At 46.4% G+C, this 144179-nt stretch overlaps 1 protein-coding gene across 1 annotated transcript; it reads left to right on the forward strand.

Moving 5' to 3' along the window:
* The first annotated feature begins 5340 nt into the window (after positions 1-5340).
* On the forward strand, positions 5341-104781 carry LOC142567910 (uncharacterized). Its single transcript, XM_075678000.1, has 12 exons — positions 5341-5472; positions 7113-7262; positions 8532-8855; positions 30142-30459; positions 35511-35596; positions 41571-41591; positions 55404-55587; positions 57569-57862; positions 73215-73315; positions 75951-76164; positions 102001-102198; positions 104580-104781. The coding sequence occupies exons 1-12, from the start codon at positions 5424-5426 to the stop codon at positions 104681-104683; spliced, it is 2043 nt and encodes a 680-aa protein (XP_075534115.1). The 5' UTR covers positions 5341-5423; the 3' UTR covers positions 104684-104781.
* The last annotated feature ends 39398 nt before the right edge of the window (positions 104782-144179 follow it).

A 144179-nucleotide genomic window follows, 5' to 3' on the forward strand; every position in this document is an offset into this window, starting at 1 on the left:
TTGTTTTCATCGCACTCAGAAATCCATCCAAAATGTTTATCTAAAAACATAATGCGAAGGCCTTTGAATGTGTAATATTTTATAGGGTAATTTCGATGATTAGGACAGCTTTTATAGTATAATGCGCTGCAAGGAAGTGGGGCAGTGTCGCCCAGGCGAGCGTATTTCATCGCACGAAGCGCCGTGCCACGGCGGCGGCAAGACGACCTCGCACCTGGTCGAACGAACGTGGCACTAGTTTTTTTAACGAAAGCTGTTACCAAAGGATGCATGAGAGTAAGAGACACGCGTCCCTCGCCCTGTTTATCCTCGACGCAAGCGAGCAGCAGCGCTCGCCGGTGGTGGCAGCGCCGTGATAGCGGAGCGCAGCCGCTCCCCGGCCGTTCACAGCGGGTTCAAGTTTTTTGACCAAGACTGTACATGCTGCGTGACGATTTCTTTTTCGGCATTTAAAGAAAGGTCGCGAAATTCCAGATAAAGCCACCTGACTGCGCTCGGGCGCTATCGTATTGCAGCGCCCTCAGCCGTGCGTCGAGCCTAGCGCTTATCGGGGACCACGACGCTTCATATCGGTGCTCCAGCGCCAAAGATGCTGACGCAGTGTGGAGCCGATGCCTATGGAGCCGCGGGCGCTCGCCTCGCCACAGTCCGCGCGCACGGTTCTTTCGCGCGAACTGCGATTTAGAGCGCTGCAGCGCGATAGCGCATGAGCCCAGCCCCGTGGTTTTAGGTCATATTTCGCGGCGTTTCTTTAAATGCCGGGAAAAAAATCACCACGCAGCATGTAGTACGTTGCCACAAAAAGTTGGATCGGTCGTTTTGGAATGCCCTCTATGATGCAACGAAACGAACGTGGCCCTCAAGTGAATATTAAAAAAATTGCATAATTCGTCTTAGTTAACAAAATTAAACGGTATATGAAAAATACTCTATAAGGAGCGCCACATAACGGCAAGCCATATGCCGTTGGTTTCATTCAGCTGCGGCTAACCACTGTGTTTTAAATCCTTGGTGCAGGTTACGTGAAACACCCTGTATATTTGAAAACACTGCGCGTCCGTGTCGTTTCTGACATCCGCATTAGCTATGTGCTTACTTCGGCAGCTACGCTGGACAATTTCAGCAACATTTCTTTGCCCTCGCGTCGCTTTTTTTCTAAATATGTTTACCTTGTGAACTGCTGCACATATATCATTAGCGTACTAGACAGAGCCACAGCGTTTTTTTTTTTTTTGCACTATCGCAGCTTTAAAGACACGTTCCATTTCATATCGCACTGGCAGAAGACTGACTCCCTGCGTTCGCAAGCTGATAGTGGTTTGAAATTTGATATGCTACTTCGCGATGACACTGCCCTGTTTTATCTCGCAGCTGAGTGGGAGAAAATGTATACGCTCGCATTAGCTCCGCTTGCTTCGGTACTCGTTGCTTTCGCAAAATGGTAACCCGCCGTGGTTGCTCAGTGGCTATGGTGTTGGGCTGCTGAGCACGAGGTGGCGGGATCGAATCCCGGCCACGGCGGCCGCATTTCGATGGGGGCGAAAACACCCGTGTGCTTAGATTTAGGTGCATGTTAAAGAACCCCAGGTGGTCAAAATTTCCGGAGTCCTCCGCTACGGCGTGCCTCATAATCAGAAAGTCGTTTTGGCACGTAAAACCCCAAACATTATTATTATTATCGCAAAGTGGCGGCCAATATCGCAAGGCATTGCTGGCGCTAAACTATTTTCGCAGTCGCCTGTTTTTGACTTCGATCAGTCTCGGTATAGATCCGAGAAACATTGTCTCGTATAGAATGGGGTATTTTGCTTTTGTTTAACATTATTGCCGCTTTCTGTCGCATCGACCACAGTGCAAGGGGGACTCTCTAGGTGTGCACACGGTGCCGTGAATGCCGCAGCGAGCACTTCCAGATAACGCACCGTCGTGCCGCCCTTGAAGGGAAGCTGAAGAGTCTGTCGAATTCAATAAGACGCTCATATATGGATGCGGGAACCTTATAAACCATGAAGGTAAAATTTTGGGGGGGATTTTTCACTTAGGAGCGACGCAATCGTCGGTTAAAATTGAGCTGTAGCTCCGCCCCCCGTCGAGCGCCGCGCGCTGTTGCTGACGCTGACGATGCGAGCGGAGACCGGAAACCGCGGCTTAGTGACGTCAACACTGGTGTTCCGCTCCTTCGCTGTCTCCGCGACCGTGCCTGACCGGGCTTATTTCTGCGTGCGTGCCGTCCTAATCTGCTTTGCTCGACCCTACATTCCTTTATTTTGTGTGTATATAGGAGTGGTAGTTAACGTAATATAATAATAATAATATTTGGGGTTTTACGTGCCAAAACCACTTTCTGATTATGAGGCACGCCGTAGTGGAGGACTCCGGAAATTTTGACCACCTGGGGTTCTTTAACGTGCACCTAAATCTAAGCACACGGGTGTTTTCGCATTTCGCCCCCATCGAAATGCGGCCGCCGTGGCCGGGATTCGATCCCGCGACCTCGTGCTCAGCAGCCCAACACCATAGCCACTGAGCAACCACGGCGGGTCTGGTGGTAGTTAACGTGCGCAGCATCAATTGAACTTGTAAGCCGATCATGCCGGCGTTCTGTGCAGCCTACGCTTGCACGAACACCAGCGGCCGCGACGATGTTCCGATGTTCCATTAGTTCCGGCAAGACAAGAAGCTTTCAGCTAAGTGGGAGGCTGCTGTGAAGCGAAACAACTTCAAGCGCTCAAGAACAACAGTGTTCTGCTCTAACCACTTCCGTGACGATTACTACCGGAGTTTATCAATAATGCGTGCTTTGGGTTCTCCTAAAAAAATAGTTAGCACGCTGAACGGAAGGTGCATGTTTATCGCCCACCCTTGACGCAGGTTTCATCGCCAAGCGCCGCGAATTTTCTATTCGCACGTGTGTTGTGAAACAGCCTGCATGCAGCTACCATAACGCAGTACAAGCGTAAAGTTTGCATGTGTTGGAAAGCCTGCTCACGCCAAGACGCTGCGCTCCCCCTTCTCTCGCACACATAAGAAACCGACCATCTCTCGTAGCCGACGGAATTCGCCGGTTACGAGTAGCGTGCTGATGGCGCGCTGATGAAGGTTCTATACTACACGTGCTACAACACCCGGTAAACTTTTCCCGCGTTTAAACTGTCTGTGTAGATTGCCGACAGCTTTGGGGCAGCGCACAAATGCTGAAGATCGCATCACCGCTTGCATTCTACGAGGAGGCTTGCGGGAACGTAACACTACAGTTGTTTGCCCGGAAACGTACTCACTGGAACGCTGAATGCAGCTTAGCATAAAACGTACTCGCCAAAGAACATTTTCAACACAAGGAGATGCTAACACTTCGCCTTCGTTCGCGTAGAAAGCAGTGCTTGCACCAGCATATTTTGCTTCTTGGAGAGGCCGGCTCTTTCTTCGCAATCGGCTCGTACATGTAGTATGTACAAGTATGTACGTACGTATAGTATGTAGAAGTATAAACCCCTTACAAGTGATCTTGCACGCGACAGCGACAGCGCTACAAGCGAGGCGATGGTTGTCGCGTTCACTTGTCGTCTGCAAGCCGAACTCCAAGCGAGCGACGGCTTTGAGCGACGACTTCCCGGTATGAGGGCAGCAATATACGCGCCGAAACTAGCGTGAGGCATGCTTTATCAATTTAAGTTCATGTATTTTACTGAAGAAGGAGCACAAAATATTTCTGAAGGTCTTGCACTAGGTTCTTACTCTTGCACGTGTAAAATTCAATACTTTGCTCGTTCCGTGCGACAAACAGTAGTATTTGAGTTATGTACATCCAGTTTCGGCTTCACACAATTGGCTAGTCGCTTATAGCATTTCCGGGCGACGAGCGACGAGTTCTAGATTTTTAGAAACGAGCGATCGAGCGACAACACCGAGCGATTTGTTCAAGCGACGGCCCGTTTTGTCGCTCGAAGCCGTCGCCCGTCACCGTCGCGCGCAAAATCGATCTCGTAGAGTTTTGACTTAACGCCGAACTCCTCTGAGAAGCGCAAGCTCTCGAAAATTTCCATGACCGTCTACGCAAAACACCACAAAACTACTTTGCACCGTGCTTCGTGTGTAGCGGCAGCAGTCGGTCCGGACGAACACCATTGTTGACGTCACGAGGCGCCCGACCAATCACAGGCGGAAACGAGGCGCGCGAGCTGGTCGTGTCTGCTACTGCACTTTTCGTCGAAAAAAAATATGTTTGCGCTTTCTTTCGCTCAATTTCGATGCGATATTCGAATTCAGAGGGTTGGAAACCACGGCGTACTGCCCTTCACTCATTTTTTCTGGAAAAGCCCTTTAAGCGCACCGATGATCACAGCGTCTGCCGGTGCAACAGCGGCGAAGCATAACAGACAAAAGTGAGCGCGAAAGCAAATAGTACCGTCGCCATGACAACTGGAATGCAGTCCCATCACTTATGGCGCACAGGACTGGCGGCAATGTTTCTGCCTCGCAAGTGGCAGCGTGCTAATAGTTATTCCTGCGATGCGTTTCAGCAGCGCCCCAAAATTGCCGCTTTAGTGGTTTTTAATAGAGAGTTATTTTTGTGACTTCGCACAAGCAACACAGTCATGCCATTCATTCATTGCATGTGTATATGCAGTACGTACCCTAACATTGTTGACGAAGCTATAAATTGTAGAACAATTCACAAATTTAAATATGCAATGCGAAAGATACTATTTTCTGATCGCAATATGTTTAACGAATGGTACTGGAGTTTTGAATTGTTTGATGTCATAGGGATGTTATAAGTTTTATATTCTGAATGTATAACTTATGTTAGTAACAGAATGTTCTTATTTTCTGTGGCGCTGTATTTGTTTACTTACTTGCCATTCTGCAAACAGTTGATACTTTGCAATGTGTTTAAAATTTTGCTGTAGATCGTTTTAATTTTTTTTTCATTTGTATTAGTTGTATTTGGTTTTATTATGAAACTGCTATTTCTGCTGCTCAAGCGAAGTAAAGGCCTTAATCAGGAGGTTTACGCCCTCCTTTCGCCTTACCTTGCTTGTAAACCTAGTATTTGTTTTGCCCAAATAAATAAACAACTTGTAAATATCGCGTTGAAACGATGCCAGAATGCGGGCATTTCCTATTATATATATATATATATATATATATATATATATATATATATATATGCCTCTTACGTGACAGACCTATGGTCGACGAGCCATCTGCCGACGCCATTTTAAAATAGGGGGCACTACGAGCCCTATCTGCAATTAGGCTGGCTGTGCACGTCCACAGAGTATATCTTGCGCCATGTTCTCGACTTACCCTTAGTTTCGTATTGGCGTTTTATCAGAACTGGCGCGCAGCGACCAAGCCATGATAGTTCTCGCAGACTGCCTCCAGCGGAAGGACAGGACAGCGAGTTCTGCATCGGCACGATGAGGACGGCTTGCGTGGTTTTGCTGCTGCTTTTGCTCGAACCGACAAGTAAGTGCATGGGCCAGCGGATGAAATTTTTAAGCGTTTTTCTGTTATTTGTATCTTCTGTGCAAGTTCAAACCGCAGTGCATATAAAAGAAAATTGGCAGACTCACCTGTAGTAGCCGTCTACGCAATGTCAAGCATTCGTGATTTGTCGACAACTATTGTTCGGATAATGTAACTGTTCTGCATCGAATGGTTATGTGGTGACTATAGGCTGTAGTGTTTACATTTATAATAAGCACGACAAACTGTTTGTAATTGTGCGATATAACATTCAAAGTGAACTAAAACTTAAATTATGGGGTTTTACGTGCCAAAACCACTTTCTGATGATGAGGCACGCCGTAGTGGAGGGCTCCGGTAACTTCGACCACCAAGGGCTCTTTAACGTGCACCTAAATCTAAGTACACGGGTGTTTTCGCATTTCGCCCCCACAGAAATGCGACCGCCGTGGCCGGGATTCGATCCCGCGACCTCGTGCTCAGCAGCTCAACACCATAGCCACTGAGCAACCACGGCGGGGAAGTGAACTAAAACCCAGCGGCGCATAGCCCGTGGCACGTACACAGTGTCCCCATGCAGTGCACATAATTTTAAACTGCACTTTCACCTGCATCGGCTCACGAAAACGGCGAGAGAGGCTGGCCCACCAAAAAGTGCGTTACTCGAAGGACAATTGTTAATTAACCAATTAAATGTTGCGCTTTTACGTGCAAAACCACTATCCTATTATGAGGCACGCCTGTAGTGCTGGGCTGTAACCACCTGGGTTTCTCTTTAACGTGCACCCAATGAACGTTACACGGGCGTTCTTGCATTTCACCCCCATCGAAATGCGGCAGCAGAGACTGGGATTCGATCCCGTGACCTTGTGCATATCAGTGCAACGCCATAGCGAGAAAGTCATCGTGCCTGAGCTCGCAGAAGAATGCTTCGCATTAAAAAATGACGGCTATAGCCACATGACGTCACTATGCCGGACCACTTTCCCCCAATTCACTTTAATTAGCCCGTCACTATGCACGCTAGTTCGCAACTGCACGGGAAAACCAGCAGCAGTAAAAATCAATTTGCCGACTGGCACCGTCTATATAATTGATTCTGCTCATTGAACTGGTTTTATACACGTTTCTCACAGCATTACTCACTAAAAGCGGACGGGCACTGCAGTGTTAATAATCATAGCTGCCGCACCTAGGGCATTACCGCACATGTCAGAAAATCAGAATGAGCAGCTTAAATACACTCGTATCCCGAAACAGAACCTGTGGCACGATATACGCCGTAGTGGAAGGCTACCTATTCGCCTGGGTGCTTAAACGTGCACTTAAGTCAAAGCGCACGGGCGCGCTGTGGCATTCCACCCGCCGCATTGCATCGGCAGCCGCCGGGAATCGCGTGCATGACCTCCTGCTCCGCAAGCTGAACGCCCTCGCCGCTGAGTCACGTACGCCCCTTGGTGGTGTCAAAATCGATGAGGCGGAGTTCATTAGCGCAGTCCTGTCTCACATACAGCCATCACGCTCTCCGTTCGAATACTTTGTCCTTACTGTTCTATACCTCGGCTTGAACATGTTTGTGGATGAGAAATAAGGGAAGGAAAAGGATTATTGCCATCGGCTTGCTTTCTTTCTTCCTAAAGGTTACGGCTATGAGGAAAAGGATTTCGAATGCCCACATACGAGTGCCCTTGTTCCAACAACAACAGTTTGCGACGGGATTCTGGACTGCACTCTACCGTCTAATGTTAGCAGCGGTGACGGCCTGTCCGACGAAAGCACAGATATTTGCGGTAAGCTTCCCCGAAAAACTCGCATGCACATCAAAACATAGGTGCACTCATTCTACAGCTGGCGGTAAGTATTTGTGTGCTAAAGTAGTTTGAGTAGGTGTACTATTTTACTCATTTTCAATAGTTCGTCGCAACAGCGCCACGTTACTTTTCAATCTTCCGTGAGAAAAAAAAGGAACTTTTTTCGTTCTGGCGGGATATGCCCCGTTTGGTCTAAATACGCAAACTACTCTAAACGATTCACCCTATTAAAGACAACCATTAAGCTGTTCGAAACGTTGATAGTCGTGGAAAGCAATAAAAGAGAATTTATGGAAATCGGTGCTAAATCAGAAATTTCAAACAGGAATATTCTCGTGTGATAGCGGACATAGCGATTGCCTTCTGGGTCTGAGACAGCATGCTGGACACACGGTGAGCACCCCGGTTGAGGGTCTCATTGACGACAAAAAGTCTGTGTGCGTTACTGGTAGGAGATTTCCTTGGGCGCAAAGTCGAGGAAATGCTCTCATATTGAAAAATAATGTCAGCGCGACCAATCCTATCTTCAAGGGTTGCCCTGCTAGAGCGGTCTGCGCATAACGAGTTTATGCTCGACCACATTTGTTCGGAGAAATTCACGGTGCAAACTACAGGAGCACCAAGAACAACTACTAGACGGGCGCCAATGCAATTAATACCTCGATTCTGCTCGAGACATGCTTGTGTGCGCAGACTTTTGAGTCCGGAATCAACACCGTCCGTACGCATGGTCCGTGTATCAGTTTGTGACGCTTCCCCCTGCTAGCACAGAATTCACCTAACTCATCGAGGCATTCGGAGGAAGATAACTGTTGAAGGAGCCGCGCTGTTGTGCATATTGAAGCCCCAAAAAACGCATTCTGCCTAAAGATGCTAAAGCTTCGTCTTGTTTCGAAAAGATACCTTTTCTAAAGATTCGTCTTCCCGGGCCATAGAATTCAGATTCCTTGCATATTTATCTCTGTAACTGAAATTACTTTCTTGAAAACTTCGCTGTTATAGACGGAATAAGTGTTAAAAAATTTGACGCAGACTGCACCCGTTTGTCACACTTCTAACGCTTGTCCCGTCTTTAGCTGCGCAGTTGTCAAGAATGCAACCGCACCAACTTGTCCTGCTGTCCATAGCTTTCATACTTTTGTTTGCCATGAGTATACAGTTATGATTTGCAGTGGGCTCGAAGAGTCAACATTAGTTCATCGAACTACGCAATGCGACAGACTAACTATCCGCATGGTTCTGTTTCAGCTCCTGCGGCTTTCTTGGATGAGACCGTGTTCCAGAGCCGTGAGGTCACAAGCACGTCCATGCAGCTTATCTGGACGAAGGCTGCAACTGGTGTCTCAAACCACTCGCTCAAATTGGCCGGCTACTTCCTAACAGGAAAGTCTGAGCCTCATTCGTTTCAAAACACTGTATCTGGACGCCTGCACTCATATCACGTCCAGTGGTTGAAGCCATGGACCCATTACACCGTAATTCTGAGGCCATTTTACACAGAGAGTGGCAAGCCTCATGTTTCGTACAAGATTGGCAGGGCAGCTTCGGTGAACGTCCGAACAGAAGCTGCTGGTGAGTGTGTCGATAGAACGTTAACATGTGCACCGCAGAACTTTCCGGGGGCTCGCAACCGATACATCATTCCTGTCATTTTCATACTTGAGCAAACATTAACTTGAGCGCACGTCAAATCATAATTACTAAAGCACAAACAACGAAGACGAAGGAGTGACACAAAGAGACAGGACCGTGCGCTGAACATGCACTGGCGTTTTTTTTTTATCGGGAACATATGTTTTATAATTACGCCAAGCTTCTTCTCGCGCATGCTCGCCATTATTTATCATCATCAGCAGCAGAAGTAGCCTATGTTTAGGTCCACTGCAGGACGAAGGCCTCTACCGGTGATCTCCAATTACCCCTGTTTAGCGCTTGCTGATTCCAACTTTTGCGTGCAAATTTCCTAATTTCATCCCTATACCTAATTTTTTGCCGTCCTCGACTGCGTTTCCCTTCTCTTGGTACCTATTCTGCAACTCTAATGGTCCACCGGTTATCTGCCCTGCGCATTACATGGCCAGCCGATCGAGCTACATTCTTTTTCTTTTTATGAAAACTATAATATTGTCTATCCCCGTTTGGCTTCTGATCCACACCGCTCTCTGCCTGTCTCTTAACGTTAAGCCGGAATTACACGCCATCAAATCACTAAGAAAGCGCACGGGCATCAAAATGACGTAACAATCAGATATCAACCAAAGCAATTTCGTTGTCTAAAAGGGCCACCAATGACTGACTCACGCACACGTTTCTGCATTTTTTGTGCATACAGTGCCTCCATTAGTTGCCTTGCTATCACACCTTTGTGACGTAACATTACACGTGTTCGATAGAACTGCGCTTGGCACGCGCAGCTCTTACAATGAGCGTCCAGTAGCGAGTGGTTGTCCCATTTGACATTGTACAGATGCTTGCCGAGAGGTTTGTTCAGACACGTTCTCGTCTGCCCGATGTGCCCATAGGTGAGGAGAATGTGATGCACTACGCAGCTGGTGCATGCCATGTGCGTCTGCTTAGTGGAACGTTGTTGTCGGGTGCACTGTGATTGCTTGCGCTTTTGGACAGCGCTGCGAATACCGTTTAGCTTGTTCTTGGGTGAAAATATTAAGTCAGTGACGTACCTGGACACAACCTTCTGTAGGCGATGTGACAGCCCGTGAATGTACGGAATAATTTCTGTACTCCTGCGAGCAGATTCCTGGCGCGCCAGTAGTCTACCCGCACGCTTCTTTTTCATATCTTTGAGCAGCTTAACACTGTTGGCACAGATAAGTGACTTTGGGTACCCAGCCTCTTGTGACCTGGTCCTCAACACAGATTCCCCTTTCTGGGTGCACGATTTTGTCAGCGCCACCCTTAAGCACGACCTGGCAATGCTATTCTTCATTTCTTGTGTGCACTGAATAACAACTTAATTTCTTCTCGCTTCTGAGGTGATACTTCCATCACGTGTGGCTTCTTGAGAGATACAGTTCGAGGTCCTAATACTCCAGTTTCCTTTCTTCTGGGAGCTCGTAAGTGAGCGTTAGACCCATTCCACGTTGACCAAGCGTCTTTTCAACCTCACGCATCGTTACTTCGATTTGATCTCGTCAATCACAACCAAGTAGTCGTCTGCATACCTCAAGTACTTCATCTTTGCACACATAGCACGTCCGATCGCTCTGCCGACTTTCGCGAGTAAAATAGTCAGTGGCGTAGCTAGGCCGTCTGGCAGCCGGGGCCCATAGATCTTCTGTCACCCCCCCTCCCCCCCGCCGGGTGTAGTCGACGCAGGCGAGGATATCAACAATTTCCGGGTTTCAGCACCAGTACAGCCGCCTTGGATACCGCGTACGTCCCCCGCGTCCCCCTCTCCTTCGCTTTCTTTCCCAGAGATGGCGACTGCAGCACGTATACACGCTGTTTTTTTTGCGCCAAATAACACAGGGTGACTCAGAAGGGTTTGGGTGCTGCACTGATAACTTGTGATAAGCGCATGTGTGCATCTTCGGTCAGACTGTAAGGCTTGGCAGCAAATGCAAATGAGGCATCGTGGCAAATACGGCTGACGTCAAAAGTAACAAAAAATATCTTTATATCGTTTTATTTATCAATTTTAACGGCAACATTGCATTTGCAAAATTGAAGGCCGACCTGCATATCTTGCCCAACAACAACTTCACAAAAATCCTCGTAGGCACTTATGGCGCGCAGTATTTTGGCTGTGGGCAGCCCTGAACGAAAAACGAAAACGGAAATTAAATTGTGTGTCAGTGACGCTGATCTCCCCACCATATTAGAAAAACGGAAAACGCCACTTGCCTCCCTACTGCGCGGGCGTCAATGCTATGACAATTACGAGTTCTGTTCATTGTGATCAATAAAGCCTTGTTTTTATTTGCTGCTATACGGACAAACGTGATTATCCGAGCTGCGGTGCCACCAAAAGATTGGGAACAGAATGGAGCACGCTTCGCGGTGATTCTTGGCGTCACCATAAAAAAAAAGACCGTGATGAAGCCCGTGCCAGCGAAAGCTTGCACTAGTGTTGGTCTGCACTCGCAATGGAGAGGATTAAGGGATCAACGTCACTCGGCCACTATCTCATATTTCTTTCGCTGCTGCCATATACTGGGCACCGCCCGCAGTGCCAAAGTACTGTAGGTTGTAGCACCCAAAACGATTTTGTTTAAGAAGGTTTTGTTGAGTTAATAATAAGATTTTGAGTCCTCAATTCTCGAATTGAAATGCTTCCTCTATAAGTACTAATTAAGGGATTATTAGGGATATGATTATTACTTATCTGCCATATTTTTCAAGCTACCGAGTTCCTAGTAATCACAAAAACACATAACTTCATAGAATCTCGATCGGGAAATATCCTCACAAAATTCGCCTTCTTTTTATAAAATTACGTGCAGCTGATACAGACACTTTACTTGTAACATGAAGTCACGCAACAGCAAAAGTTTTCTGAAACTTTCGAGGGTAAGAAGGAAAGCGTGAAACATAACGGCAGGTTTCGCAGCGGCTTCTCGGAGCGAGCGGGAGAGGGGAAGTAAAAGCGAGCCGAGCATCGCGGCGGGCCCGCGACTACAGCCTGTCGAGTCATACGCCGCAAAACTCTTCGGCCGAACCGAGTCTGAAGACGATCTAGAGAATCCCATACGCGACTTTTGACGGCCTCACTTATGCAACTTCGCTCTCAACGAACGCTTCGCCGTAAACGCGAGCGCCGGGCGCGCTGGTTGAACGCCCTCTTGCTGCTGTCTTTGTTCGCTGCGCGTTCTGAACGGAAGAGGGACCCAGGAGCCTCAACGCCTTACAACGCCTGACTGCACGTTCAGCGACGCCTGCCCCCAGCATGAACGCACGGCACGAGCGCACCCCACATGAAACGTTCCGCTAAGGCGAGTAGTTTAGCGACCATTTCGCGAATGAAATTTTTTTAGCCCACACATTCGTGCAATTATTTCGTGGGGTGTTGATAGAGCTGCAGCCGACCATTCTGCGGTGCAACGCATCGGGTGCATGAGGTCGGGCTACTCGATACCGGAGCATTCTTTGCCATTTGCGCCCAGTCAAGCCGGCGGAAAGAGGGGTGTCTTCAGGCGTATATGACACCCCCCCCCCCACTGGCCCCTTGCACCCGGGCCTCCTCCCCCCCCCCCCCCCCCTGTTGCTACGCCATTAAAAATAGTGTTGAGGACTGGGGCGACCCTTCATTCTATCCAAACTCCCAATCACTGTAGAAGGAGTCTGCCATTCCACCCTACGACGCCGTACTCTAGGTAGCGACTCGTGATGTGCGAAAAGCCTTCCACCTTGTCACGAACGCCAATTCATTGTTGTCGTTGAAGATGCATTCCCATACACTGCGCATAAACTAAACCTGGGGAAGGGAATAGTATGAATACTAATGATGAAATCAGCCAAACATTATATTACCAAGATATCTAAAGCGTCATTCTTACCAAAAATAAGGCTTTCTCATGCACAATAGATAGATAGATAGATAGATAGATAGATAGATAGATAGATAGATAGATAGATAGATAGATAGATAGATAGATAGATAGATAGATAGATAGATAGATAGATAGATAGATAGATAGATGTTTTTCATCTTTAGTGTCATTAAAGTCATCCGAGAAAACGCTTCACGTACAAACTTACGTATCCCCCTGCGACCATCAAAATTTAAGCTATCGCCAAAAAAATAAAAAAGAAAGCAATAACCTCGCATCCGCACGGCAGTCGAATTCATAAAGTGTTTCCGTTCCCGCGAATCTCAAAATAAAGTTCATTCATGCATTCATCCAGAAGTGTGCGGTATGCTGACCTTGCTCAATTACACTAATGAAAAATGCATCGGCACGATGTAATGCTTTGCCACTAAAGTCATCCGAGAAGACACCTCACTTCCAAACGTATCCACTTGCGACTACAAAAATTTAATATGCTACCGTCTCAACAAAATAGCAACTAACTCACCTCGGACACGGCTTCTCCGCCTTGCCGGCCACGCATCTGTCTGCCAGCTCGATAGGGACAAACGGAGCTCGCTAGGGACAAACGATAGGACAAACGTAGTACCTAGGCGAACAGAAATCTCAAAGACCGAAAGTCCTCACGTTTCTCTCTTGCAACCATTGCTCTTCGCGCATGCGCAGAAAGAGCGGAGAAATCCAATTACGATGTGCTCGTGCATCGAAGCCAGCTATGGAAGACGATGACGACGAATGCGAGAGCAGTGGCACGAGCGCGAGGGGCAGTATGGGAACGCTGGAATGATGAGCGGCATCGAAGCCAGCTATGGAAGAATCGTGAACAGCTATCGTAAACTGCTGTTCGTTTCCGAGACTGTTAAACATTAGTTTTCTGCAGATTAATTTTCACATCCACCCTTCTGCTTTGCCTCTCCAGGTCAGTGAGCATGCATTGCATTTGGTCTCCTGGGTTACTAAGCAAGGCAATATCATCAGTGAATCTCAAGTTACAAAAGTATTCTTCATTACCTCTTATCCCCAATTCTTCCCAATCCAGGTCTCTGAATACCTCCTGTAAACACGCTGTGAATAGCATTGGAGAGATCGTATCTCCCTGTCTGACGCCCTTCTTTATTTTGATTTTGTTGCTTTCTTTATGGAGGACTATGGTGGCTGTGGAGCCACTATACATATCTCAGTATTTTTACATACGGCTCGTCTACACCCTGATTTCGCAATGCCTCCATGACTGCTGAGGTTTCGACAGAATCAAACGCTTTCTCGTAATCAATGAAAGCTATATATAAGGGTTGCTTATATTCCGCACATTTATCTATCACCTAATTGATAGTGTGAATATGTTCTATTGTGAAGTGGCCTTTATGAAATCCTTCCGGCTCCTTTCGTATACAGAAGTTTAAGGTGTTCCTGATTGTATTTGCGATTACCTTAGTAAATACTTTGTAGGAAACGAACAGTAAGCTGATCGGTCTATAATTTTCAAGTCTTTGGCATCCCCTTTCTTATGGATTAGGATTACGTTGGCGTTCTTCCAAGATTCCGGTACGCTCGAGGTTATGAGGCATTGCGTATACAGGGTGGCCAGTTTTTCTACAACAATCTGGCCACCATCCTTCAACAAATCTGCTGTTACCTGATCCTCCCCAGCTGCCTTCGCCCTTTGCATAGCTCCCAAGGCTTTCTTTACTTCTTCCGGCGTTACTTGTGGGATGTCAAATTCCTCTAGACTATTCCCTCTTCCATTATCTTCGCCAGTGCCACTGGTACTGTATAAATCTCTATAGAAATCCTCAGCCACTTGAACTAGCTTATCCACATTAGCAATGATACTGGCTGCTTTGTCTCTTAACGCATACGTCTGATTTTTGCCTATTCCTAGTTTCTTCACTGATTTTAGGCTTCCTCCGTTTCTGAAAGCATGTTCAATTTTATCCATATTATACTTCCTTATGTCAGCTGTCTTACGCTTTTTGAGTAACTTAAGAAGTTCTGTCAGTTCTATTCTAGCTGTAGGGTTAGAGGCTTTCATACGTTGGCGTTTCTTAATCAGATATTTCGTCTCCTGCGACAGCTTACCGGTATCCTGTTTAACGAAGTTATCACCGACTTCTATGGCACGCTCCTTAATCATGCCCTTAAGATTGTCTTTCATTGCTTCAACACTAAGGTCCTCTTCCTGAGTTAAAGCCGAATACCTGTTTTGTAGCTTGATCCAGAATTCCTCTATTTTTCCTCTTACCGCTAACTCCTTGATCGGCTTCTTTTGTACCAGTTTCTTCCGTTCCCTTCTCAAGTCTAGGCTAATTCGACATCTTACCATCCTATGGTCATTGCAGCGCACCTTGCCGAGCACGTGCACATCTTATATGATGCCGGGGTTAGCGCAGAGTATCAAGTCTATTTCATTTCTAGTCTCGCCGTTCGGGTTCCCCCACGTCCACTTTCGGTTATCCCGCTTGCGGAAGTATTCATAATTCATTCATTCATTCATTTCATTTATTTATACTGTCAGACCTCATCGGGTTATTACAGGAGTGGAGAATAAAAACAACAAAAACAAAATAGAACGTGACTGAGTTACAAGCTTTGACTCACAAAGCTTGTCTTAGAATGGAAAAGACGTATGAAATACAGCATACAAGGGAAAGTAATAAAGCAACCAGTCACAATTTGTCACTGCATCGTCATAGACACAAGAAGAGTCGCACATGTAAAAGTAAATGCATACATATTGGGTAATTCACTATGTTTTATTACAAAAAGTTGTGCTTTTAACACTTTCCAAAAAAGGTAGTTAAGGACATCGAGGTTACAAGAGAGTCGGGTAACAAATTCAAGTCTCTCATTGCCCTCGGAAAGAAACTGAACTTGAAGCAATCATTGCGGGCGAGTGGAGGAGGAATGTACATACTATGACGATGCCTCGTTGACGCGTTCATAGGAAGCTCAAAATAATCATCTGGTTTAATATCTACTTCATTGTGAATAACTTCGAAGAGGAATTTTATTCTGACGTATTTAGTTCTGAGCTCAAGTGGTGCTAGATCAGCTAATTGACATAACTCTGTTGGTGAATGGATGCGACAATATTTATTAAATATAAACCTGGCAGCTAGCCTCTGTATTCGGTCAAATTTAGAACAGTTAGTTTTGGTGTGTGGGTCCCAAACGATTTTAGCAAATTCAATATTTTGTCTAACTAGAGTTTTGTAAGCAACACATTTAATTTCAGGGGTTGCCCGATTGAGGTTCCGCCTCAAAGACCACAGGGCTCTAAGCGACTTGATGCACACATTTTCTGTGTGTGTATTCCAGCGTAAATCTGATGTAAAAGTTAAACCCAAGTATGTGTGCTTTTCAACGTTCTCGACTTGGCTGTCATCAGTGTAGTATGAGTAACTAAGGGCGCGCTTTTTACGTGAAATACACATAGACACTGCTTTTTGAGCGTTTATGGCCATTTGCCAATCGTCGCACCATTTTTCAATTTTTTCTCTATTTGAGTAAATTTCTTCTTGGTCTTGTCTCGACCTAATTTTGTTATAAATGACGACATCGTTGGCAAACAAGCGCAACGGTACAGTGATGTCATCAGGCATATCATTAATAAATACGAGAAATAAGAGTGGTCCTAGTACCGTGCCCTGAGGTACACCAGACTCCACAAGTGATGGTACAGACTGGCAGTTTCCAATTTGAACCTACTGTTCTATGCAATGAAGGCAAGACGTGAACCATTTCGTGATTGCGGAATTTTTAAATATGGCGTCTATTTTGTGTAATAACTTAGGATGAGAAACATTATCAAACGCCTTTGCAAAGTCTAGGTACACTATGTCGGTTTGGCCACGTGAATTAATGGTTTGGGCGAGGTCATGTACAATTTCTATAAGTTGAGTTGTCGTGGAGAGTTTTCTTCTGAACCCATGTTGACGGCTGTATAATACCTTATGGTAATCCAGATATTTAATTAAATGTTTTGATACAATATGCTCCAGTAATTTTGAACACGCACTGGTAAGGGCAATTGGCCGGTAGTTGTTGACGTCTGCTGTTGCGTCGCCTTTGTGTATGGGTACGCTTCCAAGGACTGGGGAAACAGCCGGTAGTAATAGATGAGTGAAATATAATGGCAAGATATTTTGAAACCCACTCCGCATAACTGTATAAAAATTCATTGCGTATTGCATCTGGTCCAGGTGATTTCTTCATATTAATGTTGAGGAGCAATGGAGGAGCCTGAACGGCGAGACTAGAAATGAAATAGACTTCATACTCTGCGCTAACCCTGGCATCATAAAAGATATGGACGTCCTCAGCAACGTGCGCTGCAGTGACTATAGGATGGTAAGAACTCGAATTAGCCTAGACCTGAAGAGGGAACGGAAGAAACTGGTACATAAGAAGCCGATCAATGAGTTAGCGGTAAGAGGGAAAATAGAGGAATTCCAGATCAAGCTACAGAACAGGTATTCGGCTTTAACTCAGGAAGAGGACCTTAGTGTTGAAGCAATGAACGACAATCTTGTGGGCATCATTAAGGAGTGTGCAATAGAAGTCGGCGGTAACTCCGTTAGACAGGATACCCGTAAGCAATCGCAGGAGACTAAAGATCTGATCAAGAAACGCCAGTGTATGCAAGCCTCTAACCCCACAGCTAGAATAGAACTGGCAGAACTTCGAAGTTAATCAACAAGCGTAAGACAGCTGACATAAGGAAGTATAATATGGATAGAATTGAACATGCTCTCAGGAACGGAGGAAGCCTAAAAGCAGTGAAGATGAAACTAGGAATTGGCAAGAATCAGATGTATGCGTTAAGAGACAAAGTCGGCAATATCATCACTTATATGGATGAGATAGTTCAAGTGGATGAGGAGTTCTATAGAGATTTATACAGTACCAGTGGCGCCCACGACGATAATGGAAGAGAGAATAGTCTAGAGGAATTCGAAATCCCACAGGTAACGCCGGAAGAAGTAAAGAAAGCCTTGGGCGCTATGCAAAGGGCGAAGGCAGCTGGGGAGGATCAGGTAACACGAGATTTGTTGAAGGATTGTGGGCAGATTGTTCTAGAGAAACTGGCCACCCTGTGTACGCAATGCCTCATAACCTCGAGCGTACCGGAATCTTGGAAGAACGCTAACATAATCCTAATCCATAAGAAAGGGGACGCCAAAGACTTGAAAAATTATAGACCGATCAGCTTACTGTCAGTTGCCCACAAACTATTTACTAATGTAATGGCAAATACAATCAGGAACACATTAAACTTCTCTCAAGCAAAAGACCAAGCAGCATTCCGAAAAGGCTACTCAACAATAGACCATATTCACACTATCAATCAGGTGATAGAGAAATGTGCGGAATATAACCAACCCTAATATATAGCTTTCATTGATTACGAGAAAGCGTTTGATTCTCTCGAAACCTCAGCAGTCATGGAGGCATTACGGAATCAGGGTGTAGACGAGCCACATGTAAAAATACTGAAAGATATCTATAGCGGCTCCAAAGCCACCGTAGTCCTCCATAAAGAAAGCAACAAAATCCCAATAAAGGCGTCAGACAGGGAGATACGATCTCTCCAATGCTATTCACAGCGTGTTTACAGGAGGTATTCAGAGACCTGGATTGGGAAGAATTGGGCATAAAAGTTAATGGAGAATACCTTAGTAACTTGCGATTCGCTGATGATATTGCCTTGCTTAGTAACTCAGGGGACCAATTGCAATGCATGCTCACTGACCTGGAGAGGCAAAGCAGAAGAGTGGGTCTAAAAATTAATCTGCAGAAAACTAATGTTTAACAGTCTCGGAAGAGAACAGCAGTTTACGATAGGTAGTGAGGCACTGGAAGTGGTAAAAGAATACATCTATTTAGGGCAGGTAGTGCCGGCGGATCCGGATCATGCGACGGAAATAATCAGAAGAATAAGAATGGGCTGGGGTGCGCTTGGCAGGCATTCTCAGATCATGAACAGCATGCTGTCATTATCCCTCAAGAGAAAAGTGTATAATAGCTGTGTCTTACCAGTACTCACCTACGGGGCAGAAACCTGGAGGCTCGCGAAAAGGGTTCTACTTAAATGAGGACGACGCAACGAGCTATGGAAAGAAGAATGATGGGTGTAGCATTAAGGGATAAGAAAAGAGCAGATTGGGTGAGGGAACAAACGCGAGTTAATGACATCTTAGTTGAAATCAAGAAAAAGAAATGAGCATGGGCAGGACATGTAATGAGGAGGGAAGATAACCGATGGTCATTAAGGGTTACGGACTAGATTCCAAGGGAAGGGAAGCGTAGTAGGGGGCGGCAGAAAGTTAGGTGGGCGGATGAGATTAAGAAGTTTGCAGGGACAACATGGCCACAATTAGTGCGTTACCGGGGTTGTTGGAGAAGTGTGGGAGGGGCCTTTGCCCTGCAGTGGGCTTAACCAGGCTGAGGATGATGATGATGAGGAGCAAGTTAAGAATTCCTTCTTCACTAATTACTATATCCTCTATTGGGACCCTATCGAAGATATCTACAAAGTGTGGAACCGTGCCGTTATCTCGCGTAAAAACAGGCGAGAAAAAATCACTAAAGCTGTCAACCCGTTTATCGTTATTTTGGCTCGCATCCACGTGTGGTCGCTTATCCTTAAAATTAACGTAGCGCCAAAATTTTCCGGGGTCTTCTGGAAAAAAAGTTTTTAGATGTGATGCTATAAAACCTGTCCTTGCTGTCCCGAACAAGTTGCTTTAACTGTTTGCTTAGTTGTCGAATGGGTTCCTTATATTATGAGGTGGGGTTTTGCGAACAAGCTTTTCGTTTCCTTTTCAGTTTCCTTTTAATATGTATAATTTCCCTCGTCATCCAAGGAGTTTTCTTCCTGGCAATTTTGCGCCTTTGGGGACAAAACGTTCGATGCACTGTCGTAGAATGTTTGAAGAAATGTTCCACAGCAGGTCTGTACTGGCTCCAGAACGATAATGCATTAAAAACTGGTCGAGGGACTGTTCTAAGAAGTCAAGTGCCCCGACATCATCGGCATGTTGAAAAACTACAATGAACTTCTTTGAATGAGTACTACGTATGTACGCAGTAACGTTTAAAGATAACAAAACCATATTATGGTCAGATAGACCCTCTGCAACTTCACCGCAAACAAGAGAAGACATCAAGCCTGGCGACACAAAAACCAAATCAACAATCGGGGACGTCGTTCTGCATACTCGTGTGTAATCCGTTACAACCTGGGTTAGTTCGTAACAAAACGCAAGCTCTAGTAGTTGTTCACAACAAGTCACCTAGGATCAGAATGTTATTACCTTGGTGCCGATTCTAATCCATAAAGTTCCTAAGTTGAAACAACGAATCTATGGGGCAACCGGGAGGACGTTACACACCACCTATAAAAACTGTGCGACTGCCTAAGTTAGTTTTAATCCATACTGCTTCAATATAATTCTCAACTGGCAGAATCGTGAATGAAATGTTGCTTTTAATCATAATCGCAACACCACCACCCCTTCTCCCTCGATCTTTTCTTATTACTATGTACCCGGAAGGTGTTATTTCCGCATCGCATATGTCCGTGTGTAACCGTGTTTCTGTTAGGACCAGGATGTCTGGGTCATGTTCCAAAACAGCACATTCCAAAGCTTCAGCCTTGTTCACCAGGCTTCTGGCATTTAAATGTATGATTTCAAAAGCAGAGGGTTCCGGGGGATGAGTTCATGCCGTAGTTTTATCTGGAGAGGCGTGCCACTTGCTCCGCTCGTTTGTTACGTCATTCCAAGTGTACATAGTTTTATCAACTCGGAGCTTGTCAAACAATAATTTATCCTTGGCACCCTTAATTCTTTCTTCTTCCGATGATTTCCAATGTTTCTTGTGGATTTCAATTACTCGCCTGGAGCAGTCTTCATTAATGCGTACTTCATTAATTGTGTACCTTTGAGTTTCCTGCAGTTGCTCAAAATTATAACTTTATCCCTTAAGTCTGTAACTCTAAGAATAATTGGACGACTTTGACCAGATATTTTCTTTCCTAACCTACGTATTCGTTCGACCGAGTTTAGTTTCTGTTTTAGTATACCCCACAGATTTCCTCGTTCACCTTTTTCATCAAAATTTCATCTGTTTAAGATGCTTCATCCTCTACTCCTCTTATGATAAGATTATTTCGCCTAGAGCAGTTATCCAAGTCCTCAGTTTGTCATCTAAAGGCAGCCACGTGCACATCTACTGTCTCAACACAACTTTCCACTTTGGCAAGCCTGTTCTCAATTTGGTCCATGCTCTGTAACTTCTTTTCGACATCAACAAGTTTACTTTGAATTTGTGATATGTTTAATACCGATGATACCTCTTTTGGATGAATTTCGGTAATTTTTGACAAAATTTGTTTTTGGTTCTGAAGCATTTCTTTAACCAAATCCTCCAGCGGAGATCCAGGGTTCTCGTCTACATCTCCGGAAAGCATAAGTAACAGGCTTGCCATTGAAAACACATCATTCAAACACTCCAGCACTATTTGTGGACACGGCAGCACAATAAGACATAAGGAATTGCTAGAAAAGCCTGTTTTTCGACCGCCAACCTGCACGAAGAGCGGCACATTAGGTGTCATCGTCACGACAGGGTTGCCGTGTCCACTGAAGAAAGCAGGCGCTGGTAGCCCTTTTATACCCAACGGCGAGGCCATCCACTTAACGGTGAGTGACGTCATCGTAGCTTTGCGCGGTCAGCCGTAGGCATCATGCACATGCGCAGCAGCTCAGATCGTTGGGGGCGTAAAAAAAGTACCGAAAGTGTTGTCGAAACGAAGCGGCACCGGAGTTCCCAATTCAGCGCCACGCCAGTAGCATCCGTCGCTTATCTAAATCTTTGTTCCCGAGGGCGAAGCGAGAACAAGGCATCCAGCGGCAATCTGCACGAAGAGCGGCGCATTAGGTGTCACCGCCACGACAGGGTTGCCGTGTCCATGTCTCAAGAAGTCCATGTCTCTTAGTTCTTGGTGCAGGCTCAGATGAAATGGGTACAATCGATGTTTCATAAGGACTCTATAGACTGTTGTAATGTTCGCTTCACAAGACTCGGCAACTTCTAGCGTGCTTGCTCCGGGCTTTGCCACAAAATATACAGGAATCCGCAAATTATTCCGTTCTGCAAACTCTACTAATAACTGTCCCCTGCTATTCCTAGCACCTATGTCATATTACCCTACTGATTTGCCTCCAGCCTGCTTCTCGCCTACCCTGGCATTCAAGTCGCCCATCAGTATAGTGTATTCTGTTTTGACTTTACCTATCGCCGATTCCACGTCTTCATAGAAGCTTTCGACTTCCTGGTCATCATGACTGGATGTGGACGCGTAGACCTGTACAACCTTCAATGTGAACCTCTTATTAAGTTTCACAACAAGACTTGCCACCACCTGGTTAATGCTATAGAATTCCTGTATGTTACCAGCTATATTCTTATTAATCAGGAATCTGACTCCAAGTTATCGTCTCTCCGCTAAGCCCCGGTAGCACAGGACGTGCCACTCAGCAGACCTCAAACGGCACCTAAAAAGAGCCTTGTCTTTCAGTTTCCTCGCAGCCGAAATATGTTTTTTCGTATATTTGAATTACAATCCGAAGCTATCATGTCTTTAGCTTATGTCTGAGTCGTACTTCACGAATTCTCTCACGCAATTTACTTTGAACATTGAATTAGTTGAGTAAAGCACTTGCGCTTGGTGGAGGGTCTAGAGGAATAATAATGTGTGCTTCACTTCCGCGCGCGTGCGTGCGCGCGTGCGTGCGTGACGTACGTCGCTTGCGGTGGTGGTGCTTGTCTAACGCCGTCTAACGTAGGTCGTGCTTGTGTAACGTGGGCAACAGGTTCGTTGCACATTCACTTTTACAGGCTGGAATGGAGGCAGATTTTCACCTGTCTTGTTCTCTTTTCCTTTACACTTAACCCGAGTTACGCTAAAAACAAGGTTGAACAAGCCTTGTGGTGCTTAGAAACAGAGAATAACGAATACTTAGAGTAGCAACATACACCACAAAGCGCTGACTACCAGAAAGAAAATTCTGTTGTGAACGGAGCAATAGTTTGAAAATTCTACATGTAAAAGCGAGAGGTCATCGTATCCTGCGTAAGCAAACATCATTCTATAATAATAATAATAATAATAATAATAATAATAATAATAATAATCTTTATACATTTGCTGACATCACTGTTTCATTACAGTTGGCAAAAGCAAAAGCGCTTGTGGGCAAGGTTGGGCTGATAGTACGAAACGGGTAGACATCAGGTTAATAACACACCACATAAACAAACTATTGGTTGCAGTGAACTTGAAGAGCGAATTTTCACGTTTATGTTTTTGAAGTTAGAAAAAATATTTCTTATGTCGTGCGTAAAATTGCAATGGTTGCTAAAAAACATGTCAAACTGGTACGTTCGACAAAACATCCCCGCCATGACTTTGTATGCCGTAATGACTACAGGCAAATTTTTTCTGCACACAGCTAATTGTATTACGTCGGCACGCACAACAAAAGACGTAAATTGTTATTTCATACCTTATTTCTGATTCTCTAAGTGGTTTGTAGACTATGGGCTCTATGACGTAAAACTATTCCAATCTGTTTTTATTGCAGTCTCCTAACGTCAAATATACGTACCCACCTAATCGGGCGGTAACCCGAAGTGTTGTTTGAAAAGCCCAATCGAACGCGCTCCTCGTTTGTAGGAGGACACTTTTTTTTGCTTTCAAAGTGAATAGCATTGCCTACATTGAGCAGATTTCCTTATCGAATTGGCTGACAAGTGGAGAGGAGCAAACTCAAGTGGAGAAGCTTTCGATGGGGTCGAGCCAGCACAGTGAAAGTAGATAACCGGATGTAGAGGGAGGTGCCGGCTTCTGCGATTGTTCCGTTTCCCCTTAGTTTGCGTTTGAAAATGTCCCTAAAACGTATGATGAGCAAAGTAGATTTGGCAGAGCAATGTCATATACGTTCCGAAAGGTCCCAATAGCCTTACACTGCCACGCAAAATATTTTTTATACGCAAATAAATCCATGGTCCCTGGAAGCGCCGAGTAGCCACTGCCACAGCAATCGGCGGGCAGCCAAGTTCTATTCCTTTGGGAACGGGGCTCCGGCTATTCAGAAAAATTTTCATTTTTGTTCGGCATGTGAATGCGTCTTGGACGCGTACACGTCACTTTGACGCTATTAGTTTTCGCAGTTTTGTGTCGTCGCGTGACAACATGCGAAATGGGCGCAGCGCGAAAAAGCTTCGGCAATGGCAGAGTATTACGGCGAAGAAGACATCGAATCGGAAATGGCTATTTTCTTTCCTTCGGTTTAACCATGCATAATCAGTGTGCACGCATTATATTCCATGGGGCGTTTCGCGGTTTTTGTGACGTCGTGTCAGAGACAGGCGAAGTGTGGGTGGCCAGAAAATTGTTTGACCGATTCTCGAAGGCCGATTGCAGAATTGGGCTGGAAAAGTTTGGAATAGCTTTACCTTATAGCGCGCCATTTTACGAACAATATGCATCATGCAAAGATGTTCGGGCACGCGCACATTGAACGTAAACTCTTGGCAGGTTCTTCAATGTGTACCTTACAATACAGTGTCGTCGAAGTGTAGATCTGCGTATTTTGTGTATTTTTACCTGAGTTACCGGCGGACATGAGCGTGCATCGCAGTCGCTAGTGTCGAGATAAAAAGGTGCTTTGTTTGTGACCTGCTTTATATCATATTAGATAAATCACAACATATTAGTCTGTGACTCATTAACGAAAATTTTATCAACGAACCAATATAGAATTTTAGACACATAATGATGTGGTACCCGAACAGGTCTGTTTGCGAATTTGTTCGGCTTAACCAAGCACGTGTCATATCTGCATATTTGCTTATTTTATCATACCACCTGATTTTCAGCCGTCCTCGACTGCGTTTTGCTTTCCCTTGGTGCGCATACTGTTAATTTAGTGAGTCGCCTTCTACGTGCCACACACGTATGAAACAGAATCTCACCTATCTCCGTTTGCTCTCAAATCCAAAGGCGTTGTCTTCCTATCTCTTAACACTGCGCCTATTTTTCATTCCATCGCTTACTGCACGGTTCTGAGCTTCTTCTCAATCTTCTTTGTTAGCCTCCATATTTCTGTCCCATATGTTAGCACCGGTTGAATGCAACGACTCTGCACTTTTCTTTTCAAGAAGGGCGTTAAGGCTTCCGGTAATTACAGGGCAATGCCTGCCGTATGCGTGCCAACCCATTTTATTCTTATGTAAATTTCGTTATAGTTATAGTCCCTCGTCAGTAATTGGCCTAGATAAATGTACCGTTGCGCAGATTCGAAATGTTCTAACTGATCCCAAATTCTCGTTCTCTTACCGTCTTACCGTAGTATGATTACCTTGCCTTAGACGAGCATTACCCTGCATAGCGTCCTCAAATATTTTTTTTTGTTTTCAAATCGTTTCTAGCGATGCTGAACAGGACACTCTCACTGGAGGGCCACATGTTGCTGAGCTGTTCTATGATATTCTTCACACCTAACCATTCCCACTATAACAACTTAATAATATTTGGGGTTTTACGTGCCAAAACCACTTTCTGATTATGAGGCACGCCGTAGTGGGGGACTCCGGAAATTTTGACCACCTGGGGTTCTTTAACGTGCACCTAAATCTAAGCACACGGGTGTTTTCGCATTTTGCCACTATAACAACTTGAACACTGCATGCTTAAAACTATAACAACTTGAATACTTTTAAGCATACAGTGAATAGCACTGGAAATACCGGGTCACATTTCCGGACCCCTTGCTTAATCAGTACTTTCACGTTTTCCTTTTCAGGAATTAGTGTAACTTTGCAATACTGGTAGATAATGCCCACACACATTCTCGTATGCTTCGTATATTCCTTGGCTGCGCAACGCCTCCATCACATGCTGCATTTTCTAGTGAATGAAACGTCTCTTCGTAAAATACGAAGTCATATGGTTATTTTGCGCTAATTTATCAATTATCCGACTGGAAACCTGGACGTGATCCATTCTTGGATAGCCCCCCCCCTCCCCCTCACCAACTGCCAGCCTGTTCTGAGGCTTGATTTAAGGCAGGTGTGGTCCTGAAAATAGCCTTAGTGAATTTTCTTTTTTCCAATAAAGAAAGCGAGGTAATGCGGACGTAATTCTGTTGGAATTAATAGGGCTTAGCAAAATATTTTATTTGTCTATTTAGTTCATAGAAAAAAAACACAAATCGCAGCACAAGCTGGCGAGGGCAGGAAGGCATTACACGGAACAATGGCTACATTGCCAACTGATTGTTTATTTTAAAACACTACAATTCCTTCCAACTACAGCCCCAGGAACTGGATGTCACACTTGTCATGGCTGGTTTCAAAAAGTCTATTGAAATGTCCTACATCACGGACAGGCTACCATATATTTAGAAAAACACTATTCAAAGCTATTATGTTGCTATGACGTGCCCCGTGACTGCAGAGAGAGCGAACGAGTGAAAGTGTATGCAGTTGCCAAGAGACCCATACTGCAACAGGAAGCACGTAGATGGGGGATTGTATGTTCTACAGTATCAGCCTGCTACAGAACAGACGCAATATTTATCACTTTTCACACATGTTTCAACTGTGAACAATGTTTCTACTATGTAAATGGAGTGTTCCAAACTAACATTCAACAGTTTCCTTCTCGTGTTCACATCGTGTAAAATAATAAAACCGATGCGCTGAATTAAAAGGCACTCTCACACCTCTAATAGAAGTCAGAGCACCACCCAATGATTAACTTTCTACAGAAATGGTTCAGTTCTGTTTCCATGGCCTTCTGACACTATACAAATGGCCTGCATATAGTAAAGACGATCAGCCTAAAAGGAATTCTATAGAACCAGATCAGAAACGGGTCTACCCCCATTTTGCATGCCAGCGTGGCTCTTGAGATCGGGCGCAGCCTTTCTCAGCTTTATTCTAGAGAAATTGCAAGCGTTCAAGATTCCGGAAGGGTAAATCATAGTTCAAAATGGAGTCTCACCGCTCCACACCTTCGTATATAGAGTTTCCTCGAAGCTTCCTGGCGTGTAGGCCCCATCAGAAAGTGTATCCGGCATGAAACTATAAAACAAATGGTTCATGCATATAATAGGTATATACGTGCAGTATACCATTAATGTTTATGGACGATGGGATCTGAGAACAAACCGAACATCTCCACAGCCTCACAACGAAATCTGGTATTCGCATTTACAACCTCTGCATGTATATGCGAACGACACTGGGGTGCACGCTTTTATTGGCGATGCTGTTACACGCTTCTCTGAAATTCAACGTTTTCCAATGTTCCATGGTCTGCAAACGCTGTGGTTAAATGTGCGTACGGCACACGCCTTCGGTACACGTTATGTCATTGTTGAGACGCAGGCCGTGTGCCAAGACCGCACAAGAGTAATCATCATCGGAGCTCATTGTCGATGTACTTGACGAGGCTGGCAGATTTAGTACAGCATGAACAATTCTGTTGTGTGACAGCTATTTATTTCTCCAAGGAAAGGATAATAATTACTATCAGTAAGAACTATCGGAATTCGCAGGCTAGGTTGGACGTTAATGAGTGCTAGCAATAGATAATTTCTACTACCAAGTGGCGCAGGCCTTGTTCACAGTAGCTTTAAGCGGTAAAAATCCTGCGCCTACAGTGCAGTGGTACACGGGAACAAACTGAAGGGACGGGACAGGTTCTCTGTGTCCTTCCTGCTATAAAATAACAAAAATTATCAATAGTATTACAAGCAGGCCAAACTCATCACTGGCGACCATTACCACCTCCACAGCTAAAGATGTGAGCACCGTAGTAAAGAAGTGTGCTAGCCTTGTACTCTGTGCCGAGAGAAGGAAAGTAGTGAAATATTTCAGTTTCGCCCAGCGACGCAATCGCTTACGCAGTGTTGTACGCAACAAGTCTTGCGCATTTTTCGTCTACCCCCAGATGGAGTTAACATTCACATATCCAGGCGAGCAATTTGCTTTCGAAAGAGATTTATATGTAAAACAAAGCAATGAGGTGCGTTTAGGTTAACAGCAGAGGGGTAGCATTCGTGCATCTAAGAAAAAGAAAATAAGATAAAAATGGGAATGAAGGCGGGTGCACAATAACAGCAAGCAGTATGGCCTGGGACAGCCGCAGGACCACCACAGACCATCACAACACGCCAATAAGCCCGGCTAATTTCAGAAGACAAGCATGGATTGGAGTGTGGAATAATATACGGATTGAAGTATGAATTAAAGCAAAGTATGGATTAAAGTGCAGAGCGCCTGTCAATAATGCCTCGCCGGAAAAGTATCTATTGGGTATCCTGAAGCAGCAAGCAGAAGTGATGAAACGTTATTTTTTTTATTTCTTTCTCTAGTGGGCGTATTTGGAGCAGCACTCTTACAGGGAGTGCGATTGGTCTGCTTTAACGTGGCATTTAACGTGGCATTTAACGTGACAGTTTTAGGACGGAAGGTGCCCCATCCTACGTAGCCGGGTGGGGGTTAAATCACTGTTATGCGGGTGCGCAGCCAAGAAAATGTCGATCTTTCCACGGGTTGAAACCTCTTGCGACCAATGCAGGCTTTCCCGCTGAGCAGGCCCGTACGATGGACGCGTAATGGCTGCGAACAGCGCCGTTGAGCCCTCCAGGGTTGTCCGGCTGAGTTGGTGTCAGTGGATGAGAATGTGCTAGCCAGTGTGGCAGCCCTCTCGCTGCCTGCAATTCGAACGTGGACGGCATCCATTGAATGGCCACTTTTGTGGAGTGACTGTGAGTCGCTTTAGTTTCATTTGAAGAGAACGTTCCTCAATATCGAATCTAGCTTACGGCGTCTTCCTGTTTTGAGGCTGGCATCCCCCGATGGTGAGCCAGTACTTCGTTCGCTTTCTTGTCCTGCATTTTGCGCCGTAACCGTAAATCGTTGCTTGCGTTTAAAGCCAACTCGGTGCAGGTTTATAGGTCATCTCCAAAGCCTTGCGTGAGCCAATCACCACTCTCCATATGTATTATTCATTTCTGTTGTAGCATATCGGCACATGAGCATTATCAGGCGCAGTAAGTCTTGCACAGTTCCGCATTGCTATGGTCGAGCTAACTTTTCCAAGAAGCCATCAACTACCACACCTGTCGGGGGAAGGATGCCCCAGCGGCAACACGCAGTTGTCACGGTTGGTGTTCACGCCTGATCGTTCACTTCGCTTCAAGAAAGCAACGTCGCCCTCCTGACCGTCACGAAGTGTCCAATTTTCGATGAACGGGTCCTTCCCGGGCGAAAGCACAGACGACAGGTGGATGCCTCCTATTGTGACCCGTCTGACACAGGTGCACCACGTACACGAGTAGCTGATACAGGACATGAGCTCCCCGAGCAGCTCATAGAGGACAACACTGGAGCAGCACGCTGACAACTAGTGAGGGGCGATGGAGGTGGTGAACGATTCGGCGTTTTGGTTGGCCAATCGATTCCCTAAATGAAAGAAAAATTGGTTATCTGAGGTCGTCCTGGCCCCCGTGCTAGACGAGAACCACTGCAGACTCGGATGCGAGTCACAACCATGTACCAATGAAGTGAATACAATCTTTTCTATTCTTTTTTTTTCATCATCATCTCGATGCCCGGCTTCGTCGTCGTTTCCTAATTCTTGCGGTGAAGACCCACCTCACCCGGCCGAGATCGTATTAGCACCGTATCACTTGGGCTATCCATTCCCAGGAGAGTGCGGTGCAATCTCCTCCCAAGAAGAAGAAAACTTCATGTGTGGAGGCAGCGTTCCCCAGTACCTCCGACTTCTGGTCTCCACTCGGGGCGCTGAGTATATTTTTTTTTATTTCTTCATAATCTTATCTCAGAGCACTTAGGTATTCCTGCAACGGGTGCTGTCGTACACCGGTGCCAGCAGCGGACATGAAACCGACTATGCGAGCGCGCCCAAGCAGGTATCGCCGTAAGAAAAACGAAGAGAAAATAAAGAGAAAATATTTTTTGACGCAAGTGGCGTCAGAGATTGATCATCGGAGCCTTGTATCTCACCCTTTTGTGAGTCGCGGGACCCGAATGCCGGCCAGTAAAGAAAGTGCCTTAAGTAAGAGTCTTCTGAGTAGGGGTCTTGTTTACGCTTTACGTCGCGCTTATATAATATGCAGGACTGCACGCTAACAACTGCCCCGCGCGCAGGAGGCGTCCTTATTAGATATCTTCAATCCTGCCTCTTATCCCTCCGCACCTCTGCGCAGCACCTGTAGAGCCCGGCTTGGTGTCCGTGCTCTCGGCCCAGCAGCGCCGCATTGTGCTCAACATCATAGGCCCACCGACCTGGAACAGCGACCCGGTTGGGTTCAACGTGGCGTGGCAGGCGGTGAATGATGGACCACACGGAGAGCTGCAAGTGCCGCTGCCGCCCGACTGGTCACCTGTGGAGAACACGCTAAACGCCACGATACCGCTGCCAGGTGGTCACGACTACCGTCTTTCCGTGAGTGCCCTAGGGTCGGATGGTGCCGACAACGATATTTGGAGCCCCGCAGTAGACGTCTACGTAAGCCTGCCACTCGGTAAGCCAAAAGTTTAGCGGACATATACAGAGTGTTCAAAATGAAGCTTTATGGTTTTCTTAAAAGTAGGCACTACGAGGCATGCGAATACCACCTGCGTAAATAGGTTATGTGGCCAGGGGGGCACACAGTGAGATTATAATTATCGCTGTGAGCAGCCCCTAGAACTAAAATTTAATAATGGACTTTTTTGTTGACTGCAGTAAGTGCGTATGTTTGTATCGAAAAGTTAGCGGCAGCCATGTTTCTGCACAGTATCACTTGGAAGAATTATTCTAGCATCTGTGTGCTTCGAGATATCCGATTCCAAATTTTAATTGTCTTTCGCATGATTACGCGTGCAAGAGATGAATGGCGCAAAGCTCCTCCCTGATGTGACGCGGCTGTTGCGTGCGGCGTTTAGTCTGAGAACGGGGTGGAGGCATTGTCAAAGATGATAACGGTCCCATCTGTCCCCTTTCCCCTCTCGGCTGGCGAAATAAAAAATCGAAAAGCCCAGAACAACCGCCGTAACATGCGACCGCGCCGCCTGTAACGTTGGCAACAGCTGCCATGCCGAGATAATGGCGCGAGCGGAGAAGCCGGAGGGCAGTTCGCATGCGTAATGGTGACTGGACGAGCCGGCATGGTCCTTGCCAGGGCTGCGCAAATAGAGTGACTGTTGATTTCCAAATACTGTAAGTTTTAATGAAATCAAGAGCAACAACGGCATGGCACACCGCGCTGTCATATCTTGATTTCGCCAGCGGAGAGCGGAAGGGGAGCATTTATGATCTTTTCCTTTGCCTCCGCCCTGTTGTCAGGCTAAACGCCGCACGCAACAGCCGCGTCACACCAGCGAAGAGTTTTGCGCCGATCCTCACTCTCTTGCATGCGTAATCAGGCGAACGACAACTAAAATTTGGAGCCGGAAATCTCGGAGCACAGACACGCCAGAAGAATTCTTCCAACTGATACTGTGTATCAACACGACTGCCTCTAACTTTTCAGTACAAACATACCCGTTTACTACAGTCGATAAAAAGGCAATTATTCAATTTTAGTTCATTGGCCTGCTGACAGCGATAACTATCATCACACTTTGTGTGCCCCTCGCCGCATAAGTTATTTGCACAGGTGGTCGTCGCGTGCCTTGCTGTGCCTGACATTAAGAAAACCACAAAGCTTAATTTTGAACACCCCGTATAGCTGTGCGGTATGTGCAGTTCATTGCGCCTGGTCCAAATAGTGGTATAGTGCCCTTAAATCACACCAGTCTAGTAACCTAGCTGCTGCTGTACAGGAAAGCGCACACTCACACAAGGACGGTTAGATGAGCGGAAGAAGGAACCCGCCGTGCTACTATGTGCTGGCTATGCGCCCCCCCCCCATCTCCCAAGAAAAAACGGTCGCAGAGCAGGTACACGTGCCAAACAGAGACGTGGGGCGCCGGTGGTGGGCGGTCGTCATGCCGGGGCGACGCGAGACTCGATGGCGGAAAGTTTGGAGTCTCCGAGCGTCGGCGATGACGCTGTAACAGCGAACGGCTGAGTTGAAAGAAAAAGCGAGAAGCTTAACGCTGGCAAATACTGGGGATGACGTCAGAAAAGCACGAGATCTCATTAGGGCGATTAAAAATTAGCAAAGGTGTGCAAGTTTAAAGGTTAAACGAAGAATGAATTATGCAGCGAATTGTGCGCATACGCGATGCAGATATCATGCGATGTGCATCACACGTGCGTATTATATGCCTATGAGCATCATATGCACATCCTCAAATGCACGTCGTATGCTTATTATCATCGCACATATGATTATCTGGTGAACATACCGCACTGGATCAATCAAGCGCTAGTGGAGTGTAACTAGAAAAAAAATACACGTCTTCTAAAGTCTGACAGAAGGAAGAAGAATTAAAACTGTATATATAGAGACAGCTTTTTCTTCTTAAAACAATTTTCAAAAACCTATGAAGGACATGACGCACTTTGGTCTATTGAAATGAATAGACCAAAGTGCCTAGGGAGGGGGACAGTAGTTACACGAGAAATTGCAATTTTCAGCGTTCTAAATAAAACGATTCACTGAATAACTTGTAATTACTCCCTTTAAGGGACAAGTTGCCATTGCGGCACTGTAGCCGAGCAGTAAGTATAGTAAAGCCATGCCTGCTTAGCGTACAGCCTAAGCTCTACTTTTGAGATATCCGTGCCTGATATCCGTGCTAAACCTGCATTGGCGCTCCAGTCCAGATCGTCCCGAAATCGCTTTGTTCACGCTTTCGGGAAATTGTCAAGTGGAACGTCAATGTATTTCGAAGCACATTTTAAGGCAGGACATCTCGAAAGTGCAGCTAGTCTTGCACTATCTTCAAAGCAAGCTTGAATGCACTGCAGCTTGGCGTCAATATCCTAATTGCAACATGCATCTTGAAATAAAACTGAACAAATTACTAACTGAATCTTTTTTAATTAGTCCCGAAAACGATTAGTTCTATAGTGGTGGTAATTTTTGTCGGTCATGTAAATTCACGGAAAAAAGCGAAACAGCAATGTCACAATCTATTTCCTTAGTTACATGATTCGAACTGGTGATATAGCTTATGTGTAGACATTTGTAATGCTGCACATAACGTCGATTCCACGTAGTGCAAAATCCACGTAACGTATACAGCACAGCTGCTAGGCGCCTGTTCCTGAGGCGAGCGTCGGCGTAACCGAGCGAACGGATGCAGCGAAGGATGAAAGAGTGAACGTGGAGCGCAACAGAGGATGAACAAATTGGAGGACGCTTAAGCTTCGCCTTCAAGAGTGGAACGCGACAGCGTTGCCGTCGACCCGCCAAGGGGTGTAAGACAATGCGCTCAGACAGTGATCACTTACGAGGCGCCCCGCATCGGACTCTGCGCCCACCTATCACGCGGTGAGCGTCGAGCAACGCAGCGTTCGGCGCGGCAACGAAACGCGCGCCTGAACAAACGGAACGAAGCAAAGAACTCGGTGTCTCGGAGGGGGAAACGATCTACGCCAGCCAAACGTCGTGATCGGCACGGGCAGAGAGATAGATAGATAGTAATCTAAAGAAAGGAACGGCGCTTGATTCTGCAACCCGTGTGGGAGCACGGCGAAGCGTCGTCAGGGGAGAGGGAGTCGGGGACGCGAGGCGCCTGGCACCGGTCCGCGCACAGCCCCAATGCGCGCGCGGCGCGATACCTGTCGGGGCAGCGCCGTACATTGAGAGGAGGGGGTCTATTGTTTGCCGCAAGATGGCTCTGCGTGTGTGGTAAGCGCAGAAGAAATGTAGCGGAAACGTACTTCGCTATTCGTGTAAATGCGACTTCTGTAAGTTACATGCTCATAATTACCGATATACACCGCAGTATAACTTTCTACGGCTCGTTTCTAAGGCAACACCGCATTCACTAGACGCGCTTTTGTACCGCTTTCAAGCATCGAACTCGTGGCTGAGTGGTAGCGTCTCCGCCTCACACTCCGGAGACCCTGGTTCGATTCCCACCCAGCCCATCTTGGAAGTTGCTTTTTATTTATGAAGTGCCTGCCATGATTTATCGCTCACGGCCAACGCCGCGGACGCCGACGACACCGGCTTTTCTGCGACACGAGCTCCTTAACGCTATCGCGTTAATACGCGAGGAGGAGAGCGGAGGAGCAAGGTATTGCGAAAGCGTGCGGAGACAAGCGTAGTGCGCCGACGTTGGCTGCGAAATGGAGCTAGAGTAGCGCGCCAGCGTAGTTCGCCTGCGAGGTACATCAGCGGCGGCTGCTGTGAGTCGCGCCCACGCGTCACCCACATGCCGTCTCTCACGGTCTCCAGATGAGCGAGGCAGTGGCGCCGCACTTCGCTCCGTTTGCAAACGTGCCACACGAGACCTCTTGTACGCGCCAGCCAATATATCGCGAAATGAAAACACGCATAGAGCTGCGCTGAAATATCGCATTAGGGAGCATCGTATTAGTAAAGGCAAGGCGCAGAAGACCTGGACTCAAGAAGAACACCACCGACAGTACCGGCGCCACTCACAACTAAGTTTATTTCCGCAACAAGCCTGCCTTAGGGAGGGTAATCAAGCCGAGTCGCACACGAAACTTTAGAAGTATAAAACATCTGTGCAACAGTAGCGTGATTTCATTTGGGTTTTCCGTCTGTCTTCCTTTTAGTTAACTAGATTTTATTTTGTTGACGATTTTCTAGTGGCTCTTAAGCTTTTGTTGCGTTTTTTTTTTTGGACGCAGACACTATTCTTTAGACGTTTATCGTTCAACTCCTCTGTCCATTTCCTTGTTTGTCACGTGGTTCATTTCTCGCGCGGTCACGTGTTCTATTAATTTTTTAGGTGAGTGTCTATTAGAGATTTTAGTTTTGACGCAGACGCTGTACTTAGACGCTTTTATTCATGTTTTTTTTTCGTGTAGGTCATTATTCCCACACCCGTGCGGGTTTTAACACTGACTGGGCCTTGGGTGTTTGAAGTGTGTTATGTTGTGGATAGTTTGATAGTGAAGCGTAGACGGTACTTTTTATGTCTCCTTTTTTGTCCCCGCTGGCTTGGAAAAGACTATACTCGATGAATTGCTTCCCGTGCTGCTCCACGTGTGGTTTTTGCTTGCTCATTTGATATTTTGTGCCAGATAAGATGCCTGAGTGGACGATAAATTGCTGTTTCATACTTCTAAAGTTTCGTGTGTGACTCGGCTTGATTAACCTACATAAGGCAGGCTTGTTGCGGAAATAAACTTAGTTGTGAGTGGCGCCGGTCCTGTCATATGTGTTCTTCTTCTTGAGTCCTGGTCTTCTGCGCCTTGCCTTCACTAATTCAAGCATGAACCAACTAGCCCAAGCAAGAGTTTTACTGGAGTATCGTAACTGTTGGTAAATTTTTTTTACCAGCAATTCAAGTGCGCTATGTCCCACCGTAAATCGACGTGTGATTGGCAGCATTGTTACTTCATAACCTCGCTTTTCAGAACGGAAAGGGCCATTTTCCTATAAAACGCATTATGGAAGTTTTTAAACATGCTCGTATGCTAATAGGCGCGCTTTCGTTCTTTTAGACTATTACGAGATTTCAGCGCACGTCATTGGCCCATCCAAGGCAGTCATCTCGTGGCGAGCCTCCGAGATAGTTGAAGTCTTCAAGGTAAGCTCGACAAACAATGCTTGCGAGCATTTTTTTTTTCGATTTTAATCATTCATATTTACGTGTAGCCCTCTGTGGTATTGTGTAGTTCATTATAGCTATTCGTTCATGGTGACGGCTGGTGGCGCCCAAAAAGACCTAAAATAGAAGTTTAAGGAATGGGATGTAGCAGAATGAGCTCAGTACTGTTGTAAAATAGACATGCGCATAGACAGTAACATATTTCTAACCTTGCATTCAAGCACATAAACATATTTCCTTGGTACGCGTACGACGCCGTAAACACTGAAATTTTCAGGCACGTCCTGAAGAACCGACGTCAACTGCAAGAGAATGCGATACAGCTAAACAAATATACAAGAATATAAAGTACAAATAGCATGAGAAGGGCTAACAACCGCCAAGTTTACGCCAGGGTTCCTGTTATTGCTTCCTGTGAAAGACGTGGTAAGGATCTTAGAGTCAAATAAGTTAGTTTTATCTCTCGTAGAAAAACAAAACAGTGCAGGGATGGAGCAATTTCTCTCAATTTCGATACGCCCGCGTAATATTGTGCTGTTTGCGAACATTCAGGAACACTCATTTGTGGAGAGTGCGTTGACCGCGCTAGGTTTTAGATTCGGTCAAAAGGAATATTACCCTATGATGCTGAACGGTGTCTGTGATAAGAAAATCACAATACAGGGATATTAAATTTCCAGAGTTTGAGAATACTAGCACTTATAAACATGGGCTCAATACATAAAAATTTGCACAGAAAAACAGGAACTTGTACTCAAAACTAAGAGTGCGAGGTAGTGCAACTGGTGTAAAAAAGAGTTGTGGTTCCCGAATTTACACATGGAAACACGACGTTGTCTTTCAAATATAAAGGTTTAACTGAACTAGAGATTAAAGCGCTGCGTGAAGAGTACCTTTAGGTACGCACTGACAAATCACAAACGAGGCAGTGCAGGTTGACGTAGGCTGGGCATTCTAAGAATTGTGGCAGCTTCCGAGAAAAATCTGCTTTGGCAGATGACTGAGAAATAAGAAGAAGAATAGATAGGCAGCTAAGGTAATGGCGCATTTGTATAGAATAAAACGTCGCATCGCAGTGCAGGAACAGAACCAGGAAACAAACCATAAATAATGGCGCGAACAACGGCATGCAAAAGCTGGTAAACGTGTAATTAGAGATGCAGAAAAGAATACTTAATAGGCGCGATGGGGAAGAACCCAGCTACTGCTGTATCTCAATCCGCGTGGAATTAGCTCTGATGAGCAAACGTTATGATAATTCAAAGAACAGCGTACTACTGTTGGTAGCGGTTCTATCAGGATGTCGTAGAACATGGCATCAAAGTCGAAAAAATGCCGATGAGATGAGAACTATGCATGCGTAGAGCGAAAATAGCGTGGCAGTAATTCAGATTATTTAGTTATTATGTCGCAGAATCCATCCAGAAGTAAATAAGGACATAGTTACCCTGTTCTAGGCCTTGGGCATTTAGGATAACAGCGAAAAGGAGAATGAATCTGCGGTAGAGTGTACTCAAAGACAGCCTGACTATGGGTAGCGTAGGCGTAGGAAGAACGCATAATGAAAATACTTTTTGGGACAATGAACATCTCAACTAGGATGGTTTGCTAATACGAACCGCGGATTTTCATGCCACCTCTAAATGCAGAAAAAAAGGTAAAAATAACCTGTTTGGTAGCGTCAGCTGCCTACCGCCATGCACATTTCAAGGGGGGTGCTTACAATATTGCCACCTAGTGTCACGAAGAAACCCACCGGAGACGAAGAAGTAGGAAGCCTACGCTTCGTTTTCCGAGGCTCCACGTGCCAGCGCCAGATTACAATGCTGCTTAAAAACGTTTCATTTTACCGAACAATTACATGAGAAGTCTGGTGGAGGTGCTGCGTAACGCATAGTCAGTGACTCCAACACCGCCTAGCAGCTGTAACATGAGCCCTGTGCCTGTGGACATTCCAGTGCATCGCGCCAGTTAAGGACTGCAATGCCGGCCCCCTTTCTAAGTCGGAACAACATCCTAACGAGGCAGCAATGCGACCTGAAGCACTCATGGACGTCCCTATATATATATATATATATATATATATATATATATATATATATATATATATATATATATATATATATATATAGCTCTGTCCATTATACCCTACACAACTCGCGGGTGCGAAATTCTTTCCACGGCGAGTTGTTTGCAAACGTGGAGGACTGGTTAGTCCAATATAAACGTGTTGCTGCGCTCCATGAGTGGGATGACGCCACAGTACGGGGCGATGTCTATTTCAGCCTGGAAGCCGGTGCCCACACCTGGTTTCAAAACCGAGAACACGTCTTGAAGTCCTGGCGCGAATTCCCCGTCGGCTCTTAGAAAGATATACCAGGGCTGGTCGTCAAGACCAAGCCGAACACGCTCTCCAGTCGCACGTTCATCTGCCAAATGAGTCGGCCACAATCTATGTGTAACGCATGACGCGTCTTTTCCGATGAGCGACCTTGTCACGACGGAGCGCAAGAAGCTGAACCATTTGATGCGTGGCGTGAAAGAGCAGCCGTTTGCGGGTCTGGTGCGGAGCCCCACAAAGACCGTCGCTGAGTTGCTTACTGAAACCATTATGATGAAGGCGGCCAGTAAGGACTGCATCAGCACCTCTTGTCTTGGTCGCACGCTTAGTATACAACACCGACTGGGTTCGCGAATTAGTATATTCCATCATGCAGCGAACAGTTCCAAAAGCCTACGGAGAGCCCAAGTATGTGATTGGTTCCATCATCAGTGTCATCCGCGAGGAAGTACAAGCACTCATGGTTTAACCCAACGGCGATGTTGATCCACAATTTTCGTGACCATACATTCGCGCCCAACTTGCGCGGATGTTTTGTGACAAACCATACCTGAGCCATCTCCCGCAGCCGCAGAGCACGCCTTGTCTTCATCCCCAGTACCATAAGCAATAGTCGGCCCATGCATCGATGGTTACCAATCGTCCTCACGGAATTCCCATGTCTGGCGCACTTCTGACCGACGACCCTTTTGCCTTCACTACGGTGAGGCTGCTCACATCTATCGCGCGTGTCGGTACTGACAACTTGGACTACGGGGCTTTTGCGCCAGCTTGCCTCAACTCTAATTTGGCCAGAGAAATTGCAGAATAATTAGCCCAGCAGCCCATGTCATCATGTCTGAAATTTCAGTCTATTTCACCATCTCCCAGGTGATTCTCACCGAAGCATACATGCTTCGCGACCATGGAACAGAGGTGATAGTAATGAGCTTATCAGCAACCCCGAAGGCAGCGACCTTCGGAGGCAAGGTCGCTGGGCTTCGACGTGCAGATGACCTCCCATCGCCGCGCTCACGAGAAAACGTGCATCAACCGCAGTTATCTGGACCTTGACGCAATCATGGCACATATCACCCCTTGTGTGAAACGACAGAATCCGACAGCCAAATCTGACAACGGTGACCGCATTTGGCTAGACATACCTGTGACGGTTGGTGGCCGTAAAGTTAGTGCATTAGCAGCCACGGGTCCAGATTTTTCTATTCTGGGCGAGAAAATGGCGACGGCAGTCCGAAATTTTACGATTCCTTAGAATGGAACGCATTCTCACAACCGGTGGCCACGTTGTTATTCCTCTGGGCCGTTGCATGGCCACAATCAAAATTTCGAGCGACCACATTCGCAGCCACGTATCTCGTTTTCCGTGACTATTCTCGCGATCTGATGCGTAAGGCGCAGCAATTAATCTTCGCGAACGCACCGCCCACTTTCGGAAAGCACTATCTAAAGGGCGAAAAGAAGACAGCACGTGCAAAATTGCGCTCCGTGTTTCTGACGACACCGTGACTTTGCCTCCACAAGCGACAGTTCTGGGACAGGTCACATGCCAAGGCTTGCCGGATGGAGACGCGGTCGCAGAAAGCAGCGCGTCAATTTTGTTGCAGACGGTGGGCGTGCGGCCCAAAGCTTCACCAAGTTCATAACTGACGCACACAGATACCTGCCACAAATTTTTACGAACATTCGCATCTTTTATGTGGCACCACCGTTGCCTACGGAGACACTGCTGCCGACATTGCCTAGCGCTTCGCATACGAGAAAGTGCACGTTGACGCCGCTTGCTTTGGTAGCATGGATGTCAAGCCGAAGCATTCTGACTCAAGCAAGACTACGCTTCACGAGCTTCTTGTGGAATTCCGGTCGTGCTTTGAGTCTTTGTCTAAGGCATGCCAAACGCATCATCATCATCATCATCATCATCATCATCATCACCACCATCATTTATTTTCCTTTAAGGACCCTTGTCGGGGTATTACATAAGGAGGGGGGGTTACAGAAGTTAAGAATAGAAACAAAGATATGGTTACACCGTCTTACAAAATTCAGCCTGTGGATTCGTATTAGAACACAAAAATAGGAACGCGAAGAGGCACTGAATAGAATGCAAAAGCAAATCAGCAAAGCAAGTCACAATGTGAGACGGCAATCGCAAAGCAATGCAGGCACAGTACGGTCATTATAAGGTTAGGATTTAAGGTGATCAGTTAGCAGCTGCTTGAAGATAATGGGGTTGCGCTCATTGACAACTCTATCTCGTAAATTGTTCCACTCCTAACTAAACACCACCAATCTCACTAAACACCAAGAGACTACAGATTCAGATGTACTCTCTTTGTGACAATATCCCTATCGTGTTTCCGCGGAAGAACGCGAGGCTTTGTAGGCGTAAATAAACGATATCCTTGAAGATAGTGTCACCAAATCATGCAGCAGTCAAAGGTCCTCCCCGGTCTTTTTAATTGTTGAAGAAAAAAGGCGGAACACTGTGTTTGTGCGATGATTCTAGAAAATTCAGTAACGCCGCAAAAAAAAGAAAGAGACGTTTTGCCGTTCCCGCGTGCCGACAACTGTCATGACCGCAGAGGCATGCTAAGTATTTTTCATCTGAGGTTACATGGAGGGAAACCACAAAAAAACTGATTTTCTAACTGCGGGCTGTCCGTACAAATTTTGTGTGCTCCGTTTCGGCCTCTGTTCTGCTCCCGTCACATAACAGTGAAGGATGGATGCCGTTGTCGCTGGCTTGAAATGGCAAAGCTTCCTCGTATACCATGACGATGTCGTTGTCTTCGCAAAGAATTTCAGCGAACACCTGACGCGTCTAAAAAATGGTCTTAGACGCCATCCGCACTGCTGACCTCCCACTCAAGCCCCAGCAGTGTCATAGTAAGATGGCTGTCGCTGCCGGTGGGGGGGAGCTTCGAGCTTGTCACTCAAACCGCCGATTTTAGATCATTTAGAGCTTGCATGCACATCTTTGCAATTTCTTTATTAAGTGAACGTGCTCCGGCACATTTCCTTGCAATGCAAAACTTCAATTTGACTATCGAAAATTCCCTGGTCCCTTTAACGCGAGAAGGCTGGCGTATTGGTGCGCAATGTGTTGGAGCTCACGTTGTGTGCGGAGGTTTGGAGGCACGGCTCGGCGAAATGCTGAAAGGAGCTCGAGTGCGGAATGTCCACTTGCGAAGTGTGGTTGCATAACGTCCTACAAGACGGTGCTTGGGGTCATCGCGTGAACTCTATTCAAAGGAGTTTTAGTGCAGGTGGTACCACGCGTGTATAGGCAATGAGCGAATGTTTGCTGCAATTTACACTACCCATAAATATGGGAGCCTTGCTTTGTGTGAGATCGTAATACTTTGCTATCACGGCCAACGCTTCGCCCAGAGAGCGAAAATACCAATATCTTTGAAGTTAACGAGGGATTAAATTGTACAGTTTTAAGAGCGAATAATGCGTTGCCGGAAAAAATTACTTCTTTATATCTGCTCCAATAATATGAATAATTAGTATCCTGGCTGAAAGGATTGTATTTCAAATATATTGGATATATTTTCAAATATATGTTGAGTGTTTTTACTAATTTTTCTACATTCTTTCTTTTTGCAGGTGACTGTGTACATTGATTATGTGAGTATTGAATTGAATGGGTGTTTCTTTGTTGCAAACAGTACACAGAAAAATATGTAAAAAAAAGATCATTTGGATCCTTAGCCCGAGGTTAGCTGGGATCCAAATGCATTCCTAATTTTTCAGTTTTCCGTCATCCGAATGTCGTAAGCTTTACAGCAACACATTAATTTGTGCACGCTCTATGTGACATACATTTTCGCGTAATTCTTTAGCGCATTTTTTCCAAACCAAGCAAGCACCTCTCTTATCAGAACGAATGATAACTTAAAATGTATATGCAATACGAAAGCAAACACCTAAATTTATTCAAGTTGTCATAGTGTCATAACGCACGTACCCTACGGAAACGTATACAATAATAGTGAATGTTAAATAAGTGAGGCACTTCTTACGCATTACAATGTCAGGTTCAATGTAAGATACGACGAGTATAACCTTTTGATTGTTCTAAACTTTAAATGGCAAATACGGTGTTCCATCTCATAGTGCTCACGAATGTACACTAATGTTTTATTTGCCTTAAATATTGGCACCATATCATTTGAGTTCTTTAGCACGTAGAAAAAGAGAATAAGGTGCTGAGGGGGCTGCTCTGATTCGAGTAGGGCAGGTCAAAATAAAACTTCGCATATTGCAGCGTAAGAGCGTGAGAAAAGCACCCCATTCGATAGGTAATGAAGACAAGAATTTTACGTTACGAATTACATATAAGTAATTACTATTCACTAAATAATTTATTCTCAGTATTGTAATGAATTGAATATTTTATTTGCTCGGTAACGCTAAATGTAATTCAATTACTTTATTTCCCTGTCCATCTACAACTGGTTCTAGGAGGGTGGGTAGCGGGAGGGGGTATTAGCAAAACGTTCTATCTACATGTATGTCTATAATTAAAAACCGTTGGCAATTTTATTCCTGCGGAGAAACATAAAAAATAAATCGACGATTACAATACTGCCTAATGCGAAGTTTGAGCGCTGCTGTATACGTGCAAATGGAGTGATGCGGGGCGCGACTGCCTCAATAATCGGGAGATTGCGAGAGGCAGCGCGTGGGTGACGCGTGGGCGCGATTCATAGCAGCCGTCGCAGGCAGACCTCCGCTCATACAGACCTTTGTGTCCATGCAGATGACGCGCGCTACTCTGGCGACATCTCGTAGCCAACGTCACCGCAACGCGACTCCTGTGCGGCACTACGCTTCTCACGTTTTCGTCATACCCTCCTCCTCCCCTTTCTGCCTCATGGTTCCGCTGCACCTTCCACCTCCACTTCGGTCCTCGCACCCTCTTCGCTATCGCAGTCTTTTATCTCCCGCTGCGCTCCGCCTTCGCTTTCATCCTTCGCCGCGTTCGTTCGCTTGGTTACGAGGGAAAACGATGACGCTTGCCGCAGGGACGGGTGCCTGAGATCTGCGCTCTGAAACCTTTTCAACCTGGCCCTGTGATGAAGGCAGTACAACGCCGCACAGCTTCTACGTAGCGTTATCTGCTGCGAGGAAAGTACTAGGAAATATGGACCGGTCCCGAAGGCAATGCAGTACAACAAAGCGCCTAAAAGGGCTAGCTCAGCGAGGAAAGAATGGGGGAAACTGGCTCGTTACGCTCTTTGCCAACCGTTTCAATGAAATTGTTGGCTTTGGCACGAGAGTAGTATGTGTCCAATCGTAGCTTCTGTCTTCGAGCACAGCAGCTCGATGATGTTGTACAAGCTGGAATCTAGTGAAAACGGGGAGACATAGTTCCCCGTGACTGCGTGTGGTCGCTGATTTGGCAGCGCGTGCTCTTCTTGAGATAGAACACGTCTGGGAGACCATCAAACGTGTGCGTATGTGACTCCTCGTCTGGCCGTTTCGCTCTTCCTTCCTGGCTACAACTTGGTGTCAGAAGAAGTTCTACCAGCGGACATGGTTCCTAGTCCTCCTCCACTGGACGAACGATGCCAGCAACGGAACGCCGGTGAGCTGCTCTCTATACGCACATCTCGGTACTCAAGCAACGCGACTCCTTAACGTGCTCTGACATAGTTCCCCGTGACTGCGTGTGGTCGGTGATTTGGCAGCGCGGGCTCTTCTTGAGATAGAACACGTCTGGGAGACCATCAAACGTGTGCGTATGTGACTCCTCGTCTGGCCGTTTCGCTCTTCCTTCCTGGCTACAACTTGGTGTCAGAAGAAGTTCTACCAGCGGACATGGTTCCTAGTCCTCCTCCACTGGACGAACGATGCCAGCAACGGAACGCCGGTGAGCTGCTCTCTATACGCACATCTCGGTACTCAAGCAACGCGACTCCTTAACGTGCTCTGACATAGTTCCCCGTGACTGCGTGTGGTCGGTGATTTGGCAGCGCGGGCTCTTCTTGAGATAGAACACGTCTGGGAGACCATCAAACGTGTGTGTATGTGACTCCTCGTCTGGCCGTTTCGCTCTTCCTTCCTGGCTGCAACTTGGTGTCAGAAGTTCTACCAGCGGACATGGATCCTAGTCCTCCTCCGTGAGACGAACGATGCCAGCAACGGAACGCCGGTGAGCTGCTCTCTATACGCACATCTCGGTACTCAAGCAACGCGACTCCTTAACGTTCAAGGCCATGGCGTCATTCGTAATTCAACCGCCGGATGCCTTCAACTTTTCGTCGCTGAACGAGTGGCCGAAGTGGAAACAAGAATTTGAACGCTGCCGAACCTCTTCAGCGTTGTGCATTAAGCCCGAGAAGCATCAAGTAGACGCGCTACTCTACATCACGGGCGAGTGAGCCGAGGAGATCTGCGCCACTTTTGCTCTCTCTGAAGAGAAGTTCAAGAAATTCGACACAGTCGTGGAGCAGTTCGACAAATACTTTATCCCGCGACGCAACGTAATCTTTGAACGAGCCAGATTCAGCACCAGAGTGCAACAACACGGTGAGTCGGCCGAAGATTTCCTTACTGCGCTTCACACATTTGTGAAAGACTGCGATTTCGGCGCTCTTCGAGAAGAGTTCGTGCGCGACCGCCTCATAGTTGGGATAAAAGGTAAGCAGCTATCCGCCAGGGCTACAGCTCGACGCAGACCTCACTCTTCAGAAGGCTTTCGATTGAGAAAGAGGCTCTTGCTTGAGTCTGGGCATGTGACAAGTTCGGCTATTATCTTGTCGGCAAGCTGTTCAAGCTGGAGACGGACCATAAGCCGTTGGTTCCCATCTTCACTTCGAAGAGCCTTGACGACCTGACACCCAGATTACAGAGGCTAAAGATGAGAATGATGTGATACCAGTACGAGATTGCATACGTTCCAGACAAAGACCTTCTAGCCGCAGACACTGTTTCCAGGGCGCCTCTCCAAAAATTAGAAGACACAGAGCTTGAGGAAAACGTGGAAGCTTTCGTATGCTCTTTGAAAACCTCTTTTGCCATAAAGGAGTACTGCCTCCAATGGTTAAAGGCATCCCAAAAAAACAGACCCTGTTTGTGCACAACTTGGCCGGTGGAGCAACAAAAAAGATTGGCCCACCAGGCGAGATTTACTAGGCACCCTAAAACCCTTCTACGAGCATCGACACCAGCTCACTCTGGAGAATGATTTACTCCTCTACACTGCTCGAGTTGTCGTCCCTGCCTCTTGCCAAAACGAAGACCTACGACTCTTGCATGAAATAGATTTCGGCATAACAAAGACACTTGCTCGAGCCGCAGATTGTGTCTGCTGGCCCACTATAGAAGCTGATGTCACGTCCCTGGTGAAGCAATGTCATCATAGCGTCGAAACAACAAGTAACAGGAAAATGCCACTAAAAAGTTCCGAATTTCCATAAAGACCCTGGTAACGCATTGCAATGGTCTTGTTTCACTGTAAGAGCCAGTGGTGGTTGATAGCAACAGATTCTTATTAAAGATACCCTGAAACGGCTCGGGTCTAGAAGCTTACGTCCGCAGCTGTAGTCAACCACTGCAAGTCATTTTTTGCACGCCACGGGATTCCTGAGGAAGTGGTTTCCGACAACGACCCGGAGTTTTCGTCGACTGAGTTTTCACTCTTCGCTCAGGACTACGCCTTAAAGCCCATTACCTCTAGCCCTCACTATCCTCAGAGCAATGGACTTGCTGAGGCTGCGGTAAAAATCAGCAAGACTTCCATGACAAAGACAAAAGACCCTTATTTGACGCTTCTAGCTTACAGGTCGACTGCTTTGAAGAATGGGTATAGCCCGGCGGAACTACTGACAGGTCGTCGGCTAAGAACCAAGCTTCCTCTCAGTTCCACCAAGCTGACACCCCAACTGCCGGATCAAGAAAGCCTTCGGACGTTTGAGGAGCAGTGCCGGAAACGTCGAAGACTTTAACAGACGTCACAGAGTCCGCGACCTACAGGAGGTATTCTACGGGAACGACGTCTGGTTGACAGACCTCAAGTGCAAAGCGACAGTACAAGCCCCAGCCGATGAGCCCCAGTTCTACTGCATTAACACCGACACTGCTGCTGTACGCAGGAACAGGACCCAGCTAGTTGGCTATTCCCCTGCTAAAACCAACGCAGAAAGTGTTTGTATCGGTGACGGTGTTGCAGACGCCCGTTCGTGTTGCCAAGACACTGCCCGCATGCACACCAGAAGTGGGAGATCCATGAAGGCGCCTGCTGTAGCGAACTTCGCTTGCTCTGTTAGGGAGATGTACATGCTGCCATCTAGTAAAAGCGGGGTGACATAGTTCCCCGTGACTGCGCGTGGTCGGTGATCTGGCAGCGTGTGCTCTTCTTCTTGAGGTAGAACACGTCCGAGAGACCATTAAACGTGTGCGTATGTGACTCCTCGTCTGACCGTCTCGCTCTTCCTTCCTGGCTACAACAGATGATGCTCGATATATCTGTAGGGTCATATATATAATTTTTTCTTATGTATTAAAGAAATAAATACAGATCCTAACCACTGTGGGGAATCGATGTAAGCGAAACTTTGATGAGCCGACAAGGCAAAACGGCGCACCACGATGAGAAACGCGTAGCGGTTTTCGTCGACGAATGCATCCCTCACAGCACGCGTCGAACCATACGGCCGAAAGCGTTCCTGGCACTGTGCGAAGGTAGCGAGTGCCAGCAACGGTGTCAGATGGAACCGCATGGCGCGTTCGTCGTGAGCGATAACGCGACGCGGCTGCCAAAGCCCACAGCAGCCCGTGCCACCACCAACGCGAGGGTTTCCACACGAAAGGAACGGCGGGGCGTACCCGGGCCGCGTCAAAATTTCCACCATAATGCAGGCGCAATCGATCCATTCCATCCTCCGTGATTCAATCAGGGCTCCACTCGTAGGTTTATTATACCCTATGCTCACTCTGAGTATGGCGACACTATATCGGACGATGTTGCAGCCTGCAGGGAGCCAAGCCCCGCGTCACGTGACTGAATTCTCCGTCTATATTAGGAGGGTGCTCACGCGGTATCGCAAAAGAAACTGCACTTGCGGCTAAAGCAGCAGCAGCTTCTGTAGGATTTGAAAAACCAACGACGGCCACACTCACGACAAGTGAAATCGCCGAATAGTTCGCAAAGAAAGTTAAAAAAAGTGCCGTCGTGAAAAAAATTTCCGGCTTTACGTGCCAAAATTACGATCTCATTATGAGGCACGCCGTAGTGGGGGACTCCGTATAATGACCACCTGGGGATCATTAACGCGCCCCCAATGCACGGGACACTGGCGTTTTCGCATTTCGCCCCCTTCTAAACGCGGCTGCCACTGCCGGGATTTGGCCCCGCGACCTCGTGGTTAGCAGCGCAACACCATAGCCGCTAAGCCACCTCTGTGCGCAAGTGTAATCGTGGCACAATGGTTAGAACATGGGTCTGCTTTGCTGGGAGACCTATGTTGTGTGCAGAGTGGACATATATGGTCATATGCGGTGTGCTCGGTGAAATGAACAAACGGACAACGACAATGACGTGCCAAGACGAGCTGCTACGGTGCATCGATGGCCTGTGCACGTGCCCAGCGGAGAGAAGGAAAAGAAGCAGGGGGAAGGGGCGCGTAAGAGAGTTCGGAGGGAGGCCGCGATCGTGGCAGAGGTGTCGCAACCGGGAAGGTTGTGTCCATGGCGTGGTAGCAGCGGCCTGCCGAGGGCCTGACGAAAGGACGCGCCAGGCTCCCACCTGTCCGGACGGTTATCACTAAGCATCAAACGCAGCCCACGGCTGGCGAACGACGCATGGAGGTCCAACCTGGGCAAAGCCAGCGTCTCTATCGCCGTAACCGGAACGGTCTTTGGCACCGAAAGGGTGACCGGTCGTTTCCTCCTCCACATGCAAGCCCCACGCGCTACTGCGCCGTCGACTGCGGCTGCTAAATAAAGTCTGCACTAGCGTCAAACCTCGCTGCCAGCATCTCCGCAAGTCCCATTGAGATAAAGGAAGCGGAGGAAAGAAGTCAGCAGCGGCTGAACAAGAAGCCTGTCGGACGATGGGTCTGGGCTCCTGCCTATGCATGGTGCTCCTGAGCCTTGGGCTCAACGTTTACGGCTGGTGTTCTTTCTGCGCGACGTCCAGCAGAGCAGAGACCACAGCCTCCGTGCTCCTGGCCTTCCCTCCTGGCCTACCTTCCTGCGCCGTCTTGCCATGTCGTCTTGCCCCCCTGCTTCAGCTAAAGTTCCCCAGCGGCAGCCCACTCGACGCCTGCACAATTCTGGTCGTGATCTCTTTTGACTCAACACCGAAACACCTGGTGATATGTGAACTCCTATGCTTTATGTAGTTTGAGGACTAGTTATTGACTCCATACTCAGAGATTGTTCTAATTCATATTTGGTTGAAGTTTTATGTCATTGACCTGTTATAAAGTATGCTTCTGTGCTTGCGACAGAGAGCGTATGCTTCGTATTTTTTTCCTAAATTGGTTTGTACCGAACGAATTGTAAAACATACTACGGTGAAGATATCTTGTCCATGCCAGAAACACAGGTTCTATCTCACCATCGTACACTCGAAGAATCCCGGAAACATGAGAGTCCGTAACCTACCTACAGCAAATGCTTGGAATGAGGCTAGGACGCCTTGCACTAAATGGAGCGCTTTCCTTTCCGGATCGCGTTGACCTAAGCATTTCCGACCACATAGTATTTAATACATGGCTTGCGCAGGGTTTTTTGCTTCACCACGCGAAAATGTATTTTTTATGATTGTTTTAAGGAGCTTGAACAACCAAGGCGTCCAGCAATTGACAGGGATCGAACGTCACCCATGAACAAAATATTTGCTAAACTGTTAGATTTTTTTCTAAAACTAGCCGGTTATTATCAACAGTTTGGTTGAGAAGCATCACTTCAAAAAAGGAAAGTAAAGAGATAGAGGATATTGAAAGCACATACTTATCTGGCAACACTGTTCACATCCGCCATCTTAGATGCAGTGCCGTGGCCGGCTTGATGTTATGAGGCTAGGCGATCATTGCCGTCCGGATAATAACGACTCTGTAATGCAACAATCGCCTTCATTGTTTAGCGATTAATGGACAGCGAACTTCACTATGCTGCATGCATCAAAGAAGCTAAGCCAGCGAGTTTTTGCACGCTTGGATGTTCCTCCCGGTTACATTAAAAAGTAGTGATTGCTGCGGGAACGAAACCTACACAGAGCCTCTTTTGGAGGCGACGTGCGCTTCGTGCTAAGGGCCTCTAAAAATTGCTCATTTGCTCTCTAGTTTTCGCAACGAGCCCATAAAACTACCTTGCGTTGCAACACAGTGTCCCAGATTTGTTTGGTCCGCAAGGAAACGCGTGGCATGCGGGAAACGAAATCTCTGGATAGCGTTGTTCGTCCAAGCTGCTAATTAAGCTCCGTGCATGGAACAGATGAGAACTGTGGCTGCTGTGTTCACGTTAGATTCTCGCTTAGAGTGTATGAACTATGACCTTGTCTTTTGCTTTCCGTTTTTCTCGCCTAAAAGTGGCTGCGGGCTTCAGGCAAGTTGCTTGTTTCTTTCAAGCGACCTTTACGCGCAGTCTCCTCTATCGTCTGTGGAAGAAAACAAGTTATTAATATTATTATTATTATTATTATTATTATTATTATTATTATTATTATTATTATTATTATTATTATTATTATTATTATTATTATTATTATTATTATTATTATTATGTTCCTTTGCTGTTACTACATTTAACCCGCCGTGGTTGCTCAGTGGCTATGGTGTTAGGCTGCTGAGCACGAGGGCGAGGGATCGAATCCCGGCCACGGCGGCCGCATTTCGATGGGGGCGAAATGCCAGAACACCCGTGTACTTAGATTTAGGTGCACGTTAAAGAACCCCAGGTGGTCGAAATTTCCGGAGTCCGCCACTACGGCGTGCCTCATAATCAGAAAGTGGTTTTGGCACGTAAAACCCCACAATTTAATTTTTTTTACTACATTTCTGGCCAATGAAGGCAAAGCTATTCGTCCTGCTAGGGCAAAGACTAAGAGGGAGCGGCGTCAGCACTTCACCAAGGATCTGAACGAAGGGGTTTATGCAGCTAGAATGTCCGATGGGCTGTCATCGTACGACAGAACCCCCCAATGCTATCGAATTACGTCTGTCTGATGAAGAGCCCGTTAATTTTATGACAGAGTGTTGGGAAGCAGACTTGTACGCGCTACTTAAAGCGAAAGTAACCGATTACAATTTCAATTACGTCACTGAAAAATGTAATTGATTACATTTACCAATTAGTTCATTAAGTTACTTGGGAACCAGATAGTTCATCTTGAACAGTATTCTAGGAATGCCAATCTTGAAATCCAGAGAGTCGTTACGACAGAAAATGAAAGTGTTGTTGCCATATTGTCCACTATCGGTCATGCTATTGAAGAACCAATCAGTGAGTGCGATATCGAGACTTGCCATCGCGTCCCCACGCGTTATCCAGATAAAACTAACATTATCGTGCAATTCAAGTCCCAGTCGAAGCGCGACGTGAAATTAAAGAAAGCGAGAAAAGTTTGGCTTACTAATGACAGCCTAGGACTTGGCAGCTCAAATCCCATCTATGTAAATGAGCATCTTTGTCCTGCACTAAAGAGACTTCTCAGTATGGCTATCAGGCGTAAGAAGGACTGCCAGTGGAGATCCGTGTGGATCCATAAAGGAATGATTTTTGCGAGGCAGTCAGACACTTCTAGCGCCATATCCACAACTTGTGAAGACGACCTCAATAATATAACATCGGTGTAATTAGCCCCCCTCTTTCTGCATAGAATTTGAGCTTTCCAAATGCGCTACCACTATTTTGCATTGCCCCGTGAAATTCTTCCAGGTTCTTCTAAGTACAGTTCTGTTTTGCATATTAACACGCGCTCTGCTCTCGCTAAGCATGACCAGATTGCATATCTCCTAGACAAATTCTCTTTTCAGTATAGTATTTTAATGCTTACTGAAACATGGTATTGTAACGGGTGTGCAATGCTCCATCTTAATGGATACAAAAACTTTTTATCAATCACAGTAGTCGTTGGGGTGGTGGCGTCGCTATTTATGTTAAAGCTTCTAAAGAATATGAGGTAATATCAGGTGATACATACATCACAAGCGATTACGAGGTACTAACACTGAAACGAAACGCTGACGTCATTACCGTCGTTTATCGCCCACCAAATGGGAATTTTGGGCATTTTATCAACTTTTTTCAGAACTTCTTGCAGCTTGTTTCCACAAATAGTCTGAAACTCGTTTGTTGTGTATACTTTAATATAAATACCTTTGAAGCTAGCACCTGCGTTCAAGATTTCAACAACACCATTTCTTCCACAGGCTTTGTGAATATAATCACTACGCCGACACGCATCACTGTACTAACTTCATCGACACTTGATTTGTTTATTATTAACGCGGAAACTAGTGTCGCTGATGCAGGAACAATAGCCTCTGACATAAGTGACCAGTGCCCAATCTTCATTATTTTCTTCCCCCCCCCCCCAAAGTTCATAAAGATAGTCCAAGGGACGCAATTACAGTGCAGTGTGTATCAGACGATGCTTTACTTTAATTTAAGCGGGACATCAGTGCTTAGGATTGGTCTTTTATATTGGGAATAAAGAACGTGAATGATGCATATTCGAAGTTCATTGAAATTTTTCAGCGAATATACGCTATACATTATCCTTTTACAACTTTCAAACCATCAAAAAGAATAAGAAAACCTTGGGTCACTCCTGCCCCTAGGAAAGCTATTAATAAGAAAAATCGATTATTTCACACGTTTTTACGTACAAGAGCACTGTCTGACTTGAAAGATTTTAAAACTTTCAGAAATAAACTTAACGCCAAGTTTAGGTCGGCAAAGTTAGGATATTATCAGTGGTTGTTTTCTGATATAAAGAAACAGCAACCTGACGCCGCATGGAAAATGCTAAATGGGGTTCTAGGTCGCGAAACTAAAACGGAAACGCCCTCAAAGTTAACGCACAATAACCGTGAAATAGTTCGTCAGGCGCTTGTTGATCATTTTAACCAAGCGTTTCTAAAACACGCTCTTCTAGACAGCAACCTACAGGTTATCAGACCGTCAAGCAATTGCCCTGCTGAGAGCTTTTCTCTGCATGATATAAGTGAAGCTGAAGTTTATCGAACATTTCTAGGTCTAAAGAACAGCTAGGCTTTAGATATATATAACCTACAAATAAAGCCCATAAAATATGTTATCGAATGCATTACACCTGCGCTCCCTCACATATTCAATCTCGCTATCCAATGAGGTCAAATTCCTGGCGCACTGAAACGATCCAAGGTAAAAGTCATTTACAAAGGGGGCAATAAAAATGAGACAAAAAATTATAGGCCAATATCTGTGATACCAATTTTTTCTAAACGCTTAGAAAAGATATTGTTTTCTCGGCTGACTAACTTTTTTGACAAAATAAACCTTCTTTCCGACGCGCAGTTTGGTTTTAGAAAAGGACGCTCTACTGAAACAAGCTTTATTAACTCTTAAAGGAAGTGTGCTACAAAACATTGAAAATAAACATATAACTCTCGGCCTTTTCTTAGACTCCAGTAGGGCATTCGATTCACTTAACCATAACATACTTATACTAAAACTCTCGGACTACGGGGTTAGTGGTAAGCAGCTCGAACTATTCCGTTCGTACTTAGCCGGCAGGACTCAGTGTGAGTACATTGGTAATTACCATTCCTCTCCCCTTCATATAAAATGTGGTGTGCCCCAAGGCAGTATATTAGGTCCTCTTTTGTTTAACGTATATATAAACGATATTGTCCGTATTGACACAAACTCAAAATTTATCATATATGCCGATGATAGCACTATCCTACTCTCCGGAACTGATGAAGCCGATCTAGCGTTAAGATGTAATCACGTCCTTGAGAAGCTAGTATTTTGGTCAAATTCTAACTGCCTCAATATTAACCCTGCTAAAACCAAGGTACTTTTCTTCCGTGCAAAAAATAGTCATTAATTTAGACCAGGATATATACTGCGACGGGCACAGGATTGAAATCGTCAATGAATATAAAATTCTCGGAGTAACATTTAGCTCAAATCTCACATGGGATTCGGATGTTGACAACTTATGCAAAAAACTTTGAATGACCACCGGAGCTCTATCGCGTTGCCGGGCGGTTCTCCCAGTGGAGGCAAAAAAGCAAATATATTTTGCATTGTTTGCTTCCCATATTAATTACTGTAGTATCGTATGGTTGACCACAACACAAAGGAATATTACAAATGAAAGTTGTTCGCAATATCGCAAATATTGATTACTTAGCTTCCACAGAAACTTATTTTAGGTTGTAGAACATTATGAAGATACAACATATGTATGAATTTAATGTTTTGCGTTCATTCTTTGTGTCTTCACCCACTTTTAAAAACTTTGTTAACACAATAGCACTGCTTCAGCAATATACCAATGTTCGTACACGTTGTCTTGTCTTTTGGATAATACCACGTTTCCGCACATTTTACAAACTGGAGTCCTTTAAATACAATACTCCGTTAATCCTCAATAAATACAAAGATATAGCGAAGCCCACACTAGCATTACTTCATCAGCTCTTTTTTTTTAAATCTTACCTACCACTATCGTCGTGAAGCTACATACATTAATAATTCTTTTTTTAACAGAAGCTAAATCCTCTTGTGTCTGCTTCTATTTCACATTGTGGTGTTTTAGAATGTAATATCTTTTCCTGATGTATTATATGTGTTTGTGTGCATGCATATGTGAATTCATATATATATATATATATATATATATATATATATATATATATATATATATATATATATATATATATATATATATATATATATATATGTGTGTGTGTGTGTGTGTGTGTGTGTGTGTGGTGTGTGTGTGTGTGTGTTATTTTCCGCCTTTTTTCATTATATTCGACTTTTTATAGATATTTTTTTGTTCTGTATGTAAGCATTGTTTTTTTTTTCATTTAGAGTAATACATCTAGTATTGCGTATTCTTATTCTGGTGAACTGTTATGCTTTTGTTTAACGGTTCGACATTCACATCGAGGTCAAGCCCTGCCTCGAATCTGGTGTCCGGGCCTCTGTCAAGTTGCAGACCGCAGCTTTTAGCCCTGTCAACCACAAACGTTGTTTTGCAAAAATAAAGAATTTGAATTTGAATTTGAATTGCCACCCCACGTAGGTAACTCAGGAGTTGCTCGAATGCAATAGATTATTTTTAGGTTACTTTCCTCCGAAACTTTTATTAACTAAGCACAGATAGAGGAAAGAGAACCAGCGGGCTCGGCACTCTCAGGGAGTCCTGTGCTGCTCTTCACACATTGCTTATGTTCACTGACAAGTGCTTTCCAAAAAAATGTAATCGGTGTTCTGTCGTTTTTGTTGCGAAGGCATAAGCAACGACACTAAAAGCTCGCATGGTGCGCGCGCTGGAGGGAAGCGCGGGGTTCTAACCCATACGGATCTTGCTAACATATACGGTTACTCAGCATCTGGACCCTCCGTGAAGCACAGCGCTTCACTGTTGCTGCTAATTGGAGAAGACGCCCTCGCTTGGGCCAGCGAAAAGTTGAGAAAATCGTCCGCATTTGACTTCCTAGCATTAATGCGGCCATCGCCAATCGAGACGTACCAGCACTTGCTCCATTCACCGGCCATCATCTGGCACAGCATTGAGTTGAGAAAATGATTATTGAGCTCCAGGGCTTGCCTGTCTGAAAATCCGCGAGGATGCTTCGTGGCACGATCTCGGGCGTTCTACTGCAGTTGCCGACGAATTCAAGTTCTCAAAGCTGCGTGGCCTCTTACAGCTTGCCTCGTCAACAACGTAACTAGTTGCATGTAATTTGTTACTGAAAAAAAAGTACTTGACTTGTAGTGAGTGTTGCCGAGCTAACAATCGAATCCCAAAATTACAATATTACCAAAAATGTTAATGGATTACATGTAATTATTTATGTGCAAGTCTGTGGTGAACATCTAGTACTTTACGCACGAGCATATGTAGAACGCCTATCTTGTTAGCTTTTCTTTCCTGTTTTTATTTTTAGATTCAGCGTTTTCACCAGGACCAGTATGTTTGAATCTCTGCGGTGTGTGTAGGCGTCTGACATAGGGAAAGGGGTAGCCATGATTTCTTAAATATGTATTTGAGTAGCCCTCTCCAACGTCGCCTATCTTCAAATTTGTCTACAGCTATGAAACATCTACAGCAAAACCGTACGGTGCATATATTGCTAAAAAGGTAATTAAGAACTAAGCCTCCGAGATGCTAAATTCCCGAACTTTCGGCTCTGCACAATGACCGATTGTTAAAATGTCAAGACAACTATCGCAGCTTTCGCAAACATGTTTGGTTCTTTACAGGGCGAAGGAAACCTTGATTTCTACTCTATGAGGGAATTTGAAGGTACCGACACAACGTCCTCGAGGCCTACTGTTCTTGTTACCGATCTGGAGTCTTGGATGTGCTACATGGCAAGCCTCGAAGGTTGCCTAGGAAAAAACTGTAGCGCTGCAGTGAACACAACATTCAGAACACCACCAATCGGTAAGCACGGAAATTTTAAAACACACCTCAAGTGGAAATATACATTGCAGAAAAGCACACGAAAGCTACGAATGTGTTATGCATCATGCATGTATGCTAAGAAAGCTGTTTATAGTAGGAGAAATTCTGAGAATTGTTATGAACTAGTGTATTGTAGCTTGGCGGGGGGGGGGGGGGGGTGGCTACTAAACGTCGGCTTAAGGGTGCGGGTAAGAAGACTGAACAGAAAACGCTTGGTCAAAATATTTCTGTTAGAAACTGTCATCAAGCCTTTTATATTATAAACGTGCAATTGCATTTAACACGAACGTGTGTGACAATGACAAGACAGCGACGAAGATGAAGCTGGCGTGAAGGTGACGGTGACAAAATGGGCGGATGGTCGGTCACGCCACCTGAGAGCCTAGCACAACGGCCCAAGGCCCGTTCGCCAATCCAAGAAATCCGTGGAAAGCTCTGAAAAAGAAAAAAAAAGAAAAAATTGGCTTAAAGAGATCTGGCAGCACTTTTTTTAAGAGTTTATCATCGAGTTCGCTATATCACAGAACAGCTACAATGTACTCCACGGCCTGACAAGTAGAGTATTTCGCCCATTGGACCCAAACCAGCTATTGCATTAAATCGCCAGTGGCACGAATGCGACACTAAAGGTGGCATAATGCTACTTCTTGCGTCCCGCGATGGAAATATACGGGATCAAAGCTACAATACGTGCCGACTACAATTTATACACTGACAGTTGTGATAATAAATGCGGCGCATCATTTCGTATAAAAGGAAAGTAGCCTTTGGGGGCATGTTCCTAAAACGATACTTTTGCATGGAAGATATAACTAGGACCGTGAAAAAAAAGGCGCTATTGCTCATGTCGCTGCTTCCTACACGCTGACTGCCATTATGCGAAGCGGTTATCCAATGTTATATAAGCAGAATCTCGGTAAACCTAAACCACTTCAACGGAATTGCCACCTAAACGGAACAACAACCTTTAGATTCGTTAGTTTTGTATTTGGCTAACGCAAGAAAACATTCCCTATTCGGAATGAAAATTTTTGAATTCCTCTCTAAACGCAACAGAAGCAAGCTGTAAAGGATTTTTTTTAGAAAGAGGCAGGATCAGGGGAAATCATTTTTCTTGGCGTCACCTTTCTTTTTTGTATTCACGAAGCCCTCCTTAAAAAGGGCGGCAAAGACTCAAAGAGGCACAAATCTGACAGGTGTTTAATGCACGTCCTGTACTACGTGGAACTCCCCGCAGCGCCACCACTCGCCTCATAGGCGACGGAAATAAGGACAACCGAAATTTTTCGGACGCCTCATAGCGAACGGCTCGATAATTTGGACTGTGTCTGCACGAGCACTTGTTATTCTGCCGCCGACAAGAGCAGTAAGAGCTACGCTTTTGCTTTGTCACGCCGCCAGCGCTTCCTCGACATGGAAACTGGCGAAGTCTCGTCAATCCAGCAGCCGCCGACGACGCGCAGAACACGAGACAAATTAGCTGCTGCATTTGATTCCTTACGCTTAACACATCTAACAGTGGTACGAGGGTGCATGTCATATAGTGGTGCACCTCTACACATCTTTCTCATAAACGGCACTCTCGCTAATCGGAAAACTTTTGTCTGGTCCGTTGAGGTACCGTTTGACGAGGGTCTACTGTATTTTATTCAATGCCAGTTTATGCACTCCTTTAATTGCCGGAAAGTGGACAAACGAATTCGACAACGTGCAACCATCACTCGCCTCTTTCCCTCCCGCTACCCTTCAGCTTATCCCGAAGGGATCTGCTGGTGAACGCCGCACAAGTGCCGCCAAATGTAACTCCATGATACCGCGCTAACACAGCGCGAAGCCGACATGCTGGGACCTAGGGTGGTAAACAACTGACATTGTGTTTTGCACAGAGCAGAGTATTAAAAATAATTTTCTTTTTTGCCTCCCCCTCTCTCTCTCTCTCTCGCCCTTCCACTCTTCAAAGTCTTGCCAAATCCCGTTCTAGTCAGAGCTGTATCTACAAGCAGCAGCTCGTTCGAGCTCGCCTGGTCCTTCCCGAAAGACGATGCCCGCCTCTACAACGGCTTCCGTGTGCGCTACTGTCGCACGAGCGCTGCCTCGTGTCTCCAGGTTTACACCGAGAAACAAGAACTGACTGTGCGCGGGCTCGATTCAGGCACGACTTACGATGTTGACGTGCGCGCACAGTTCACAATTACTGGCGGACGGCTGATGATCGGGTCGCCTGCTTCGGCGTCCGTGACTACGTGGAAAGACCGTAAGTGCTACGTTCACCTTCTCTACGCAGACCGGTCAGTGTTGTTGTGCAACGCCTGCGTGAACCTCCTCCTTCGAATTAGCCCACAGCGATAGCAACGCCCGTGGCTCACGAGTGCTTGTGCAGACGCCATTTTTTCTATTGCGAGTGCCGTTTCATCCTTGCAGTGATCGCGAGAAGGAAAGCACCATCCTCGGCACTGGCCACTCCTGGATTTCATGCTCGAGAACAGAAGCCCCTATTTTTTTTATGCTGTAGGCCATACTAGCGCCAGTAAATAAAAGAAAAAAAGGAGAGATAGGGAAGAAGAAGAAAGCAGCCAGTACCTAAAGGTACGCCTAGGGTTACACAAAACATTTTGACGAAGTGTGAGAGGTTCAGAATGTGTCATTAAGTAATCGCTACATAGTGAATTTCCGTACAGAAGCCATAAAGTCCCGTTTGTAATAAAGGAAGAGCGTAAAAAAGCACAGGCACAGGCAGCCAAGTAAACTTTAATTTTACTTTTTTTTTAAGTGCACGGAAACATATGCCTTTCACCTAGCTTTGAAGATCACTCACTGAAATGTTAAAATGATGATCGCAATTTCATACGCCGAACCAGAAAAGAAAAGTCTAGAAGTAGTGCACCTCACCGGCACTAGCCTATTAGTACGTGCTGAAAACTCGAAGGATAACGCATAAGCTACGGAATGAGCTCGCGCAGCGAGTGGTTGAACGCAAAAAAAAAAAAAAAAAATCGAATCCAAGGCACATTTTGGCATCCATGTGAAGTGAAGCTTTTGTGAAGTGGTTAAGCAAATGGCATAAACTGGCCCGTTTCATTCGTGCGTCTTTGGCGTAAAAGAACCAGGTGCACGCGCGTGTGTTGTCGCCCATCCGTCCTATGCGCAATGTAACAAACTTCCATGTATTGCCTCGTAAAAAAAAATGTTGGGTTTTACATACCAAAAGCGTGCTAAGAGTATCCGGCACACCCTAGTGGGGGATTCGGGAATAACTTCGACCAACTGGGGTTCTTGCACAGTGCACCCCAATGTGCGGTATACGGGAGTTTTCTTTTCTTTCTTTTTTTTTTTTCGTCCCCCCATCGAAATGCGACTCTCGCAGGCCGTGATTTAGATCCCGCGCCATCGCGCTGAACAGCGCAACACCATAGCCGCGACACCACTACGGCGGGTCGTGTATTGCCTCGCATTTCTCTTTTTTTTTTCTTACGTGTGTTCAATGTGCAGCCGCTTCTTGGACAATTCCCAATTGTAGGTATGTGCCATGGTGCAGGGTGATCCTTTTTAAATTTTGTAGCAGAATTTTTGTCCTTGAGCTGAATTATTCGAAGAGGTGGACATTACTAACACGAGAAATCGAAATGCATATTCAACTAATTAAGGAAAATTCACTAATCATGGTCTTAATTATATAATCTTGCAGCACATATTGCAATTTGGCAATTCTATTGGCCACAATTAGTACATGACCGGGGTTGTTGGAGAAGTATGGGAGAGGCCTTTGCCCTGCAGTGGGCGTAACCAGGCTGATGATGATGATGGTGATGATGATGATGATGATGATGATGATCCGGTGAGTTTGCAAGACGTATCCACTTGAAATGAATTTCCCAGATGGCATCGCTGTCGAGATATTTCCCAAAGTGTGGAACGAGATACATGGGCGCTGCAGTTACTTTTGAGCTGTAATGGATAAAAGAGCGTTTTGTTTAAAAAACGTAAGTCGAACAACAGTGCCGTTTTAGGGCAAGTTTGGTGGGGCATATGTCCAAGCTGGCGTCGTTCTGGAAATTTATTCCGAGTGAATACGTCTTGCATACTGCCCGGCTACAATTCCTTAATTGCAATACGTGCGCTTAAGAAATTCATTCAAAAGATAATTAGTATAATTTTGTTAATTAGTTGAATATGTGTTTCGGTATCTTGTGCAAGTGCTGTCCTCCTCTCTGATTAATCCCGCTCCAGGAATAGCATTATCTTATCTACAACAGCTTATTTTTTCTTAATTTCACAAAACTTAAAAATGATCACTCTGTATAAAAATAATCATCATGAACACGCGACTATTATCTGAAAGCCCTATAGCTCACGTTGGCACGATAGATGTATACGTGAAAGAGAAGCTTAATGTTTCGAGCATGGTGCTGCTGTGCTGGCAGACCGAGGTTGGGCAAGATAACAGCACCCAGCCAGCAGCCAATGGTCAGGAAACTCCATTAGGGTCCGCAAAGCAAAGCAGTGCTTTAAAACTGGGAGGACGCTTAAGCTTCGCCTTTAAGAGTGGAACGCCCGATAGCATTCAAAGGTCCCTGACTGCTTCTCACGCTTCCCGGCAACTGGAGCGTATGTAACAGTAATGTTTACCTCGAAATGGTCGCCGCGAATGCTATGCACGAAGACGGGCTTTGTGGTAGAAAAAAAATTATGTAGATTCCACACATTGTGGGAATTGATGTAAGCGAAGCTTTTCGTGCTGGATGCTTTTTGATTGACGATAATGAGCGGCGATGTTGACGGCTAAAGCTTAATTTCTTCAACGTTTAGGCTAACACGAGATTGGTAAGTTGATGTTAACCGTTACCTTGCGTGCACCACTGCTGTTTGTCTGCGTAGTACACAGAACACACAGGGAGGGGTGTTTGCTTGAGGCGTTGTTGTGCGCCATATTTCATAACCTCTGAGAGGGTTGAGCGTTGTCATTTGCTCACATGGCACATCGCATTGCGGCAGAAGTATTAAACTTGAATTGTATTATGGGGCTGTACATTCCAAAACTGCACTCGGATTATGGGGGAAGTCGTAGTGGTGGCCTCCGGATTAATTTTGACGCCGTGACGTTCTGTAACGTGTCCCAACATCGAAGTGCACTTGCGTGTTCTATTTCGCCCCCGTCGAAATGCGGCTGCCGCAATTGGGATAAAATCCACGACCTCTAGCAATGCCATAGCCACAAAGCTAACGCGGCGGCAACAGAAGTGTTGATTGAATTCACGGTCGGCCGGTTCTGTAGTGTCTCCCGGACCCTGCGGTGCGCTTTAATTAATGCGGCTCTGCTTCTGCACGCCCTGCGTAAGTTGCCCGCTTGACATATCTGCATGGCGTTTATTTTTCAAAAATAGCAGCAACGTACTGTACCGTATCTTGAACCTAAGATTGGGCCCTATGACGTAAAACTATTCCGATATTTTTTATTCCATTCTCCTGATGTCAAATTTGCGTAACCACCGACGCAAGCATCGGGCGGTCACCCTCAAGGTTATCCGAATAGACCAATTAAACGCTCTCCTTGTTCATAGGAGGTCACTTTTGTTTGCTTGAGAAACGAACAACATTGCCTACACTGAGCGGCTTCTGTGATCTAATTGGCTGACAAGAGGCAAGGAGCATGCTCAAGTGGAGAGGGATTCGATGGGGCCCAGCCACTGCACTGCAAATCGATAACCGGATGAAGAGAGTGGTGCCGGCGGTCTGCGATTGTTCCGCTTTCCCTTACATAGCTGGTGGAAAATCGCGGCGGCATGCAAGGGAAGCTTAAGAATGGCACTAAAGCGGATACTCAGCAAATAAGAGTTGGCAGAACGCGGTCGCAAACGTTCCGAAATTGCTCGAAAACGTTACACGGCTACGCAAAAAGTTTTATTACAAGCAAATAAACCCCCGCTCTCCGGCGGCGGCGAGTATTCAGTGCCTCAGCGATCGGCGGCAGCCATCTTTTATTCCTTTCGGAACGGGGCAGCCTGCAGCTATTTAGAAGACAATTCCGTTTTGTTCGGCATATTAGAGACTTTTAGCGTGCCCGGTAGTCCGGAAAGTGCGGGCGGTTTGCCGGTTTAGCGAGGGCGTAAACGTGAGCGGCCAGATTGGTGGCGCCATCTTATGGCGCAAAGCTCAACCACACAAGCAGGAAGCTAATTACTACATTCTGCTTAGGTGCTAGTGTAAATTTTCGACATCGGCGTAATCGTGTTCACAATTACGGCGCTGCCAAAAATTTGCACCACTAGCGAAGCAGGATACAGTGGGTTACTGCAGTTTTAGCACTGTGTTTGTCTGGTTGAACTCTGCGCTATCAGGCGGCTGCACTGCTCTGGCCGCTCACGTTTACGCCCCCGCAAATCCGGCAATCCGCCCAAACCGCTCCCGTTTACCGGAATAGCGGACATGCTAAAGGTCTCTATAATTGCACCTTTAAGGCGTACACGTCCCTAGGCTGTTTTAGCAGAACGTTTTTGACAGTCCGCTCCGCTCAGCGGGCTAGCGGAAGCGCAAGTGCGCATGCGCGACCCATTCAGCCGTCAGCAGGCGAGCGGACGGGAGCCCCCTCTCCGCTAGAAAGCTTTCTCAGCGGAGCGTGGCGAGCGGGTCAAGCGGGTCTAGCGAAGCAAAATGGCTGCCCCCAGTGCTGCTGGCCCGTCAACGAGCTCGTTTTAATCGGGATTTGTAAAGCGCAAACCTAGAGTACACTTTAGGAGACACGAAGATCTTCTACTTCAGGAGGTTGTGGCCATGAACCCGTTCCAGAACCCTGCCATGTGCGCACGTTTGTTTATGCGGACCACGTTTTAGGCGTACTGAAATAGCAATAAGCCTTGCCTTGGCTACAACATAGCATAACGGCTTTGTTAATGTAAGGATTATATATATATATATATATATATATATATATATATATATATATATATATATATATATATATATATATATATATATATATATATATATATATATAAGAAATAAAAATGCAATGTATTGCATGAAATGCCTTCAGACATTTGAGTAATTCCAGATATATTATTTTATTGCGGCAATTCTTACAACTTGAGTATTATGTTCATAGCGGTTTTACCTTCTGCGGCAAGGTGGCGCGTCAGGCGAGCACATGCCTTTCGGACGCAGCCGGGCGCTCAGCTAAAACTGATTCTTCGTTCGCCGCTCCGCTAACTGTGAGCGGGTACGCGAGAGCGGAGCGGACCGTCAAAAACGTTCTGCTAAAACACTCTACTTTGACGCAGTGAGTTCTTGCGGTTTTGTGACGTCGTGTGACAGGCAGGTGAAGTGGGTGCAGCCCGAAAACTTCAGAGCAATAGCCGAGGGCTAATGGCGAACAGCGCCAATCAGAAATAACTATTTCTAATTTTTCGGTCAAATTATGCATAATCAGTGTGTACGCGTCGTATCAGATGGGGAGCTATCGTGGTTTTCGTGACGTCACGTGACAGGCAGGTTAAGTGGGGGTGGCCCAAAAAAAACTTTTTACAAATAGCGGAAGGCTGATTGCAGAATTGGAATAGAAAAGTTTGGAATAGTTTTGCGTTATAGCGCCCCTCATCCTGCTTCCCCGCAACCGTTGTCGTATAGTAGTGGTGTTTCGTTGCCTTCTCACGACACTTCCCCCTCTCTTATATTGGCACTGCCTCTTCTCCCTCTCCTTCTTATCCTCTCGACAGTTCTATCTGCGTCCCCTCTGACCTCGCACGTTAGTAGAAAGGGAAGCACTGCATTTCCCTGGCGATGGCCAAGGAGCTCCATAGGGCATTGTGCACATTCGATGTGGTGGGGTGAGAACGAGTTTCTCCCGTCACCGTTTCTCTCTTAATCGCGTCTGTCATCTATATACACCAGCAGAACTTTTTGTTGGGCTAGTTGGTGCATGTTACTGAAGTACTATAGCGCCAAACAGACGACACAAGAAGAGACACGGACGAGCGCTTACTAACAACTCATGCTTTATTGACGGAAACACACAATATATATACGCAAATTTGGCGGCGCAACTCGCGCATTGTCAAACACCACATGGTAACCAGGCAAAAGGCGATAGAACGATTGTGAAGGTGACGTTCGTGAAGATGACACGTGGTGTACAGGGCCAAATGACTATAAATGATAATGGTTACGCGATACACAAACACCGCCGTAAGGGAGTACTCCATAAAACTAAAATATTAGGAATTTTCACCAAGCGCAGGCGGCGCAGCAACATGCTCAGTTCTAACTAAGGGCTTCTAAAAAGGACATCTCACTTTTATACAGAATTTTTGATGGTTCGCTCACGCATTCAAGGCCCTTCCTTTTAATTTGGAAGGCTTCCTTCAGCTCACAGGCAACGCTGTCTCGACTTCTGTCCAGAACGATGGTCTCTCTTAGGCGAGGCTTGCACCCGCACTCTTTGCAATGGATGGCCATATTAGAACCAGTTCCTTTTTCCTGTGACCTTTCGTGTTCTTTTAGCCTTTCATTTAAACACCGCCCCGTTTGTCCAATGTAAACCTTTTTGCATGAGAGCGGAATTTGATAAGCTACCCCTTCCTTGCAACTGACAAGTACATCGGTATGCTGGGTTCCGCAGGTCGCGCGTTCAGTTTTTTGGTTGTTATAACGCGGGCACACAATGTAGCAAGTTTTGAAGGGGCTGAGAAAACAACCGGGACTTTGAATTTACTCGCGACTGTTTTCATGTTGTGAGCTACGCGGTGGGAGTACGGTGCGACTACAGGTCTTAATCTCCTGGTTTGTTCTTGCGTGTTTTTTCTTGCTTTCCCTTTTATTTTCTGGAGCAGGCACTCTACCACAGAACTTAGAACTGTCTGTGGAAACCCCGCCTCCTTTAGCCTTTCAATCTGGTGATGGAAGCTGCTTCGTATGGCATGCTTACATGACTTCCTGGCAGCCGATTCCAATGCCCCTGTGGCTATCGCTCTTTTTACGATCTTAGAGTGGGCTGACTCATAAGACAAGAGCTCTTCTTGCGCTCGGGGTTGGTACTCCCAGTGCACTTCAGCTCCCAGGCTGAGCTCGAGGTCTAAAAACTGTAACTTATTGTTCTTTGGTAGTTCAAAGGTGTATCCTAAACCATGGCTATATTTCATAAAAACATCTAGCTTCTCTTTGACAGATTCTTGGTGGCCTGGTGGATCCTGTCTGTTTAACGCAATTAAGAAATCATCTACATATCTAAATACTTTCAAAACCTTCTGTTTGTCAAGCATGCTGTCCAAAACGCTATCAACGGCCGAAAGAAAAATGTTGCTTAAGATAGGGGCTACACAGGACCCTGTACAGATGCCCTTCTTCTCAACATAAACTCTATCATCAAACTGAACAAGCGTGGAACTAAGAACTTCAGAAACCTAATGAAATTTTCAACTAACATGCCCACAGAATTCTGAAACGGAATGGTGCCTTTCTTTTCAATACATGCTTGGACAGCTAAAAACAGTTCCTTGTGTCGGATAGAATAGAAAAGATCCTTAACATCGATCGAGAAAAAACCACCTACGGTACCGCAGCACTGCAAAAATCCTACCACATCATAGGAGTTCCTTGTTTCGAAAGGATCTTCTATGTTAAGTGAACTCAAATGCTTTAACAGAAACTGGCTAACATGACGTTGCCAAGATTCCCTTTCGCTCACGATACACCAGAACGGAACTTCTTTGTGGGTCTTGGCGGTAAAAAACATGCCCAAAATCTTGTTTTTGCCCTTACTTATGGGATTTGCTATTTCTACTAGTTCCAGTTCCTTGCAGAGGGACACAGCCTGAGATTTCACCCTAGCCGGCTTGAGGCTTGACGTGGCGAAATTCTTTTCCACAGCTCGGTAGGCCTTCCCCTTGTAAATTTCTTGCGGGACCACAACGAAGCCTCCTTCCTTGTGAGCCTGTAAAAGCAGCAGGCCATTGTCCTTGAAGAATGGGACAACTTTGTTAATCCCAGATCGGTTGCTCGAAGATTTCTTCGCAACTGTTCTTGACAGAGCGTCTACTCCTTCCAGTAGGCAGCTTTCCTGGTCTTCAGGTGACGCCTTCTCGGCAACACGCCTATTCAAAGAAAGTAGCTCATGCGCTGCAGTTTCAGGTTCGAGGCTAAACTTCGGTCCCTTCGCCAGCACGTTTTTTACATCCTCCGTGACTTGTACTTGTCCCAGGATTTTTACGACACCACTGGCCTTCTTCTCGTCTGGCGGCTTGTGTGTGTTGTTTAGCATATGTCGCCACGAGAATTCCACCGTTTGAGCCGCAAGCTTCCTGTGTTCCCGGAATTTCTTCTCGGCAGCCCCTACGTCAAATATGGCAGCCCTCGTCACCCACATCACATGGTCTTCATTCCGCGCCAGACGCATATCGTTTTGCCTCAAGAAGGGACTCATCCCTGGTGAAATTTCCGCCCTCTTCGGTGCCATTCAGCCTTCCTAGGGGCACGCAAAGCGGGTGTGTAGGATTGTACGTTCGGAATTGTGGAGGCAAGTGTGGCTCTTTTTTGACTATTTGCGCGTCACATGTCACATCAATTATCCTGAGGGGGTTGCCGAGAAGAAATTCCGGGAACACAGGAAGCTTGCGGCTCAAACGGTGCAATTCTGGTGGCGACATATGCTAAACAACACACCCAAGCCGCCAGACAAGAAGAAGGCCAGTGGTGCCGCAAAAATCCTGGGACAAATACAAGTCACGGAGGATGTAAAAAACGTGCTGGCGAAGGGACCGAAGTTTAGCCTCGAACCTGAAACTGCAGCACATGAGCTACTTTCTTTGAATAGGCGTGTTGCCGTGAAGGCGTCACCTGAAGACCAGGAAAGGTGCCTACTGGAAGGAGTAGACGCTCTGTCAAGAACAGTTACGAAGAAATCTTCGAGCAACCGATCTGGGATTAACAAAGTTGTCACATTCTTCAAGGACAATGGCCTGCTGCTTTTACAGGCTGACAAGGAAGGAGGCTTTGTTGTGGTCCCGCAAGAAATTTACAAGGGGAAGGCCTACCGAGCTGTGGAAAAGAATTTCGCCACGTCAAGCCTCAAGCCGGCTAGGGTTAAATCTAGGCTGTGTCCCTCTGCAAGGAACTGGAACTAGGAAAAATAGCAAATCCCATAAGTAAGTGCAAAAACAAGATTTTGGGCATGTTTTTTACCGCCAAGACCCACAATGAAGTTCCGTTCCGGTGTATCGTGAGCGAAAGGGAATCTTGGCAACGTCATGTTAGCCAGTTTCTGTTAAAGCATTTGAGTTCACTTAACATAGAAGATCCTTTCGAAACAAGGAACTCCTATGATGTGGTAGGATTTTTGCAGTGCTGCGGTACCGTAGGTGGTTTTTTCTCGATCGATGTTAAGGATCTTTTCTATTCTATCCCACACAAGGAACTGTTTTTAGCTGTCCAGGCATGTTTGGTGCTATAGTACTTCAGTATCTATATACACGCTCTGAACCACCCCCCGACGCGGCGTGCGCGACGGCAGCAGCCCACAGCAGCAGCAGCAGTGGGAAAGTCCAAGGAAGAGGAAAAGAAAGCTTCGCTTTAAAAGAACACGGCCTCTTGCGTGGGCCGCGATGCGGCGGAGGCGAGCCTCAGCTCGAAGTATTGCAAGGAACCGGAGGCACCGCTCCGTGGTCCCGAGACACCCACGCTCCGGCGTGCGCAAATGGGGGACGTGAATCGTAGAAGCGCTGGAAAAGGGTCTTCTTTGAGCTTTCGCGTAACAGAATTATGTTTTTTCGTATAGTTAAATTACAAGCAAAGAGCTATCATGTCGCTAGGTTGTGTGTCTGTCGTAGTTTACGATCTTTCCGCGTATTTTAGCTTGAAAAATCCAATTAGTTCAGTAAATTCCCGGCGTCACATGGATGGCCTGTGGAATCTGTGGTTCGAAAATCTTTTTTTCCTGTAACTACGTGCTACACCGGACGCCGGGCGCCGACGCGGCACACCGGACGCCGAGACGGGATTTTCGGCGATACAGGCTTAGCGCTATCGCGTTAATAGATCAACTAAGCACAAAGAGACAGGAGGAAAAACGGTGGTTTGAATCAGAGAGCAAACCGCGGTAGTCGATTTTAGAGCTGAGATTAAACAGAAGCAGTGGAGTTACGCAAGCAATCTATTGGGGAGATCAGACAGCGATTAGGATGACAGAATGGGCGCCGAATCCGCCGCGGTGGAATAGCGGCTATGGTGTTGCGCTGCTAAGCACGAGGTTGCGGGATCGAATACCGGCCGTGGCGGCCGCATTTCGTTGTGGGCGAAAAAAAACAACACCTATGTCCCGTGCATTGAGAGCACGTCAAAGAACCCCGGGTGGTCAAATTATTCCGGACTCCCCCAGTATGGCGTGTTTCATAATCACATCGTGGTTTCGGCACGTAAAAACCCAGGATCGCATTATTAGAATCGCCGTGAATGGAACAGAAATGCAATGAAGGACGGCAGTAGAATAGGTGGTCTGATGAAAGGAAGAAATGAGCAGGTACAGATGGGAGTCGGGGGCTGACGCAAGGATAGGGATTATTGGAGATCGCTGGGGGAGACCTTAATCCGGCAAGTAGACATACATCGATGTTCACGATGATGACCAGACAGCCACCATGAGCACACAGTATAAAGCGCTTTTTTTGTCAGTGAACGCTCGAAGGGCGTTTGGACAGTACAGTGGTGCCTCCTAACATTCTTCTAATGAATCTACAAAGGTAACAGTTGGCCACAATAGGCATTAAAAGGGCGTTCGGCCCCCAAAAAAGAAGACGCCAGCATACATTATTAGAAATCAGTCGTATGGTGGCTATTCATCTTTATCACCCGCTGATATCCACTTACACTGCAAAAGATTGGTCCCCGATGCACGTGGCGACAACGTTAACCGCGAAGCTGACTCCGCTATTTCATCCCTGTTTGCAAAGCGTTTACCAACGCACTTTTTCTTTCGAGCCATTTCGCCACTTCGAGTTCGCTGTAAATTTATTGAAGATTCATCTATTCTTAAGAAGCAGTAATGTAAAGACGCATATATCTATTTAATACGTGAATCGCTTAATTACCAAACCGCTCAACGTATTGAGCTACATGTAAAATGATCAACCCATAATAGAAAATACAATGATATATGCCTATTATTACACCGAACACTTCCTAGATTTCGTGAGACAAGTCGGCTGGACCCACTAAGTTCGTTTCTTTTTTTTTTAGATGTCTGTCGCCCTTATTTGTCAGGTTTTCACGAACAATACATTGGACATGCCTACGGACAGTTCTTGACACAGCCACTTTAGGCCAAGTTCTGCACAAGCACGTCAGTGCAATGAATCACCCGCGCTCAAGTGGGCCCAACTGCACCACGTAACACCCGCCGTGGTTTCTTGGCGGCTATGTTGTTGGGCTGCTAAGCACGAGGTCGCGGTATCGAATCCCGGCCACGGCGGCCGCATTTAGATGGGGGTGAAATGCGAAAACACCCGTGTGCATAGATTTAGGTGCGCGTTAAAGAACCCCAGGTAGGCTAAATTTCCGGGGTCCCCCACTATGGCGTGCCTCACAATCAGATCGTGCTTTTGGCATGTAAAACCAAAGAATTTATTTTGTGCACTACGTAACGACACTTGCATAGAATTTGCCTCCCCGAAATCCGTGTCAACGGAAGACCAGCCATTTTCTATATCTGGGCGATCCGCGACGGTTAGAGTGGACCTGCGCGCAGCAATTTTTCCAAACGGTGCCAACACTTAGTCATGGTACGCCATTCCCTACCCCAAACTGGGTGATGCCGCTACGACAAACATGCTAACTGTCAAACCAGCGAATATGCGCTGCCCGTTGGCCTTCGGCTTGTCCATGTGGAATGACAATGGCGGAAAAGGCTTTTTGTAACGAGAGGCAACTTGTACCCGCATTTAGTAACAGTCTATGTTATTTTAAGCTTTGCTTTTTTTTCTTCCCTTTTTTTTATCGTACGCTGCGCCGAATGGCTGATAACGGCGGTACCGCGGTGTCTGAGCCAATAACAAATATTTAATGGACTCTTAGAGTGCACCGTACCCAACCCCAGCTTTCTAAAGCCGTGTGGCGGCCGAAATACGCCATACGACCATCTATTTTATATATTACGTGCGGGCTCTATACCACGTGCAGGCTATATGCGCGCAGGGGCCCTATAACGTAAAACTGTTCCAGTATGTCTTTATTCCAATCTCCTGACGTCAAATTTGCGTAACCGCCGACGGAAGCATCGGGTTGTAACCCTCAGGGTTGTCTGAACAGACCAATCAAACGCTGTCCTCGTTTATAGGAGGTCACATTTGTTTACTCTAAAAACGCATATTATTGCCTACACTGAGCGACTTGTTTTATTTAATTGGTTGACGAGAGGCGAGGAGCACCATGAAGTAGACTCAATGGGGCCGAGCCACTGCACTGAAGATTGATAACTGGATGGAGAGGGTGGTGCCGGCGTCTGCGATTGGTCCGCTTTCCCTTACTGAGCTTGCGGTGGCTGTTCGAAAATCACGGCGGCGTGCAACGGAAGCTTAAGAATGCCGCTAAAACTTATGCTCAGCTAAGAAGACTTGGCAGAACGAGAATCTAAACGTGCTGAAAGTGCTCGAAAACATTACACGGCAACAGAAAAAGCTTTATTTATTTATTGTACGCAAATAAACCCATGCTCTCCGGCAGGTGCGAGTAGCCAGTGCCTGATCGATCAGTGGCAGCCATCTTTTTTTCCTTTCGGAACGGGGCAGCCGGCGCCTATTCGGAAGAAAAAAATTTCAGTATTGTTCGGCATAATAATGCATCTATAACGCGTACCCGTCACTTTGACGTGGTGAGTTTTCGCGGTTTTGTGACGTCGCGTGACAGGCAGGTGAAGTGGGAGTTACCCGAAAACTTTTCACCAATGGCCGAGGGCTAATAGCGAAAAGGCGTCCAATCAAAAATAACTATTTTTATTTTGTTCTGTCCAATCATGCACAATCAGTGTGTACTCGTCATATCAGATGGGGAGCTGTCATGGCCTTCGTGACGTCACGTGACAGACAGGCACAGTGGGGAGGGGGGGGTCCAAAAATGTTTTTGACCAATCGCGGAGGACTTATTGCAGAATTGGAATAGAAAAGTTTGGAATAGGTTTACGTTATAGCGCCCCAGGCTCATTTATGCAAAGCCATGTCAAGACTACATATAGAGCATAACCACGGCCCATCATGCGGCCTATTATGCGCCTGGCTACGTTTGATCTTGTACAACCGAATGCTTTCACTTCAATGCGCCACGGAATGAAGATTGGGGAGATAGGCAGGAACGCCGAGTGAACTAGCTCGCGTAATGCCGATGGCGCCGCGTAGATTCCATGGGCGGAATCTTATAACGGTTCGGAAAACGAACGGTTCACTTCGCCGCTTACGTCACTGAATGTGCCACTCTCAAACCGATGGTGGAAGAAGGCGGAGGAATCGAGGAACTGCAGAATGTTTCTGCTTGCTAAATAAATATAAAATATAAATAAATATTATACGGCAAGTTCTAAAGCATAAACGTGTGGTGCCGGGCGTTTACACAATGCAGAAGTAATTTATTAATGTCATTCTTTTTTCATTTTCAGCCGACAGGTGGTATCGCAAGCGTAAATGAGTTGGCAGAGCGCAGCGCTGTCCTCTGCTACCAGGAGCTCGCACGATGCACGCAACAGGAACGGACTGCCAGCACTTCTTAAGTAGCGAGCGCCACAAAACCCTGAACTTGTTCTTAGGGCCACCTTTACTAGCCGACTATATCAATTTTCCTTCTTTTTTCGCCCTTCGTCATCGGCTCGGACAGACTCGCTCACCGCCGCTGCTGCCGCTATCCCTGCGATCTGCCCCACGGCGCGCCGCGTGATAGAAGCAATGGAACTTGAAATCGAACATTACGATATACGGGCCCTGCATTGCCTGCGCGAAGTAAAATCGAAGAGTGTGGTGCTGACGGTGCGCGCTGTGCTGTGAAATTAAGGAACAAAGTGTGGCACTACCGCAACTAGAGAAAGAAGGTCAGCCAAATAAGATATCTCCACAATACCTTCTCATCCTGACTGTATACAGTTTTATCAGCAGAACGAAGGAAGCGCTGAACCAGTCTAGGTTGAACCCTTCTTACTGCTCAACCGAAAGAGCAACGCCAAGTACACGACAAGGGCAAGTGATAGCCTCCGAGTCAACCAACGAACGCGCCCGGTTCCCCTCTCAACCAACGACGGTCTCGCTTTGAAAATTATTGACAGATGCGTGACGTGATCGTAATTTGCGGTGCCGCACCGCTGTCTCTGACGGCTTCTGACGCAAGCAAAATTTTGACCAGTCAGGTGAGGCCAAGTGAGCGGTTCCCCTTCCGAACCGCTGTGAGATTCGGCACCTGGATAAAGGTTCAATAGGCCCATCGCTGCACCGATAGCTCGCAGTGTTGTCGGCGTTGCGAGAGGAAACAACCGCAGAGTAGCGCGGTTGTTGCTAGGGTTCCCTGTATAGTTCCTCGTACATGGCTCCCAACCGAAGTTCTATGCCGGGATACTTGTTCCTAAATCCACCTTAATCCGCCTTATTCCACCTGAATCAATGTGGTTAATACACCTAAATACACTTCATTCCACCCTAAGCCACCTAATTACACCTTAATCAATGATGATCCACCTTAATTCATCTTAATCCAACTTATTCACCTTTAATCCACGCTGATGACGATCTTTCCTGCCACTCGTGGACAACACGGCTTTTCTGCCTCACGGGGCGTATAATTATTTCCAATTGATTCGAACATTCACTGCCACCTGTGTTTTGCTGTACGAAGCTTTAATCGGCTGACATGAGTCGAATCCAGCGAGCCGGCATTCCTCTCTATGTTATACGGTAAATATACACTGCAGGGATTCACGAGATCCGTACCGCGGATCGTTTCTTTTTTTCTCAAGACCAAATGGGGCGTGCCAGTCGTTCTTACTTTGAAAATAGACTTACTCTTCTGACGTACCTCTAACTAGTATGATTTGAGCGTGTACGTCCAATGCATCTTAAAACGAAAATTTTCAAAGTGAATCAGGTGTGTTCGAAGGACTTTCAGAAATACTGCGTCGTTCGTTTAAAGAATTGAAGGGGTACTTCGGGCGTACCTTTGGCCACAACCTAAAAGTAAAGCTCAAGTGACCATGATAATATATGCATTGACTCAATGACTGGATAACAATTCTGCTATGCAAATGTTTATAAACAAAAATGAGCAGGAATCATGTTCTTACGAATTTATATCCTTGTTCTCAGTGCTTTGCCGTAGTTGTTGTTGTCTACAGTGGTGCTATTTTATTCTTCTCCCACACGCGTCTAGAGTGATGGTAAAAGAGATACATTTAAGGAAACATTGTTTTCTCTAGGTTAGGTTTCCCAGTGACACAAAAAAGAACAAAATAAAGAGCTCGGAACTTCAGAAGAAGAAGAAGAAGAAGCCCAGAGCCTAGAGCCCCATATTTTTTCCTTATAGCCTAACTTCAGCGTTTTAAAATAAGCTCTACATATATTTTGTGTGGCGACAATTTTGTGTGTATCACACGTACGCAGTCCCCGACATAAAGGTCACCGATGAAGCAACAATTCCAGACCACGTTGGAACCTATTTGCTACGCTGGGAGTGCGTCAACAGCGACGTCGATTACTTCCAGGTATGATTCACTAAAGCAAGGAAAGCAAGTAAGAGACGTTTAGGATTCCAAATTATGACGGCGAGGGAATTTAAAGCCGTTTGGCTATGCTGAAGCCCCATGGGGTCATGATGGTATCGGCTATTCTTCCATATGTTCATCATGGAAATGTCTGTAGTGGATCGTTATTGTCAAAAGTGGATGACATTGACAAGGCTTGTCTGCAATCACTTGTAACGCAAAAGAATTTTCCGGCAACAGTAAGCAGTGGTATGTCCTCTTGCAGTACAGCGAAAAAAAAATTTCTTCGTGATGAAGTAGCGTGACCTTTTCCCTCGCTGACTACAATCTTCTGCCTGAAACTCGCAGTTGTTTTACTATGATTTTTTTACTATGATTATTATAGCTGCTTATAATTTTTTTTTCATCTTTCCTCATTCAGTGGTTGTACGTACCCAGTGGCACATACCGAGCGACCCAAGTTGATGTCAAAGAGGTTCACTTGATACCAAAACATGCCCAGCGGCCCACATCTAGGGACCCAAGTTAGCGTGAAAGAGGGTCATTGAATAGCGGCACATACACAGTGCCACATACCGGGTGACGCAAGTTGGTCCCACGGCTGGTTTGGAACCCGGGTCCTTCACCACCGCAGCCCAATGCTCTAGCAATCATCCCACGCAGAAACATCGACCCAATATGGCGAGAAAACGGTTAGACAGACGGACCGACAGGCACATAGACATCCGAAAGCGCGTGAAGTGTCCCAAGAATGCAATTGGCATTAAAACCGAAACCCACGGGACAGAAAGCGTTGGTGTTGTTTCATCCTACTTTCGATCATTCGCATTGGTCTATATTAACCTTGGCAACGTTTAACTTTCAAGCGCTCCCAAAAAGACCGCAAATGAACACAAGAAGTTCGGCTGCGTCACATCTGCTGACTCATCTAGCGTAAGAACGAGTCCCCCCTCCCCCTGTCATCGGAAGCCCCACCGCCGGCCGCGAGTCATTGAGAGACCTACGCGGGCCGAATCCGGCCCACGGGCCGTAGTTTGAAAATCCGTGTATATTAGATTCACAGAATGGCTGCCAAGGGAATGGAAATGCAATCGAGTACGGCAGAGAATTAGGCGGTGTGATAAAGCTACGAAATTTTCCTGCACAAATACGATTCAGCCAGCGCAAGACAGGGGTAATTAGATATCGCTAGGAGAGGCCTTTTCTCTTGCATTGCACCCAAAATTATGATGATGATATTGATGATGAAATGATTCTAAAAAATCGGGAATGACGGGAACTAAAACCGCAGTATTAACAATGTGCCTTATTGCGGGTTTCGTTTGCATCTCATATGCTGTCGCTCTGAGACATCGAGTGTTGCGCACTTGGTGAAAGGTATCTGCGTAGCTTAGGGGCAGGATTCAGAAACATTTTCGTTCGTATGTGCTGTTTGTCTTTGGTTGGCCCCCTTTGCTAATAAAATGCACGGCATCAGAGTTTGTTCGCACAATTATGGGACGCTACAACGTAAACCTATTCCAAACTTTTCTATTCCTATTCTGCAATCATCCCTCAACGATTGGTAAAAAACATTGTCGAGCCACCCCCACTTCGTGCGTCTGTCACGCGACGTCACGAAAACCACGAAAATGCCGCATCTGACACGATGTGTGCGCACTCATTATGCATAATTATACCAAACGAAAGAAAAATAAGTATTTCTGATTCGACGCCTTTTTCGCCATTAACCCTCTGCAACTGTTCAAACGCTTGCAGGTCACGCCCACTTTGTCTGTCTTTCACGTGACGTCCCAAAACCGCGAAAACGCACCGCGTTGAAGTGACGTGTACGCGTTAAAAACGCATTAATATACCGAACAAAACTGAATTTCTTCCTGAATAGGCGTAGACTGCCTCGTTCCGAAAGGAATAGAAGATGGCTGACCGCCGATAGCTCTGGCACTGGATAATGGGAACTGCCGTGGAGCATGGATTTCTTTGCGTATAATAAACACTTTTGCATGGCAGTATAACCCTATCGAGCCCTTTCGGCACGTATACGACATCGCTGTGCCAACTCTTCTTTGCTGGGCATCCATTCTGGCGACAATTTTAACCTTCCGTTGCACGCCGCCGCGATTTTAGACCAGCCACCGCAAGCTAAGGGGAAATGGACCAATCACAGACGCCGGCACTGCACTCCTTATCCGGTTATCTACTTTCGCTCTGCTGGCTCGGCCCCCTCGAAACTCCCTCCACTTGAGCGTGCTCCTCGCCTCTTGTCAGTTAATTAGATAAGAAAAACTGCTCAATGTTGGCAATGATATTCGCTTTCAAAGCAAAAAAGTGACCTTCTTTAAACGAGGAGTGCCGTTGATTGGTCTTTTCAAACGACGCTGCTGGTCACCGCCCGATGCTTGCGTCGGCACTTACGTAAATTTGACCGACAGGAGATTGGGATAGAAACAGATTGGAATATTTTTACATTATGCGGCCCCGTGCGTGAGAGAATTTTGTAAATGCGGGCAATGACCTGAAAATTCGGACATTGGTGAAAGTTAAGGCCGTCTGTTTTCTTCTATCTGCACGTGCGTGTGCGTCGATTGCGCTAATTTAAGGCCGCCGCTAAGCACGGTTTCTCTGCTTTCCTCAGTACAAGACAGCGGAGAGAACAGCCTGGATCTGGTGCACTCATTCGGCTGACTGCGCTGTCACGGTTGATAAGGGACGGAGCACCGTGTTCTCAAGTGGATACCTGCGGCTGACTAACCCAGTGACGAACTTCGACTTCAATCTTCGGGTCCGCGGCTGTAATGACCATGGATGCGGAGAAGAACGCTCGCTGTCAGTGAACTCTTACGTTCCAGGTATAACTTTCAACCCTTTTCGTACTTATAGTTTCATATCTATCCAAATTAGATAACACTTTAGATGATTCTTTGCCGACATGGTAAGCAACAATGCAGCTAAGGTGGTCACTGCTTGATGCGCTGCTCACGCATGGTTGTGTCTGAATAAAGTGATTCAGAATATGCGCTGAAACTTGCTCAAAAATACGGCAGATGAAATACCTTAGCTATTTGTTCGGGACTCCCTCTACCGCAGCTACAGGTATTTCGAAATGTCTCGAGGTATTAAAAGGAGAAGTTATTATCAAACTAATTAAATTCTTAACTAAAACAGTTTTAAGATGGATCCGACTGCGAGTCTTGAAGCACATCATTCGAAGAGTTTACGAGTGCTTTTAGATTTGCAAAAAGCCAACGCTGCTCATTTCGATGTGCAGCGGTAGTGCACGCGTGGTCATTAGTAGTTGTAGTGCATGGTGGCCATCTTTCCCTCCATCTTGAACTCAAACAACGCGTTGAAGAGCTTGTAGGCTATTGTTCTGTTTGCTATGCTGCCTGTCATACGGCCGCAGCACATGGCTGCTACCTTCCACTTTAGTGTCCGATGCTCAAACTAGGGCACAATAATACCATGGAAGGAGCTGTGAAAAAACATGGGTCACTAAAAGAGGGTCAAGAACTAATTATGAAGTGTTGCCTACTGACTGCATGTATGGCTTTCAATATACCGAGATGGCAGCCACGGCACTGGCCTGACTGAGTACTTCTAAAGGTTCTCCTTAGTTTTGAAATATGTTTCCATTGTGAAACAAGCATTCTTCTAGTCAAGGGTGTCTTGGTTGGTGCTAAACATTTCAGAATTTGTACAAAATCTTCGTGATCAACTACGAAGAAGCATTACATTGCACAAATAAATATTTTCTGCGGGCTACTTGAAGAGCGTCTGACTTAGAGCGCACACGGCTCTGAACTCTTTCACGTTCATTTGTTCTTGTACGTGTCCATAAGCGCGTGGTACGGGATCGCTTGTTCCATTTCTTTTAACCTCCTCCTTCCTTTTTATGCCACGCTCGTGCACTTGTTTTTGGCGCACCGACTGTAAATGTGAATTGGAAATACATATGTATTCACAATGACAAAGACGTAAGCTTGACTGTTTTCGCAGTACACGGGCATCAGCCAAAACTTGCGGGTGGAGTTCATTTGTATCGTCTGAGTGTTTAAGTAGAATACAGGATGGCAGACGTACTATATATAAAAGAGAAATGATGGCGCGAAAAACAGGATTAGGCATGAGTGATGGTAGCTAGCTTTTCTGCGACACGAACCTAGTTAAACCACCGATCAGCATATTTGTGTTTGCGCTTACCCATACCCGGTCCTGTGTTCAGTGCTTTAGTGGTCTGTTTGATGTCGCCCTATAGAGTAGCTGACTTACATAACTTGTAACCAGCACAGTGCCTTCGCGCGTTACATCCGAAGCAATGTTAGTGACAATAGTACATTATACAGTGAAATCGTCAGTTGCGTTATACATTTCATGAATGACGAAAACCACAAGGTATGAAATAGCAAAAAAAAAAAACAGGAGGTAGAAAGCAGAGGTAATCGCCCACCTTAGTGTGGCTGTGCAATGATGGTTGTGAAGCATGAGAAAATTAATGTTTTGATATCGGCATTTTGTGTGCAGTCCTATTTGAGCATACCTATAAATATATTATAATTCATTTACTGACGTTGTTCTTGGTTTGCTTTGAATTATTACCCAACGAAAAGCGTAAGAGAACTCAAAAATTGATATACTTGAAAGAACATCGTATATACGAAAAACTGCGCACCCCTCTGTAATGTTTAAAACGGTGCCAGTCTACGAATCTGAAGCCTTAAACTTATTTTCACGTGCTTGCGCGGATTTCAATGCGAGCTCTTCGCAGGTGAGAGTGCCTTAGCCCTTGGCGGTTATAACCTACATTTACTTTAGTTGTTACTACCCCTTTTGCCAACGCACTAAGGTAGCATCAAAGATCATTGTGCTGGTATTTTGTTGGAGATCAGTAACCTAATAAACACGTATATGGTGGGCTTCTGTCTGTCTAAGCAGACTTTCTGCGAGAGTGTGCTGCCCATCCGCTCGCCTGCTGCATTAGATGTCCAGCAGGATTTCCAGTTAGTTTTTTATTGCCCATTGGTAGAGTTACCGTCTTAGTGGTTTTGCTTGTCGGCAAAGAAAAAGAACGACGTAAAAAGCAGGTTTCTAGCTTCTGGCGTGCCATGCTCCCATGCCACACCCAAGAATTTATACAATGCACAACACGAAGTAAGAGAAATGCCAACCTAGTGTGTGACATGTTAGAATGTTAGCTACGATGATTTAATTGCAGCAAAGTAAAATAAATGCCGGTAATTAACATTGATGCCCAGCTGACAGTATTCCACATATCCTAAAGAGTCTCGAAATCTCTATTATAGACAGGCTTTATGGGAACGTCGTTTCGCTCACGTCAAGTTGGGGGTACTATATATGCAAGAAAAAAATCAGCGTTGCATGCAAACAGTTGCTGCTTAATTATATTGTTAAAATTAAATCACATTATGGGGTGTTACGCGCCAAAAGCACGATCTGATTATGAGGCACGTCGTAGTGGAGAACTTCGGAAATTTGGACCACCTGGACTTCTTTAAAGTGCACTTAAATCTAAGTACACGGGTGCTTTCGCATTTCGCGACCATTGAAATGCGGGCGCCGTGGCCGGGATTCGATGCCGCGACCTCGTGGTTAGCAGCCCAACATCATAGCCACTAAGCAACCATGGCGGGTCGACGATAATATTGTCGATGTATTGGGAGATGCATTGCGGTCGATGGATAATGGTGTGCAGAATTTGGAACGCCACTGTACTTTCATAAAGGGACACTAAACCGAAACTATAAATCGGTTGAGACTAATAAAGCATTGTTTGAGAACCCTGCAGGCAGCCCTTTCAAAATAACAGATTCCTAATTAGAGTAGAAAAGTCTCCAACTCTCTGCGCCATATGTCAGCACCGGTAAAATTCACTGATTGTATAATTTCCTTCCTGTTCAATGATAACGGTAAGCTCCCAGTCAGGACTTCACGATGTCTGCCGTATGCGATCCAACCCATTTTTATTCTTCCGTGAATTGTATTCTCATGGTCAGGGTACCCTGTGATTAGTTGACCCAGGTAAACGTACTTCTTCACAGACTCTAGAGGCTGACTTGCGATCCTGAACTCTTGTTCCCTTGTCCGGTTGTTCATGAATATCCTTGTCTTCTGCATATTAATCTTCAATCCCACTCTTACACTCTCCCCGTTAAGGTCCTCAATCATTTATTGTAACTCGTCTGTAGTGCTGCTCAATAGAACAATGTCATCGGCAAATCGAAGGTTGCTGAGGTATTCTCAGTCGATCCTTACACCTAAACCTTCCCAGTTTAATAGCTTGAATATGTCTTCTAAGCACGCAGTGAATAGCATTGGAGATATTGTGTCTCCTTGTCTGACTCCTTTCTTTATAGGTATCTTTCTACTTTTCTTGTGTAGAATTAATGTGGCTGTGGAATCTCTGTAGATATTTTACAGGGTATTTACGTAAGCGGTCTGTACTCCTTGATTACACAATGCCTCTATGACTGCTGGTAACTCTACTGAATGAAATGCTTTTTCGAAATTTTTGAAAGCCATATAGAGACGCTTATTGTACTTTGCGGATTTCTCGATAACCTGATTAATGACATGGATGTGATCCATTGTAGAGTATCCCGTCCTGAAGCCAGCCTGTTCCCTTGGTTGACTAAAGTCCCGTGTTGCCCTTCTTTTATTGGAGATTATTTTGGCAAATATATTATATAATACTGGGAGTAAGCTAATGGGCCTATAATTTTTCAGTTCTTTAACGTCTCCCTTTTTGTGGATTAGTATAATATTTGCATTCTTCCAGTTTTCTGGGACCCTTGCAGTCGATAGACACTTTGTATGGAGAGCCGCCAGTTTTTCTGGCACTATGTCTCCTCCATCTCTGATTAAACCGACTGTTATACCATCTTCTCCTGCCGCTTTTCCGCGTTTCATGTCTTGCAAGGCCCTTCTAATCTCACCTCTAGTTATAGGAGGAGTTTTTGTATCCTGTTCATTATTGTTTCCAATGGAGTACTGTTGAGTATTCTGGGTACTGTACCAGTCAATATAGAATTCTTCCGCTCCTTTCATTATACCTCCCAGATTGCTGATCATATCACCCTGCTTATCTTTCAGTGCATACATCTTGGTTTGTCCTATGCCTAGTTACCTTCTCACTGATTTCAGGCCGCGTCCATATATTACGGCTCCTTGAGTCTTTCTCACGTTCTCACTCGAGCGCCTCCACGCAATCTTTGAAAGATATACGGCTGCATTCGTTTATCGCCGCATCATACAAAGCTTCGTCATGTAGGATGGCTCGAGACCTAACTAGCTTGGTGCGATAAGCGTCAGAAACTTCGGACGCAAGTATATGTGCTCGATCATGAGGCACATGCGATAGCTTTAACCTTTGCGTATCATGAAACAAAGCTACCAAAGAAATTCAATCAATGGTAAAAAAACAGGGCGCGAGAGAGCAAGAAAAAGGAAAAAATGGTAGCTCTCGAAGAACAGAAAAGAGCTACTCAGGCGTTTATTTCAATAAAAAATAAACCAAAAGCACGTAAGGCGTCTCAGCCGCCTACAAAGAATCATCGAAAGGTGCAACTGCTTTAGCCTTTACCCTTTCTGCCTCTTGAACTCCGGAAATGAGGCACAACAAAGCAGTTTTTTACCTATTTCTATCTTTGTCGAAAGATCTTTTTATGTGAGAATAGGGCGACATCATGAAGGTGAGCTAAACAGTCAGGTTTAAACCAGTTTTGAGCGGTTATTTTCCACTGCCAGCAATAGGACGTGCTCAAACAAGTCACTGTCTGAATCCAACTTCTTTCCAACACTTGTGCTGTTGCAGCTTTGACTGACGACGTTGAAACCTCACGGCAGACTCTACTAATTTTGGCATTAGCGCGTCCGGTGTGGTAGTTTTGCTGCTATACACGCGATCTTCCACGTAACCCCCTAGAAGAAGTCCAGCGGTGGCATGTCCGGCGACCTTGCAGGCCAGGGCACAGGTCCGTGTCGGCCAATCTACTTTCCAGGAAAAAGCTTGTCGAGCCACACTCGAGACTGACTACTACTATGCGCAGAAGCACCATCGTGTTCCAACCAGATGTTCCGAAGGTGCACAAATGGAACGCTGCAACAGACGTCGTTCACGGGGCCCTTGAGGATGTCGTTGACGTAGCCTTGCGTACGGTAGTGTGTTGTTGAAAAAGATAGTTTCGAAGGTGTTGTAACCAAAAATACCGCACCGTGCATTCAACGACCACTGGTATTGGTGTCGTGTTTGTGCCAGCCAGTGGGGATTCCTATCACTCCAGTAGTGCGCGTTGTGAATATCAACTTGTGCGTTTCTGGAGAAATTAGCCTCATCCGTCCAAAGCACGCGAGTGAGGAAGTCCGGTTGTTCACATTTCATGAAAATCCAATTGGCAAAGTAAAGTCTGTTTTCAAAATCGGAGTCTCCAAGTTTTCGTTGAAGATATACATGGTATGGGTGCGTATGACCTTTTTTTTTTATAATCCCCCACACTGATGACCTTGAGGTTCAAGTCTCCGCACTGGCGTCGCGCGCACTGCCATGTGGGTTAGCAGCAAAGAATGCCAAAACACCCGTTTCCGCTTCCTGAACTACTGTCGCGGTCCTGTGTCACTTTCTTGTAACCCGTCTCGCAAAGAACTTGGTACGTTCTAAGTATTATTGACGGAGTAGGGCGTCCTCCACAAAGCCACATCCGGAGTAACTTGGCTGCCACCCTCTTTTTGCCGTGGGCCGCCCCCAGAGCCCGGATCAGTTTATCCTTCTGATCATTGGTGAAGGGCCATGGCTGTCTTCTTCAAGAGCTGATCAGTGGCGTGGTACCGTTGAGATCTCCCGTTATTATCTACGCACTTAGACATCAAGCAAAAATGAATTACGTAATCTACAACAGCACATGCCGCCGTAAAGATCCGCCAAAACGCATGAGATGGAAATAGGCTGCGCAAGGTTTGTTTCAATTGCTAAAGGGAACGAAAGGAACATACGTTCTGGGCGCGGCTATCTACAGAAGATGATGAGTGCGCAAAATTACAGTCCCAAGTGTGCCGTCACGGTTTCCCGGCTTCGAAAAGCCCCCCCCCCCCCCCTACGGCTCCGCTACGCTTTTTCTACGCACCTCTCGACGTGCGAAGAGACAGTGAAATATATGAATAATGTCGACCTACAAACTGCGATAAGTCGCGCTCGGTTAGCTTAGTGCTGCTTCCTAGTACAAATTAGTTACAGATTTGACCATCGAACTCGCATGCCTCTCGCCCATAGGCCTAGACTTAGACGTTGCACATGGCTTCTTCTGGTAATCATTCACTGCACGTTTGCTTCCCCGCGCGAATTGTACAAACCATGTCTGACTGATCGCTGACGCGTTTGCTGTAGCTTAAAGGAGGCATAACAATCAAGATTTACTACCTACTCGGTCTGATCCGTCAGACCGAGTCATCTATCGAAACCCATCTATCGGGGATAATTCAAGTTACTTCTTAGACATGTAGGAGCCTCTGGACTGGACTTCTGCGCTATAAGGTAGCCTCGCCGCCTACAGGGATATCTGACTGAGCTATCTCGGTTGCTCGTTTGCCATAGTCATAAATTCAAATCGTCGGGCTTTGTTTTGTTTTTCTTCTTTTTAATCTGAAAGGGGTAAGTTCGAATTCACCTCTTGTACACTACAAATCAAGGCTTCGGGTGGCGCCTGACACCGGTAAAAAGTGCTCAGAAGCAGTGTTGATATACTAATCCAGGTACAGCCAAATTAGGAAGGCCCACTAAGCTTCAATAAAAGACACGCCCTCACCAGAACAGAAATTTGCCTCCCTGGTGCAGTATTCGACCACCACCTCCCGAATGACTCATTCGATCAACCAATGATCCCCAGTGCCCACCAGCTGCGGAGCACCTGGCCTGTAACGCAGCAGAGGGTGCTACAAATCTCTCGACCAGGACATGCCGCCACTGGAAACTAACCTTGGCAATGTTCATCCCACAAACCCTCTCAAGTGAATCTACCTTAGCAGGACTCTTTGAGTAACTCTCAGGCATTTTTAGGATATCATTGGCCATTGTGAGGTTAGAAGAACTGGTGAGGCTTATGCAGTGCTGACTAACGGCCACGTCCTGTCTTATAGAGGACTACCGAATAAGAAGTAGTATGTGGTGGAATTCCTAATCCAGAAGGACACAGTGGGCAAGATTGTCGAATTCTACAGCGTCAACGAGAGGGTAGCAGTAGTCGCAATAAAACTAAATAGCAGGTATAGAATAAAGGTAGTGCAAGCCTTCACTCAAACCTCCAGTCACGATGATGATCAAATAGAAGTGTATGAAGGCGTTGAATGAGCGATGAGAAATTTGCAAACTCAGTCTACTGTATCCACGGGCAACTTCAATGCGAAAAGTGGGGGAAACGTTGGCTGGTGACCAAGCAATTGGCAACTACGGTATTGATTCTAGGAACACTAGCGGCGAGATGTTGGTAGACTTCGCGGAAAGGAATAAGTTTGAGTAATAAACACCTTCTTCAGGAAGCGTAACAACAGAAAGTGGAGCTTGAAGAGCCCTAATGATGAAACAATAAGTGAAACAGATTTCGTACTTTCTGGCGATTTCACCATGGTGCAGGATGTAGAAGTGTTAGGTAGGGTAAGATGCAATGATCATGGGTTAATGAGGTCTCGGATCAACCTCGATATGAAAAGAGAAAGTGTAAAATTAGACAAGAAGAAACAAGCCAATCGACACGCAGTAAGGGTAAAAGCAGGCCAATTCAGTCTAGTACTTGCAAACAAATATGCAGCCTTAGAACCGAGAGATGAAGATGAGATAGAGGTATCGTGGATAAAACCCCCACTAGGCTGGCTTCAGAAGCAGCAATTGAAGTGGGAGGTAAGGCACCAAGGCAATGAGTAGGTAAGCTCTCCCATGTAACGAAGGACCTATAGATAATAAGAAAACGACAAAGAATGAAAGTGTCCAACTCAAGAGATCAGATAAAATTTGCAGAACTGTCGAAACTGATCAACAAGGAGAAAGTAAGAGATATTCTAAATTATAATGTGAGAAAAACTGAGGAAGCAGTAAAAAGTAGACGCAGCATGATATAAATTAGACAAAAACTAGGCATAGGACAAACCAATATCTATGCACTGAAATATAAGCAGGGTAATATCATCAGAAATTTCGAAGATATAGTATAAGCATCGGAAGAATTCTATACTCACCTGCACAGTACCTAGAGCAGCCGCGATACCTCCATCCGTAGTAGTAATGAACAGGTTACAGAGGCTCCAACTATAACCAGCAATGAGGTTAGAAGGACGTTGCAAGATTTGAAACGGGGAAAACCGGCAGGAGAAGATGGAAGAGCAGTCGATTTAATCAAAGAGGGAGGAGGCATCATGCTTGAAAAGCTTGCGCCCCTTTATACGAAATATCTTACTACTTAAAGCGTCCCAGAGGATTGGAAGAATGCCGAAATTACACTAATCCACTAAAATGGAGACATAAAGGAATTGAAAAACTATAGGCCCATAGCTTACGTGCAGTATTGTATAAAATATTCACCAGTATCATCTCTAACAGATTAGGCTGGCTTCATGAAGGGATATTCTATAATGGTTCAAATCAATGTCATCAATCAAGTAATCTGGAAATATCTCTGTAGAAAAACCTCTCTGTATGGCTTTCATAGAACAAGAAAAAGCATTTGATTCAGTAGAGATACCAGCAGTCATGGAGGCATTACGTAATCAAGGAGTACTGTAGCCTTACACAAATATCTTGGAAAATATCTACAAAAATTCTACAGCTACCTTCATTCTCCGCAAGAAAAGTAGAAAGATATCTTAAAGAAAGGGCACAGGCAAGGAGACACAATCTCTCCAATGTTGTTCACCGCATACTTAGAAGAAGTATTCAAGCGATTAAACCGGGAATGCTTAGGAGTGAGGATTAATGCCGTATATCTCAGCAACCTTCGGTTTCTGGATGATATTGTCCTGTTCAGCAGCACAGGGGACGAGTTAGAACAAATGATTGAGGACTTTAACAGAGATAGCGTAAGAGTGGGGTTGAAGATTTATCTGCGGAAGACAAAGACAATGATCAATAGTCGGGCAAGGTAACAAGAGTTCAGGATCGGCAGTCGGCCTCTAGAGTGTGTGATATCTTTACCTAGGTCAATTACTCACAGGGAACCAATCATGAGAAGGAAATTTACAGAAGAATAAAAGTGGGTTGGGATGCATACGGCAGACATAGTGAGATCCTGACTAGAAGCTTACCGCAGTCATTGAAAAGAAAGGTGTACAATCTATGCATTCTACTATTGCTAACATATGGGGCAGAAACTTTGAGATTGATGAAGAAGCTCGAGAGCAAGTTAAGGAACGCGCAAAGAGTGGCGGAACGAAGAATGTTAGGCGTAAAGTTAAAACTCAAGATAACAGTGTGGATCAAAGACAAACGGAATTGGCATTGAGAGAAAAAAATGGAGCTGGGCAGGCCATGTAAGGCGTAAGTTAACCGGTGGACCATTAGGATTACAGAATGGGTGTCAAGAGAATGGGAGCGCAGTCGAGTACAAAAGAAGACTACGTGGGGAGATGAAATTAGGAAATTCGCGAGCGCAAGTTGGAATCGGTAGGTGCAGGACAGGGGTAATTTGAGATCGCAGGGACAGGCCTTTGTCCTGCAGCGTATACATAAAATGGGCCGATGATGATGATGACTCGTCTCTCCAATCTTCGTCTTTCTCCCTAACTTTCAATCTTTCCTGTCTTCACTTCTTTTTAATTCCGATCTTCCTGGAAGCAAGGGGCAACCTTGTGTATTATATGCAGTCTTGGGTATATGTATTTTATTACATTGGGGATGTACCGTTGGCGTGCACAGAAATTATTAGCTCCGGTCCTGTGTCGTCCCCTGGTTGGGCTCCATGGTGAGTTATTTAATTTAGTTATATTATTTATGGCATCCAATTTCCCTCCACTCCCTGATCGCTACTACAAGAGGGGGCGCACCGAAGAAATCTTCAACTTCTTTATGGAGCCGAAAGAAACTTTCCCAAAATACCACGTAATTCCCAATCAATGCGAAACCAAGTGGGTCCACACAATATCTCCTTTCGTTGTGGCAAAATCATTGACGGGATCAATCGGCGCTGGCTACAAAGGAACTGAAATGGATAGCGGCGACGTTCTTGAAGTTCGTGACAAGAATCAGTACAGTAGATTGTTCAAACCCATTGCTTTTTGAGACATTGCTGTTTCAGTCAGCCCCCACACATCCTTGAACACTGTCCGCAGTGCCATCTCTGAAAATGACCTGCTTGATCTAAATGAAAGAGAGCTCGAGTGAGCTCGGGGGATGGCACGATCAGAATGTAGCAGAGGCCCAACGAATAACCATCAGGCTCGACGGCAAATAAGTCTCGACGAAACACGTAATCATTATCTTTTGAACAAACAACCTACCAGACTCAGTAGAAACTGGATACTGCAAACTCCGTGTACAGCCATACTTTCGGAATCCACGCCGATGTTTCAAATGTCAGCGGTACGGGCGCGGTTCGCAAAGCTGCCGAGGGTGCACTACTTGTGCAAAATGCACATCCAACGAGCACTTGTCCGACACTTGCACTTCCAGCACCAACTGCACTAACTGTGACGGGGTTCATCCCGCGTAGTCCCGTTCGTACCCGTCGTGAAAAAAAAAAGAAAAGCAAATCATCGAAATCAAACTTCAACTTCACCTTTCATTCCAAGAGGCATGTAAACGCTTCTCATTGAACCAGTGTAGTCCGTCCTATACCAATGTGGCACGCCGAGGGGCAGCACTACATCATTCGCCGGCCGTCCAAGTCACACGGAGTGTGCCGGCGGTCACATCATTAGCACCCACCCCCCGCAGCTGGAGTAGCCAGCGCTCTTCCGCCCTATGCCAAGGAGGGCCAGCAGACCCCCGGGCCTGCCGGACTTAGGGCCACTGCCCGTGCACATGGGCCCGAAACCGCGCGAACGTGCCCTCTGAGCGGGCACGATCGACCGCCTCAGACGAGGTGATGGATACAACAACCACAACACCAGCGTCTCAGACGCGTAGAGAACAGCGCAGCTGCCTCAAGCGCGCTGGGAAGAAAGAAAATCCGCATCACGGGTCTGGCAAGGCCTCGTAAGCTAACTTAATCTTTCTTATACACACCCCACAAAACACACATTACATGGGTATACAGACACTACAGCGGAATGTTAGGGGTTTACTCCATAATCTAGATGACGTTAAAGAACTCCTACGTAAGCTCTATCCAAGGGTGTTGTGTGCCCAAGAAACAGATCTTAAGTCTTCGCACACGAACTTTCTCCGGCAGTAGGTCGTTTACCGTAAAGACCGCAACGAGGCCCTTCTCTCGTCAGGTGGTGTGGCAATAGTAGCCGATGAGGGTGTTGCTTGCCGGCAATTACAGCCTAAAACTCTCCTAGAGGCAGTTGCGGTCTGCGCGGTGCTCCTTAACCAGCTTGTCACAATTACCTCTCTATACATCTCCCCAAACCAGCATCTATCAAAAACAGAATTTCATAGCTTTATCGATGAATTACCCGAGCCTGATCTTGTCGTAGGAGATCTTAATGCACACAACGCTGTGTGGGGAGGTTGTCGGTGTGATGCCAGAGGACACCGAGTAGGAGACGTCCTCTGGTCTACAAGTGCACGCTTGTTGAATCGGAAAGAGCCTACATACTACAGCGTGAAAAACAAAACATTCTCATCTATCCATTTAAGGATTGCATATAATACACTCGTGCTGTAACTAGAGTGCAACGTGATTAAGAGTTCACACTGAGGTGACCATTTCCCCATTGTAACAAAATTTGCCCCGTTGGAAAGTCGAATGTGGACACTGGAAACGATAGAGAGTGCTCACACATTTCGCCTGAGAGTACATTGGTACATCTTCTATTGAAGATGCAGTGACATCTTTGCGGCGTTAATAGTTGATGCTGCGTCAATATTTATTCCCGAAACGAATAGATTACACTCTAAATGACGTGTTCCCTTGTAGAATAATCAGTGTAAGAAAGATCGCAGAGATCAAAATAAGGCTTGGACTCACCTTCGTGACTCTGTAACTACCGAGAACTTGACCAGCTTCCAGAAAAAGTTCGAAGGTAGTAGAACGCATTGCCGCGCAAAAACGGAAGGCTTGGAAAATTCCTCTCCAGCATAAATTTTTAAACAGATGGACGAAAAGTTTGGAACAGGGTAAACAAATTAAATGGCATGAAACTAATCATCTACCATTAGTAAATACACGAGGAAACACACTTGAGGACCAAGCTGATTCTTAGGCTCACACTTCGAGTATATTTCCAGTACATCCCATAACGCAGATGCATTCCCGAGATATCAGAGACAAGCGGAGCGACTGCCTGTGGATCGGAAAGGAAATAGAAATGAATCTTGCAACTGTCCATTTAAGATGGCGGAATTTCAGAGTGCACTAAATGGTTGTAAAAAGTCCGCTCAAGGAAGTGACAGAATACTGCATGAAACAATAAAAACTTACGCCCTGAAACCCACAAAACACTAATATCACTCTTTGTCTCCGCCGGCTACATTCCTTCCACCTGGAAGGAAGTAATACTCATTCCAATACTCAAAGACGGCAAGGACATGACTTCAGCCAGCAGTCACATATAGCCTTGTCAAGCTCTGTGTGTAAACTAAGAAATGGTTGTAAAAAGTCCACTCCAGGAAGTGACAGAATGCTGTCTGAAACGATCTAGCACTTAAACCCTGAATCCCATAAAAACACTGACGTCAATCTTGGATTCCATGTTTTCCGCCGGCTACATCCGTCCACATGGAAAGCGGCATTAATAATTCCAATACTCAAAAACGGCAAGGACCTGACTTCAGCCAGCAGTCATAGGCCTATAGCCTTGACAAGTTATCTGTGTAAACTGTTTGAGAAAGTGGTTAAACTACGCCTCCTTCATTTTCTTGAAAGTAATGAATTATTATACCCCCTACATTGTGGTTTCAGGGAAGGCAGGTTGACAACTGATCACCTTGTCCGCATCGAGACGAATGTTGGCGATGCCTTTGTGCATAAACAGTTCTTTTTGCCAATATTTATTGATATGGAGAAGGCATAAGACACCACGTGGCGTTTTGGAATCCTCCGTGATTTGGCTGGAATGGGAATCCGGGGCAATTTGCTGAATGTAATTCAATGTAACTTGTCGAACCGTATTTTCCGTGTTAAATTTGGTGATGTCTTATCTCGTCCATTTGTACAGGTGTACCACAAGTTGCTATGCTAAGCTGTATTCTTTTGGTAGCAAAAATGAACTCTCTGCATACTGTCCCACCTAGTAAATTGTTTTATCATATTTATGTGGATCATGTGCAAATCGGTTACAGGTCTTCTAACCTTACTATCTGCAAACGACAAGTACAGCTTGGGCTGGAAAGTTGTCCAAGTGGGCAGACGAGAATGGTTTCACGACAAATCCGCTGAAAACTATGCGTGTCCTTTTCTCGAATAAGAGAGGTATGCAACCAAACCCCGTTATTTATCTTAATGCAGAATGACTATCTGTGAGCTCCGAACATAAATTATTAGGTATTGTCTTAGACTATATACAAAGGTTTATCTCCCATATTTGAAGTATCTTTAAGCAAAGTGCCTCAAGACAATGAATCTGTTGATATAGTCCCGCACATCTTGGGGAAGTGACAGAAGGTGCCTCTTGAGCTTGTACAAAAGTCTGATACGGTCACGCCTTGATTACAGAGTCATAGTCTTCAACTCTTCTACGCCTAATGCTGTAAGATTTGTCGGACGATCCCACCGCTGTCAACCAGATGTAGGAGTCGTCGGACGATCTCGCCGCTGCCACCATTTGAAGGAGTTGAAGGTCGTAGAGAGGAACTCGGTGAACCGGATGTATTTACATTAGTTACATCTTAGACAAGACATATATCGATGGTCTAGCGTGACTCCCATATGGAGCCCGCAAGACTAGCATACAGCAAACAGCTTACGAGCACACAGCTCACGAGTACATTTCGAGCATGACAACGAGCACACAACGAGCACTCAGCTCACCACGACGAGCACTCCTAGCAGCCGACAATCGCTGCTTAAAAGCTCTTGGTCCCCCCCCCCTTTGATTCCAAGCGGGCGGAAACGTTCGTCCAGTCATCGTTTGACGTCACCGTAGACCAGCCCTTTTGGAGGAGGATGAGGGCTGTTGGAGGAGGAGGATGACTCACATACACGTGCCGCACATACACACTGGTGTAAAGGTCCGGAGCCGACGTCAGAGGGGCTTCGTAGAACTCTGCTCCGTCCCGGGTTGCGCGGCCGGGTACCTCATTGTCTGGTGCCTCGAAAAGCTCATTGGGAGGTTCCGCCAATTACCTCCTCTCGAGAACTCCCCTGAGCTGACCCTGCACCACGTGGCTGCCGGTTATTCGCAGTTCTCTGAAGTGCGCCCCGTCCGGTTGGATTGGAACACGTGCAGCGGGCTGAAATAGCTGGCACGTTGTCACCCCGTACGGCCATTCCTAACAGCTCCTCCATGGCCCGGAAAATCTCGCCTGGCCAGTGCTGGCAACCGCTGGGCAGGAAGAGAAAGGCTGGCGAGCAAGACGATGGCTTTGCTCTCTGCAACCCCTGCGCACTTGGAATGCCTTCAACCATCTCACATGTGGCACAGAAGAGTCGACCCGGCAACACAATACCGCTCAGCGCTCAAACGCCCGGAATCAGCTGTTAATCCACCAGGCCTCCTATCACAATTTCAATGCAAGACACTCAACTGAGAAACCCCAAATTTTCCCCCAAAATTTTGTGCCGCCAAAGCGAGCGTTCACGTTCCTCTTGAGTGCGACCAAACCCGACCGTCGCGCTGCACAAGAGTAAAGGTTTACGCAGAACTGAACCGAAGGCTCTCAACTACCAATACCCGACCATAACTAAAGCAGCCTAAGTTCACGAACAGCCTGTTCTTAACCTATCACATTGGCGTACTTATCGCACTTATTTGTGCCACTGAACAGTCTGGTCAACCCCACAGGTACGTAATCACAATCGCGCTAGCTTTGTGGTCCCTATTCCGAGCACGTGCTTGCGTCACACGCAAACGTTTCATCGCGCTTCCGTTTCTTCCTCTGGTCCGTACTGGACACGTTCCTTAAACGAGCAACTAAACTTGCATAACTCACGCACACCGCAGAACCGTTAAAAATGCGTCTGCTAATTAGTACTACGCACGCTCACTAAAGAAGTCAGAATACGGCTGCCCTTAACACACACGAGCAACCCAGTCATAAATCTGCTTCCTTCCGTCCACACAGGACACGCGCTAATGGACCTAAGAGCTCTTAGTGCAAATCACGCACTTTCTGGAAACCTACGCGCTTAACCTTAGAAAATAAAAAAACCACAAAAAAGAAGGTTAGCTAATACACACGCGCGTTACCATAGGCCTCTCAACGATAACTTTGTCCTTCAGGTTACTCACTCACAAAAAAAAGAAAGCCTATCTACTCATTAATGAACATCTCGCGAGCCTACAGGTTTACTTAAAACGCGTCTTTCAACCCTCGGAACTTCTGACTGACTGAATAAATTTTATTGAAACCAGCAAGAGATGGTGGCTGGGCCTAGGCCTCCCACGTGGGGACGTCGAGGTGTCGCTTCTTCGCCGCCTCGCAGGCCTGCTGAGTCGCCCAGAGTTGGTCGTCAAGGTTGGGGCTACGCAGGGCAGCGTGCCATCTCGACGAGAGGGTCGTGGGGTTAGTGTCGGGGTATTGGTGTGTACAGTCCCAAAGCATGTGTGGAAGTGTGGCTGGCTGTGTCTTGCAGATATGGCACGTGGGATGAGATCTACCCAGACATTTGCCCCAATGGGAGCTTCTCGAACGAAAACATAAAGAAATCTCATACCTTAATTATTGAAAGAAACTTAAAACGCGAAATTTTCAAGTGCTCAAAAATAAGACAAAATAACACGTTTTACTTCTACGGAAGCTCTCTTGGCCTCCCGTTCCAAACGCTTACGACTGACTCATGCTTTTGAGCCGTACCCGAGGTGGTCGCGGTCCTAAAGCTACTCTGGCTACCGAAGAACAACAAAAGGGCTGACTCACTATCAGCTCCCCCAAGACGTTACAGTCTAATGCCAATCTGCGTCCTGGCGCCCCTCTTTCCTCCCAAACTCGAGTGACCGCGTCGCGATTCCCCACCTGGTCTCGTCTTGCCACCTTGCGCTTCTTTGTACTACACGCTGAGCTTCGAAAAGAACGACGGAACGACGAGGAATTTATTTATTTATTTATTTATTTATTTATTTATTTATTTATCAATACTGTAAGCCTTGAGAGGCTCATACAGGAGTGGACATACAAACAGTACAGGCGCTTTGTTATACAGGGGGTTTGCAGCAAACTCAAACAAAAAAGCAATGGTTACAATCGACGCGCCAGGTCAGCAATAAGTAAATACAAGGAAAGAAAAACAACCTATACAGTGCGTACGCCATGTAAAGTGTAAGAAGCAGTTAATACAGGAAAAAATGCATTTGGGTATGCCGTGTAATGTACAAACAGTGTCAAGTGTAATGTATATTATCAGACGTGCGCAAGAACCAAGCGCAGAGAAGTACGAAAGAACATGGACACCCGCGTGTGAAAGAAGTTGGGGCATGGCAATACGTCATTGATAACTTTTGAGGACGCTCAGCCAAGACGACCACAATGCGGTCATCATTCCGATAATGACTCGAAGTGTAATTCGATTGTCGACACGAATTAATGCACAGATTGTGAGCAAACGATGTCACTTGGCAGGGAATTCCACAGATGTATTGTTGAAGGGAAAAATGAGTATTTTAGTGTGTCGCAACGCGAAAAGAATGGTCTGATACATTTATCATGGTTAGTTCGACTGGAGTGACGTCCGGGGGGCACCAAGTAGTCGGATTTTGTTAAGGTTATCGGTCATGGTAAAGAAGGTAAAGGAACTTCAAACAGGCCAACCTCCTCCGACCAGCAAAAAGTCGGTATGCCTGCTTGTGTGCGAAGCGCAGTTACGCTGTCGTACCTTGAATACTTTGTGTATATGAATCGGAGCGCCCTGCTTTGGATCTTTTCTAATGCCAAGTTTAAATAGTTTTGATGAGGGTTCCATACTATGCTGCCGTATTCTAATATCGGCCTAACCAGAGTTTTTTAAGCAGTTAATCTCACCGAGGTGAGGGCTGTTGCTAGCGTTCTTCATAAAAATCCGAGTTGTTTGAACGCGCGTGCGCAAACAGTATTGATATGTACGTCCCATTTCAGCGATCTTGTTATTGTGACACCTAGATATTTGAATGAGTCTACTCGTTCCAAGGAAGTATTACTTAGTTTATATGTGAAGTTTAAGGGCTCTTTCTTACGTGTTACAGTCATACACCTGGTTTTCTGTGTGTTAATTTGCATGCCCCATTTTTCGCACCAGGCAACAATGTTTTGTAGAGACTTATTAAGTTTTGTCTGTTCATCGGCTGTTCTAACAGTTGTGTATATGACGCAGTCGTCCGCAAAAAGCCTTATTGTGACCCCTGATTCCATACATGTATACAAGTCGTTAATATATAAAAGAAAAAGAGTTGGCCCCAGGACCGATCCCTGTGGCACACCAGAAAGAACATCAAGATAGTCCGATTCAGTTTTTTTTTTTACGCAAACAAACTGGGACCGATTCGAGAGGTAGGCTTCGATCCATGAAACAGTCTTGGGATTAATACCAATTGATTTGAGTTTGAAGATTAGTAAACTGTGTGGAACGCGGTCGAATGCCTTCGAAAAATCGACAAAAAATGCGTCAGCTTGCAGTCTTGAATCGATTGTTGCAGCAAAGTCGTGTATAATTTCTAAAAGTTGAGTTACAGTTGAAAGCCCTTGCCTGAAGCCGTGTTGTCTGAAGTATAATAGGTTATTTTCTTCCAGATAAGTTACGATAGCTTTATTTATTATATGTTCCATTAGTTTGCAACACGTGCTGGTTAGGGATATTGGCCTGTATGTGTCAAGAAGCTGCTTGTTCCCACCTTTATGAATTGGCACGACCTTTGCGCACAGCCAGTCAGCGGGAAGCACTGCCGTTTCAAGTGATGCACTGAAAATTTTATGCAGGAAGGGGGACAACTGACCCGCGTATCGCTTGAGGAAAGTGCTTGATAAATTATCAGGGCCAGGCGATTTTTTAACGTCTATCTGTAACTGCCCCGTGCCCTTTGTCCACGTCCGTGCAGAACATGCTTCTCTGTCTCTTTTCGACCGGTGGCTCGTACGTGTTTGATGCGTCAGCATCGTCCGTGACGACCGCACCTTTCTTTTCTCCGCGCCCTGCCTTTTCGCGCCTGTTGCCGTCTTTGGCTTTGCTACATTAGCCACCGCACTCCGATCTTTTCGGCGCTTCTTTCTGCGGCGCTTTCTCTTTGAACTCGCTTTCATGTCGCCTTCTCGCGCCTCGTGCTGGCCGGTACACATCTCGTCGGCCTGGATCGGTCTCTTACCCGCACAGTCTGAGTGATTCTTAACTAAATCACCCCTCTCTTGGCTACCTAGACTGGCGGAGAGCCACACCGATCCCTGAACAATGCAGTTGTCTTCTCTTGAGCTACGCAGCTCGCAATCCTGAGAGCTGCCCTCAACTGCATCGCTCAGCTCGCACTTTACTTCGACACGCAGATCTGACTCGACATGGGTGCTCGCGTCTGTCGGGTCAACAGTACTCTGTACTTCGCTAGCAACCTCGCTAACATTACAAGCGACGCACACGCGCGGTAACTGTGCCAATTTGTTCGCAGCTGGCCTAGCTGTCTCTACAGTCCTCTGTTGGCACAGCACCTCGTCGCTCTCACTCCGGCCTTTAACGGCCTCTGCTGCCACTAAGGCTTTGTTAGCTGCTAGCACTTCGAGTTCACTTGTGAACGTGCTGCTAGTCTCGCAGGTGCTACTACTTTTCTCGGCTTTCGACTGAAATCTGCTGTCTACTTCCTCCCACTTTCGCTGCGTCCAGCCTGCAGATTTCTCAAGCCGCTGTTGACTTCGCTGGATATCCTGCTGCAAACCTTGAATCTCTTCGTTCAATGCATCAATGTACTGCCTCGTTACTTCTGTTAGGCCTTTTTCCTGAGAAATTCTTTTCAGTTCCTGCCTAGCTCTTTCCTGTTCTTGCTTAAATTCTTCCTGCTCTTGCCTAATTGCTTCCTGTTCCCGTTTTTTGTTTAGAATTCGTTTACTCATTTGTTCTATGAATTTCGAATCATTGTTACTTTCTAGAATTGTCTTACGAATTTCTGCTTCCGTCAAGTCCTCCTCTACGTCTACCTCGATCTCCTCACACAACCACAACAGGTCAGCTCTCGTCAAACACATTAGGACTATGGTCGCTACTTTAAGCTTTGGCTCGGCTTTCACACAATACTTGTTGCGTTACCCGCGCAAATCAGAATTACCCACTGAAGCTTACCCACTGAAGCAGCACCATATCACCAGTCCTTCTCCACCGTACCCAGTCATTTGCAAGAGGTGGTCAATCTCACGTCGCCTCCAACTTGATCAGGATACCGGTCGTCACGAAGTGCCAACGTCCGTCAGCTGCCGTTGCTGTCTCCGAGTCGTAGGCCGATTTAAGAGCCGTAGGCCGATCTAGGAGCCGTAGGCCGATCTCACCGCTGCCAGTGAGTTGTCAAATTTGGCAGTCGTAGCTGTAGGAAGGAGCTTGACTCTTCGTCGGGACTTAGGAGGGCAGGATTTATTTACAATATTTACATCTTAGACAATACATATATCGATAGTCAAGCGTGACTCCCAAATGGAGCCCGCAAGACTAGCATACAGCAAACAGCTTACGAGCACACAGCTCACGAGTACATTTCGAGCATGACAACGAGCACACAACGAGCACTCAGCTCACCACGACGAGCACTCCTAGCAGCCGACAATCGCTGCTTAAAAGCTCTTGGTCCCCCCCCCCCTCTTGATTCCAAGCGGGCGGAAACGTTCGTCCAGTCATCGTTCGACGTCACCGTAGACCAGCCCTTTTGGAGGAGGATGATGGCTGTTGGAGGAGGATGATGACTCACATACACGTTCCGCACATACACAATGGTGTAAAGGTGCGGAGCCGACGTCAGAGGGACTTCGTAGAACTCTGCTCCGTCCCGGGTGGCGCGGCCGGGCACCACATTGTCTGGTGTCTCGAAAAGCTCATGGGGAGGTTCCGCCAATTACCTCCCCTCGATAACTCTCCTGAGCTGACCCCTCGCCACGTGGCTGCCGGTTATTCGCAGTTCTGTGAAGTGCGCCCCGTCCGGTTGGATTGGAACACGTGCAGCGGGCTGAAATAGCTGGCACGTTGTCACCCCGTACAGCCATTCCTAACAGTGCCAAGAAAACGCTACATTCCGTTCAGCACTTGATACTCCATCTTACTACAAGTACCTTCAGGACTAGTCCTATAGAAAGCCTGTACGTTTAATCCAATGAATGGTCCCTACATCTGCGAAGGACGTATTTAGGTTTCTCCTGCGCCCTGAAGGTTAAGTCAGATATGCAGCATCCATGTCATTCCACTATTCGCGACATATCCAGTGTCAAGCTCTTCCTTAAACTCTGTCCCTCCGGTTCGAAGCACCATCTGAAGAAACAGGCGTCCTTCATCTAGAGAATGTCCTCATGGTTCCTACTCGGCTTCCACCGCCTTGGGAGTGCCAGATTATTCAGTGCGACTTCTCTTTCGTAGAAATAGCGAAACGAGCACCTGAGGTGCACATACAACCGCGTTTTCTTGAACTTAAAGAGAAGTATTCCTGTGATGAATTTTACACAGATGCTTCAAAGTCTCCCGCTCGTGTTGCTTACGCAGCTCTCGGACCCTTATTTTCAACATCTGGCGCCCTAAATCCACACACCAGTACCTTTACAGCGGAAGCATGCGCTATACTTTCGGCTATTCAGCACATAAGGCTCACGACTTCCGCTAGGGCTATTGTCTTCAAAGACTCATTAAGTGTAGTGAGAGCTCTAATTAGTCTACTACAACTACTGCAATATACTACAACTCAAGTATTGTATTGTACTACAACTCAAGTACTACAAGTATTGAATAAGCTACACATTATAAAACCAAAACTATGGAACTGGATAACTGAGAAAACAGCATGATACAATGAAGTACTTGTTTGTCTATTAAGAATAGGAAGCACTTATGGTACTTACTCTTACCTCTTGTCTGGGAGGGATCGTTCGATTTTAGTAAGTGCTGCAGTGACCTCACAGTTCTCCAGGTCCTTATTCAATATCCTGTAATAGAAGCAGAGAGAAAAAAGTATTTCCCTTCTGCGTATCGCGAAAACATACCTCTCCACCCGGCATTCTTTCTTAGCAATGAACCGCTTTTTAACCTGAAAAAGATTGTAAAATTCTTAACTGAGACCGACACACTGAAAATCATTTCGCCGGGTAATTTTTAGCATGTGAACAGCCCTTGTATTCAAGGTCTCTCTTGAAGCTCTAGTGTAACTGTTATAGCTCTTATAGTTTTGTTGCGCCATATGTCTTTATTAAAGCCCAACTGCAATAGCCCACATCACTAATTAGTCAGAGCCATTATTTTTATACAAATATGTTTTACTCCCTTTATGTGACAGTTTTAGGGCCCTTTTACAGTCCTGTCACATCTGCCATTAGGGATTCGTTGCCCGCGTCATCCACGTCTGAAAGATAACATTACCATTTTTCATGGCCTTATTTGGCCATACCTGGACCTTGCGCCATAAAAGACCACACATGAACATAAAGTGAGAAAAATAATGTTTAATGCGTAGCTGTTCAAGGATAAAAAGCATCACGATCTTGCGCAACGTGAGGTTTAACAAAATACCATTGTTCCTATCATCGTTTCTGGTATGGTAGGGTATGAAAAACTTTGATCAGGTCCTACAGGTCGCGCTAGATTCCTAGCCCGACGCGGGCCGCTCCCACATCGGCACCGAAAGGCCTAGCCTCTCGGCCGCATCGCGAGCCCGATGCACTGCCCGTGTCTGTTCTTCCAGTTCGGGGCTACGGAGAGCCGCGTCCCGACGCTCTTTGGTGTTGTCCTTGTCGCTGCGTAACGCGGAGCACCGCCAGAGCATATGTTCCAAGTCTGCTACGCTACCCATCGAGGGCAAGTATATGAAGCCAAGGCTTCGGGAAATACCTTGCTTATTAATAGGGGATTGGGATAGGTTCCCGCCTGCAAGAGCCTCAGGGTGAGAGCTTTGGGTCTGTTTAGCTTTACGTGCGGAGGCGGATATGATCTGCGCGCCAAGTAAAAGTGTTTCGTCAGTTCGTTGTATGCGAGAAGATGGTCCCTGCAGCATGTAACCTCCAAGCATGGCTGCCCTAGCGCCACGCGGTCTTTAGGCCCTCGTGCAGCGTCGTGAGCTGACTCGTTGAGATTAGTCGGCGCTCCGTCAGTTTCTCCATTGTGTACGGAAAACCAAATGAACGTGTGTGGGTTAGAGTCCTTGCCGCGGAGAACTGCCAGGGCCTGTCTGGAAACGGTGCCCTTGCCAAAGGCTCTCATTGCCACCCTCGAGTCACTGTGTATTCTGGTTCTCTTGCCATCCAGGAGTGCCAGGGCGACGCCTACCTTTTCCGCCGTCTTTGGATCCGTTGTATATAGGGACGCGGAATTCGTGACGTTTCCTCTACCGTCCAGGCACACCGCGGTGAACGCTCACCTGTTAGGTTCGAACGCCGCATCGGCGAAAGTGCTTTCTTATACTAGTGCCCTGGCTTTCTCGAGCAGGGCTTTGGCTCTAGCTTGCCTTCTGCCCACGTTGTGTACTGGGTGTGCGTTCCTCGGAACGGGCATGACCGTGATGCAGTCCCTCAGCGTCCTCTGCAACTGACAGTACTTATCTTCAACCACGGTGGGCAAGATGCCGACCCTCTTTAAGGTTTGTCTTTCGGACTGAGTGGTGGAGAGGCTGATGTATTGAGCTCTCTCTTGCGCCCCGGCAATCTCTTCTAGAGTGTTGTGCATGCCCAACTGCATGAACCTCTCGGTCTTCGTATATAAGGGTAAACCCAGGCCTCTCTTAATCACCTTTCTCAGGAGCGCGTTGAGTTTGTCCTCCACCCTCTGCCATTCGTGCAATGCAGCGACGTAGGCAAAGTGACAGAGAACGAAGGCGTGCACCAACCCGACGACGTTGTCTTCGTAGCTGTGTTGTTTTTTTTGGCATAGCTTTTTCCATACAGTGATGTGCGTGGAGCTTCACAGAATCGAAGATATTTTAGTGCAGACAAAGAAAGCTTCCCTATATGCGAAAATTTTCCACATATGCGTGATATCCGCCCATATTTTGTTTTCGTAGTAAAGCTTAAGAATGCAGCCTTAAGAATGATACGGTTGCCAGCCATATCTTCTCAGAGGCTTAGGTAGGTAGAAGTCCCACACAGCCATTGGAGCACCTGAGTGCCGTAGGCGATTGTAGGCGCGAGATCTAAAAAGCGTGGCCTGTAGCCTACTGCCTGCGTGTGATTATGACCGTCCCGAAAGCCTTTGATGGTGTTAGCTCCTGCGCCGAATCTCGTAACCCTATCCGAATCCCTATCTAACCGGTTCTTTATGATGAATAATAATCACTGCTTCTATTCCAAAATGTCACCGGCTTGTCTTCATAATTAGCATCTAAATGATAAAACGATTACCTGTAGAAAAAGTCTGATTGCACAAATGTCAGTGGTTGCCTTGCAGACACTAACATTACCGCACAAGAAATCGCAATGTTCAATTTACTAACGAGATTTGCATAGTCAAAATTTAATTATTGGCTTAAAGCAACAAACTGCAATTGCACTAATGATCCCCAATATAATGGAGACATGTCCTCTCCACAGAAACACTGTGACTTACACCAGGCTTTCGATATCAGTATCCGAATTCTGCTAAAGAAATGCATAGGCGTTAATTTTCTTCCGGCAATCCGCGAAGAATGATTTCAGAATAATAATAACTGCCATTAATAAAAACAAAATAGACATTCCGTTTATTTGGTTTCTTTCTTTACGTGCGTGTATTGTTCAAGTTCACGCTGCTAATATGAATAAAAGCACCAGCAACCAATTAGCCCGCCTCACCGCCTTCACAACTAGAAAGCCAATGTATTTCATGGTACATTCTAGCAACTGATATCTCAAAATGGATGGTTTCCTGAAGTATTTGATGGGTGGGCATAACGTTATTATTATATGGCTTCATTATGCAATTAGAGTTTGAATCCTAACGCTAATAATTAAAAAGTTATTTATTGAAGCGTCGTTATTTAGGAAAAAAACTAAACTCTGCGGATTGCTGGACAAATTATATTCGCTTCTTCTTCTTGTGAACCCCATCAGCAGGCTCAATGCACCTTATGTAACATGTCATTTTTCAGATATCTCTTCGAAAAACACTATGCACATACAACGCACATGCTGGTATCCGTATGAAGCGAAGCTTCACCGAAGTGTTACATTGAATGCTGTAAAACACATTAGGGCGATATGCCAAGATTAGGCACATACCTAGCGGCACATATTCATTGGCCCAAGAATGGGGCGGCTGGAATCAAAATTTTCCAAAATTAAGTAAGTAGTAGGATAGGATGCGCTATTTCATCAAGAGGTCTGTGTGCTATTGAGATACCACTGAGCCGACACACTATGGACGCGCTTTATGTCATACCTTATTGCTTTTTAAGGCAGTGTGCAGAGGTCTGTTCACTCGCACTACCTTGTCGGTGACTATTCAGTGTTATACGAGAAGTATACCGCTCCCTCGAACTCGGCAAGAAGCACAGCGACGACACACAGTAGCGAATCAATGCGGCAAAGAAGGCTTCGCTTTAAAGGCACGGCATGACGGATGTAAGCACTAAGAAGAAAACTTTGAAATTCCTCGTCTTCTTAATTTTCAATTGCCTAATAGCTCCCAATTTATTATGCACTGATTGAGTGGCACTTGGTGTCATCGGATTTGCTCACTCATTCGACAATTCAGAGCAAAGTTTCTCTGCCACCCAAAAAATGGGACATTGAGGCAAGATTAGTTTCCTGGACCTCCTTTCTTCTCTTTTGATAAACCTTCACCGCTATGCAACACAGTTGCGCTTCGTATACCCGTTGCCTAAGTTATCTTGGGGCCGCGATTTATGACACTTCTCTGTTAAAAACTAAAGGTGTCAGCGACGTGCAAGTGGTGTAGTGGCGCCGATTCATTGACGAAAAAAAAATTATCCTATGCTGCTGGCTCAGAGCAATCCCATATTTCAATCGTGGCTATCCTGAAATCTCAGTAATTAAGTTATGTTAACCACAGTCCCAATTCGCTTATCCTTAAATCCCCAAGTTTGTTGGTTAAAAATTGAGACATCGGTAAGCATAGGCATTTGGGAGTTGCACATTGCATGTAGATAAAACAGTAAAATATATCCATAAGGATAAGCATATACAAGTTGCGCATTCCATGTAAGCGCACAGTATTTCTGCGCACGGGAATCCCCGTTGCGCCTCATAATGTAGTATTTATTGCAATTCAATGGAATTCACAGCACCCTCACACATGTCGCAATTGCAGGTCCACCACCACTCAGTGTGGTCACTATCACGAGAAGTGAACATGATGCAACACTGCGCTGGAGCGTGCCGCATCCAAGTGCATTCAACGGCGTCGAAGTTACATGGAACTGTAATGGCAGCACGAGTATCGTCCATTTCGCCAAAATAAATCAAATTCTCTGGAACCCTTTTTTCTCCGGGCAGGCATTGCTACCAGGTGAGAAGCAGCAGCTGGTATTTGTACTTTGTCCAAATGGAAGTGTGCTGCATTCAGTACATGCACAAAACTCGCGATTTCTGCGCGGTTCGAATCCAAGAAGAAACCAACTTGGTTATGACATGACTAACATAAATCATTGATTGGACGTTTCTCTAAACAATATTTTTGTCCAGTATTTTCTTCACTTCGCCAACGTGGTTTCGGAGCTTTTTTTTATGCGCTTCGACGATATGCTAAATACATTTTACAACAATATACTCAGTCTATGCTTGTGCACATTAGTAACAGAGCATGGAAATTTTAGAACGGCTTTGCAGAATCTCGTGTAAACATCTTGCAAATTGCAGTAGAGAAGACGTGATCTCTGCTTCGCGCAGCAGGCTAACACGTATTATAGCACATTCCTTCAACATCGAGTCGGTTGCACCAGCTCTAATTAAACTAGGAATATTGCGCTTTCCTGTTCTCTTCTACAGGTAATTTAATTTCCTAATTCAATCCGTTTATTTGCACAATATTGCTACGAGTCACTTATTCTGCGGATGAAGTGGACGTTTTACTTCGGTTACAAACGCTGGCGCATAGCCACGAAGCATGGAAGTCGAGAAAGAGGACGAGCTGTGCCCCGTCCCGCCATCGTTGTTGTTGTGGTGCCGCTCGCTGCCACTGTATATATACTGTAGATAAACCCTTTTTCACAACTCCGCATAACATCTTTGCTGGAGGTATTAGGTATATCCGAAAGACAGCACGGAACTTCGCAGTGGACATCTTCTGGGCTGTGCGACCATGTCGACCGAGTTGCCCACTGACTCTGCCTCGACTACCACAAGGTCGGTTTTCCCGGCCCAACTCCGAGACCCTGGTATCTTCTCCGGTACTGACGCCATTGACGCCAAAGGCAAGTTAACCGAATACGAGCGAGCCAGCAAAAACAGACGGTGCGACCCAACCATTATGCTGGCTAACGTATCCACTACCTCAAGGTAAGGGCCGGTGTTCGATTCCAAACACACGAGGAGGAAATGGCTAGTTGGGACACCTGCAAGGAAAAAACTGCAGGAGCTCTTCGCGAAGTCAGTCGGGTGCCAGCGAGCGGCCAAGAAGGAACTTTCGTGCCGGGCCCAAGCATCAACTGAACCATATGTCGTTTCCATTCAGGACGTGTTAGCCCTGTGTCGTCTGGTTGATGACAAAATGCCTGAAGCTGACAAAGTCACCCACCTACTTAAAGGCATCGCTGATGATGACTTCAATTTACTACTATATAAGGACTGGTCGGCCATCGACGACATAATAAAATAGTGCCGACGCTTTGAAGAAGTGAAGAACCATAGTGTCACGCAACAATTCGAGCGGCTCCCTAACACCTCCGTTAACTCAACGTGAGAGGACGTCTCGCCACCTGGTACCGAAAGTTTGCTGCGTCTTGTGCGGCGTGATAACGGGGCCGCGTCTGCATCTGTTTTCAAGCCCGTTCTTACGACGAGTCCCGCCCGGCAGTATCGTTGATCGAAGCCGTCGTACGCGAAGAGCTGGCGAACACAGGCATTCATCCAATTTGCGCTGTAAGTCGCCATACGGCCAGCAATTTCTTTCTTCCTCCCCGCCCACAATGGACCTATACCAGATACGGCGGTCCAAACCAGTGCCACTCGCGTGACGATAAGCCAATATGCTTCCACTGTAATGGGATAGGCCATAACTTCCCGCCATTGTCGCTATCGCGGGCCGTCGTCACCTGGTCCCGCGTAGACTTACCACCAGGAAGACAGTCGGTCTTCGTTACATGCTCGCAACGGCCCACTGCACCCTGATGTTCGGGCTCCGACTCCACGCGATGACCGCTCGCCATTCCCGCAGAACCGGCATCCTCGCTCTCGGCCGGTATCCTCGTCCACCTTCGGAAAACCGACCAGTGCATCTTCCAGAGGTGATGCTGCATTGGCCAACCGACCAGGAAATCCTCTGTTGACCCTGGCTACCCGACAAAGCCTTTTCGATGGAGAAGTGGATGGCGTGCCTGTATCGGCGCTCATAGACACTGGGGCGCAACTATCTTTCATGAGTGCTCTCCTTTCTCGTCGTCTTCGCAAGGTTCTTACGCCAGCCTCGTCGCCTGTCGTTCGCGTTGCCGATGGCGGTAGTCTTGCGCCGTTGGCATGTGTTCTGCGCGTGTGAGCTTCACTCGCCACCAGATCTCAGTTGTATTCGCCGTTCTAGACCAGTGTCCCCATGACGTTATCCTTGGTCATGGCATCCTGAGCACCCATTCTGCCCTCAATCTCCCGTAACAATATAGAGAAATCTATTCCAGAAGTTCTAAGGGCAAAGTTTGTAACAGTGACAATATTTTAATTCTATTGATGACTTTGCAGGTATCCCTGAAGACGGAGAATATTGCAAGGCATCTGTTTCAATGTACGAAGACCGAGACGGAGATATCTATTATGGTCCAGTGATGCCAGTCATTCTTCAGTAGCGTAGCGACGGCGATACCATAGCAGTGGTATTCCACCACCCTCGGCGATGCAGGTACCTTCATCTCTGCGGTCACCACTGGAAATAAATAGGACACATTCAATCTACGTGGCGTACTCAATTGAAGGTAATAGTTTAATTAGAGGGTGTTGCTCAGCATGAAACGTGAGGTGTGGAAGCTCAATGGTAGTTCCACGACACTTCGATATCGCATAATCGCCACGTGCACAATAGAAAGAAAATAGAAGCTTTCACATACCGAAACTGTACATTGGGTTATGAAAGACATTGAAGGGAAGGCTCCGGTTTTTTTTTTTTTGCCACATCAGATTCCTTAATTTGCATCCAAAGTTCGGCTCACGAGGCTGCACACGCTGCCATGCCCTCAGGCACACGCCGCCATACGCCAGCTTCAGAAGCTGCTCTAGCCAACTCTGGCGCCTTCCTCCATGCAAAGCAATCTTGAAAAAAGTCGCAGTTTCGCCGGAAAGGCCAAGCATCGATTGCGATAGCAAATTTGTAGAAAGCCACCATCGTCGGCTAACCATCGCACGCTTTCACTCGCACATACAGCATACGGCGCGAGGCGAAGATATTATCGCACTTAGATTTTACACGGAACATCGCGGCGACGCCTACCGCGATGATGATGGCGTATATGTGCATGGTGTCCATATAATCGCTTCGCAATAAAACGAGCTCTCGTGGGCACGGGAGAATACGCGAGAAAGTCACGCAGAGTCCGCAGTGGCCGCTACGCAGTGCCTAACGCGGCAAAGTCCGCAACCACGTCAGCCGGGGCGGCAACGGAGACGACCAAACGCCCGCGCTTAAGCCCGAAATTGCTCGGCGCTTAAGCCAAGTAGCGAGTGAAAATGCCCGGCGCTTAAAAAAAAGCTGCGGGTGCGCACGAGACGCCGGGCGTGCTCCCGCGTCAAGTGCATGCGCACTGCCGCCTCCGAGGCTTCCCTGCGTACGCAGAGCTTTCACGGACGCACAACTAAAACTGCCCAATAGAACATTTCCATCCTGCGAGCCCGCGACGCTTGGCGCATTCGGCGCATCGCATAGCAGCAATTTACATCTTCCAGTTGAAGAAGTAAGAAGCCTACCTCGCCAACACTGTTGTTGGCTCTGGCAAAACCGTCATATGAGGCATCGCTCAGGACAAAGCATAAGCCGTCGTCATCGTTGCAGGAAAGGCTATCGCCGTCACTGCCGTCGTCCAGGGAACTAATAGCGCTGTCTGCTGAAATTCTTGTGTATTCAAGCCTTTGGTAACTATTGTGCGAATGAGGGGGCGCCACTGGGGAGAGAAATTAACCGAACCGACATGCTTTCGCATTCTATGTAAACGGTTTTTTGATATAGCATTGGATTGCTTCTTACCTGGACTTTGCAGTGTGTTCGAATCAAGCAAAAAGTAAAATGAACCAAGGTTGAGTCAACGCGACTCGTCTGTCAAGTTTAAAAATATACAGATTCAATGCACATGTTGGGATCTGTCTGAGGCGACGCTTTAGTAAAGCGGTTCACTAAATGCTTGAGAACTAACGGTGATGCGCAGAACTGTGCTTACTTGCATCCTATGCAACTAGTAATCTCATGGAATGTTTTTTTTCTTTATCAACCACAAAGGTCAGACTTAATTGTCTTGTTCACACGCTGTGCCAAAATAACTCCTTCAGGCAGACGCACTGTGTGAGACATATGCACCGCCTCACAGCGCATATCAGTAATATCAGCACTCTCAGTAACTCACCTCTCACCGTGATGCCAGGTGCATGCGCAGAAACGTACGACACGCATCGAGCAACATTTGGCGATTGTAGTATTGTAGTAGGCTGTGGTACCTCTTATAGTATTCTAGTGGGCGTGACCATTCTGGAAGATCGTTCATGAACGGAAACCCACGCAGTGACACCTACTAATAAAATAAAAGAAAATACAGTGAATCGAAGAATCCGGTAAATATAATTCACTCCATTAACAGATCGGTGTGTTTTAGAGATGCTTGTGAGCCGACATTATATGTTTAGGTTTTACGTAGGCAGTTAATTTTTACGCCCAACAAAGCTGGACATACTTGGTCAGCATACATGGGTTGTATAAGCCACTTCGTGGGTACGTTCGTATAACCTCTTTCAGAAGTATATTCTACAAATATGTCCGCAAATATATTTCCGCAAAAATATAAACAATAAGTACATTCGCCCAGAAAGCGAGCGACCCAGAAACACCCACCAGCCAGGCAGTCACGCCAAACCCGGCAAAGCACAGCAGAAAAAGCTTCGCTGTAGTAAGTAAAAAAGAAAGCGCAATAACGAAACGAAACATAGTCGAGTGAACCCCTTTGTGCAACGTACGTTGGGGCACGCCAGCGGGCAGTCAGCAGGTGTCTCCAGAGCTGTGCTAGAGCGGAGAACGAAAACGGCGAACTGCAGACGCTCGGCTGATCCGTAACCGCGCGGGAACATTAGGCACAGCTTTAGCTGCGTCAGTTATTCCGAGTTGCCAAACAGTCACAGCTGCAATTCCGACAAATACAATAACCAACAATCGCAGTTCGCAATAGACCCACCACCGCGAAATCGAGTTGCCAAGAGCGCCGGTGCCGAAGCGCAGTACATGGCGCAGCAGCATGGAGAAGACCAAGGGTAGCCCTGACCACTGGCACACGTCAATATAGACGCCAGCGGTGCCTTGGCGCTCAAGGCACGTGCCGCGCTCGCCGGAGGAAGGAGGCGTGCAGCCAAACGCCCGCGTAGGCGTGCTACCGCACGTATGTACATTCGGGAGCTTTTTTGAAGGCGATCGCGCTAGCACCGACATAGTCGAATAAATCTTCTCCTTCTCAGGGACCTGATGACGAGCAAACAGCTTACTCTCGCCCATGCATAGCTCGAATGCGTCTGCTTGGTGGCGCTGCGATAAATGTCGATCGGCATTCCCGCGATCACCTTCATAAAGTCGGCCACTGTACGCTTACCAGCGCGCGCAATATCGCTCGTGTACGCGCCGTGAGCCTGCCGCGCCTCGCGAGGTTAGTATGCACAATGGAAGCGCGCCGGCCGCCCCTGTGTAGACATCTTCGTAGACATCGCTTCGTATTGAGCTACTGATAGTGTTTCATAGCTCCCCATGTGGATTTGACAACTATCCGACCGAAGCTGGTGCAAGACAAAGATATGCCGCACCATGCAGCATGGCCAGGCTGTAGTGCAGCCAGGGCGCGCACATAGCAATAGTCCGCGTAGCTTCGTGTGCTGCTTAGCGTGGATACGGCGGTCGCAGATGTTGTACCTCGACACTTCCTTTTCACCCCACTCCCGTAGGCGCCACCATGTTTGGTGATGCGACCATTGCTTGCCTCAGCAGGCCTCCGTTGGCTCTGTTTGTAACGGCAGCGCACGATGCCTTTGCAGCGGAGCAGGACGGAACAGTGACTGCGTGAACGGAACGAAACTTTCGGCAGTGCTTCAGAAGATATGTAAATTTCGCATATCCATCCTTTCGAATTCATTACTCCTTGTTTGTCCCAATAGTGCGAGCATTGCCGCTAAGTACGGGGGTAGACTTTTTTTTTTCAATCACATATATATAGTCACCTGCAACAGTATGCGGGATCTTCAACGTGTGGCGTAGCGATACAGAACTGCACGGCTGCGCTGTCTACCGTCACGCAACGCGGTGTCAAGGCTGCACAAAACGCGCCTGGCGCGGAAGTGCCGGGAGCCTTGACATCACGCTGTGTGATGGTAAGTGGTGCAGCAATGCAATGTTGCGTCGCTCCGCCACGCAGTGCAGATCCCGCATACTTTAACGGTTGACTGGGCCCTCAGGTAAAGCACTAAACCACGAATTATGTCATTCACTCATCATCGTTTCTTTGTTTATAGCAAATATTGTGATGTGATGTAAATTTTATTTCATACCCTGGCGTAGTTTCTATGTTACTAAATTTATAAACGAAATCATCATGTGGTCCCGACAACCATACTAACGTGTTTCTGAAGAGATATGCTGAATATGTTGCAAACTTTCTAGTTATTCTATTTCGTATTTGATTACTTCATGGACAATTACCGAGCGACTGGAAGATGGCCAGGGTTGTGCCAATACACAAAAAAGGTGACCGCGCATTATTACAAAATTACCGTCCAATATCACTTACATCATCATGTTGTAAACTAATCGAACATATTATTGCCAACCAGATTAATGAATTTTTAGATGCGCTTGCAGTCCTCTCTAATTTCCAGCACGGCTTTAGAAAAAGATACTCAACAATTACACAACTAGTGACAGTAATACATTCACTCGCTTCTTGTCTTGATAAGAACGGTCAAATTGGTGCAATATTTCTTGACTTCAGCAAAGCTTTCGATAGAGTTTCCCATGACAAACTAATATTAAAACTCAGACGCATTGGCCTCCCGGAAATTTTAATCATGTGGATAACAAACTATTTAACCAATTGCTACCACTTTGTAGCAGTCAATGAGCAACAATCAGGTTGCCTTATGGTCGGTTCTGGCATGCCCCAAGGAAGTGTGCTGAGGCCATTATTGTTTCTATTATAAATTAATGACATTACTACTGAACTTGATCCAAATGTCCAAATCAGGTCGTTTGCTGATGATTGTCTGCTTTTTGAAGAAATAACTACAATTAACGGCCAAATCCATCTTAACTCCTCTCTTTCTAAGATTTTAAATGGTGTGAAACGTGGCACATGAAACTTAACACTGATAAGACGGTCTTTCCTCGCTTCTCTCGCAAAAAAGCTCCGCTTTCTTTTAACTACAGGCTAGGTTTGTCACCTTTGCTGGAAGAGACGAAATATAAGTATTTGGGTGTCACACTTACGAATACGAATCATGGAATTTACATATAGATAACATCTGTTCTTCTGCATTCCGTAAACTATTCTTTTTAAGACATTAGCTTAGAAATTCTCCCCTAGCGTAAAATTACTTGCGTACAATTCACTAATTAGACCGAAACGTGAATATGCAGGCGTTGTCTGGGACCCGTTTAATAAACATAATATCGCCCGCCTAGAAAAAGTACAGAGAAAAGCTGTAAGATTTATTTACTCTAAATTTTCCCCGTATGACACACCCTCTGAATTAATGCCGATTAGCGGTATCCAATGTCTTGAACAACGAAGAAAAAATTTACGTTTCCAATTTCTTTTCTTGCTTTGGAATCAAGATCTCGCTATTAACCCTTCTCCATATCTGTCGCTTTCAACGTCAAGGCATACACGCCACCATCATCCTAATTCCCTGACGCCGTATTTTGCGCGAACAGATTCATTCCAGTTTTCATTTTTTTTTCCTCGCACTGTAACCGACTGGAGTGATTCTTTATTGCCTTTCGCCACACTTTGATGTTTTTTAAACTTTGTTATTATTGTTCATTGTTTTGTTGCCATTTAACCCACCCTGCTTGGACCTGTACAAGGTTTGCAGTATTGAATAAAGAAAGAAGAAAAGAAAGAAATAGTTTAGAAGCCACAGGTTTTCATCTTTCGTGGTTTGTTCATTAACGTATTTTCGTGAAATTTTTTTACAATAAACATATTATACGTGATGACACGTGGCTGTGTCACTTGCGCTAAACTTCCTTATACAGCGCCTCAAGCATATATAATACTTTCAAGTTTCACAACAGCTTAGAGAATATCCGCAATACGTTTCCTCATTCGTTTCCGCTGTGGCTCATCATGATACATTCAGCTTCGATAAACGTAACATATCTAAACCATTTGCTTGTCAGCAAACTCTATAACAAGTGCACTCATATCTTCATATCTAATTAATTGGGCATTTGTCTATGCGAGTTCGGTGAATGGAGCCGGATGTCTGTGGAGACCATAAAATTGCTTCTCAACGCCGAGCGGAGGTCTACAAAACTTGCGGTGTCATCGGCTAATTACATTTTTTGAAACATTGTCTTTGGCCAAAATGATCAAAAAATTGCTTCGTCACGTTAAAAACCTTGGCTTTAGTTTTTTGATGAATCTACTGCAATGCGGTGCAAAGATGCCAGGTCCAAGAAAACCTGCAAGGGCTGCTACAGTAAAACAGCGGTAACTGTTGAAACAGGGGTATAGTGGCACATCTTATTTTAGTGCTTATGCATTGTCGGCACAAAACACTGCGAGTTGAGAAGCATTTCGTACAAACATTGATGTGAAAATACCACAGTTGTCCGTCCGCTATCTAAAAAAGCAGCCTTATGTACAAGTGTCTACATTCATACAGCATATTTAACAGATAAAAGTTCACGCTGAAACTTCTCTAGGAGTTGTCTGTATGCGTAAGCATCGTGCCATTTCTCCATCTCAGACAGCCCGGTGTCATCAATGTTAGGAAACTTGATCCAACCAGTATAAACGACATCGCTGTGCACTGTAAGCAAAAATTAGCCGAGATGGGAGTTTTATCGACCCAAAACCACCCATGCCCCAATCATTTACTCCGTCATAGCGTAGTGAAGACGGCATATATCGTCATTATACTTCCATTGGTTAGCAAAGGCGTACAAAAACGACAACACCTGATTATGCTTCCCACGGAATTTCAGGTCACGAGATAGGAAACTCCCCATGAGAGTTTTAAATACCATTTTTGATATAGCGACGTGCGTGTTTGTGTGAGCGCGCGTCCGTGTGAAGCTTGTGAAGCTCCAGTCTCCTTGCTGGTAATCTCATATGAGCATTTGCCGAGAGAACGAATTATCAGCGCGCCGAGCAGCAGCAACGACCGATTATTGTTTTGTGCAAACGTGTCAAGGTTCATTGCACCGCTCAAACGCGCTGGACATCTTCCTTGGTTTGTACGGATGAAATCCGCCAGAACGTTTTCGGTGTCTGAGGAAACGCCAATGCGACAAAATGATGTGCGCCTGTGCAAGGCGTGTTTTGGCTCTGATGTACGGCCGCTCAATCTGCGAAATCGTGCCGTTTGTGCACTCGACGCACAAGTCGTGTTATACAACTGTGGGCAACAGTTCACCAACTCCCGGGCGAATTGCAGCAGCAAGTGCGACTTTATATATATATATATATACATATATATATATATATATATGTATATATATATATATACATATATATATATATATATGTATATATAGCAGCAGCTGCTGCTGCTGCCGCTGCCACCGCTGCCGCTGCCGCCTTTGCTGCTGCCACTGCCGCCGCCGCTGCTGCTGCTGCTGCTGCTTCCGCCGCTGCTGCTGCTGCCGGCGGCGGCGGCGGCGGCGGCAGCAGCAGTTTGGCGCCGCCGCCGCCGCCACCTAACTTTCACCGTGGCAATGGCCCCCGCTCATGCAGAAAGCCTGCAAAAGAGTGTCACCCTAATAACAGGCTCACAACAACCATATCGCTTGCTTCTTAGACGCTACGTGACAAGGCAAGTCACTCTATGCTACCGACAAAATTCGCCGATCATCAGCGCATCCTATAGCGCCCAGGTCACACGCGCTTGGAAGGGAACCAACTGGCCGATTCGCTAGCTCGAGGTATTATTAACTGGGCAAATTCGACTGAGACTCTCCTGGGAATCCACTGTAGCAACCCCAGTAAAACGAATGACTGAGAGATTCTCCCTCATCAGCGCGCTACCAGATAAGAAATAACCTCCCTCTCACCCACAACTCAGCGCAGAGGAAGCCGCAAGCTGACGCAAAATGCACACGTGGGCATTCCTCCGCCCTAAATTATAAAATGCCATGTTCCCCATTCGCTACAGGGCCGGCATTACGTGGTACGGCGGCATACCAAGACTGCAAAGCTTTACATTGGATTGTGAATCACACCCGTTTGATAAAACACCCTAAACAATGTAGCAATACGAGGTCAAGGGGATGGCCGAGGCTGCAGTGAGCTCTGGACTAAGACGGGACTCCGACCATTCCATCAAAATCCTTTTGAACAATAAAAGTATTTCTCTTTCTCGCCATCTTTAGCAACATTTATACGTTACGAACATAAAGCGTTCTCAATTCGACCGTTGTTAAAAGCACCCGCCGCGGTGGTTAAACGGCCGTGGCGTTGCACTGCTAAGCATGAGGTTGCGGAATCGAATCCCGGTGGTGGCAGCCGCATTTCGATGGGGGCGAAATGCAAAAACGCCCGTGTTCCGTGCATTAGGGGCCCGTTAAAGATCCCCAGGTGATCAAAATTAATCCGGAGTCCCCCACTACTTTGTCCCTCATGATAAAATTGTGGTTTTGCCACGTAACACCCCAGAATTCATTCATAGATGAAAGCAAGTGAAATTAAACTTAACAAGTTTCAGGGGAGAACAGCTTTGCTATTTTGCCAGTCAGCTATACGATGTTTAAAAGATTATGTGACTTGACACAACACTTCCTTTTTACATCGAAAATGCATTCGATTTTGTCTGCATCTTGAAAATACGCACATCTACTTCAACGTGCACTTTACAATATCTGGACACTGTGCCATAATACATAATACACACCTACGATGATGCCCGATACAAACTACACACCCATCTTGATTCTATTGTGTGTCGCCAATTTGTACATGAATATATGCCGTAACTAATTCAAAACAAATTTACTGATGGGGTCGAGTGAGTTCAGCAAATTGGCCATCAGTGCCTGTTATACACAAAGGTGTGCGTATTTATTTACTTCGCTTGTATTGCTTTGAAAGGGCATGTACATTTTTTCTGGTCTTCCTTCTTTACGTACTTGTGCGATCCATGGCAAACGAAAGCTCATCTATAGCCTGGGAAGTTGACTTTGGAGGAAATTGGAGGAAAACCGGTGCTGCTTGTTTTCTGAACCCAGTGCGCATTAGCAGTTCTGTCAATATTGCTGTTTTCATATTTATCGGTCCAGTGATTTTCTGACGAAAAATAAAACAAAAAATTCATTTTCTTCTATAATGTCTTAAATTACAAATTATTTCTTAGAGCCGCTAAGAGAAAAAGTGTTGGCCATATTTAAGAGCCCCGCAAGGAAACTGAGTAAAGTAAAAACGGACACATACACGGGGGGAATTACGTGTGACCTTTGTCTTTTTTAGCGCTATAGTTGAGTTCTTTTTCAGTTTCACCACGAAGCCTAATTTTCGTTTTGAGACCAGCTGCCTATTTACATGGTATTTGTTATTTTATAATGATTATGTGACGTGCGATAGCAAACTCAAACATGACCGAAGTTCACATGAACACGGGGGCTAGAAGTGATAAACAGTGGTCGAACAAGGACTATCAGCTGCAGTCAACGTTGCGGCAAAGAAAATTCTCTTCGTGAGGGCGGCAACTGCCCTCACGGAGTGAAATGCCCTTTCAAAGTATTGGCTTCATCGGCAATCCTGGTTCGCCCATTATTCATCACGACAGAAAATTCTCTTTGCACATCAAACTTCTGTGCAGTGGAACAGAAAAAAAGCGAAGTAACAGAAAATATAAACAGAAAAGATAACTTTTTCGCTCGCTCAACATGGACAATTGTTTTACACATACATTTTATGTGAAATACAACAGAAAATATTGGTAAAATAACAGAAAAACTGAAAACAGAAGCCAGAACATTTCCTGTAATACAAAACACATAACTGTCTTTAAACACAAAATTTATTTTAATGTAAAACAGAATGAACTTGTTGAATAACTCAAAAAAGCAAAAAGCGAAAACAGCTTTACGAATTGTGGCCGACGAAGCTAGAACTACATGACAGCTTTCCTCAAATATCGTACAGCCACAATAGGGCTGGGAAATGTGAGGTCACAGCGAGCAGCCACACCTAATAGAGGAACGCCACAAGGAGCAGTGCCGTGGTCGGCACTTTTCAACATGACCATGATGAAACTCCCAGCCCAACTCAAGCAAATAACGGTGATCAGACATCCCTTGTATGTAGATACCACGACATGGACGGTCGGTGGGTCCATAGGAGAACAATGAAAGGCAATACAGGAGGCAGTAAACATTGTAGCAAGATATACGGAGACAAGCAGGCTGCAATGTGCGCCGGAAAAGTCGGAGCTCCTGGTAATCGAGAAGTGCTCACCAGGACGATCAGTAACTCTGGCACCGAACATGTATCTGCCCCGAATACGTCCTAGGGAAATAACCAAAGCGCAAAGATTTCGTATCCTCGGCTTGCCTTTAAAAAGACGGGGGCGGAGGATGCGTTATGCAGATGTAAAAATACACGTCGACGCAGATCTTGCGCTTGATGGAACAAATTACCAGCGGCAAGACGGGGCTCAAAGAACAGGACCTCATCCGTCTAAAACAGGCTCTGATAGCAAGCCGCATTGCGTATTCGGTACCATATCTAAATTTAGGCAATGCGGAAGAGGAAGTTCTCGACCGGCTGATTAGCAAGGCGTTTAAGCAAGTGCTCGGACTCCGGCCCGGTAAGGCCACTTCTCGCCTTGAGGAAACAGGCGTGTACAATAAGGAACGGCGAATCATAGAAGCCTATCTGGTAAGCCAGAAGGAAAGGTTACAACGCACGGTAGCGGGACGTTGCACCTTGGAACTTCTTGGATATTCTATACGGAAGACCGGCGCGTTGGCAAAAATTTCCACACAAATACAGGAAACTATGGATGTTTCGCCTATTGCCAGAAACATACACCCGAACTTCCACATGGGATGGCGACAAGCCCGAGTGCTGGCGGTCCCGAGAATGTATGAGAACCACCCCAATGTCTTGTAGATAGGGGCGGCCAGCACCGCAAGAAGCACCGCATTCCTCACCAGCGTAGTGGACAATCATGGCACCGGAATAAATGCGTCGTCGCTTTCCACAGCGAGTACGGCGGAGGCAGAACAACCAGCGACATATTAGCCATCTCGACGAGACCGCACTGTAAGTGCGCCATAATTCTGACAGATTCTCATGCGGCGTGCCGAAATTTTTCTGGGGTCAAAATTTCCAGCGCCGTACATCGCATCATTAGTGGAGGCATCACCTCCCCCTGTACATACAAATCGTGCAAACTACGCGGCATGAGTCCTTACGCCGCAATCAGCAGGCACAGGCCTACGCTTGAGCACATGCACACCGGAAGCCGCGAGAGAGACGCGCCGAGCACTTTCACCCCGAGCCGCCACCAATAACCTACACGCACATCCTCAAGCTGCTGTGACAGTGATGTCACGTGCCACGCAAGAGTGACGGACTGTGACTGACGATGTGTGTGCTATGCTATGTGCGCTCTCTCTCTCTCCTCCTCATCTTTCATACCCCTATCCCGCTCCCATGTGTAGGGTAGCAAACCGGTTGAGCTAAACTGGTTAACCTCCCTGCCTTTCCTTCTCCACTTTTTCCTTCCTTACACGCACATCTTACAACACGGTCACTTTGCACGAAGCACACTACCACGGCGTCATAATTTTATGACGAGAGATGAAGCCGTAATAAGGCGGAAAGTTCAAACAAACAGATATCCACACTTGAGTCTCTACCGCGCCATACACGCTGGGCCATATTCCTATAAATGGCCACACTACGATCAATACGCTACACTTAGCACGTAGCTATGGGTCTGCGCATGCACACCAGACCTCGCTCCCATAACACACTCCACCAGACGGCAATGGCAGGCAGCGCTGACCAGCTCAACATGGTCAGCCAAGCGAGAAGGGCAGCTAAGGCCGCTGGACTCATGTGCTGCAGAGTGGAGGAGCTACCTACGTTCGCGTGCAGTTTTGCATAATGTTCTTCATTCTCGCTCTTTCTCTCTCTCTCTCTCTCTCTCTCTCTCTCTCTCCTTGGCATTAACCTCAATCTTGTTTTGAACACCAGTACAATGAGAAAGCTACGAGGACTACTGTCGTAATGGTGCATGCCGACCCGCTGTTCACGCGCTATGAACCTGGCGTGATTTGTCTACCCGGCTCAATTACGGTATATCTTTCGCTACGGGTTCGGCTGAATCGACAACCAGTCGCCTGATAATGCAACGATTTCATGCAGTTCTTTCGCCCATCACGCGTTTTCAATGGTCCAAATGGCGATCTCCCTAAACGAATGCACCAAGATTGATCATTCATGAATGTTGGATGATATGAAGGCAGAACGCATCAGAATTGAGGGCGAAAATCCTCGCTTTATACCAGCCCTGGTTGCAAACCGGAAGCTCAGCGGCATTGATGAAGGTATGTGTCGGAATTGATGCCATAACCATACATAACCACACAGGCAATGCAATAATGAAACAACATAAATAACTAAAACGAGCATATACATACTGCCGATTTGTTAAGATGTAGATATAGATGAAATGTTTATCGCCACGTGGGAAACTTTTCATGTAAAGGACGAGCAAACTTACACAAAAACTTCAAAAGAAGAGTCCACACAACACTGATCGACATCAGAAGGCATGCGTTCATTGCACAGTGTTCACGCCGTATCTCGTAAGGTGCAGACGGAAGGAATGCTCCCGCGCCCTCAACTCTGAGCATTTCCCGACCATGGAGGGCGCGAAACAAGCCCGGCAAGCATCGCCTCAACGCCGATACGGTCGCAGCCGCTCCCGGTCAAGGGGGAGATCCAGGTCTCGTGGCCGCTCCAGGGGTTGCACCAGGATCCGCTCCGTCTCCAAGGCCAGGTCGAGGTCAAGATCCCGGGTCCGATCCGGATCGAGGTCCAGATCCGATTCCAGGGGCCGCCCGGGTTCCAGAACCCAGCCAGCATCCGGACCTCAGCCTGCCTCCACACGTTGCGGGAAGCAGCCGACCTTCGTTTCTGGCACATCTGGCACGTCCCAAGCCAGGCGCCAATATCGAGGCTGCTCCGGCACCTCATAACGACCCGCCCCCAGACCAAGCTAGGGACACGGAAGCCATTCGCTTGCGCAAAGAGAACAACGACCTCAAGAACACGATCAAGAGGCTAGTTAACTAAATGGCAGAGTTCAGGAAACTCGTTTCGAATGTGTCGGGTAACGGTGCGTCAGTCAGGGCCACCGAGACTCCAATCCAAGCTCCGGCAGACGGTACTGCGACGTCCTCGAAATGCAGGGCAGTAGTCAAACAAACATATGGATCGGGAACGTTGTCTGCAGAAGTCAGCGAGATTAAGCAAACTCTCATTGGGCTGGCAGACGGCCTCAAACAGTTCACCGCTAGCATCAGTTGCCTCACCGATAACGTTCGCCAAATTTAGGTTGCGCTCAAGGACCCCAGCAGGGGCCTCGGAGCTCTCGCATATCGCATGGGCACCATTGAGGCGCGAATGGCTTCATCCGCCTACGTCGTACAACCGCTCACTGTTCCGTCCATACTAAAGGAAGCTAAACTTCAGTATTCCACCAGCGCAGTAACAGGAGGGCGCCGTCTTTGCGCAGCCCTAACTGCCCCGTTTTGCGGTAGTCCGTCCGGTCAGCCATAATGGATAGATCCAAAGAGAGTTTTCGCATTTGGCGATGGAACTTCAGGGGGTATTCTAACAAAAAAAGCCATTCTGCAGCAGTTTTTCAGGTCTTTCGGTATCAAACCTCAGGTCATTGCTCTCCAGGACAGGAAGCATTAGTCTCTGCCGCCTCGCTCCAGGGCTACAGGGCCGTGTCGAACCGGCCCGGGAGTCGAGGGATTTGCACCTTGATCGATAAACGGCTTACTCATCCCACCCACGATCTCAAGCTGGCGAGTTGTAGAATCGAATCTGTCATGGTTGAGATCGTGCTAGACGTGATGCAGCGGAATCAGCGCAGAAACAGCCTGTTAGTCCTCAATATCAACAGCAACCTCAGAGACTCGCGCCAGCAGTTGAAAAACATTCTCAAGAAAGCGACCGACTTGGCTGGCCCTTGTTGCGTGTGCCGAGATATGTGTGGCCGGCAGGAGGTCTCGACCCCACTTCACGCAGAGTCAGAAACGAGGAGAGCTTTCTCGGCAAAGAATTCTTTGTATTATACAATGTTTATAAGTTGGCGTGGTTATCAGGAGCGAGCAACATAGCAGCTGCAAGCTGCCCAAATAACACCCGTCAGTCCCCAGATTTCCCAGACAGTCCCTAAGGACGAACAAGGTCGAGAGAGAGAGGGTCCGGGACGCCTCCGTGGTCCCAACGCCGCTTTCAGTGGCCGGCGCCTCCGGGCACCGAGCTGCGTCGTCAAGCCAATCTGGCGGTCGGCGGAATGGGGCACTGGGCAAGTTCAATGACCCGGCAAAGGACAAAGGGAACCAGCTGCAAGGCACGGGGTCGAAACATAGCCCTCCTTGGGTGGCCGGCCAACGGGGTGCCCGGGTACCACCGCACAAAGGAGGGGGGGCTGCATTGCTGCCGGCACGAGGAGGGGCCCATAGCAGTCCATGAGCCGGCGGCCGCTTCCGTCGTAGACGCCGTGCAGCCGCGAGGAAACCCGAGCCGTGCACGCAGTCGTCGTGTGCCCGAAGCAGGCACCACGCGGGGATGAATGCTGCCTCCACGGTCGACACACCGCAGCACTGGCCTCCCGTCAGGCAAATCCCAGGACACAAACATAACACCCTCGACCCTTAGTCGTCGTCGGCGACTTCAACGCACCGTATGGCATCTGGGGTTACGTCTACGACAATACCAAGGGGCGCATTCGTGGCAAGACGCCAACGAGATGGACTTCACTCTGGTCGCTCACAAGGATTTTCCTGTGCGCATCGGCAACTCCGTCACCCGGGACTCGACACCCGACCTCGCCTTCGTCAGGAACGTCGAGGACATAGGCTGAGAGAACACTGGCATGGAGTTTGGCTTCTATGGCACTTCCTGTTGACTGTTTCCGGCACATCGCACTAGATGGTGCATGTTTCGCACATTCATGCTGCCATGGGGAAGCGATGAGCATCCACATTCTCACGCCAATTTCGAACTCATCAACGTTGTCACCTCTCATATTAGTTGTTCTTAATGCTTAAGTCGTAGTGTATATTCGATGTCTGGAAAGAACGCAATTGTATGGCAAAAGTATGTGTCATAATTATCCTGCGTGCCGTCGCAGATTTTTGAACCCGTGCATGCACTCTCGTAGCTCTCAGGTCAGAGCGCTACGAAGACGCGGACTAAAAGAGGAACATGCCTTGTCCTCAACGAGACAACAAGAGACGTAGTAGCTCTACTTAAGGGTGGAGGCGTAATAGGCGATTTGTGGAAAATTAACAACATTGCACCATACACTGCACTATCTCCGGGATGGGCTGAACTAGTCTTTTTACTAAAAAGGGAGAGAGAGAGAGAGAAAGCTATGTCATCTAACCTCGATGCGAAAGACAAAGTCGGCCTACGCCGGCGTAAAATGAAAACCGGTGAGTGGGAAAACTCGACATGATTAAAAAAACGAACAGTCCGGAAGAAAGGTAAGGCATAAGAATGGAACGAACAAAATAATGCTAAAATATATAGCAATCATGCAACATTGCAGTATCTTTGTTGCCCCAAGGTCCTAACATATATGTACGTGTACCAAGTATACGTGGAGTTCGCGCTCTTTCCCGTCGTCTTTGGTTGACAGGCCCTTCTCTTTTATTGCAATATATTGTTCACCTCATCGCAGGCGCTTTAGCTGCTAAATATGTAGGTCTAGGCTCTGATCTCGCCTCTTTTAGGGGCAGGACTCCGCTGCGCATGGGCCGCGTACTGCAGCCTGGTGCCTCTCTCGCACTTTCTTCTGAGACACACTTCTGCGGTAACCGGTGCAGTATGGGCGGCAACCCGGTCTTGGAGATCCGCGTAAAGCACTTCGCGTGTACTGCCGACGGCATCGCTAGATGGCGCAGCTTATCCGACGTGAAACACGAGAGAGGAGCCCTTTGCAGTACGCTCCTCATCCATGACACGTTTCGCCCGTTCTCTTACTTGGGTAGTAAGTGTAGATGGCTTCCGGCCGAGTGTTTATTTATCGATTCAATAGTCACTCCGCTTGAGCACGATTTGGGTTTACTAAAATTTGGATAGAGTATGCTACTTTGTTCGGTGAGTGTTCAGTACGGCAACCTGTGCCGCTATAAGGAAATCATGCTGCTGCAAAGGTGTCCTCGCTTCGTAAACATTACTGAAAAATCGACCTCCACTAGGCTCCCCAAAAAGGTAGCGGGCATGCAGTGGGAAAAGGCATGGAGAATCGTGCCTACACTAGAACGCCTAGAGCGCTGAGGGATGGTCCAACACGCCAGGTGCCCCAACTGCGGAAACAAGGAGACGGCAGCTCACGCCATCGCAAGTCGTGTGGTTTCCAGGGCTTTCTGGCGTTTCGTGCACCGATGCATGCCTTGTTTATTCGAGGCCCACTATTACACGAGGGGCCGGTGTTCCCGAGGTGCCTTCGGAAAGCTGGTCCTCGCTGCTAGGAAATATGTCCTTTGCCGCAACTTGTGCAGGGCGGTTGGCAGCCGCTGTCGCCTGAGGCTGTAGTGGCCTTTGATGGCTGACTTAAGGAGGATTTTATTCAGCTTGCTTGAGGCCCTATTGGTAACACACGGCGAGGCTGAGTTCCTGCGGTACTCGTCCTGTCCGTGTGTAGTTCTAGTGGGAAGTGGGGTTAAACTTCCTGTGTTCTTTGCTGATGTTGCCGTGATATCATTTATTTATACTCAAGGGCCGAACAGTGACAACCTTTTGATATCGGTGGTAGCCACACGCGTGTCCCTTTGCGAACTGTCCGCAAACAAATCGTGCGGTTGCGAAAGTGTGCAATCGTTTTTCGCTGTATGAGTGCAGAGGAGGCTTCCCTGTGAACGACTTCCACAGCAACGTTGGTGTGAGCTGTATGAGCCCCCTTGTGGACTTTTCTTTTCAGGAAAAAAAAATTTTTCATTTCATCCGTCCCTCGTGCGTGGGCGCTCTGACAATTTCTTCTGTCGCACAGCGGGTGCTGCGACCGTAATAACATTATGGCAAACACTGTCCGACAACAGTTTCTCACAATTTGTACATCCGTACCCTTCCATTGCTGCATCAGAATCGAGTATCTACACGCCCAACACGTCGCTGCTCTGGTAAACTTCTCATATTTTCGAACAGCGCACCCTCGTTGTCGTATCGTATAGGGATGAATAGCCTGTTCTTAATAGCGCATATGCACACCTACCTGCATGGATATATATATATATATATATATATATATATATATATATATATATATATATATATATATATATATGAACAAGAAGACAGGAAACTGAGTGGTGCTATCTTTATTTGTCATATTAGACGAAGCGAAATAATAAAATAGGGAGAGCATAGGCAAAATTATCTGCAATTCCTAATTAAAGAAAAGATAAATTAAGGGAAATGAAAGTAGATGAAAAAGGAACTCACCGCAGGTGCGATATCAACATACGTCCGCACATTGCTTGTAGCGTTTAGCAGTTGAGCTACCGCGGCTTTTTCATCCCCTTTTAATTCCATTTATTTTTCATTTAATTATTTCAGTTAGGAACCGCAGACAATTTCCCCATGATTTCTTTGGTGTCGTTGCTGTATATATATATATAGATATATATATATATATATATATATATATATATATATCTAGTGAGAGAGAAAGAGATAGATAGATAGATAGATAGATCGATAGATAGATAGATAGATAGATAGATATGGTGTGAGAACCAGTTAGCAGAAACTCTAAATTATGCATATTAATGCCGAGAGCGTGCAGATATCTCAACATGGCATATGGATACCCCAGAAGCTGATTACGCCGCATCCTTCGTCAGCACTCTCGCTCGTGTGCACATTGTTATACTAAATAAACCGGGTTCTTCCTCGGTGAGTCCGACTGTTTCTATGTGAAGAAACAAAAACATAAAATGCAGATTCTGACAACCCTGCATGCCTGAGTATAGTTATCAACACGTCTGCTATGAAAGATTCAAGCAGCCCTGCAGTACAGAGGAGTTTCCATCGTCTAGAGATGACAAGAACTAACGTATAAAAATTATGGAGATTCCACGCACTATGGAAATCGATGTAATGCGAAGCATTTTCCAATTAACCGGCAATCAAGCATCGTTTCAAACTCAAGTGCTACCAGTTCGACAAAAATATTTGTCAAGCAAGCGACTGTTCATGTGACGCAATCCTGCATGTGATGAAAACAGCAGCAAGACGACGACGATGGCATGGCGGCGACGGCAGCAAGACTGCCTGAGGTGAATGAACGTTAGGACCTGTTTTATCACGAAACGTAACGATCCCGAAAGCGGTACCATGTCGCACAGTCTGTTCCTAGCGCTAGCTGCTACGAGGAGAGTACTAGGAAACGTGGTACCACCCAGAAGGAAGTGAAATCTAACGCATCTTTAAGCACTAGCCACAAAGAGACCAGAATGCAAGAAACTGGCACGATACCATTCGTGACGTATGCGAAAGACAATGCTAAAGTTTGGCAGAATGGAAACTGGCTCGCGCTCATAGGCCAGCTTGCTCGTACTGTGTGACGTCACACATGGGCCATTCATCCTAATTATAGTTGGCATGGGGCACGACACAAGTGTCTGGCATAAGAGAAGGCACAACAAAAGGTGCCTGAAATGCTACGCACTAAAATTTACTGCTTGAAAGAGCAGCAGCTACATTATAAGCAAAACGGACAAGAGCATTCAATCCTGCGATGGGAAAACATCTGTTATGCTCCCATTAATGATCAAGATTGTCATGCGCTGTACTGCTGTGTTTCGACATGCGAAATCGCCACATTCACGTGACATTAGCCGCGTTTACAGTGTTGCCATGTAGTTTTCCAATTTTCTAGTCCCCAATGTACTATTCTTGATCTTTCAACTTGGACAGCGTATGCATGGTATGACAATTAGGCGCGCTCGCGCACAGAAGAATTGTGGCACACATTGACATTCAACTAGGTTCTTTTTAGACATACAATATACAAGGTGCTCGAATCACTGTATACAAATAATATGACAGATGACGATATCAATCAACTGGAAGTTCGCTAGAAAACGCGGGCGGTCCTTTCATCTCTATTACAGCACCACCGCCCCATGCTTCTACCCGCCGCTGCAACGCACTGAAATCACAGCCTGCAAACTGCGCTGTAGGAGTGCGCAGGGCAGCCCCGGATCCAGGTCGAGAACATAGCAGGTGAGACGTGGCCTGCCAACGGTTCTGCCAACTGCGGACGTTTGCAGGCGGCTTGTTGGCGACACTAGCATCGCTGTGCCATGCCGGCCACTAAATGCACGGCCAGCACCACAGGCAAGTGGGGACCCAAGCTAAAGTTCTCGGCCTCAGTCGGAGCAGTGTTGTCGATCTGCTCACACCACCAGCCGCGGCTGACGTCGTTGCCCTGCTCGCTCAGGTCGATCCCCGGCACGAGGTCGTTGCACGTAGTCACTGCAGACTGGTCAACGTCGCCCTTCACCTGACGCCCTTTGCACCTGTGGTGGCTTCCTTTGGCGTCCTGTGCTGCTCCGAGCTGCCCCAGACAAGTGATGGTCTCGCAGTCGGGTGGCTGCTGGCAGCTGTGGTCCATCTCGCGTGATGATGACAACCCAAGGGGGATCCTGGCGTCATACGACGGGATGAGGTACTGGGACATCGTAAGGACGCCGTGGACACCAACACGGGGCTAATGGCGCTGTTCTCTCAATGAGAGATCTGCCTCCCCACCTGCAGTGCTTCTGCGACGACCGCTACCTGTGACGAGACGGTACGACAACGCAATAGAACATGCAGCGAGACGTGGACGATGACGATGATATTCCTCTCTTTCGGCGCGTGTCAACGTGTCCTCTTCGTTACCTTCTTTGTCGTCTCCTTTACAAAGGCACGTCACAGCAGTTACTCTAGCGTAATCCACACTGGAGTAAAATGGAAAATTTTCAAATAAATAATTGCAGTACTATTACGAAAATATTTGTTAGACCTTCTATCTTTGACGTCAATTTTGGTGTTTTGTGTCTGGTTTTACAGGTTATTTCTAAATTCATTTTTCCCACACGAAATGGAATGGAAATAAAAGAAGCTCTAAGAACTTCTTATTTTAAGAGATAATATTTTAGCGCGGAGTGTATCCGTGGAGAATCGTTGGGGTGAGGGTAGGTGGCCATTTCGTGAGCTCATTTCTTAGCCAGCATCCAGAAATATTTTTGTAACTGAGCACTAGAAGACGCTGGTTGTGATGATCATTATGTAAGGAATTGAAATATTTCAATTATTGCATTACATGTGGGAATATTTTATTTCTCTTTATTGTGTTTTCTAAGTTTCCTTACCGTGGGTGCCTCCGAAGCTTCTCAAGTGGCCAAAAAAGTTTTTTCTCCAAGAAAATCACCACCCCTTTCAGTCCATGAAGATGGTCGAACAGCGAAGGTGTTAGTTGCACCGAATGTTACACCACGCTAGTCAAACTTCGCTAAGAGTCCGTATTGTAAATCTTTTGTTTCACCATTCTTTCCCCTCATTTTCGCTTTTGCGCTAGGCAGCTTCTTCCTCAGGCGTACGCATTACTCGTGGTCTTCCCATAGTTGTAGCTGGGATGGAATGTGCGGAACCACTAATCCAACCCTCCCTATAATGGATGCAAAGCCCATCACTCGAGATGCGGCAGCTGCAATTGTTTTGACGATTTGTTGGATTGCTTTGACGATTGATGTCTTTGTGTTTGTTAATGAGGTTACACACACGTTCGGTTGCAACGGAGAGAACGACGTCAGGGACGGAATGGCCGCAGTCTCCCGTTGTCGCTTGAATTCAATCTCTACAGTTTTCTCGGTGGCGTGGTTAGCTGCATCCACCGGTTATTCAAGCTTGTGATTCTTCAAAATTAAATTGCTTCAAAATTATATGTAGTCATCGCGCAAGACAATGAACAGCTCATGCCCCCTTAAAGATGACTCACGCAATCGTAAACGTGGCCTCCCTATTGCGGCGACAGAAGTGGCATTGTACGCTGGAATGACGAGCGGCAACACAGCCAGCTGCGGAAGAAGACGACGACTACAACGAGCTCGGGAGCAGTGGCACGAGCGCGTTCGCGTAGTAGCGCCGAGGGGCGCCAACGAGCAAGCTGTGGAAGAGGATGACGACAACTAATGCCGGAGCGTCGCTTTCTAACGGCCGCAACAGCTTCCCGACGAGACGAGCGGTCTCTCGCCATCTGTTTCAAGACCTCCTTTTCCTTCTTCATTTTGGGACAGTCCTTCCAGGAAGCATCATGGGACCTTACGCAACTGGTGCACTTGACACTTCTGTCGCCGGTGGCTTAGCGTTGCCTTCACAAACGCTTATTTAGAGTCGTCTTGGAATGGCCGAAAACCCTACATACGACAATTGGGCTGCGAGCACACAACTGCACGTCTACTTTGTGAATGCAATCGCTTCAGTGCGCCTAGAAAAGAACGTTCAACCATTTTGTACCAACCTTTTGTCAGCGTTATCTGCAGTTTAATAGCCATGTGGCAGAAAAGAAAAAGAAAATTATACAGATCTAACGCGCGTGTTCCAATCTATGTAAAGCGTAGCTTTAGTGATGCAGTTAACTGAATGCTATACAAAATGCGTTGCGTACAGTTGTCTATATTTTCATTCCACGCCACGTGTATCCCACGCAATGTTTATGCTTAGGCACTCCGTCGTTCAGGGCATATGCCGAAAACGGTGCATGCGCAGTAGGAGACATGGATGCAGCGATGTCACGAGGACGTAGGCAATAAGTGTCATACTAGTCGAGAGAAGAATAGTGACGAGAGGTGTATGGAGCAGATAAGCACGACACGGGACTAAATAAGAGGGGTTGCTGATAATTTCCTAGCTTTGACCAGAGACAAGAGAGCCAGAGTGATGAAATAACACATTCAATACGTTCCCCCCAGAGACTTGTGCACTTGGTACTTCACATTGGCAGCTTTTCTATAACACTAAAATAAAAGTATTTTCGTTGGGCCTCAGACCAGCTCTATGCAGTTGTTTGGATTCATAAATGAGCTCACAACTTTGCCCCTTTAGGTTTTGCTTGAAGTTCAACAAGAGAAAAGAAGAGATAATAGTCTGAAAGGGCCAGGTAGACCAATTGGAAAACCAGGGTATGCAATTTGGAAGCCACAAGGTTGCACTCCTAAATAAAAGCTAGCACCCTTTGGGCCTTATCTTGTCCCACAACGATGATCATCTTCCTGGCTTGAATTCTTGGTTGTGGCAGCCGTGTTCCGATTGAGGCGGAATGCAAAAACGCTCGTGTTTCGGTGCACGCCACCGAAACCCAGTTGGTCAACTAATCCAGATCCCTCCACTACAGCGCCTCTCAAAGCCCCAGTATTTCTCTGGGGCATTGTGAACCGGTGATCCCGCCAATAAATTAATTAATCAATCAATTAACTTATGCCCTTTGTGCCACACTGGCATGCACCCATCTATGGGGTTGGTCAAGAACGGGCACATACTCAGTGGCACAAAGCCAAGGGTCCCAGGATGGGGTAGCCCAATCAAAGAAGCTGTTGCAATATCATGTGCTATTTTAATAACATGCCTGTGTGCATCAGAGAAACATATGAGGCCACATAGTATGCGCCAGTTATGCGTTGCGATTTGTTTTATTAGGCAGGACTCAGTGGCACAACTCTGTCGGCCAGCAAGCCGGTTTGGTGGAGCTTGTATACGGTGTAAACGTTTATATGTATCTCCACATGTATATACTGTAAAACGCACCGACAAATGATACCTGCAAGAATACGCCACCAAAGCCTCCCCTTAAAAGAGATGGTGCCGCGTAGAACAACCAAGAGTTTTGATGGTGTGCGAGTTGTTTCCGGTGCGCACGCAGCAGTTGGCGAGCCTGGGTCACGTGACACGACGAGCGCGAAGGCGAAGAGTATTCTGAGTGTCGCAGGCACCTATGTGTACCGACGCAGGACGGCAACTTACACCATCAAAACGGTTACTTGGGGAAATTCTGAAATGAAATCCGGGACACAGTGGTGGACAATATTTGCAAACACTCTTCTTCTTGCCCTATAAAAAACCAGGACGTATAAAAAGTTATGTGCTGCAACGAGCACTAATATAAAAATCAAAAGAAAGAAATTTGCCTGACAAGATCGTCGGACCCGCCGTGGTTCCTTAGAGGCTATGGTGTTGAATTGCTAAGCACGAGGTCGCGGGATCGAATCCTAGCCACGGCGGCCGCATTTATATGGGGGCGAAATGCGAAAACAACCGTGTACTTAGATTTAGGTGCACGTTAAAGAACCGCATGTGATGCTTCTTCTCACACCAACACAGGAATTCGGGGAGGGGGCACGTGCCCGGTGTGCCACCGCATGCCTACGCCACTGCAACGCTTGATGTTCCGAGCTTGATGTTCCGCACTGTGGCTATTCATACTACCCTGCCCTCCGAATGCGCTTGGGGTCTGAGGATTGCCAAGTATTGCATTTATTGATCCTTGAATCCTCGTTATCGTTAAAGAAGAGAATAGAATATATCTGTATTCACTCGCTCATTCAGTTATCGAGCGCTGTACTCGGTGGCTGCGGTGCCGAAATTTGGCGCTAAACTTCCCTTACCGATGGCCGCGCCGCCACCAAGATGTTGAGCTCGCACGGATTGCGTGCGAGGCTGAACAAGTACGTGCCCTTGTGCAACACGATGTCCGAGGCAGAAGCGCGATTCCCAAATTTCAGCGCACAGCTGCTTGCTGTCGCCACCCGAAAGGCACGTCTCCGCCGCCTCGACGCCTATAAAGCTTTTCGAGCATCTGCCAGGTCAGAGGCGACCTCATCAGCGACTTGAGATAGTCACTGTTCTCGTGGTCCAACACCGTCTTTCAGGGCATGTGAACGTGCTGTTCTAGCGCGTTGTCTTTCAAAGGCACCGTGGACGCGACAAGTAGAGAAGCTTGTAGTCGCCTTCTCGGTAGGCCGCCACAGCGGGGTTTTTGTGAACGTTGACGAGGAACTCTCGCGAGAGCATACTTGTGCAGGGCCCGTCTTGGCGGTCGACAAAACAGGCCACAGGTTGGCGCCATCGATGTTGTCCAGTTGGAAGCAACTCCACCTGGTGGGAAAAGGCACGGATCATCCCTGTGCTCTTAAGTGAGGCAAAGACAGACGTTAGCGCGCATATTTTAGAACGCACCTCTTCAGCGCCCGTTCCTGAGGCGAGCGTCGGCGTCTGCGTAACCGAGCGAACGAACACAGCGAAGGACGAATGAATGAACGCGTAGCCCAGTGGGGGATGAAAGATGCGAGGAGGAAAGTGATGGAAGAGGTTACAGTGGAACCATGAAGCGGAAAGCGGAGGAGGAGGAGGGTGTGGCGATAGCGTGAAAAACGTAGTGTGGCGACGACGGCTACGAGATGGTGATAGAGTAGCCCGCGGCGTCTCGGAGGTCTTTCGGCGGCGGCTGCTGTGAACCGCACCCACGCGTCACCCACGCGCTGCCTCTTGCGATCTCGAGCTTAGCGAGGCAGTCGCGGCGCCTGCCACTATATCGCGAAAAGAAAACACGCATAGAGTTGCGCTCAAATTTCGCAATATGCAGCATCGTAATCGTCAGTGAATTGATTTTATTTTAATTGCAAGAAGGGGGGACGCACGGACGGAAAGAACTTTAATGAGAAAAGGACATGCGAGGTTGCCAAAGCTGAAAAGTTTTCTCGATTTCCCTCTTTCCCCCTCCATGCGCATTTTACATTATGGACACAGAGGGCTATCTCATCGCTATTTAGCGCATTCTTATATCGCCGCACGACTAGAGAATGCTGAATCTCGGCCGTGGTCCTAAACAACTAATCGCTGGTAAATGATTTCATAACCGGCGTTTTAACAACTGGCCAGCGTTTGCAATGCCATGAGCTTTAGGCTGGTTACGTCAACTGAGTTTTAGGAGACTGCAGTCTATTGTTGCACTTCAGGGGCGATCCCACCGTTAGCAACCAGTTTGTTGTGTCTTTAGGCGATCCCACCGCTAGCAACTAGTTTGTTGCGTACTCCAGGGTAGCGTACCGTACTGCTGCCGAGAAGTAGCGACGCCTGCCTATCGAAGCTCGACCGACATTACTTATTGGGTAGCGTGGCGTTGTCGGCGGACCGCAGGCATCCGGTAGATCATGGCGACAAAGCAGGGGCGAGACGATTTGCTAGTGCGAAACTTGCACGGTTTATTCAAAGGTAGTTGAAAGAAAATAAGAAAAGCATCAAGTATGAAGTATGAAGTATCTCAAAAGTACATTTCGGAGCCCCTTAAGTAGGCTCTATACAAGTGTGGGCGGGATCTTGCTTCCGTCGATGACACGTGACAGGCACAGAGAGAGGGCCCCTACTCCTGCATTACCGAGCACGGATAGGAGAAGTCGATCCTCTTTTCGACGAATCCGGGAGAAAGTCAGGTGAACGACCTGTCACCCGTGGGCTCCGGCCTAGTAGTAGCTAGGGTGAATGACCTGTCGCCCGTGGGCTCCGACCAAGTAGAGGGTAGGGGGATGACGTATCGCCCGTGGAGTCCGACGCCAACCCTAACAATATTTAGTCGCTTAAAAGGCGATTGATGTTCCCTGCGTCCACTTCTAATCAACTTTGATTTTCCTTTACTTGACAATTTCTCCGTTTAATTTAGGCCTAACAATGAACTTCTCATTTGCTGTCTCTGCCTTCACTGTCTGCCCCTTCGCAAATTTGTGACCAAAGAAAACTGAGCCTCTCAAAACACCCTACATTTTTTTTCTTAAATTAGCGTTTCATACACTGTGTCCGTTCAATCAAAAAGGAAAGAGGGTCGCCGATAGACACTACCTTAATGCTTCTTTCCTGACTTCGAGCCATGGTGCAATCGTGATACAACTCAGGATCCAACATCTTTGCGAAAAGACCTTCAGGGCCTGCCAGCACGGGTAGCGGGAACACGGAAAGAAAGACAAATGTTTTGCAACGGATGACGCAGGTGACACGGTACTAAACATTCAAGACATGCAAATCTCTGCACTACTACGGTTTGCATGGTTCTATAGGCACTCATCAGTGGTACTAGGGCTTCGCACCGTAGCGTTCGCTCCAGCGACAACTACAGCGACTACTTCCACTACGTGGACTGTATTTCATGTACGAGCGGAAGGGGAAACCGGGGTTCTCGATTTCCTTTAATTACAACAAGGCCGAGGTTGCGCATTCGGCTCTCACCAGATGCTAATTGATCTTTCGTCATCGTTGATTACCACTTTTCTACATCGGGTACGACGAGGAAGAAAGAAAGAGAGAAGGCAGGAGTGTTTTGCGTATCGGCCATGTTCCTAAGCCCTTATGATAGGCCGATTTCGTAGATAGGACAGCTTCAAAATGTTCGGACAGCCCCGATATGTGCTACAATGGCCACTAATCGACGTGACGCTCCGAATGCATACATGTATATATTTAATAAACATTAACAAAATTGTCCGACCGTAGGATTTATAGAGACCACCCTAGCACATCAGCCCGATGCTACTACCATTAGACCACGGCGGAATAGAACAACCTTGAGCATTTCCCGCGTGCAAGAAGCGCGTTAGGGTGCATGGCGCGTTTTATTGCAATATCAATTATATGAATGCTCCATGCGATCTTTCCCGTGGTCGATATTTACGCAAAAATCCTAATTCCTTTCATTTTAAGGGGTATTCTGAATAACATTACTTTAATTTTAAGGAGTATTCTGAAGAATATTACTCGCGTTAACTGTACGCTTTCCATTTACGTCATAATTAGGACACCAGGAGCCCTATCTCGTAAAACTATTCCAATACGTTTTTATTCCAATCTCCTGATGTCAAATTTGCATAACCGCCGACGCAAGCATCTGGCGGTGAGACCAATCAAACGTTCTCCTCGATCATGGGAGGTCGCTTTTGTTTGCTTCAAAAACGAACAGTGCCTACATTGAGCGGCTAGTCGTATCTAATTGGCTGACAAGAGGCGAGGAGCACTCTCAAGTGGAGAGGGATTCGATGGGGCCGAGCCACTGCACTTAAAATCGATAACCAGATGAAGAGGGTCGTGCCGGCGTCTGCGATTGGTCCGCTTTCCCTCACTTAGCTTGCGGTGGCTGGTCGAAGATCACGGCGGCGTGGAACGGAAGCATAACAATGACACTACAACGGATCCTCAACAAAAAAACCTTTGGTAGAATCAGGTCCTAAACGTGCCGAAAGTGCTCGAAAACGTTACACGGCCACGCAGAAAGATTTATTATGCGCAAATAAGCCCATACTCCCCGGTAGGTGCGAGTAGCCAGTGCCTGAGTGATTGGCGGCAGCCATCTTTTAATCCTTTCGGAATGGGCCAGCCTGCGGCTATTCCGAAGAATATTCCATATTGTTCGGCATATTTACGCATCTTTAACGCGTACACGTCACTCTGACGCGGTGAGTTTTCGCAGTTTTGTGACGTCGGGTGACAGGCAGATGAAGTGGGTGCAGCCCGAAAACTCTTGACCAATATGTCGTGGGTGCCACTGGTACTGTATAAATCTCTATAGAACTCCTCAGCGTCTTGAACTATCTCATCCATATTAGTAATGATATTTCCAGCTTTGTCTCTTAACGCATACATCTGATTCTTGCCAATTCCTAGTTTCTTCTTAGCTGCTTATAGACTTCCTCCGTTCCTGAAAGCATGCTCAATTCTATTCATATTATACTTCCTTATGTCAGTTGTCTTATGCTTGTTGATTAACTTCGAAGGTTCTGCCAGTTCTATTCTAGCTCTAGGGTTAAAGGCTTTCATACATTGGCGTTTCTTGATCAGATCTCTCGTCTCCTGCGATAGCTTACTAGTAGCCTGTCTAACGGAGTTACCACCGACTTGTATTGCACATTCCTTAATGATGCCCATAAGATTGTCGTTCATTGTTTCAGCACTAAGGTCCTCTATCTGAGTTAAAGCCGAATACCTGTTTTGTAGCTTGATCCGGAATGCCTCTATTTTCTCTCTTACCGCTAAGTCATGGATCGGCTTCTTATGTGCCAGTTTCTCCCGTTCTCTCCTCAAGTCTAGGCTAATTCGAGTTCTTAGCATCCTATGGTCACTGCAGCGCACCTTGCCGAGCACGTCCACATCTTTTATGATGCCAGGGTTAGCGCAGAGTATAAGGTCTATTTCATTTCTAGTCTTGTTATTCGGGCTCCTCCACGTGCACTTTCGGCTATCCCTCTTGCGGAAAAAGGTATTCATTATCCGCAGAATATTCTGTTCGGCAAGGTCTACTAATAACTCACCCCTGCTATTCCTAGTGCCTATGCCATATTCCCCCACTGACTTGTCTCCAGCTTGCTTCTTGCCTACCTTGGCATTAAAGTCGCCCATCAGTATAGTGCATTTTGTTTTCACTCTACCCATCGCCGATTCCACGTCTTCATAGAAGCTTTCGACTTCCTGGTCATGATGACTGGATGTATGGGCGTAGACCTGTACAGCCTTCATTTTGTACAGCTTATTAAGTTTCACAACAAGACCTGCCACCCTCTCGTTAATGCTATAGAGTTCCTGTATGTTACCAGCTATATTCGTATTAATCAGGAATCCGACTCCTAGATCTCGTCGCTCCGCTAAGCCCCGCTAGCACAGGACGTGCCCGCTTTTTAGCACTCTATATTCTTCTTTTGGCCTCCTAACTTCACTGAGCCCTATTATGTCCCATTTACTGCCCTCTAATTCCTCCAATAGCACTGCCAGACTCGCCTCACTAGATAACGTTCTAGCGTTAAACGTTGCCAGGTTGATATTCCAATGGAGGCCTGTCAGGAGCCAGGGATTCTTAGCACCCTCTGCTGCGTCGCAGGTCTGACCGCCGTCGTGGTCAGTTGCTTCGCAGCTGCTGGGCACTGAGGGCCGGGGTTTGATTGTTGTGTTTATATAGGTGGTTGTAGCCAAGTACTGCACCAGGGTGGCCAATCCTGCTCTGGTGAGGGAGAGTGTTACCGGTTCTGGTTACCGGGATCAGGCCGCACTCCAGGCCTGTTTATGCAATTTTGTCAGCACGCGGATTATTTTTTTTGGGGGGGGGGAAATTGGGTGGAAAATTGCGCGGCACCGGGATTCGAACCACGGACCTCTTGCACGCGAGGCGGGTGTTCTACCTCTACGCCACCGCTGCACTGCCCACCACCCCCAGACACACACAGACAAAAAGACATTGTTGAAATGCTGAAAGTTCGATCTTGTTACTACTTTTGCGAAAAGTAATGTGCCATGGGACTCTTGACTTGCCGGATACTTTTACTATATTATTGCGATAGCAATGAGGTGGACGCTCAAGGCGCATTCCTGTCGTCGCCGTCATGTTCCGTATGAAGTCCAAGGGCGATAACATCGTCAGCGCGCGCCGCATGCTGTATGTGCGAGTGAAAGCGTAGCGGGGGGTGGGGGGAAGATGGTAGGGCGAGCCGACGATGTTGAGTCAGTCTTGTGTGCGCAACTGAGAAAAGGGGGAAGGAAGCGCGCCGCCTTCCGTCGCGCGCGATGCATTGGGAAAGTGGAGGGAGGAGGGTGCACGCCTTAGGATTCTGTGATCTGTGAACCTGTGATTGCGCAACATGTTTATTTGCCTTGTTTGACGCATTATACAGGGTGTTTTAGCTAACTTTAGCTAGAGTTTAAAAATACGCTGATACACTCTAAGACGACGCGACCAAGTGCATGTTGCTCACTTTTGTACGTAGTGCGTCACGCTATATTTTGTATTTTTTTGCTTAATTAGATTTTTAGTCAAGATTAATAAACCAACTTCGGAAGTAACGATTAGGAAAAAAATTCCAGAGCAGTTTGCAAACCGTCCGAATAAACAGTGTCTGTCTTTCTATATATATATATATATATATATATATATATATATATATATATATATATTCGATATTAGCGTATTTCAGCTTACTGATGATGCCCAAGAACTATAACACTAGTGACATGGCCGCATGCGCGTCGTGATTGCACTGATCCCCAACGTTCATCGCACAGACAGCCATAGGCGTGCTACCACTTAAAAGGCGACAGAGCAACCACGTAGGCGTCGGCTGTGCCGTTTACGCCAGCGATGTGCTCCCCTCGCAAAAGTTCGTTATAGCGATAAGCAGACGTAGCGGTTATCGCTTGTGCTGCCGGAAGCAACAGGTCCGTCATTTCGCGATAGCTGTAAGCAAATTGAACATCCCTAAATAAACAAAACTCTCTTTTCAGAAGGCTGAAAATGGTAGAATAAGAGTATATCATTAATGACCAGACGCAGTCTTTCACTGAATTTACGTTTATTTTTCATGCGGTTTCACAGCAAACACCCAGTATAAAGTGACTTTTACTTAGATACGTAGATTTATTGGTTACTTATACGTATATTTAAATATCTTGTTGCGAGGTTCTCTAGATCCATGCAGTGAACTTTGTTTCCAGAGACACTTTTTTTTTGCTTTCTAACAATCTTTATCTTGGCATTTGTGTATTCCATTGTACTTCGAATTTCTAATGTATATTTTGCGGAACTGCTGCTTTATATACGTGATCTTTGTTGCGACTACGATTTCGGTGCAATTACAATACGCAACCGGTGACAGCTGCTCCTGCGCAGTACATCGGAATGAAGGACAGCGTCAGAGATTTTTCCCTGGCCATTGCATATGTACAAAAATGTAAACAAGGCTTTCGAATGACAAAGTATCATTAACATATTAGTCCTCAACTTGTTCATTTCACGGCCTTTAAATTTATCATATCAGCGGCATGCACTGCTTTGCTGGCTTCGCACTGATATAGTTTTAAAGTTCGTGTGATATTTTCTTTCTTAATAAATAGACAAACAACATGGAAGCATTTATAACAGTTATTTTTGGCACAATTTTTAGGGCATAAGAATATATATTTTTGCATGAAAAAATAAATATTGTACTTGTCTTGACAGTGCGTAGTGTTCAAGAATTTGTTCGCGGCAACTTTGGCAATTACAACGCAGTTATTATTAATGTATTTGATTCCTCGACAAATTCTATGAGGAAGCCAAACTCCAACGTGAGCACCCCCTCCCCCCCCCCCCCCCGAACGTAATTTCTGGCTACGCCACTGCTTCGCACTAACCCTTTTTTCTTATGGCGCCTAGCGACCTCACTTGATGAAGCCGCGCAGGAAAAGCAGCCCGCGTGCAGCATTGCTCTTAATCAGGGAATATCAGAGCAAGACTTTTCGACTCAACTTGTTATCCTTCGCCGTTCCGAGTACAACGGACACCGAGTCCGGTGCAACGACCTGGCATAGTATTGATGCAACGCAATTTTTTTATTACTCGATCGTTCTCTATTGCCCAGCGGCGGTATCTAATCATGAAGGTGAATTTCAGAACTTGACCTGGACCTGATGGTCTCACAAACACGACACTCTGCAATATCCCAGATGAAGGAATATCAGACCTCCTCGGCCTTCTAAGCTCAGTAAGGAAAGCCAGAATTCTACCGCGAAGCTGGAAGAATCATCTGGTCGTTTCCATCCCAAACTGGGCAAGACCGCTACGATAGCGACGCCCGTGTGCGCTATTTCTATGATGTCACATTTGAGCAATATCGTGGAAGAGGATTGTTGAAGAAAGACTTCCCTGGTTCCTCGAAGTTTAAGGAACTCATCCACACACAATCAAGCTTCCATGCTCACTTGTTGGCGGAAGACAGCCTTATTATGATACACGATCGATGATCTAAGCTCCGCGCGCTTGCACGGCCCATGAATACCAGCCGCCGTTTATATACACAAGACATTTTATCACGAAGGGGTGGGTGATCTGTTGCGTTAAATGCATGGAATGGGACTAGGAGGTCGCATAGTACCATACATCACGTCACCGGTGACAAATCACACTCCTCGAGTACAGATCAGCGATCGGTTGTAGCCGCTTCATTACATCACACATGACCTTCCGCAAGGACCCTTGTACTTTTTAAGAGAGCTATGCACCACCTACCATATCATTTCGCAAAGAGGAACAGGTTGCATCACCCAATGTACGATGACGACAACGCAGTACGGACAATGGGAGGGTCACTTCGTGAGCAGCAAGATTCCATTCAAGCACCTCTCCAGGCAACAACACGTCACGTTTAAGCACTCAGGCTATTTCCTTCCCCAATAAAATCACAGTATATCGCGCTTGGTTCAACAAAGGCAATGGAAGCAGCAGCAGCCATAATGAAAGTGCCGGAAATACAAGGAAGTCTGACCGAAAAAGTGCAGGTCCTCAGAATCCTAGTATTGAATATATCGAAGACGGGCAACCACTCTGCGCAGCTTCAACAGATACTCAGCCACTCCTGCGCAACAAAAGGGCTCCTCCGAAGACTCACCAGTCGTCAGTAGGGTCTTAAAGAAGAAAGTTCTTAACTTTTACGCGCCAAAACCGCAGTATGATTAGTGGCACGCCGTCGTAAGCGAATCCCGATTACTTTGACCACCTGGAGCTATTTAACGTGCCCCGAATTCACGTTACAGGGGTGTTTTTGCATTTCAACCCCCATCGCAATGCGGCCGCCGCGGCCTGGAATTGTTCCCGCACCTTCTTGCTATGCAAAGCAACTCCGCAGCCCCTACGCCACCTCGACAGGTGGGCGTGGAAGAAGACACCCATGTTATAAATATGATACATCTAATCGCATCGCGAATTCTGTACGACTTCCCATACTCAGGAACCACGGTAACGACTATATTACTAAACACTTCTCCCTCTGTCTCTCTTTCTTACTACACCATCACTACCTGCTGCCATAAACCATGCTGGTACCAGTAGTCCTTAGCGGTTGCGTTCGGATCATCACAAACTGGCTCAGGCCTCGAAATCAAAAACTAGGTCGTCATCATACTCATCATCATTACCTTCTTCTTCTTCATCAGCCTGTTTTATGTCCACTGCAGGACGAAGGCCTCTCCCTGCGATCTCCACTTACCCCTGTCCTGCGCCAACCGATTCCAACTAGTACCCACGAATTTCCTAATTTCATCACTCCACCTAGTCTCCTGTCGTCCTCGATTGCGCTTCTCTTCTCTTGATACCCATTCTGTAATCCTAATTGTCCAGCGGTTATCTAACCTGCGCATTACCTGACCTTCCCAGCTCCATTTTTTTTTCTCTTGATGTCAATTAGAATGACGTCTATACCCGTTTGCTCTCTGATCCAAACCGCTCTGTTTCTGTCTCTTAACGTTATGCCTAGCAATCTTCGTTCCATCGCTTTTTGCACGGTCCTTAACTCGTTCCCAAGCTTCTTTGTCAGTCTCCAAGTCTCTGCCCCATATGTCAACACTGGTAAAATGCACTGATTGTGCACCTTCCTTTTCAATGATAATGGTAAGCTTCCCGTCAGGAGCTGGCAATGTCTGCTACATGCGATCCAAATCAGTTTTATTCTTCTATGCATTTCCTTTTCATGATCAGGGTTCCCAGTGATTAATTGACCTAGGTAAACGTACCCCTTCACAGACTCTAGAGGCCGACTGGCGATCCTGAACTCTCGTTTCCTTTGCCCGGCTATTTATCATTATCGTTGTCTTCTGCATATTAATGTTCAATCCCACTCTTACACTCTCTCTGTTAAGGTCCCCAATCATTTGTTGTAACTCGTCTGCATTGCTGCTGAATAGAACAATGTCATCGGCAAACCGAAGGTTGCTGAGATATTCGCCGTCGATCTTTACTCCTAAGCCTTCCCAGTTTAATAGCTTGAATAATTCTTCCAAGCGCGCGGTGAATAGCATTGGAGAGATTGTGTCTCCCTGCCTGACCCCTTTCTTTATAGGTATCTTCCTGCTTTTCTTGTGTAGAATTAAGGTAGCTGTAGAACCTCTGTAGATATTTTCCAAGGTATTTACGTAAGCCTTCTGTACTCCTTGATTACGTAATGCCGCTATGACTGTTGGTATCTCTACTGAATCAAATGCCTTTTCGTAATTTATGAAAGCCATATAGAGAGGTATAATTGTACTTTGCTGATTTCTCGATAACCTGATTAATGATATGGATATGATACATTCAGAGTATCCGTTCCTGAAGCCAGCCTGTTCCCTTGGTTGACTAAAGTCCAGTGTTGCCCTTATTCTATTGCAGACTATTTTGGTACATATTTTATATAATACCGGGAGTAAGCTAATAGGCCTATAATTTATCAATTTTTTAACGTCTTCTTTTTTGTCGATTAGTATCATGTTTGCATTTTCCAGTTTTCTGGGACCCTTGCAGTCGATAGACACTTCGTATAGAGAGCCGCCAGGTCAGGTAGGTGAACATAAAATGACTTTACCATAGCAACCGAGTTGAGCAGAAACCAGCTTCTAAACTTCACCCTAAAATTGTCTGAAAATAATCCATCAATGGCCTTCTGCTCGGCATTCCAAGCGTGACACAACAGGTATAAAAGTCTATCTTGAAGATGGTACTACAGAACAGTTAGACACCACGACATACTTAGGATAGTTATTAGATTGCAACCTAAACGGGAGACCACATGTACCCAGTATACACGCGCAATTAGCTTCCGCTTGCTATGTGCAAATTAATTGTTGGTCATCTTTTAATCTTCACATACTTAAGATTATCTACTTTTCTCTCTTCCATTGACACATCATATACTGCTGTACCCGCCGTGGTTGCTCAGTGGCTATGGTGTTGGGCTGCTGAGCACGAGGTCGCGGAATCGAATCCCGGCCACGGCGGCCGCATTTCGATGGGGACGAAATGCGAAAACACCCGTGTGCTTAGATTTAGGTGCACGTTAAAGAACCCCAGGTGGCCGAAATTTTCGGAGTCCTCCACTACGGCGTGTCTCATAATCAGAAAGTGGTTTTGCCACGTAAAACCCCATGATTTTTTAATCATATACCGCTGTAAATCATGGGCTGGTATATGTAACAACTACATAGATCCCATCATTCGGTTACAAAAAAGGGTTATGTGCATTACAGCACACGCATGTCCACATGAAAATAAGAACATGCTATTCAGACGTCTCGTCATGTTACTATTTCTCCTGGTATTCGAAGACCATACGGTGAAATCACTCAGTGTCGCCAGGCGTGTTCATTATACTTAATCGAAATACTAGGAATGCAACAAATGTAACTTTTACGGTACTAGTCTCTTGTATTATGTATGCTCAGTGACTGACTTTCATGGCGCCAAAATGTCGAATTCTGTACCTGATAAGGCAATAGCCGCAAAAAAACTTTATATTTTCATTCAAAATACTTGCACCTCGCCACTGTACTGTTATCACGTACTGTACTGTACTGGCGACCCCCGAAAAGGAACTGAATTGCAACAAAGTCATTGACTTAATATGGCGCAGGATGTCGATCGAACCGAACATGCACCGAAATGAACGCTATGCCAGAGCCGCTACAGCTATTACACCGGCTTTAAAAGCCGGTGTACCATACTGGAGTAGAGCGGTGCCTAAATCGACCGCTGGGCAGATATCTTCACATCCTAAAAAAATATGCCCCATAATTTCCCTAGCTTTACCGCAGCAAGCACATACTTCTTCTTCGTTCTTATTTCTCGCTTTATAGGTGCGTGTTCTAAGGCATCCTGATCTCGCTTCGAAAAGTATGGAGCTTGCCTTTGAGTTACTATAATTGTTTCCTTCCTGATTTCGTTTTTTTTTTCATCCTAAGTAGTTACTCATGGCAGGTTTCTTTTCCATTGCCGCCATCCAGGAGCTTATTTCAGCCTCTCTGTCTTTCCGCTTGACGTTCTATGTTGTTGTGTTGCTCAGCCTACAGGCTGCATACTTGCTGGTAAGCTTCCTAGTTCTTTTCTCCCACTGTGAATCAATGTTTTTTTTTGTGCACACATACTTCAACACTCTCCCAGCCCATTTATTTTCTTCCATATTCCTTAGTCTTTCTCTACACGCCTCGTGCACCGCCTATAGAGGCGCCACTGAAAGCCACCTAGCGGGCGCTTCCAACAGTACGCCCGGGAGCAGTAGCAGACGGCAACCCTTTGCAGCAAGGATGGCTGAAGTTCGCGGCTGCGATTTCTCCGTTGTTCGGGTGCCAGGCTGCTTCTTCTGCGGTGACAGCTGTAAGGAAGATGCTGACCTCCGTACGAGCGGGTATGAACACGATGTTACCGGTGTTTGGGACAACATGGTCCACATACGTGCAAGGTGTGTCCCGCAGACAAACGCCATGAACCCCATTTACATGACGTGGAGCTCATGTTCACTAGCCGATAAATTTTGTTGAGTGATGCGATCTCTCGATGGTTTTTTTTTATTCTACCCTTGCCGCAATGCTGCTTCTGTACCTGAATAATAAGCACCCGTCGTTAGTGCAGACTTATATCAAACAAATCCGCACGGTGCAATCTCTGCATATGCCGTTGTGATTTTTCTGCCGATGAATACATGTCACATCGCCGAATAAGTGCAGTTGAAGTCGCCTCAAGAAGAGCAATTGCCAATTTATTGATGGAAACGCGTACACTAGCCAACGAAGTCACCAAACACACGGGTTATAAAAGCGCGTGTTAGTCCCGTACAGCCGATGCAATTCTGCTGCATACGCCGATGAACTACCGTTCCCGCTACAGTTTGTGTAATTTTAAATTCCCCAAGGGAGCTGCTTGGAAACGTACGAAGCCAAAGGCTGACTAGCTTTTCAGTACTTTTTTATATTACTAGAGAGAGGTGTCACATGATATATTTAAAGGCAGAGCTGCGCCAGTCAATGTAGATGAGCGCTTGCGGCAAGGCCCGGTTTAGTCGTCTGCAGCGTAAGTATAAGAAAGAATTCAGTTGAGTACAAAACTCACATGCAAGAAGGGACTACGTTGTGAAACAAACAAATCACTCGGCGTGTTAAGTTTGCTCAGGCAGCATCGAGGTCTGAGACTTCCCAAGCGGGACGCGAACTTTTCAGCGAGAAATGGAACAAAAATACGATACGTAGCAGCTATTAGCAATTCTCGCCCTGAACTACCTATTTTCTAAACACATTTCCAAAAACGCAAACAATATCTAAGATGCCCTCGGGCGAAACGAATAAAGCTGTTAAAGAAGCACTTCCTTGGTATCATTCCGATAAAACAAAGCGTGATTTATACCCTTTACAAACAAGGCAGGGTGAAAAATTCGCAGCTCAAAAGAATCGACAAGAGTTATGCATGGAGCAACTAGCAACAGTTAAACATGTGCGAAGCCACGCATAAAATAGATGTAAAAACATGAAGTGCGCGACAGCTGGTGCGAGGATTTACCGCGCCACATGAAAACAACAATTTCAATGATTGCAAACTTCAGTACCCTTAACATGCAACGCAATGCGCTCGGGCAGTCGTGCTGCCTAGCTAGCCCAACGCGGTAAAGAAGCGGAAAACAATATAAGCGGCAAACAGCATTCCGAACTTTAGCGAAATGCCTTTAAACCTCATGCTGCACTGCAGAACAACTTCGTTGCTCACGCGTCTAACTATGATCGAGTGGAAAAAAACACCGACGAGACAAAGGAAAGGATGAAAACAAGATATTACCCTTCAAAGCGACGATCCATTTTTGCTACCGTTGCTCCCGCTGATGAGGCTTTGCCGGGAATGATTAGAACCGTATCGCCGGCACGTTTTCACCGGTATTTGAGCCCCCCAGCCTGCAACAATTTCTCTTCGACATTCCCTGAAGCTTTGGCCACCGCACACGTGCGAATGGTGTTGCCTACCTTGCTGTGAAAACGTGAATAAGACAGAGAAGCACGAATAACGACACAACAAACTACGGCGCGCGCCAGGCTCCTCTCCCGCGTGTTCTGCGCAAGGCCGCCACCAGTGGCGCGTCTTTCGGCGTGCACGGCGCGTATAATCAATTTTGCTGTGAGCTTTCCTCTCTTCAAAACCCTTGTCCAGCCCATATCATCCTGCACAGCTTCATTTGTAGTCTTCCCGTGAGCGCCCAATGCGAGGCGTCCCACTGACCTTTGGTTCGCATCCAGTCCTGATTGTACCCCTGATTTCAAGCAAACAACCGCTTTTCGAAAAGTAAGTCGTGGAATCACTACACCTTTCCACATACCCCGGAGCCCGTCGTACCTATTGTATCTCCATAGCGCTCTGTGCTTCATTATGGTTGCATTTCGCTTCCCCTTTACTGTTATAGATTTTTCCTGTGTTTCCATGTATCTATTGCCTTCGTTTATCTATATACCAAGATATGTATATGATTTTACCCGAGGTATTTCCTGGCCCTGTATTGCCACTGCCTGTTCACTGTTTTCATTGAATGCAACCATATCTCATTGCCGAACACAACATGTCAGACCTAAATTCTCGCCTTCTTGCCCACAGATATCAGGCAGACGTTGCAAGTCACTTTGCTTGTTAGCTAGCAACACCATGTCGTCCGCGTAAAATAAATATGGAAGCTGCTGTCCTACTACTGTACCCGTCTGTCTGTATGAGAAAATAAACCCGATATTACTTCGTTCTAGCGCCTTCTCAATCCTCATAAAGGGCACGCCTGCCTCAGTCTGTCGTTATAGACTTGCTCCTCGCTCCTCATACCTTCTCATTTAACGCAAGCGGTATTTTCTAGGTAAATCTCTCTCAAAAGCTGTAGACAACCGTCGCCTAAGCCTTTCCCTTCCAGAATATACCACAAAATGTTGCAGTCTACGTTGCCATACGCTCCTGTAATGTCTAAAAAGGCCAAATATAACGGTCTGCTTTCTACTTCTGATATTTCAGTACGCTGAGTAAGAAAAAATAAGTTATCATCCAAACACCTACCTATTTTAAAGCCATCCTGAAGTTCTCCCAAAATGGCATTATTCTCTACCTATGCTAGCAGCTTTAATTTGATTGCCTGTATTGCTAGCCTGTATATTACCGATGTAATGGCCAACGGTCTATACGAGTGAACTCTATCTATCTCCCCCTTACCTTTATGAATTAAATTCATTCTACTTTGTCACGAACTGTCTGGTATTTTCTATCTTTTAAAGCTTTTTCCACTGCTTTCACCAGAGCTTCTTACTTTTTGGTCCTAGTTCAGTAATCAGCCTATCGGGAACCTCGTCTAGCCCTGTGGCTGGGCGCTTATGAATTTTCTCTTCGGCTTTCTTCCAGTTGAAATTTGTCAGCACCAGCTCCCTTCCATCTGGTTCTCTTTCATGCTCTTTTTTTCTTCATATACAACCTCGTCATTGCCTTGGAGAGATTCGGCTGTTATTTTTCAGATGTAACTTATGGCCGCTTCCCCTTCCAGTTTGTTTCCATCTTCGTCTAGGATATGTTGTTGTATTGTTGTTGATTTCCTGCTTAATGAATTTATGTAGTTCCAAAATATTCTAGGTGTGGCCTTCTTTTTCTCGCGTATTTCTGACAACCAACGTTCACTTTCATCTTTTATCTTTGCTTGCACCATTTACTTGAACCATGGACTTCTCTCCCGGTATATTTCCCATTTACCATCTTGCCGCAACTGCGCCTCCTTCGCCTGCCTGTGCTCTCGGGATGCTTTCTGTCGTTCGGCGATCGCTTCTCGTATCTCCCTGTTTCACCAGCTTTTCG

The sequence above is a fragment of the Dermacentor variabilis genome, unplaced genomic scaffold, assembly GCF_050947875.1.
Source record: "Dermacentor variabilis isolate Ectoservices unplaced genomic scaffold, ASM5094787v1 scaffold_15, whole genome shotgun sequence".
Taxonomy (NCBI): Eukaryota; Metazoa; Arthropoda; class Arachnida; order Ixodida; family Ixodidae; genus Dermacentor; species Dermacentor variabilis.

Bases quoted from the DNA above. Each gene is read 5' to 3' on its own strand.
- LOC142567910 (XM_075678000.1), top strand. From the start codon at position 5,424: ATGAGGACGGCTTGCGTGGTTTTGCTGCTGCTTTTGCTCGAACCGACA. The intron at 7,263-8,531 runs GTAAGCTTCCCC...GTTCTGTTTCAG, and splicing joins CGAAAGCACAGATATTTGCG to CTCCTGCGGCTTTCTTGGAT. The intron at 76,165-102,000 runs GTATAACTTTCA...TCGCAATTGCAG, and splicing joins AGTGAACTCTTACGTTCCAG to GTCCACCACCACTCAGTGTG.